This window comes from Nansenia antarctica (genome assembly GCF_963989245.1).
Source record: "Nansenia antarctica genome assembly, chromosome: 11".
Lineage (NCBI taxonomy): Eukaryota > Metazoa > Chordata > Actinopteri > Argentiniformes > Microstomatidae > Nansenia > Nansenia antarctica.
In genome coordinates this window covers 24368194-24512372 of record NC_137681.1, presented here as the reverse complement: position 1 = coordinate 24512372, position 144179 = coordinate 24368194, and the positions used below count along the sequence as shown (strand labels likewise).

The window sequence follows — 144179 nt, the reverse complement described above, 5'->3', positions numbered from 1 at the left end:
AAGTTTGGACACACCTTCTCATTCAATGCGTTTCCTTTATTTTCATGACTATTTGGTACATTGTAGATTCTCACTGAAGGCATCAAATGTTATTATATATATATATATCATATTATTATTATATATTTTATTAACAACAACAACAAAATATTTTATTAACAACAAAAAAGCAAAGGGTGGCTACTTTGAGGAATCTAAAATATAAGACATATTTAGTTATTTCACACTTTTTTGTTAAGTACATCATTCCACATGTGTTCATTCATAGTTTTGATGCCTTCAGTGAGAATCTACAATGTAAATAGTGATTTAACAACAACAAAATATTTTATTAACAACAAAAAAGCAAAGGGTGGCTACTTTGAGGAATCTAAAATATAAGACATATTTAGTTATTTCACACTTTTTTGTTAAGTACATCATTCCACATGTGTTCATTCATAGTTTTGATGCCTTCAGTGAGAATCTACAATGTAAATAGTCATGAAAATAAAGGAAACACATTGAATGAGAAGGTGTGTCCAAACTTTTGGCCTGTACTGTATATGCCTTTATTAGCTACAACTATGTGACAGTAACTTGCACATAACACATTGGCACAGACACAGAGCCCAAAACCAAACCTTATTTCTCACGCGTTGATCTACCTCTGATACATCGGAGACCGTATGAGCGTGGAAACTTGATTTCCGGCTAGCTAGTAATGCTAGAAGCATGGACGCGCTCATACTAAAAGAAGGCTCTGAAAAGTTATGTAGATTGTTGATTATTTGACAAAGTCAGTCTTGCAAAAAGTATCAGTTTTATTTCTTGAATTGAAAACAGCATTGATATTATGTACAGGCCCGGAATAACCCAATGGGCCTGTACATTTGCATTAATGTGATTGAATAATATAGTATACGATCACTTGGTCTTTTGTCCTTTCTGTTTGTCTGTAGCTGTTTTCCGTTCCCATAATTCCTGTGTAGTCAAGTCAAGTGTATCGCATAGTGTTACCTAGCTAATTTGTCTAGCAGAGTCGAACACAGCCTACAAAAATGTCCAGTGCTCAAAGAAAATGCGAAAGCGGCGCCCAAAAAATAAAATGTCAGCAACAAAAACAAGAGAGGAAACTGGAGTTGTTAAAGAAGACACCCAAATTAACCAGCAAATTAACCATTAACAGGAATATTGACCGGAATCAGAATATGGTGTGCATTTAACGCAGTCGATGACTTTGCCTCCAGGAAGAGCAGGAAAAAGACCCTTTAACATTACTGGTGAGTCAGATATTATTTACTCACGAGTATAGCCTCAATTGTAAAATATCTTAAATTGTTCTAGTGCCGACTAGCCTATTTCAGCAGTCTCCCTCTCTGTCGTTGTGTTTTGGGTTTGTGTGGAATTGTGCTATTCTCTGGCTGTTGAGTAGGCCTAAATCTGTTTTGGCTGCACCTCAGTATTGATATAAGCTATATTTCAATAATCAATATGATTTTTTGAGTTTTGATCACCTAAATACAACACTAGGTTAGACACCCCGGGGTATACAGGCATCACCTAGGTAACCACTGTCTAAATACAACACTAGGTTAGACACCCCAGGGTATACACAGCATCACCTAGGTAATTACTGTCTATATACACTAATTTAGACACTCCGGGGTATACACAGCATCACCTAGGTAATTACTGTCTATATACACTAATTTAGACACTCCGGGGTATACACAGCATCACCTAGGTAACCACTGTCTGTATACAGTTCTGCTCTATATTTGTTTGAATGCTTTGGGTCGTTGTCTTGTTGAAAGACCCATTTTCAGCCCAGCTTTAGCTCCTTGACTGATGGCTTGAAGTTCTGTTAAAAAATCTCCTGGTATACCTCAAAATTCATGGTTCCCTTAATGACAAACTAATAGTTTAGGTATAGTTAAACTAATACCATAGACGTTAGTGATTGTGGATCCTGCAGCAAGTAACACCAGTAACTTTCTAGAAAATTACATGTGACAGGAGTTTTGTCCCCCAAGTTGGCAGATTAGGAAAGATTATTACCAACACCCACCCACTACAAAGCAGTGATACTGCAAATCGAAAACTAGCTGAGTTCGCTGACAAATTATAAGTATTTGGTGATCCTAAAACTGTTATATTGATTTGCACAAATTCACGGTTGTTGACTTGGTACACCTTTCTCCAGCCCCTGTCACATTATGTCTGGTACAAAAGACCTCAATTAGGGCATTGTCATCTTTTTGTTTTTTCAAGATTATAAAAGGTCTTGATTCTACCTATCCTAATGTCATGGTAACCCTAAAACCTCTCCCCTATCCCTCACCAGTGTTTTGGTCTGCTTGGTGTCAATGGAGTTGGAAATTCAAGATGTTGCCTGGTGACTCCATCGTCCATCGTGATACCCCCACTGTAAATACACTCTGTTGTCCTAAACCACCTAATTGTCATGGCAACAGCACTAGTCTTAGGGAAGAGGTGACATGGGATGGTGACATCATCACCTCTATCAGCCTCCACATGGTCTTTAGTGGTGAGTTTAAACTCTGTTGGTGAAGGGAAACATGGGGAGGGGAGTGTACTTTCACTTTCGCCTATGAACCGGAAGGAGCCTATACTGGTGAGTCCATTAAACTCCCCCTCCACTCTGCATGCAAGAGACAGCAGTACTGTACAGAAAAGAGAAGAGAAGAGAAGAGAGGAGAGGAGAGGAGGGGAGGAGAGGAGAGGAGGGGAGGAGAGGAGAGGAGAGGAGAGGAGAGGAGGGGAGGAGATGAGAGGAGAGGAGAGGAGAGGAGAGGAGAGGAGAGGAGAGGAGAGGAGAGGAGGGGAGGAGAGGAGAGGAGAGGAGAGGAGAGGAGAGGAGAGAAGAGGAGAGGAGAGGAGAGGAGAGGAGAGGAGAGGAGGGGAGGAGAGGAGAGGAGAGGAGAGGAGAGGAGAGGAGAGGAGAGAGGACCTGATGAAGACTTGGAGCCAAATGGAAGCTGGGATGATTAGGTGGCCATAGTATGTTAGCTAAATGGGGAGTTTTGATGTCGGGAGTTTTGAACAAAAACTAATTTTCTAACATCTCACCCGAAAGACAGCATTCTGTTGCATGGAAATGTCTCATATCACTGTCCTGAGGCATGTGGGGTCCTCTTTGATTAGTGAAATAGTGCCCCCTACTGGCCCTCCAACGTAACCTCCAAGTAGCCTGTTTGGCTCCCCAGGCCAATCGCTGCTTAGCTGAGGCGGCCAGCAGTGGGATGCAGGGTGCCATCAGCTGATAATAGCCATTTTATCAGAAAAACATTTTTGGAATTTTCCAAAGACATGATAGATGGGGGCTCAATGGAAAACAGGGTCATGTGGATATTTCCACAAAAACAACAGGATGTTACACTATTACTGTAGTGCAACATTCATAGACAATGTAAATACCTAGTGGCTAGTTTACCGATTAGAGTATGACAGACAATTAACCATTTCACCATTGCAAATGGGCAATATAATGTGGGGTTTATTAACAAATGTGGGTTTCCTAGTTCGGTCATGAATGCACTATTAGTACCAATCTCATGTTATCAGGCTACGTGACCTCAGTATAAACAACCAAAGATAACACAGGGTTTCTCTGTCTAACTTCTGACTATCTTCTGTGAGAGTCCCAACCATACGACATGCTGAAGGAGAGAGATCAATGATAAATCAGCCGGGGGCGGGGGGGGGAAATCAAATCGTATTTCTTAGAAACGTCCCTCGCAGGCTTCCGTCGTCTCCATTCGCGTGACGTCACCATAACAACAAACTAGCTGATTGTCATGACAGCTCGTGATGGGAAAAACGAATCAATGAAGAATTGAAATCCAAACATATCGCCGACCTTCATCGACTGAATGTGACATTTCTTTAACGAGGTGAGGTTCACCATCAGACGTGTCTAGCGACGTGTGCAGGTTACAACCCTCCGGGGTGGTGGCTGGCTAGCTTAGCGTTCAGCCAGCTGTTAGCTTGTGTGTTAAGTAAATACGTTATCTTGTCACAATCATTATCGATTGTCAGACTTTATCTTTTCTTGCATGTAAGCAAGCCTGCAGCATCGCGATACACGTTTAGCATTGCTTAACACTACCCTTTATTCACATGAGTTAGGTGTGAAGTCAAGCCAGCTAACCTGTACTCACTAGCTAGCTATACTAGTCATCGCCAGACCGTTCGCCATGTTTAACACTAGGAAAGCCGTGCGGTGTCGTAGAGCAGTGTTTTTCAACCTTTTTTGTGCCACGGCACATTTCTTACCTTGAAAAAATCCCACGGCACACCGCCATCCCAAATGTTACAAAATGATACATAGTAGCCTATCATATACGTAACATTATAAGAACTTGTCGTTATACTCACTCAGTGCGAAGCCTGGCCCTGTATGTTGGCCATGGCCAGGGGCGGACTGGAATCAAAAAACAGCCCTGGCATTTGCGACACAACAGCCCTATTTCCAAACGCAACATCAACACGGATTGTTAACATAAAAAGCTTGAGATAACCAGACTGACTAGAATCGAATGTAGACATTTGGAACACAAATGTAACACACACACGCACACGCAACTGACACACTACAATCGCTGATGAATTCAGAGTAACGACAACAATCCACACAACGTTATTGAGAGCATAGTATAACCAGTAGTATGCTATAAGGCACATTCAGGACAAATAGGCCAGACCAAAACATGAGAAACAATGCCAACTGCTAAATTCTGAAATCAAACTCACAACAAGTAGGCTAATTCTTTAGATCTTATATTGAACTCCATTTCCCAAGCATAGCCCCTACCTAGTGGGGGCCCCTGGGCTTGAGTCATTGTTCGGGCCCCTACCTACACCAAGAAAGGTTAGAAGTAATAAGGAAACATGTTTATTGACTGGGCAACACAGTGTAAATACAGTACTAGCCTGACCTTGGTCATGTGAACCAGCTTCATAAAATAAACCAGAAACACTCATTCTGCAGTCTGCACGTTTTATTCTGATATTAACCAGCTTGTTAACATTCAATTTGTCACATTGTATACCCACAAACCATATTACTGTGTTGACGCAACTTCAGGGGAGTGTGTTCATTTTCTGCTGTGCACCGCTCCCCTCTTTTACTTTCCCATAGTCATGCTCCCTCCGGACTCTTCAGAAGCAACACTGAGTCATCTAATAAAGTAACACTATTTAGGAGCAGTAACTAGTCTGCAGACTTCAACCATACTCAACTATCATCACTTCTATTCAACACATGGACAACGCATTATTGGATAACGTTTACGTTAGCCCAATATTGCTAGCTTATAGCAAGGAGTCTGGCTAATTAGATGGTAGACTCGCCAGCCAATGAGGGGGCTCTTCACGAGTGCTTCGCCAACCAATCAGGTAGCGTCAATAACGTCTTATGCTCCGCTCCCATCTCTTCACATAATGCTGCATATAAGCGGCTTTTCAGAGGTCTTGTTTTTACAAAGTTTACCATACGATCAACAGCTATCTCCATCAGTGCAGACACATCAGTGTCCCACTGAAGTCCTCCCCTGTTGTTTTTTTATGCAATGTTTTGCAAAAAAGAAATTTTCTGTGATTGTGTCTCCATCCACAAAGCGTGCATTGGCCAAGAGTTGAGCCAAGAAAGACTCAAGTTGCAAAGCAAACTGCCCACTGCCACGTATCTTCTCCAAAACAACATTTTCGATGTCTGCAGATATGTCATCAATGCATCTGGCAATCGTCTTAATGAATGAATGAAACAATGTAGGTTATTTTTTATCATATGGGGGTATGGGCATACAATCATTAGGTTTTTCAGTCACGTATTCACACACCCTCCTGTCAATCACCTGGAAGAGGCCGCTTTGCGGACGGCGATACGCTTTTCTCTGACTGTTACCATTCTTAAGCCGATCTTTTTGGGCTCGTCAACTTCTAACATTACACTCTGTAATATCATATTTCTTGGCTCCTCGACAGTTGTTTGATGCCTCTGCTTCATTGACCACCAAGGTCTTAACATTGGCATCGTAACTCCTCCTCCTTTGTTAACTTGACCAACCAAGTGTGTCTCTGTGGTGTCTCTCCGCGGGTGTGTGTGTGTGAGTGTCTCTCCGCGGGTGTGTGTGTGAGTGGGTGTGTGTGTGAGTGTGAGTGTCTCTCCGCGGGTGTGTGTGTGAGTGTCTCTCCGCGGGTGTGTGTGTGAGTGTCTCTCCGCGGGTGTGTGTGTGTGAGTGTCTCTCCGCGGGTGTGTGTGTGAGTGTCTCTCCGCGGGTGTGTGTGTGAGTGTGTCTCCGCGGGTGTGTGTGTGTGAGTTTGTCTCTGCGGTGTCTCTCCGCGGGTGTGTGTGTGAGTGTGTCTCCATCTCTCCATGCACCCGTCACTGGGGTGTGTGTGAGAGGGAGAAACACGGTGGCTCGCGTGGGGAACAGTCTTTTGGCGCCATACGTTGTTGTGAATTAATATTGACGTGTAAAAGTCTAGGGCGCGAATATAAGACTACTCAACTTTTTCGGGGAAAAAACCCCGTCTTATATTCGGGTCAATACGGTAAGTGGAATTTGATAATTTCCCACGGCACATCTGATGATCTCTCACTAGTGTGCCGCGGCACAGTGGTTGAAAAACACTGTCGTAGAGCACCAGTGAGTACAAAAAAAAATCTACCTTTGCACTCGATCAAATTTCAGGACCCTCCTTTCATGACTTTTCATAGATATGTGCGTTCTACCACCCAGCATCTTTACATTTTCAAAATCGAATATGTCTCCCAATCCCTTCAGATTTGTTGGAGCTGAGGTTTTTTTTTCACCCAAGTTCCATGCAATAGTGATAAGATATTATGATATGTGTAGCCTATGTACAGTTATGAATGATACACTGCACAGTATGTACCTATCAAGCTGTGTGGTATTACATAGGTACCGCAGCAAAGTAGTTCATCAACGAATATTATATAACAAACGGATATTTATAATATTGTATATAATGTCTTTTTTGTATATCACTGTAGACCACGGTGCTAGACCACTGGACCACCTCAGGCCACCAGTAATAACCATAATTGTGCATTACTATTTACAATTAGTAGTCTCCTAATCTCGCTACAGTTTGAGCGAGACTGTAACTGTCATTGTTTCAGCCCCTTCTTGCCTATAGACAACTGTACAATCATTCATATTGAGTTTATTCACCCAATAAAGTAAAGATGAATAATACTGCCCTTCACCTTATTATCAGATGTTCAGTTATGATTAGACTTGTGTCGGCAATGATAATAATACACAACAAGCAAGACGGTTGTAGCCTATATACGCAGATTTATATTTGTAGATTCGTTTTCGAACATTAGATAGTTGATTTTGGCAACATTGTAGTAGCCAATTGCAGAGTGTATTAATTATTTTGTTTGTTTGAATCCTCACTATGTTCATGTTGTGCAGTGAACAAACAATTGTTGGGAGAATAAACTGTCTCTTGCCGTGAAATGTGTACATCAAATAAAAGCGATGATTATGCCTGTAATCATCAACGATATAACGAACGGATATTTCTGAGTGGGGCAGTCCCAGATATAGTGAAGACAGACAGGAAAGTAAGGAGAAGAAGGGAGAGTATATTGACAATTGATAATAAGATATTGATAATGTATTTCGCTGTCAACCAAAATCGTTTGAAATTACGTGCTTGTGCATTGAATGACACTATGTACAGAGCTGTCAATTTTCAAATAATGCAATAGGCTATATATATGAATGTTCAGTTATGATATGAAGTAGCCAACAATTCTCATGTCGACCATGATAATAATAGGCTACAACAAGGTTGTACATAGATATACGCAGATTCATATTTGGATAGTTGATTTTGGCACCATTGTATAGTAGCCAATTGCAGAGAGTATACAATATTTTGTTTGTTTACTGCACATTATAAATGAAATGAAAATAGCTGTTGTGAAAAGTGAAAATATAGTGTGTTCATGTTGCAGTGAAATGTCTTTACATAGATATATCAGATGTGATATTTGTACTACAAACGAACACAGACAGAGAGACAGATAATTCAAGTAACATTTTTATTTACTTGCAATGTTCACGTCAATTCTTCCAAGTAAAAAGTATGGTAATTAATATGAACACCAATATATATAAAAAAAAGTAGAAAGTGAATAGGAGGTCGCCGGAGCGCTCAGTGTGGGCGCTGTCAGGTAGACAGGGCAGGAGAGGCATCAGGCCTGGCCATGGGACAGTCAGCATCCCCAACACACGGTTGCTGGCTTGGTGCATGTGCCACAGACAAATCGTCCACATGACTGGCAGATGTTAATTGCTTTGTTCCCTCGACATATGGCGCCTTGACACTTTTTTCTTTTCACCTGTGGGGACGGAGGTGTGCGAGGAGTTTCGAGCTGCAGTCGCCTTCTCGCTGCTGGTGTAGAAGGAAGCCTTGTCATTACCAGTGGCTCACACAGCTCCCCTGCCAGCTTATAAAGGAATTTCTTCCTGCTTATCCTGACGCCCATGCACTGGCTGTACAGAATGCGTGCACAGGGATTAAAGTTCTCCGTCGCTACGACGGATTTCCGTCAATTTTTTCCAAGTCGCGACGGATTTCCGTCAATTGGCTACATATGTCCAGTGTACTAGAACCACTCTACTACGGAGTGTTTGTCCGTGAATAACACCGGCTATGCCCCGGGGTAGAAACACAAGACTATGGCTGGATAAGGTCTACAGGTCTCCACGGTCATTTTAAGCCGTCAACCAGCCCGCTACGACCACGGGAAGTCATGTTAAAAGTGAAGTTACTTCTGTTAAACTGGCGCTAAGCTAACATCGCTAGTCGCTAACTCCCTCCTGGCCTTAAAGAGACAAGCGCCCTTTTCTCATCTCAATCTCAAAGAGCTTCATTAGCTCACCACATCTACACATTTGGTCCCACACACTCCAGATTTGAACCCAAGGTTCTACCCAGGGTTAGTTACCCCTGGTAGAAAGCCCTTTGCTCTCAGACCTTCAGAACCCATTGAAAGTAGTGGAGGTACTCCAGAAGTCCAAATGCATCTCTAACCCTAGGAAACCCTAGGAAGCCCTAACCCTAATGGCATGAAAATGCAACATGTTGTACTCCCTGTACCCCTGTACGTGTGAGAACATGTCTTTTTACACTAGGCACTTCACATCAAGCATTAGAGCTCCCTACAGGTTCCCGCTAGCTCGCGTGCAAGGCCTCCCAGGAATGGCCTAGGACTCTGAAAGTTGATTTGGTACAATGTAGGGATACAATCAAGGAGTGTGTAGAGTTTGGTGACTGTGACTCTTTCCATGCCCGTTCCCTGGGCCCAAACGTACGCCAGCAGCAGCCACCCACTTTAATGAAGGCTTTTCCGGCCTAGTGGTTAAAGGAAGGTTAAAGGACTTTAGCTCAGCAACCACAAGTGCCACAGACACGGTTCAGATATTTTACGAATCGGCTCGGCCCCACCGACAGGCCACACCCGCTTTCATACAAGCCACTCCCCCTAATTGTCTAAGCCACACCCATTATCTGATTATTTGTATGTCAGAGTCAACCCTTGCAATAAGTATCAATTTTATTTCATGAATTGAAAACAGCATTGATATCACATAAATCAGAATCAGAATCAGAAGACTTTTATTGCCATGACATGTAAACATGTTAGGAATTTGGTTTGGAACAATGGAGCACGGTTTACAGCAGGACAGGTGCAAGACAGGACAAGACAGTGCAAACCAACATCGAAGTGCAAGAGTCATAATTAATATAAATATAAAGTGCAGAGATCAAGTGTTCAAGTGTTCATATCCAGACAGTCCAGTGGGGGTGGAGGGAGGGTAGATAGATAGATAGGGGGTCAGGTCAGGGCGGGGGGGGGGGCAGCGGCATTTAGGAGCCGGATGGCTGTGGGGAAAAAGCTGTTTGTATGTCGGGCCTTCACAGTTTTTAGGGACCGCACCCTCCTGCCTGAGGGGAGCGGGGCGAAGAGACCGTGTCCTGGGTGTGCGGGGTCAGCCATGATCTTCCTGGCCCTCCCCAAAGCCCTACTTTTAAACAGGGCCTCAAGGGGGCGCAAAGGGCAGCCAATCACCCTCTCCGCCGAGCGTATCACATAAAAGCAAACTGGCAATAGAAAAGCTGTTCAAAAGAATCTTCTTCCCTTAAAACGCTAACGTTATAAAATACAAACATATAGTGGAGGTTAAAATGAGAATATGACTTGGCTTGAACAAATTTTCAGTCAGGAGATTTTTTTTTGCTTTAATCCCTGCGTGCATTAATTGCAGCCATGTCCAAAATGTTGTAAAACACAGCTACAGGCCAACGGCGGGTCCCTCCTTTTACTGTGTATTTCCTCGTCATCTGGTCCAGAACATCAACACCGAACTTAGTGCTGTTGTAGTAGGAAACCGTTTCGGGCAGTTTCTTTGGGCCATCATTAGTAGAAACTGTCTGATGCAGTGTGCTGAGGAGGCATACATTTTTCTTAGGTTTTGCCTGGTAAACCGTGAGTGTGGCTTCTCCAGCCCTCAGCACCTTGCTGGAAAATCTTTCAGTCTGTGCCCGTGTACATGGGGGCAACTCCCGTCTGATTTTATTAATTGTGCCAACAATTGTGGTTTGTTGGGCCAAAGTGGCAAGGAGGTGAAGTAATTGTCTGTCGTGACATTTCTTCCTTTGCCCACGAACGGCTCCATCAGACGCAGCACAACATTGTCTGATAACCGCTGACCGGCCGGCCTGCTTGCATCTTTCCCTAGGTAGGGATGTGCGTTCAACATGTATTTGGTGTCCACATCCGCTGCAACCCAGAACTTTATGCCAAATTTGTCAGGTTTATTGGCCATGTACTGTGTGAAACCACATCTTGCTTTGGTCGGGAACAACTGTTCATCCACGGTAATGTTGTCACCAGGTGTGTACGATGCAATGCTGTTTTTCACAAATTTGTCAAAAATGTCTGAAATCATGGCAAATTTATCCACCGGAACGCGGGCAGCTCGTGTGTTCTTGTCATCAAAGCGTAGATAGCACATGATATCTCGGAACTTCTGGCGAGTCATTGTCTCCTTGAAGACAGCGATTCCGAATTGTGATGACCAGAGGTCATCCACCCTCACGGACTTGGAACATAAAACTCCTTTGTAGTAAAGGAGACCCACGAATGCCTTTAGTTCGTCCATTGTCAAATTGAAAATCTCATCATTACTCCGGTCAGCTTCTGCCTGAGTGTACTTTAGAATCTGTTGCCACATTTCCGTGTCAATCAGACACAGTAGACTGCTCAACGGACTTGTAATGTTCGATTTGGCATAACGAGTCGGGCCTGGAGCTGTCTTTATGATATTGGCCTGTCATTCTCTGCTTCTCCGAGCGCCTGGGTTGCGCTGTGTTGCGCCTGGTTGCTCAGTCCACACTGTGCCGTCTCGACCCTGCTCTTTCGTGGCTTCACTTGCGTCCTCAATGTCAGAGTCGCATTCTGAAGCATCTGCGTCGGATTCAATGACATCGCCTGCTGCCTGTGAGACACAATAAACTATTAGTTGTTGTTTTCATGTAATCATGCACAGAAAAACAATAGCCTATATGATGCGATTTGATATTAGCACGGGACATGTCCACACACAATAAACTATTAGTTGTTGTTTTCATGTAATCATGCACAGAAAAACAATAGCCTATATGATGCGATTTGATATTAGCACGGGACATGTCCACACACAATAAACTATTAGTTGTTGTTTTCATGTAATCATGCACAGAAAAACAATAGCCTATATGATGCGATTTGATATTAGCACGGGACATGTCCACACACAATAAACTATTAGTTGTTGTTTTCATGTAATCATGCACAGAAAAACAATAGCCTATATGATGCGATTTGATATTAGCACGGGACATGTCCACACACAATAAACTATTAGTTGTTGTTTTCATGTAATCATGCACAGAAAAACAATAGCCTATATGATGCGATTTGATATTAGCACGGGACATGTCCACACACACACACAACTGACAATGTAATCTATATTAGTTTTTCATACTACAATTTACAGATTTTTTGTTTACAGTGTTGTAACCAAGTCTTACCATGATTTTTCTCTCATCATCTCCTGATCCTCCGCCGTCCGACTGGTCCGCTGGTACATCGTGCATGTAGGCTAAAATCTCTTCAGGGGACCACTCGCGTCTGCTCTCTGGGCGACTCATCACAGCAAAATTACGAGTAGTTCTGGTCTCCAACTGTAATGCAGGCTAATTTATAGGAATAAGTGTGTTCATATGCAAACATATTCAATGGGATGTAATTAGTAGGCCATTGTTTATCACAGATGAATCCTGACAATTGAATGCCATTGAGATTGATACTCGGTAGCCTAATAGTGATAATGACTTCTATTTGAATACAGTTATGGCCTCATTATTTTGCATTCCTTGTTTTGTGGTAAACGAATCTCTTTCTGATGGTCCCGTTCACAAAAACCGAAGGTGATAAGTGACGTAATATGGCGAAATAAATGTTCGTTCAGACAATACAGCCAAAGGCGGAACAACACTGATGTTCTCATAATGTAATTATAGAAATAGCTAAATTAGACTGTAGACTGCTATGGAGGTATATTGAAAAATATGATGATAAATAGGCTACGGGATGGCAGATTGCAAACATATTCAATGGGATGTAATTAGTAGGCAATTGTTTATCACAGATGAATCCTGACAATTGATGGTTGATGCATGGGGGAGGGTCATCTTATTAATAATAATAATAATAATTAATTCAATTTATATAGCGCTTTTCCAGGGCTCAAAGACGCTGACAATATAGGACACACATGGGGAGACACAAAAAACAACAAGCAACAACAACAAGTAACATGGAACACAGAGTCAGCGAACGGGGAGGGGGGGGGTGGTGTAGAGTCCGGTGTTGATGTTGCTGGGAGCCTCGATGGATGTGGCGGCGGCAGCGGAGAATGCCTGCCTTGGTGGCAGCAGCAGCCGTTGCCGTTGTCATCTGTATTGCCAGCCTGGGACCGAACCCGCGCGGCCGGCCAGCCTAGCCGTGCCATGCCAGCGACCAAATCGCGCAGCAGTGAGTGAAGGCTGGGAACGACCGACACTCACCTGCGGAGATGGCAACCCCCGAACTGGGGGTTATTCATTATTCTCAATGATCTCTTTCTGATCGTTTCCGATCACCACTCAAAGGATGCCAATTCCTCCAACAAGCCCTTCAAACCATCCCCCACCAGAAAGGTTGTACTCAGTTGTACTCAACTCTCAACCACGGCAGTTTCAACCACGGCAGTTTCTCGCGCCTGTCCCGTTCTGTTGTTCAAAGAATATAATATAAAACGTTAACTTTACTCTCATTACTCTCATGCGCCGTGGGCTCTCGGAAAGCTGCGCATTGTTCATATTATGTATGAAAATAATGCAATAGGCTACATAGGAATAAGTGTGTTCATATGCAAACATACTCAATGGGATGTAATTAGTAGGCCATTGTTTATCAAAGATGAATCCTGACATTTGAATGCCATTTGAGATCGAGACTCGGTAGCCTAATAGTGATAATGAGTTCAATCTGTAAACTGTTATCATCTCAATAGGACGGCCAATGTAACGCGTTGTTTTTTTGATTTTGTATTCCTTGTTTCGTGGTAAACTAATCCAGGGTTGCCACGCTACCTGGAAAACAGGGAAAACATGGAAATTATTGAGCCCTGTTCCATACCTGGAAAAAGCATGGAAACTGAGCAAAATTTAAAATGTACATGGAAATCTTGTGTTGTCCTGGAAAATTTGATAAATTATAGTTTATTCTCAAATGTAAGTAGTTGGCTTGGAACTGTCTGTGGCTGTTTTACATGTGGCTTTATCAATGTTGGTTGGCAAGCACATGGTTCATTGTTGCAAACAAACATTGATGTGCTTGCTAGCTAGCTAGCGCTTGGAATGTGTTGCTATTGGTAACGTCCAATAGCGCTATAGCGCTAATACTTCCTGATATCCGCCAGTGGGGGGCGCAAGGTTAAACGGTCTCAGCGTAGGAACGTTGGATTTACTCAGGAAGTGGTAGAAGTTTGACTGGTGGTCAATGCGAATGTGTGATCTTTGCTACTTTAATAGATGATGCATTTACCAAGTGATCAGTATTTAGCCTGTATGGTATATATAGTATATGTATGTGTGTATATATATATATATATTATATGAAGATGTTATAGCTAGCTAGCTACGATTTATTATCGAAATAATAAACAGCAAGCGAGATCCAAAACTAGGGCCGGTGGAGGAGGGCAAGTGTCACATTGGACAGACCTTCAGAAAAATAAAGTATCTTAACTACAGCAAGTGACACATCAACCTCTATTTCATGATTTTTTAAATATATAACGACGTAGATCATTGATCGGCAACAACACTATATAATTGTTTGCCTGACTGGCCATCGGATTTGGGGGCTCCTAATAGCTAAAAAGCAATACTGTTTTCTTATTATAACGTATAAAAGTAGCAAAGACCATACATTTGCATTGACCGCAAGTCAAACTTCGAACAATTCTACCACCCAGAAATTGGGTCGACGGGCGCGGGCGGAACGTTTTAACGGTCTAAATATCATCACAAAACATGGTACCTGGAAAATCAAGAGGTGGTATGGAAAATTATTTCAAGGCAAGCGTGGCAACCCTGTAATCTCTTTCTGATCGTCCCGTTCACAAAAACCTAAGGTGCATAAGTCACGTAATATGGCGAAATAAATGTTATAGACAATACAAGATATATTGAAAAATATGATGATGAATACATGTGGGATGGAGGTACGGGGATGATATGTGGCATGTCCGCTCGCCAACTAAAGCCCCTTCTTGCCTATAGACAACTGTACAATCATTCATATTGAGTTTATTCACCCAATAAAGTAAAGATGAATAATACTGCCCTTCACCTTATTATCAGATGTTCAGTTATGATTAGACCTGTGTCAGCAATGATAATAATACACAACAGGTACAGTGTTTCCTCTACATGCATTTCATCGTGGCGGGCCGCCACGATGGAATTTCCTCCGCCACCATGCAGATTTCTCAAAAAAAAAAAAAAAAAAAATCTCCAAAAAAAAAAAAAAAAAAAAAAAAACATTTTAGCTGATTAAAATATATCTGATCCTAGATCAGCGCTATAATGGATGTTGACTAAAAGTGCACCTAAATCCACGCCCATCTCTCTCTAACCGCTGATCCAAAATCAGATTAATGACATTCAGTTGACGACGTGACACAAGGGCTCCTGATTGGTCTAAATGTGAACTGTGGTATTATTGTTATTGTGTACAGGCCACCGTAGTGACATCCAGGGGGTATTCCATCAACATCGCTAAAGGGAAAATCCAGGTTTAGTCTGATAAATCTCGCGAGAGTTCTTACAAATATCCAGGCATGCTTGAGTGTGTTGTTGACAATCGTTCATGTCCTTCATTAAACGTTTAGCTTTGTCATTTGATACGCCGCCTACGACTACCATCTCTCTGCACTACAGTAAACAGTTAATCAGTAACGTTAGCCGCTTTTGTGCTCATGTAGGCCTACTTCGTATTATATTATAGCTGATGATCTTTGTGTGTGTATGTGACTGTCAGTCACAAGTTTATATTCTGTATATTCATTATTTATTTTTTTTGGCCATCCTCTAGTTTTGGCTGTGATTAGAAGAAAAAAAAAAAAAAAAAAAACGCTGTTTTGAGCGCGCGTGCGCGTTTCATGCGCACGGTCGGCGCGCGGTCGGCACTACCCGCCACCATGGTAAAAATTCCTGGAGGAAACACTGAGGTAAGACGGTTGTACCATAGATCTACGCAGATTAATATTTGTAGATTCGTTTTCGAACATTAGATAGGCCTAGTTGATTTTGGCAACATTGTAGTAGCCACTTTTAGAGTGTATTAATTACATGTGGGATGGAGGTACGGGGATGATATGTGGTATGTCCGCTCGCCAACTAAAGCACTTGGTTATAAACATACTAGGCTCTGTTTCTAACAAGTAGGCTTCTAACAAAATCACTGTATGGGACAACTCGTTTCTAAAAAGTGACTTACAATCACTTGATGGGGGGAGGCCTAATGGTTGATGGGGGGAGGGTTGATGATGGCTCTCGATCGTTTCCGATCAATGAACAAAGACATCGGGTTTCCCCCGCTCCACCACGTCCCAACGGTGTGTTTCTGTAACCATTTTCTCCTCGTTGCATAAAAAAAAATCAAGACTCGCTCCTCTCAGGAGACCACTATTTATAAATAATAATCCACGGATAGGCACAGTCACAGTGCTACATGAAAATATCTAGCCACACACCACATATCATACCTCCGCCCTATATGTATTTAGCATCATATTTCTCAATATAAAACGGAGGTACGATATATGGCAGATATATATGTATGGTATATTATGGCAGTTTCTGGCGCCTGTTGTTCAAAGAATATAATATAAAACACAGGCTGCCATCTGTACATGAAAATATCTAGCCACACACCACATATCATACCTCCGCCCTATATGTATTTATCATCATATTTCTCAATATAAAACGGAGGTACGATATATGGCAGATATATGTATGGTATATTATGGCAGTTTCTGGCGCCTGTTGTTCAAAGAATATAATATAAAACGCATCACATGTTTGTCATTGTGTGAAAATGTTTCTGTAGCGAAGAACCTTGGTTCAATCTGGAGCTGATCAACTCCGGACGGCAATAGCACGTTGTGGGTGCAATTGTGCAAGAATAACACTATTTACAGCGCTGTCATTTTTTGCTATATTTATTACTGTTATATATAAATGTGAACATTACAGATACCTGGTCAACACAGCTTGGGATTCCAAGGAAATTACTTGGAACTATGTGTGAAAGGGACAACATTGCAATATATATTACAGTTATTTTTTAATAATGATAATCAACTTTCATTCGTTAGTAATGAAAACTCCCGCAGTCTCGATCAATCTCCTAGATCAATCTCCTCTCCACTTACGTTACATACATGCATACGTTATTATATATATATTATATATATGTTATATATATATGTATATATGTATATATATATATAATATATATATATATATGCCATCATTTGTTCCATAGTTCCTTATCAGCTGACTCTCTGCTCTGTCTGTCCTCACTTCTCTGGAACTGCATTTTTAGAGGTAGTGTCTTGTCATTTTCTCTTCTTGTGTGACATCGCCATCCAGCGATTTTTGTGGGTCAGTACACACTCCCCCATTGGTTATTCGACACCTCGTCGCGCTAAAAGTAGGTAAAAAAACGTCGCGCCTCTAGTGTTAACCGTCTGGTTGACAATTCAGCAGGCATGATAATCGCTCACCTTTCGTCGAAATTAGCCGTTTTGAATCCAAAATAGGTGACTTCCCTGAATCATATAGATCCGCTAAGTTTTTTTTTTTTTGGGGGGGGGGCAGAGTGGTCCATTAGTCTGGAACGCACGTTGAACGTTCGAACGATAAGATTTTGATGGGCCGTTGATGGCCCATCAAATGCGCAGGCGTGAAGGGCTGAAACTGTAATGTGCGCGTGAAACTCCTTGGTGAAGAAATTGGTGACAGAACGTCAGCCGAGGTTTTTGTATGCTGAGAGAAGACAAGGACTGAAGTCGCAAATACTGAGATAGGAATGTAACGTTAACAAAATACAAATTGCTAGCTAACGATAGATGGCTAACTTTGGTACTAACATTTGGTACTAACATTACTAAGTGCAGTACACTATACAGTACAGATAACTACTAACGTTAGCGTTGTCAGCCTATTTTGCAAGCTGTTAGCCCCTTTCACACATAGTTCCCTGTAAATTAAATGGAATCGCAACCCAGGTCCGCCAGTGTATATAATGTATATAATGTTGGCGGAACTTGTTATCAGTTGTGTATCAGTGTCGCCTGATCTGGACGAGCACACGCGAGATACTAGAGAGCTGCTAGCTACAATGTCTATGATCTAAATACGGAAACATACATTCAATGAATTATTTAGTAGATTTAAAATACTTAACTCGCCGAAGCCCCCGGGGGGTCGGAACGGAGGCACCGCCGTGGGTTGGGATTAGTATCGGGGGAACCCGTTTGATTGCGTGGTGCCTGTCTGGAGCGCTCCGTCTGCAGCAGGAGACTCCAGCAGCCAATGTAAGAGAGCGGCCTGCACAATTAATTGCCCGTCCCTAACTTCACCCAGCAAGCTGCTGGGACTAATCTATTGGTGACTCGTTCCTCCACCTCGCTACCTATCTTCGGCAACGGCGACCCCTAATGGGACGCGATCGGCTCCCGCCCCCCAAAGATAGTGCACAGGTAAACGTTTTGAAAAGCTACGTCTTGTGTTGATAACGTCTGTCAACGGACCTCCGGCCACTCCCCTCAACCACGCTCAACTCCCGGCTCTGTCTATTTATGCTCAGAGTCCCCAGCCAGAGTCGGCGTGGCCAGGTGCATCTCGTCAGGTTCATCCTCTTGTAATCAGGGTTAATTGTTCATCCCCCAATAGAAACTCTGGTCCACCACAATACTATAAACCATAATATTGTACCTCACCGCTTGCCATAGGATAGACGTCAGCTATTCCTGCGAGACCAAGGGACGGGATGTGAAACTAAGATGGTGGATCAGTAAACGCACACAGTGCTGAGACTGAAGACAACACAAGTCATTTATTACGTTTATAACTGTGCCAGAGGGCAAACATTACAGTATGTTCAACAACAACGGAGGCGCCGACCTGACGGTAGGAGTTGGAGTGATTGATGAATGAAGCAGAGAGCTGCTAGATACAATGGTCAGTACAGAGCTAATAGGTGGAGCTGCGTTAGTGATACATTATTTAACTCAAATGTTATATTATTTGGAAATATATCCATCTTTGTTTGAAACCAACACACATACTGTAGATAATCTGATAGATAACGACCGTTAATGTAGTCTAATTAACGGTCATTTAATAGAACACCTGTGCGGCGGAGTGATACATATAGTTAAAAGTCCCAGTGCTGTTATACTGTTTATCGGCACTCATGGAATGTCTCTTGTCCAATCAAATGACTTGGTCGGAACTAACTGTTGTATAATAGATAATTATTAATTACAATCAAATACAATGAGTCAAATCTAGTTAGTTGTTCCTAGAAATTCACAATGGTGGTTTTCGTAACAACTAGTGGACAACAGCAGAGCAGTACTATTCCATGTAAGATAGATAAATGGCACAAACTTTTCCGTTTTTTCATACTAATATTTTGTAGCGGATTTATTACAATTCACTGCTATCACGATTATCCTCTGGTGTTCAGGCTGTGATACGCGTCACGGTCAGATTTAACCAAACAACAGACAGACTAGGGATGCCCCATACCGTTTTTTGCGACTGATATTGATCACCTATAATCTATGAGCAATATCGACCGATATAGGCTACTGCCCATACAGATCAAACAATAGGCTAATACTAATAGGCTAATAAATAAATATGAATTAAAAAATAAAATAAAATGAGTGTGGATGAGACATGTAACATTTAGAGCATCTGATAAAGAGAGGCCTCGGCCTAAATGTTTTAAAAGTATTTTTTAAAAATGTCCACAAACCTTTTGATGGCTGATAGACCAGTGTTTCCTCTATATGCATTTATTGGTGGCGGGCTGCCACGAATGAATTTCCTCCGCCACGAATTGATTCAGTCCACAAAACAAAAACAAAAACAACAAAAAAAATCCACCTCTGAACATTTTTGCTGATTAAAATATATCTGATCCTAGATCAGCGCTATAATGGATGTTGACTATAAGTGCACCTAAATCCACGCCCATCTCTCTCTAACCGCTGATCCAAAATCAGATTAATGACATTAAACATTCAGTTGACGACGTGACACAAGGGCTACTCCTGATTGGTCTAAATGTGAACCGGCATGAGAACCGTGCAGACTCAACCATCCCTGCTGAAAAACTGTCGCAAATTGAAGAACTCGCGCAAGTTGGAAACACTGGGAAACTTTCGCCAAGTTGGACATACTTTTCCTGTTGTGTTTGAGACGGAGCCAAGACTGCTCGTTTGGAAGGACATTGGATCCGTGAGTCAGTGTTTTTCAACCTTTTTTGTGCCACGGCACATTTCTTACCTTGAAAAAATCCCACGGCACACCGCCATCCCAAATGTTACAAAATGATACATAGTAGCCTATCATATACGTAACATTATATAACATATATTACTTGTCGTTATACTCACTCAGTGCGAAGCCTGGCCCTGTATGTTGGCCATGTATGCGAGCCTTGCCACAATTTGTCACTTGCAAGCAGCTTTGCGTCATCACACTTCTCATCAGTTAAAACGGTTTTCAGCTCCTCCCGTAACTCAAACACGTGGGCCGGCACTTTTCCGCAGGACAATCATCGGACCGCCGTATGGAGCAATAACGTCTTATGCTGGGCTCCCGTCTCTTCACATAATGCTGCATATAAGCGGCTTTTCAGAGGTCTTGTTTTTACAAAGTTTACCATACGAACAACAGCATTCAACACATCAGATATCTCCGCTGGGAAGTCTCGGCAACATAGCTGCTTGCTCCATCAGTGCAGACACTTACGCAGCTGTCCCACTGAAGTCCTCCCCTGTTGTTGTTTTTATGCAATGTCTTGCAAAAAAGACATTTTCTGTGATTGTGTCTCCATCCACAAAGCGTGCATTGGCCAAGAGTTGAGCCAAGTTGCAAAGCAAACTGCCCACTGCCACGTATCTTCTCCAAAACAACATTTTCGACAATGCGTCTGGCAATCGTCTTAATGAATGAATGAAACAATGTAGGTTATTTTTTATAATCTTGGGGTATGGGCATACAATCGTTAGGTTTTTCAGTCACGTATTCACACACCCTCCTGTCAATCACTTGGAAGAGGCCGCTTTGCGGACGGCGATACGCTTTTCTCTGACTGTTACCATTCTTAAGCCGATCTTTTTGGGCTCGTCAACTTCTAACATTACACTCTGTAATATCATATTTCTTGGCTGCTGGACAGTTGTTTGATGCCTCTGCTTCATTGACCACCAAGGTCTTAAAATTGGCATCGTAACTCCTCCTCTGTTGTTTGACCAACCACTTGAGCCACTTTTTTCGAGCTGGTCCGAGTGTGTCTCTGCGGTGTCTCTCCGCGGGTGTGTGTGTGAGTGTGTCTCCATCTCTCCAGGCACCGTCACTGGGGTGTGTGTGACAGGGAGAAACACGGTGGCTCGCGTGGGGAACAGTCTTTTGGCGCCATACGTTGTTGTGAATTAATATTGACGTGTAAAAGTCTAGGGCGCGAATATAAGACGATGCAACTTTTTCAGACTTTTTTCTGGGGAAAAAACCCCGTCTTATATTCGGGTCAATACGGTAAGTGGAATTTGATAATTTCCCACGGCACATCTGATGATCTCTGGTTGAAAAACACTGCCGTGAGTAACGTAAACCTTCAGAGCTGATGGATGGAAACCGGTATCACAAGTTTATATTCTGTATATATATAAAAAAAAATTGCCATCCTTTTTGGGATTTTGAGTGCGCGTGCACGCGGTTAGGGCTCTCCGCCACGAATGTAAAAATTCCTGGAGGAAACACTGTAGACCTTTTGATACATTTCTTCACTCTTGTTTTAATATTTTGATCATCTTTATTCGTAGGATTCCCTGCACTGTGAACTCTCCATCTGGGCAGAGAGATGGATGCTTCTGCTTATTCAGTGTCAGAGAGCCAGAGGACACACCTTGGGTCCCCTGATGCAGAGACAGAAGGACAGAACCACCGGAAGGACAATCTTATTAGGCTCCAGCCACCACCACTACCACCACCTCCCACCCACAGTAGGAACCATCACTCTCCCAACATTAAAGAAGAGTACGACACACCGTGGGATAGGTTTTTACGGGACTACATCAAAAACCAAAAGGCCAAAGATGAGATGCTCAGCACAAATGCCTCAGGGCAAGATGCACATGCTCTTAAAGAGAGGCATCGACTCTCTGAAGCACCGAATCACATGGATAGTGACAGTAACGCCAGTTCAGAGGTCAAGACTAGGGGTCAAGAGGTCAAGATCGAAGAGTGCTATGGTAGGAATTCCTCTCAACAAAGGCCAACCACAGGCCGCGCTAGAGCGGACCAATCACATCCTGGATGTGAGTCAGGTGGTCACAAGAGCAGCTCAGTGATTGGATTACAGGAACAGCAGAGAAGGACAGCGGCAGGGCAAATCTCTGGACAAACAAAACATGGTTGTGGTCATGACGACATGCGCCAGTGCTACGTCCAGTGTGGGAAGAAAGTAAACACAATATCCGCTATTGTGACAATACAGCAGCAAATTAGAAGACGAGAGCAACACCATTGTGCTCCAACTGATCAGTAAGTCACACACATGCTGTGAATCCTGTCCAAGTATTGTGTTCAATAATTCACCATAGGGTGCCAGGTGTCAAGTATGCAAATGGTGGTCATTGAATTGATATGGTGAATCATACTGCCAGTTGCATGACTAATAAGTTGATTTGTAATTGAATTAGCTCAGTTTTTACACATTTCAACAGTAGCTAAACAGTTGGTAATTAAAGAGCAGAACTATAAGCACATGTAATAGATGAATGTCATGTATGATATCGCAGCAAGCTAGCTTGAAAGGGAGCTGCCAGTCAAGCGTGCAAAGTCCACAACCTAACAAGAAGCTTATTTCCATAGTTTATTTTGTGTTAACATTTTTCCTGGACACAAAATACAATGGGAACCATTTAATGTCTACTTTCCAGACCCTTTAATTACAACAAATGCAATCAGTAATCCATAGATTATTGCATTTGCAGGACGTGTCCTGTCAGTCTAGATGGGAGTTCAGTGAACTGTTTGTCTGTCATTTCTAATCGACCCTGCATTGTTTGTGCCTCCAGTGTTTCTAGCCGCAGGTCCTCTTCAGCTCATGTAACCATGTATGAACCAGAATGCACAGAGTCCCCCGGATCTGGCTGTGGTTCTCCATCCCTGAAAAGCCCACAGTGGGGTCCAGAGATGGTGGCAGTGAAGCTGGAGGAAGAAGATGTAGAGGAGTATGGTGTCATGGTAAAAGAAGAGGATGGAGGAGACCAAATGAGAGAGGAGGTCGTGATGGTGAATCAAGAGGACAGAGGAAGAGTGGAGATGAAAGACAGTGAGATGGATGGTAAGTCTTTGTTATTGGTGAGTGTAATTGCACTGTTGTAAAATCAGTGCTACCAGTGTATGGAAGCATATAGTGGACTAAATTCAAATGTTAATGCAATTTGAGATTGCAATTGCATGTTCCACTTTTACACGCATTCTTTCGGTCAATATTAAAAATAAAATGCAATCATATGATTTTCATTTTCATGTAGCTGGTTCATTCTGAAAAAAGTTCATTCTGAACTGAAAATTACTATGCAATCCCACAATAGCATTTTCCACTTTTTCCTGCATTACTTGAGTCAATTGGACAATTGTAATGCAATAATGTGATTAGCGTTTGCATTTCCATGTTCTAGTAAACACATCCGCTTCGTAGCTGACAACATTCAAATGTTGACCATTTCATGCAATAATGGTATTGCATGAAACACACACGCTTATAGGCTAATATATTAGAATATATTATTCAAATGATCCCATTCTCATATTCTACCGGCCTGTCAGTCATTCTCTGATGCTCATGACAGAATAGAACTAATAATTGAAAATGCAACTGAATTCTCTGCGATCATGAATAATGATAATCAGACTACATGCACAATCACTTCACTTCTACTAATACGGCTGGTTAGCTTCCGGTCCAGCGCTGTTCCCCACCAGCTGTTTACAGGAGCTCCGCAAAGTGTTACGGACGTTACGGACAAGATTTTTCACAGCAGACAGTCAACCAGCTGTTTTCAGTAGCATGTATGCTGTCAAATTAAATGATTAATATTATTTCCTCTAGCTCTCGACTTTGGAAGTACAGAATGCCTGAGAGCCTTATATTGCATTATATTTTGAATGGTCATCTGGTGCCTGAATATTGTGTTTTCCTTTACATAAATAATGACATTTCCACCATAAATTGATGCATATCAATTCACCAGAATGCAAGAAATGAAGTGTTTGACGCTCGTGTGAGGACCCCCAGACAGCCCCGCTTCATGGGTCCCCCCGATGTCAAACACCTGTGGTACCACCTCCGCCTCATTTTGAGCCAGGAAAAACCCTGTAAACGTACCGTAGCTACAAACAAAGCTAACGTAGCTAACAAACAAAAGCTTTGGCTAGCTAAGTGCACACTGAACATAGTGGTTTCAGCTCACACTCACAAAGCTGCTACTGAAATTGGACTAAGTCGTTCAGTTCGGTATCCGTGTGTACTGAATGAATGCAGCTTACTTTTTTGCGCACACACGCCAAAGAGAGATTATCAGTAGTTTAGCTTAGATAGTTTAAACTAGAGCTTGAAGTTCCTCCAGCTTCACTTAAGTCACCTGCTTGGGAAAATTGTATAGGGATGGGAATCGAGAACCGGTTCCAAATGTTTCGATGCATCAGAATCATATGCATCCGCGGTTATCGATTCCTCTCATCGATGCCGGCATGTTTTGATCATGCGCTGACAGTTGCGCATTGCAAAAATGTGTGCGTCATGATGATGTCAAACTCTAACGCCTAAAAGTCACCATCGACCTTACCTCAGCTGCACGTGTGCGTGGGAGAACCTCAGCCAGACTTTTTATAGCCTTGTCCCTACTGGAAGCGTGTTTGTTACGGCTCTACTGCAGAGCTGCTAACTATCTTTTTGAGAAGAGTAATTTGCACTGTCGTAAGTGAAGAGCAAGTGAAGTGACAAAGAAAAACTGGGATTTTCTGTTAGTTGATTGAGTTTTACCAACATTCAAATACGCATATCTTTTCCAACTTCTTTCCGATTTCAATGTTTGACACATAATTTAAACAATTACAATCTGTCCTTTCAGAATATGTAAACAACTTTGACTACTTGTTCCCCAAAACACCAGCAGCTGTTACACATGTTAAAACATCAACATGTTTCACCATCATTCACCTCCACTGGCTCCCGGTCAAGTCCCGCATCACTTACAAAATCCTCCTCCTCACCTACAAATCCCTCCACGCCTGCGCCCCCCAGTACCTAACTGACCTCCTCCCCCAACATACCCCTTCCCGGAACCTGTGGTCCGCAGACATGGGCCTGCTGTCCACCCCCCGCACCAACCTACGGACCTTTGGGGACAGAGCCTTCAGCGTGGCCGCACCTACTCTCTGGAACTCCCTCCCCACAGTGATCCGCAATGCCCCCACCCTGGACTCCTTCAAATTAGCCCTCAAAACACATCTGTTCTCCAAGGCCTTTGGCCCCTAGTCAATGTTTCAGTTTTGCTTTGTTTGTTTTCTGTTTTGTCTGTCTGATCATTCCCTTGAATTGTAAAACGTCCTTGGGTTTTTTGAAAGGCGCTATATAAATTAAAGTTATTATTATTATTATTAGGGATGCACGATATGCATTTTTTTCCAACCGATACCGATGTTTACCCGCTTCTCGTGGCCGATAACCGATATGTTAACCGATATGAGAACAGATATCATTTCACAGTTGATAACCTGTGCACACCTGAAGGTAAGAAAGGCTATGTAGTGAGCAAAGATTGATGATTTAATATTCCATAGTGATCTCACTAAATCTAACTTACATCACTATTGTTAACACAACAAAGAGAACACTTCTGACTCTTCAAATGTTAATTTATTATTTCCTCTAACAAACAGAATCTGTTATAGACAGTGCACAATGCTTTTTTTAGCCAAGATCTGGCCTCCTTTTATGAAAACAAAAAAGGCTCACCTAAGAGTAATTAGATCAAAAAAGTGTCAAAAATAAAGTGCATCCCTGTAAATTGAAAATGCATAAATAAAATATCAAAAAATAAATAAATAAAGTGCATCAGTCAATACAAAAATAAAGACTTTTAAAGAACCAAACGTTTTATAGAACTTTTACAGAAACTAGTGCCAAATGGCTGCTTAGTGTGCAGATAAACAGAATGACACAAGGCACATAGTAGGCTACACTAGTATGCTTAATAAAGCAACTGAAAAGGGCTATGCTACTTTTAGTGCATGAGGATGAGGTAGGTTGTGATAAAGCCCATCAAACGTTTTGCATAAGAATTCAAAATAAATTGCACTGACATGGAAAAACAAAAAGTGCATGTTTTCCTTGTAAACAACTTGTCTTGTATAGCATACATTCACATTCTCACCTAAATAATAGACACATTTTCCATTGGTGTTCCCTAATATACAAACTGAATACAATTCAAATGTGTGTTCAATAGGCACCGCGGCTAGGCTACCTTCTGCTTGATATTCCTTCCATACAGCGTGCTTGCAATGGTGAATCTTAAGGTGACTTATGAGATTCGTTGTGTTGTAACTCGTAGACCTTTGCCCTCCTCTCCGAACTTTTGTCGAACATGTGTTGCAAATTGCAAACGCACTATCTGCCTCAGAAACTGTGAAGAATGTCAGACACACCGGGGAAGACATGTTTCGCTCTCGTCTGTACGCAGGCGCAGCATCATGAGCGCGGAAACCGGAAGCAGAAATATTTCCGGCTTCATATTATCGGCTCTATATCGGCTACAATTTTATAAAAACGATACAAAACGATAAACATTAATTTCCCATTATCGGGCCGATAAATATCGGTGCCGATAATATCGTGCATCCCTTTTTAATTATTTAAATAATCGTATGTTATGAATAAACTGTGTTTAACAAATGTCTGCCGCTATTTTTCAGCCTAGGCTACATTACTTTTGCAGTCAAGTTAGCGACTGTTACTGTAATATAATTGTGTTTCCTCACATGCGAATATCCGCGTGCGAATATCCTCACAGAACTTGTCTCGCGCTATTGTTCAGCCTGCACGGGTAACGTTACTGTCAAGTCAGCCTTGTCAGTCAGTCACTAGGTAACGTATGCTAGCCTTCTCACCGTGGCTGGTGAAAAACTTTAGACGGGATACTGTCATTTGCCTACCTTGTTATTAACAGGCAGTGACAGTCTATGGCTGCAAAAGGTACGGTCGCCCCTAAGCTTTAGCAAATACATTGTGGTTTACTTAATACTGTTCAGCACTTGAGGTTACATGCAATGCATGACTTGTGCTATATAGGCTAAATAAAATTATGAAAGCGGCAAGTAGCAAGTGTGCGCATCAAAGGCATTAGGCACATAACATCCATGCTGTATAAACACATGACAAACGTCCGTTATTTCCCGAACTTTGCCTGAACCCCCCGCGAGGACCCGGGGAACAACAGTACGCTCCCCGTGGCTGATATCAGACTGGCCGCGGGAGTGAGTGTTGAGGGAGAGAGGAGACGGCAACCCTCTCTCGCCATAGACTGTATCCCTACTCGTCTCTCCTGAGCTCGGTTGTAACGTGAACAGTGGAATACGGGATATGTTAGATGCTTTAGTTTACAGTAATTCCCCAAATGACCAGAAAAGGAAGTTAGATTTGTCGCTGGTCGCTTTTGACTAATTAAGTCGCCAAGGGGCTCTGGAAGTTGGCAACACTGGGAGTGCGTTCTTTAAACTTCCTTGGGTACGTTAATGAAAGGTGCTGATTGGTAGGGCTGTCCCAAACGACAATTTTTCTAACGATTAATCTAGCGATTATTTTTTCGATTAGTCTAACGACTAATTTATTGATTAGTCTAACGATAATTTTTGTTACTGTTCGGTGAAAAAAAAAAAAAACTTTTCGATTTTCGGATGTCTGAAAACGACAGAAAACGCCCGGTTATCAGATGGATCTTAACATTTTCCTATAACAGAATCCTGTGGTGTGAGGTGTGTTAAGAGTCAATTCTCTTCAATTGTGCAATCAACTCTCCCGACAACCTGCTCGGAAAATGGACGTGGCCGGCAATCGTAAATGTGAAATGCGTTCAATACTTCCGACCAGAAACCATAGGGTTGCCAGATTGTTTGGTGAAGTTTAACTTTAAACTTTAAACTTGAACTCTGTATTTACACTGTGTTGCCCAGTCAATAAACATGTTTTTCGCCAACCAATCAGGTAGCGGTATTCCCCATACCATCCTAGGTTTCGCAAATTCGCACACCGGCGTGGCGGCTACATTTAAATCATGCTACTCAAAAGCCTTGAGAGTGAAGCTGTCTGCTGTCTGCTGTCAGGACATGCTAGTGAGTTAGCTAGCAGGGTTAGCTCGCTGCTGCCGCTAGCTGACTGTCACTACGCTGCTCGTCCAGCTGTAGTCTGCGTAGCTGTGCTGAGAACCACAGCAGTAACTATGTTTCTATAGAGGAGGGTTACAGCTAACTTCCTATTGTTTTATTTTATAAGTCCTGCTGGGCTCAGCCCTTCCATGGTCTCCTGCTCTCCATGCAAATGCGTTAGTGTGAGTTCTGGCGAAGCGTCAGCTAAATGACTGTAATGTAATGCGATAGCCAGTGAGTGTTTGCTCGCATTCATGAATTCAATATTGCATGACAAGTGTATTTAGCTAGCTGGCTAACGTCAGTGGTAGAGCAGAGGTGATAAGCTAAAGGCTAGCTAGTGGTAGCCTACCAAGCTTTTTGCACATGTATATGTATAGGCCTGGCTGATTTAGAAAACATAAAATAAAATTTGCAAAATAAATCTTTTTTTCCCGCTTTTTTTTGTATCCGATTAATCAAAATAATCGTTAGTTGCAGCCCTATAGGCATGGAGATAGTATAGGTATGTAGATAGTATAGGCAGGCAGGACGGGCATGCTTCACTTCCCGGGGGGCTAACATAAAAATACACACATCCCTGTGTTTACCAGGGTGGTTACCAGGGCCAGGGGATTCTAGCAGGGGTGGGATGCAAACGGTGGGTTGTTCCAATCGAATGCGACACATGGGTGAATGGGTGTATGGAAATAGTGTTCCACGCACCCAGAATATTTGCATATTCATGACTATTGTTTTTTAATAATGATAATCAACTTCTGCATCATACATACAGCCACTACCCGTGATAATCTGCGACCTTAATCCTGTATCAGGGCACGATACTTGCAGAGGTTTATCTCTCTGAGAGACATACTTAGATAGAGAACACTTTTATCTATATCTTTTTATTCATTGTTTATTATCTTGTTAAATGTTTATCTATTTAATTTCTCTCTCTATTTTTTTTTCTTCTTACTATCCTCCTCTTGCTGTATTTTTTTTAATGCTGTAGGTAAAGCACTTTGAATTGCCCATGTTGTAACAAATGTGCTATACAAATAAACTTGCCTTGCCTAAACGTATATATCAAAGTTAAACTTGCCTATGTAACCCTGTATATGTTCCTATTCTTACAGACCAGCAGAGCTCCAACCCAGGTCCAGACAGCGAGCCCAGCTCCACCACATCAGGAAACCATAAACAACACAGGAGCTCAAGGCGGAAGAATCACCATAAAACACACCCACAGACTTACACAGGAGAGAAGACCTACCGTTGCCCACTGTGTGGAAATAGTTTTAGTAAAGCAGGAGACCTGAAGAAGCATCAGAGAATACACACAGGAGAGAAACCATACCAGTGCTCCCAGTGTGGGAAGAGTTTTAGTCGAGCAGAACACCTAAAGATACACCAGAGAATACATACAGGAGAGAAACCATACCAGTGCTCCCAGTGTGGGAAGAGTTTCATTGATGCAGGAACCCTGAAGAAGCATCAGAGAATACACACCGGAGAGAAACCCTACCAGTGCCCTGAGTGTGGGAAGAGTTTCAGTCAAGGAGGAGAACTGAAGAGGCACCAGAGAATACACACAGGAGAGAAACCATACCACTGCTCCGAGTGTGGGAAGAGTTTCAGTCAAGGAGGAGACCTGAAGATTCATCAGAGAATACACACAGGAGAGAAGACCTACCGTTGCCCACTGTGTGGAAATAGTTTTAGTAAAGCAGGAAACCTGAAGAAGCACCAGAGAATACACACAGGAGAGAAACCATACCAGTGCTCCCAGTGTGGGAAGAGTTTCATTGATGCAGGAACCCTGAAGAAGCATCAGAGAATGCACACCGGAGAGAAACCCTACCAGTGCCCCGAGTGTGCGAAGAGTTTTAGTCGAGCAGAACACCTAAAGATACACCAGAGAATACATACAGGAGAGAAACCATACCAGTGCTCCCAGTGTGGAAAGAGTTTCAGTCGAGGAGGAGAACTGAAGATTCATCAGAGAATACACACAGGAGAGAAACCATACCACTGCTCCCAGTGTGGGAAGAGTTTTAGTGAAGCAGGAAACCTGAAGAAGCACCAGAGAATACACACAGGAGAGAAACCATACCAGTGCTCCCAGTGTGGGAAGAGTTTCATTGATGCAGGAACCCTGAAGAAGCATCAGAGAATGCACACCGGAGAGAAACCCTACCAGTGCCCCGAGTGTGCGAAGAGTTTTAGTCTAGCAGAACACCTAAAGATACACCAGAGAATACATACAGGAGAGAAACCATACCACTGCTCCCAGTGTGGAAAGAGTTTCAGTCAAGGAGGAGAACTGAAGATTCACCAGAGAATACACACAGGAGAGAAACCGTACCAGTGCTCCCAGTGTGGGAAGAGTTTCAGTCAAGAAGGAAACCTGAAGATTCATCAGAGAATACACACAGGAGAGAAACCATACCACTGCTCCCAGTGTGGAAAGAGTTTCAGTCGAGGAGGAGAACTGAAGATTCATCAGAGAATACACACAGGAGAGAAACCATACCAGTGCTCCTAGTGTGGGAAGAGTTTTAGTCAAGCAGGATACCTGTTTAGGATCTCTTGGTTTGACAAACCCTCTGATGACTACCGTATTTTCCGGACTATAAGTCGCGGTTTTTTTCATACTTTGGCTGGTCCTGCGACTTATAGTCAGGTGCGACTTATATATCAATAATTCATCATCTCTGACTGACATGAACTGACATACTGTAATCTCTGACTGACATGAACCAAGGAGTAACTTCCGCTAGCGCCTCATACACGATAGAATAGCCATTATACTTGACAATGTGGACATTAAACACGACAATGTGGACATTAAACATGATGTTATGGACCTTATACACAATGTTATGGACGTTATAAACGATATTAAAGTCATTTATTCCTTCCAGAGACTGTTCTATGTTGCTAAGTTACCCCCGCGAGGCTATTTTGCTACTTCCGCTAGCGCCACATACGCGATAGAATAGCCATTATACTCGACAATGTGGACATTAAACACGACAATGTGGACATTAAACATGATATTATGGACCTTATACACGATATTATGAACGTTATACACGATATTAAAGTCATTTATTACCTTTCAGAGGCTGTTCAATGTTGCATTGTTTGTAGGCCGCCCTTCATCCTAACTACTTCCGTTTTTCACCAAGCTATCTTTGTCATGGCCTTATACACGATAAATAGTCGTTACACTCGACAATGTGGACATTAAGCACTATATTATGAACGTTATACACGCTATTATGAACGTTATACACGATATTAAAGTCATTTATTACCTTTCAGAGGCTGTTCCATCCTGTTTGCTTGCTCCCGCGACGCCATTTTGCTAACCTTCGTTAGCAACGCGCTAGCTAGCCCTGGCTTTACACTCGATAATTTAAGTATTTCTAACCTTTCAGAAGAAGTTTTAACGTGAATTATGTCCTTCCTGGGCTTACAAATCCTCTCATGTCTCTTCACAGTGCCAGACTAGAGTCAAGCTCAACAGGGTCTTCTTTCCCCGCTGATTCCGCCAAGCCCGTTCCCTTGAACCATGCGACTTATAGTCCAGTGCGACTTATATGTGGTTTTTTCCTCTTCGTGGAGTAGGGTCCATCTGCGCGCATCAAATCCATCACCCGGAAATGTGTTATGCAAATATGCAGGCGCGGTATGATGACGTATGGTACATCACATTTCCGGGTGATGGATTTGATGCGCGCAGCGCAGATGGATACACTAGGAGTAAACCATGAATCGCCTTACTACGGCCTTACTACGGTGAAAACTACGGAAAAAAACTAATATGTAGAGTACAGTCCTATCAATTGTTCGAAAAGGAGTAGGAAGAAGCCTGTCCTACCCCTGTTTATACTTAACAATTATGCTTACATTATATAATCCAATTAATTAATACATATATTTCAGTATCATCCGTTCTAATACTTTTTCATTAAAAATAATTTAAACCTTTTTTTAAATAGAGCAATAGAGCAATATTTCTGCTTTCCTTCATATTTTCTTCATATTTTTGACATTAGGAACAAGTTATTAGTGTGATCACGATATCCGACCTCATGTACAATCTGTACTGCAGTAAAAATGTGGAACGCCCTTCCTATAATCTTAAAGGAGTGCAAAACACTGCCCACCTTCAAAACCACTCTCAAAAAACATTTACAGGAGGCTGCAATCCGTAACTGGACCCTCTAAATCAAAAATCAGATTAAAAGACCCGAACTACCCACTGTACATACTTTGTGTTTTGTCCCCCGCCCCCACCTGTGGTGTATGTCCCCACCTGCCCTACCCGCTGTACATACCTGATGTTTTGTTGTATTGTTCTTCCCATGATGGATGTATTTTTATCTTGTAGATAGTAATAGTTCTTTGTCTGTATTATCTTGTAGATAGTACTAGTTTGTTTTGTCGGTCTTACATGTAATGATGAATTGAGAATCAAGGACCCCAATTGAAATAAGCCAGTGGCTTTCTTGGGTTTTTATCCTGTTAGTTGACCTTGTATGTAATATGTACTTTCATGTACCTACTTCTGCAAATCTTCTAATAAAGTTTTCAATCAATCAATCAAAATCCTCATAGCTTTTTTCTGTAGTGTAATCAATGGGTTTAAAGTGCTTTTATATTCATTTCCCCATATCTCCACACAGTAACTCAAATAGGGTAAGACAAGACAACAATATAGAGTATACAACATCCTCTGTTCCAGAATATGTTTTGCCCTGCACAATACTGCAATACTCCTTGATACTTTGGATCTAACGTATCTTATATGAGATTTCCAACAGAATTTACTGGGCTTAAAGTGCAGACTCTCAGCTTTAGGTTAAGGGTATTCACATCCAAATTGAAGGAAGGGTTTATGAATTATAGCTCTTATGTATAATAACCAAAAGTAATTAGACAATTGACTCAAAAGCTGTTTCATGGGCCAGTGTGGGCTATTTATTCCTTCATTATTTCTTTATCAATTAAGCAGGTAAAAGGTCTGAGTTGATTCCAAGTGTGGCATTTGCATTTGGAGGCTGTTGCTGTATACGCACAACATGCAGTCAACAGAGCTCTCAATGCAACTGAAACAGGCCATCCTTAGGCTGTAAAATGCACTTCAATTACATCTGGATTGTTTCATTTCAAATCCTTTGTGGTGGCATACAGAGACAAAATTATGGAAATTGTGTCACTGTCCAAATACTTCCAGACCTAACTGTATATAAATAAAAGAATGTCAATGACCCCAGGTGAGGGACTTTATTAGGTCAAACAGGTTTGAGGGGTCAGGCAAAGGACTTGGTGGAGTCAGGCAAGGGTCAGGCGATCATCGTTGTAATCCATGGAGCAGGGCAGGAACCGTGGTGCAAGGTGCTGGGCTGGAGGTGTCCATGGTGCTGAGTGCACACTGATGAGCTAAATAAAACATTCTATTTCTGATGTCAACAGCACTAGGGCTCCTTCACAAAACCCTTACTGGAATCTTCATACACTCTGTGAATTAGTCTTTACTTTCTGATGAGTCAACAGCAATAACCCCATCCAGTGCGACATGTAGATAGCATATATTTAGAATATGTAAAATGCAAACACCAGAAATGCAAGAAAGTTTATGAGGTATACCAAATGGAATTAATAACAAGTGTTACAACCCTTCTGTCTAGAGTAAAATAAGGGCCTAACAGGGTAGAGTGCAGAATGTACAGGTGTGTTGCAACACAAATGCCCAAAAAAAGTGTACAAGGGATCAAATCAATTCAAGCTTTATTTGTATAGCGCATCTCACAAGATACGACTCAATGCGCTTCAATCAAGACATCATTGCTGATTGCACTTTAGCACAAGTGCTCTTTCAACATTGTCTCTATGGTCTTTCAGCTTCCTTTTCTTCTCACATTTTCGACCATATAATGGTGAGACAGCTGCTTCTCACTGTTGAGACAAAATGTTATAAAGAAGTGATTAATAATTAATTTAAGAAACTCACATTCATCAGTGGTTGCAAACTGTCATGGAATTTGTATTAGCACTCTCCTCATGTTTCCAAAATGCATTGCAAATGCAATGCACTAACAAGTCATTGGTCACTCTTCGTTGGTGTTGAACTTGTTGAGCCCTTTCCTAAAATAATAATACAGTGCTTAACCATGTTACAATGAAAAGGTGCAGTTAAGTACTGAATGAGTCACTCACTTTCTTTCCTTGATCATTCTACCTCAAGTGTCCTGATATAAAGTGTGGTTTCACTTTCCAGGCTTCTGACATCTTTGTCCCTGGTAACAGGATACACACATAAGCATGACTATGTGTACAGCTGTGAATGGTGGATAGTATGTTTGTATGCAATAAACTTCATTCACACTAACCAATTCTTTAGGAGGAAAGCTGTAAGGCCTCTTGAAGTACGTGTGGTCCTCGTCAGTGTCCAGTGGCATCTGTACAGAGTCCACCATTATTGCCAGTATGTTTTACATGAAAGGGTTAACTACTTCAAAAAGAGATCCAGGCTGGATTCAGAATGACACAGTACCACTAAACATATTGCATGTGCCATAAAGTTGCATGGAGTATGTGTTTTAGGAGCAGTAGCCCATTCAGAAACAGGCACACGGTCATAGATACTTAGTGAGAGATGCACTGACCATGGTGTTGCTTGCATGACTCCTTTTAACACTTGAATAGGTCCTGAATACAGGTGGGACACTGTCGTGAAGGGTCGCTCTGCCTTCCTCACTAAAGTGAGCAAACTTCCTTCCATATCTGAAATTAACACACATTATCTTCACCGGAAGGTTGAATTGTAGGGCCAGGTGTTACCCCAAAGTCCTCTTGATAATAAATGTACAAATACAATTATTATTTTTGTAGCACTGCAGCATACCCTTCCAGCCCAATGTTTTCCACCAGGACAATACACCACCACCTTCTCAGGAGAGACATGTCATCCTAAAGAAAGAGCAGTTACTCAATTTGCATTCAAAGTCTTATAGCATATTGATATAATGGGTTCTTGTTTTCTTAATACTTACAATGCTGAAGTCAAAGGTAGCCTCCATGGCGAAATACCAGGCATACTGTAATGAGAAAAGACACAAAGACAAGATTACCATGTGACAGCTTATAACTCAGTGAGAAGGTAGTCACACACATCCAATGAAATGTACATGGCTGATAACTCCATAGGAAAGTGATATGAGAGGTCTGCACACATGAATGTTCCTTAATACCTTTTATTGCACACCTTTTTATTTGCAAATGCACAAACAGAATGTTGGTCAGGACTAAGTGGTGGTCAGTCATTGTTACATACATTTACACATTTTTTTGATGGTTTTAAGGAACAATCAAGTGTGCCATATCACTTGGTGGCATTACCATAACTCACCATTATCATGAAGACACCACAGTCATTGCCACTGGTCTGCCTCGGAAGCCCCTGTACGAAGAAAAGTTAGTTAGAGAATAGTAGGTAATTATGACTATAGCTATAATATGATAGTAACATTCAAACAATACCTCCAAATCCAGACCAGTCTTCTCTGTCCAGGATCCCGCAACAATTTTCTCAGCAACACCCCTGGGCAACCAAGAATAAAACTAAGTCAAACAAAGAAGTACACACCTCCTACAGGAGAGAAAAAAGGAACAACATTCGTACCACTGCTGCTTCAGAACCACTTCACACCATGCAAGTCGGTCGATCATGCTTATTTGCAAAAGTTCAATGAGGAGGATTTCTCTGTGTTTCTCTTTCCTTGTGTTGGAAATGTGTCTATTTAAGTCCACTCCAGCTTTCGGGAAGCCAATCCTTTCTGAATGTTGGACAAACAATCAGTACATAATGCATGCATTGCCACAATGCCTCCTGATTGAACACAAGTCTTTAGAAATGGCAGTAACATTAGACAGGTCAGGGGACCGCCAGGACACACATCATAGGCAGGTCAGGGGACCGCCAGGACAAACATCATAGGCAGGTCAGGGGAACGTGACCGCCAGGACACACATCATAGGCAGGTCAGGGGAACGTGACCGCCAGGCAGGTCAGGGGAACGTGACTGCCAGAGCAAAAAATATTTGGGGCAACCTTAATAGTGTTCTGTAGGCTTCAGAGGTGAATCCCCTTGGAGTTTTGAAATACTGCGAATCTAGAAAGAAAATGTCTTTCTGGTGTGGCCTCATTACCTACAGGGAATAACGCATTCTGGACAATAAGCAAAAAGGACACTTTGGGGGTAATACAATAGACACAAACTCACAAGCAAATGGCATATGAAGGTTAAAGCTGAGAAATGCTCAACTACATTGTATGTCTTTATATATATATATATATATATATATATATATATATATATATATATATATATATGGGTATAGTACACTTACACACAGGACAAAGTGGCCTGGAACCCACAGTGGAAGGATAAGGGCATCCTTCTGATCAGCATGTTCCTGTTCAAAACCATGTACTGCATTTATCATTTTTATCCAACACTTAACTGGGGTGTGCATGATTATGAATTACATGATAATTTGATGAAGTCCTTTCTCAGACATGTCGTGTTTTTTTTGGCTTAGTTTTAGGTATTTAGGACCAACACAGCTAATGTGCTGATGTCCCATGAAGGGCATGCCAATTGTAATGCTGGATACAATGTTGTCTACATAGCTGTTTATCTTATTCAAATACCGGCTCAATCATTTGACTTACTGGGAAATGGCTCATGGGATCACAGTTGTGGGAATGGACCCACGTTGAGGTTACATGAAGGTCAGCAATGAAAACCGCCTTTCCCTGTAGAATTCAAGTGCATCTAAAATTAGTCAATGCTAGAAAATGGTACGTAAAACATATGGCTGAGTTCCAGCTATCTATTAAAATCACAACAAGGCATATAAGCCACAACATTACCTTTTCATCCAGGCACTTCAACAATCAACTATCCTTAGTATAAACATTTCTTGCATAAATGATTTAAAAAAAACATACCTTCATAGTAGCCATTTGGTCAATCAGCCTGAGGCAAGCGTTTCCTACCTGGTGATGTAGTTTACAGATAGCGTTAGACAATGAATTCATGACAATTTCTTTTCAAAACATACCTTCACCACTAACATGGATAGTTGTAACATACAAATGAGTCGATGTCCTTTTGAAGTCCAAGGGTCAACATGTTTTCCCTGTTCAGGCAAGTTGTTTTATCTTTGATGATGAGCTCATCATGTGGCCTTGTAATATCCAGGACATAGTTGATCTGGAGAGGACATGTACAAATAAATCAACAGCAAAACAAAGAACACAGCATGAACGTCAGTCGTTTTCCAAATGAATAATAAAATACGAAGGACAATAGTATATAGAAACATCAGTTTACCAGCTGCTCCTGAAGGGGATGATGACCCTTTAGGGTCCATGAGGCTCTGCAGGGCTCCAGTGAGGACATTATTGTTATGTCCTCACATTTTTCTGAACATTGGTCAATGTTCTGCGGTTCCTTTTGCACTGTAGTAAAAGGTAGATCATCGTCATGACTTGATCCATACACATTTGTCCAGCTGAACCAGTTATACAGATGATAACAGGCTGTCATAATACCTGAGGGGTGTGCTGGAGATGAAGTGCCACTTGAATACAGTGTAGATGCTAAAAAAGATATGATCAATAATTTAAAAAACATTAGCAGTGGAGACAAAACAATTTCAAAGAGAACAACATTTAACACACATATGTAAATATTTAACACGCACCCATTACTGCCTTTCCACTTGAATCAAGGGTGATGTCCTCTGGTGACACTTTCCGAAGGTCTGTCAGGGTCTTCTCATTGACCATGCTGTTGTGGTGATGAATAATACATCGCATGACAAAGAGATGGCTTCCCGGAGACATCAAGTTCATAAAATAGTTATTTTTTTTCATTTTTGAGAAAAGCTGTTCGGCTGTTTGAGAGTTCACCCAGCCACAGAGCTCCGGGACAAGGCCTATCTTTCTGAGGCAATCCTTTGGGTCTTTTGTGTTAGCCTCATGGAAAGTGTCATAGAGAGCATAGTGATCCGAAGATCCTGTTGTAGGGTGTGCATTTATGTCCACGGGCTCCTTTTTCAATTTTAACCAGGGCAGGTTTATTTTCAGCCCACCTTTCTCAGCGGACTTCAGATTGTCAGGTGTGGCTTCGGTCAGTCTGCCTTCATTTGGTCTGAAGGGCAGTTCTTCGGATTCCCTCAAGTTGGTGTGAGTAGCCAAACCTCTGGCAAAGTCATATATGGCCACATTTGGGAAGTGTTTAAAAGACAGCAGCATGTCCGCATAATCTCTTGGGCTTTCAGCTCTTATATTGAACTTAAGCGCATTCACAATTCCACATGGGCACATTATCACTGCCCAGCCGCCTTAACAGGAAAATAAATTGAAATATAAGTACATGATAATATAAGTACACTGGTGATATAAAGTGTTTAATTTGGACTTATTTTCTCTAAGCAAAAATATAATAAATTCCGATAATTGTGTTTTGCTAAACTTACCAGATGCACTCCAGACCTTTTGGAAGACCTTGTCATATGTACTGCGGCTTTTCATCTCCTCCCTCAAGCGAACGATAAGGTCCATTTTTGACCCGGTTGAGTCAAGCCCACAGTGTTTTACCAGGTTTCGCACTGCAAGAACCTGTGTTTTCATGGTAGTGAAAGTACATTAACAACCAGATAAACTATTACATACAGACTTCAGTTAAATTATATTAAATGTGTTGCTTACACTTATGCATGACCATCTAATAACAATTAGTTTGAGAAAATCTTTTAAAGTGTAGTGTATTTTCATATGACGTAGCCATGGCAACCCAACGGCCACGTAGTGAAAGCAACACAGTAGGAGACTCTGTTTGACTCCCTCTTTACTCATCCAGGGCTTGCTTGAGGGCAGAAACATATTTGTCATTTATCTGATTCGTTCCCCTATTCACTAGATAACCGTCCGTTTGTGTTGTTTCTGTTAGGAGAGATAGGGAGAGACACACGGTGGCCTTTTGACAATGCATGTGCAGAGGATGGAATGTCATCATGGGAGGATAATTGCATTGGGGTCCGAGTCAGCAAGACGGCCATAACATAGGTTGCATTGGAATTGTATTAGTGCATTATAATAAGACAATGACATCCTATTTGCAGGACGGAGAATGGCCTCACCTACTACCAAATTAAAGTGACGTGGACTCTGTTTAGTTGGCTCAGCGAAATAATAGTGACAGGGTATAAAGCCCTCTACGCAGATGGACTCTGCCTCTTTTTTCTTCACATCCATCCTGTGACCGATTCGGACCATCAGCTCCATTGAGGGGCCATGCTGTGTAACCTGTTTTTTTGAATAAACAAGTCTTAAATTTGCTCAAGAACTCTTCTTCATTTTTAGTAAGTAACAGATACCAAAATATATACGAAAAAAGTAATCTCACCTTCAACTTCATTATCTCATTGGTCAATCTCTCCTCGGTTACGTCCATCTCTGCCGCCTCCATCAGTTGTGAAGTATTCCTACCTCGACCCTTCATGTACTCTGTGTTGAAGACAATGTTGTTGGCCCTGGTCTGAGGACCTATCCATGGTGCCCAATTATGGTAGGAAGGGGATACCACACAAGGATTTGCAGCATTACCTAGGCAAGAGCAAACAGACAACACAAGCAAAAACACTAATGGTGGTCAACAAGGCTATATACTGTACATAATACAGGTACATGCACCTAGAAAACATATACAAAAATGTACACCTGTCTTCAGTTGGATACACTTGGCACAGATCACTCTTTAAATCCTTCCCTTTAAATTCCTCCAAGTTGAAAATCTTCACTTACTCTTCACAAAGCCTCGACAAAGGATCTCTTGGCTAACGGAACGCCAGAAGTCCTCAATGTCGACCCGGCCATCAAATATAGGTGGTGGCTCTGGGATATCACTGACTGAAAGACAAACAGTTACATAACATAGTAAAAATAACAGTGGTCATTGTAACAGACCTCATAAGAGATAAGCACTCACTTGGCATGCTGAAGACTCCCTTCTTATGCAAATCCATCACCACAACGGGAGGATGATCTCCACAGTTCACACATGAGAAATTATATGTATGCGAGGAAAGGGCTTCAAAATGCAGGTAACCGTGGAGTATGGAGTCCTTGGCTGGATAAGTTTGATTGTTTGTGGCTTGTAAAATCTCCACAGCTCTTCCCACTGCTGTATGGTTCTACAAATGGACGTGGAGGGAAAACTGTCAGGTCAACATCAAATGGAAAGCACAGGCTAACACATACAAAATATCAAACGTGTGTTACCTGTACAGAGTTCCTCAGGTAAAGGCATAACTGATGTGTCAAAATGACACTATCATTAAAATTATGCAGCCCCTCTGCCCACTCCTGGTAGCGGTAAAATGTGCCACATGCTGCACATTTTTTTACGTATGTTGTTATCCCTGTAAAAAAGGATGTCAGTGACATGATGGTTACTATATGATGGACAAACCACATATTTGGTAATTCATGGAACTAAACAATTCAGAAATAACGATGTCTGTCATGAAATGCAACCTACCCTCCACAATTCCAGTGACTGTGACGATCTTCGCTTTTCTGGACACGACAATTGGCTCAGAAAGAGCAACTTCGCCGGGACACTTATGGCAATAGTTCTCTTGTGGAGCCAAGTGCCTTGGTATATCCTCTGATTGTAAGACTTTAATGGGAAGATCTGTTGGCAGGGCTTTGTGTCCTATAAGGTAATCCACCATATCCAACAGCCTTCCCTTTCCTTCTGGGGGATACAGGGGAACAGCCTGTGTGTCCTCAGGTGCTGCCTGTGTGTCCTCAGCGGTAAATGTCTCATAAGAAGAGTCTTCGAAATACTTTTTGGTGAAAAGGGTAGGCCTTGTTTGGTGCACGTGCCACTTGGCTATAGATTTGTGTGGGCAGGATGTTCTGGGTTTTGAACATGGGCAATGCCAGGTGTTTATGGAATGTTCATAGTGGACCATGACCCTCCCCAATCTTGAATAGGAGGAGATGTGTGGTTCCAACACTGAAAAGAAAATGCGTCCCTGTTCTTGGCCAGGGTTCACCTCAACACTGAGTGGTGCAGCTTCTTCACCAGCAGCCAGCTTCCTTCTCAGACACACACTCTCTGTGTCCTTGCTAAACCATTTGTTCAGGACCATTTCTGAGAGAATCCCTTCATCAAGATCAATGGCTGACTTGGTGTTCACAGGACAGTACACCAAGGACCGAACATGGTTGCAGTCAAAACCCGATAGGCTACTTCGACGTGCATAGTCATATGCCTTGCTGCATGTCTCTAATTCACAGGTTACCTGGTTATTACCCCAGGAACATTTTTGGACATGAATCCAGTGCACAGGACCCCTAAAGGTCTTGGAAACAGCAAACATTCCCTTTTTGTTATCTATGCAGAATGATTGTAGATGGTGATTTGCTGTAATGTCTAATGGATTTGATGAGTGGTACCTTTCGATGTGCTTCTTGACGTTCTTCTTGTTGAGTACTAAGTTACAAAAACAACATGTTGTTGATTGGTACCTTGACCTCGATATCTGGGGGGCTGTCTGAGACGTAGTTGCTGGAGCCGTCGTCCCCACAGCAGCTGGGAGTTGAGTGCAACACTTTTTTAAGTGATTAAGAAAATACTCCTTACGCATAATGACTCGGGGGCAAAAGCCACAGTGATAATGGCTGTTGGTCACACAGTCACAGTGGCATTTATAAAAAGCATATCCTAAAAGAAATAAAGAAAGTGATTTAGAAGATAGGCCTACTAGAAACATACCAATAAGTTGTATTTTTGTAAATACATAATTTGAAAAAAGGTGTTTGTGAGAACAATACATAATCATGTCACTAACAATAATAGACCCCTGGTCTGAGGTAGATTACTCTTCCTGCTACGACTGGTGAATTGATGATTCACTTGCTTAGTCAAATGTATTGATTAAAAGTCGCTTTGGAAACAGGCGTCTGCTAAATGCCCAAACTTTTATTAAATAAAAATTCGATAACATAGGGTCCATGCCTATAACTTGAACTTTTGCATTTGAATTAATAATTAAACCCACATTAGGTAATTAATTCAGCGTTGCTAACAGGTCAGAACCGTAATATAAATCTAATGTGGAATGTGAAAGCTCACACAAACATCAAATGAGCCCACAATGTCTGATCTAAAACTAATTTACACCAAGGATGTGCTGGGGCACAGAAATAACACATTAACACCATTTAAAATTCAAATGATGACATGATAATATATAGGTGGACTTACCTCCATATTTCACAGCAGAACTATGGTGGAACTGCATATGAGATAGAAGAGCAGGGTACTTACCTGCCTTGTGACAACATGGACACTGGAATGTGTCCAAGTCCAATCTCTTAAGCGCAGGATATTGTCCATCTGGAAACATCATGTTGGTCTATGGAAGAATAAAATATAATTAGGTGAATGTATCGAATGTGACTCCAAATAACTTTCATTTCCTTTAAATTGAATATTTCATTCCTTTAATTCATCTTGCTTGAAAATATGTGACCTGAGCTCAAAATATTATATGTGCAACCTACATACAACAGTGAACACACTACCAAAGTTCGAAAATAGCATATAGTTCATCTTTAACTTAGTGTTAGTTGTAATAATTACCACGTGAAAGTCATTCCCTTCCCCCCACCTGAGCGCGGCGTTTTTTAGCCCTGCCGGCTGTACATGTTTATCTTTGTTTTGTCACTATTTGCACTTCTGGTTATATGCATAACTGCATTTTGTTGTTGGTACTTGTACTCAGCAATGACAATAAAGTTGAATCTAATCTCATATCTGATAACGCTAAACCACATAGAATTACCCAATTAGATGAACAAAACTACAGCCAAATGCGTAACACATGCAACAACCTAAATAATAAATACATATATGAAAACTATAACATGTTCATTAATAATATTTCGAAATTCTCACCTGAGCTGCATTTGCCATTGTACTTGTAATTCTTCTTCTTCGTCGTCTGTATTGTATTGTAGCGAACGGAGATTGGTAGTCCTCTGTATCGAATTGTAGCGAACTATCAGATCCTTCAAAATCTCGCGGATTCTCGCGGTTTCTTTTACCGACGCGCTTACGATGACGTGGCCCAACACATTTCCGGGTGATGGATTTGTTGCGCGCAGATGGATACTATAGTCTTCGTGCCCCGTTTTTGGCCTGCTGCGACTTATACTCGGGTGCGACTTATAGTCCGGAAAATACGGTACATTTATTCTCTTTCACACACACACACACACACACACCCTCCCACAGCTTTCTCTCTCTTTCTCTCTCCTGATTCATTAGGGCCTGACATCAGTTTGTTTGACCACACAGACACACACTCTCATTTGTAAAGATTAATCGTCAGGCTTTTCAACCAGCTCAGCTAAATATTTAAGTTGTTCCAGCCACATGTGGTCTGTTTAAGGTTCCCTGGCGACGCTCCACTACCCAGCCTGTGTGTGTCCACGCCCACTCTTCTGTATGGCCACACCCACACTCCTATATGGCCACACCCACTCTTCTCTATGGCCACACCCACTCTCCTCTGTGGCCACACCCATTTTCTATAGTTTATTTTACACAGTTTGAGATTATTCTTGTATAATGAAAAGCGATTAATACATGTAATAAATTCTTATTTGTATTATTATTTGTATTATTATTATTATTATTATTATTATCACAGCAGAAGTGGAAGACTCATCACAGCCAATGAGACAACACTGTGTAGCAGGGAGGCAGACCTGTCACCAAGACAAGGCAGCTTGACCCCCACTGTCTGGTTAAGAGTGTTCTGACACATGGACATCTCTAATTACAGGGTTTAGTCCTGGATTAAGACAGACAGGGCTAAAGTTACCTTGTCGTCTCAACACCAAGGTAGGGTGTGTTATTGTTGTGTCTGGCAGGTCGGTCCACATGTGAACATTATAAGATGATGCAGGAGGATCAGAGACCCTTCATGGTTAAAACACCTCCTTCCAGGCCCTTTCATTGAAAGCAGCGTCCTGATCTAGACAGTGCTTACAAAACAATACACCTTCCAGTGAAGTGTTACGCTATTCTTTGAGGAAAGCAATCAAGTGCAACCCAATAATAAAAAAGAAAATCCATTTAACCCTACTGCTGAAGAGGCAATTGTTATTACACTGCAATCTCTTTCTTATAATGTAAAATGGCATATGGCACAGGTGGCAGTGATTATTTAATAGAAGAAGTATTGTAATTGTTAAGTAGGTAAGTAGTAAGTAACGTTTATTTATATAGCACAAAATGTACAACGACAACAGCCGCCCAAAGTGCTTAACAGATAAAAGAGAAAGAGAAAAACAAGATAAAAGAGATAAAATACAGATGAAAGAAAACAGATAAAATAGATAAAATACACTAAAAGCAAGGTGCAGTACAAATAAAAGTGCAAAGAGTGCGGTGTCGGGAAGGCAGGTGAGCCACCTCAGGTCAAAGGCCAGGGAGAAGAGATGTGTTTTGACTAGTTTGTTAAAACAACGAGGCGGAATTACACGAAAGCCGCGGACCTGTCTGGCACTGTACCTGAGATCCAACTCATCCAAGAACAACAAGAAACGTTTTTTTTCCTAAGCGACTTGGCAAACGGAACGTTCTACTACTAGAAACAGACTTCTCCACCAGTGGGCACACACTGACCCTGATGGTGGCAAGATGCTTAGAGCTTCACAGAGAGGGAGAGAGTGGGGCAGTGTGATGTGGGACACAGATGAGCCAGTTGATAGGCTTGGCTTTCCTGTAGTCTGGTTCCCAGGTCACACTGCCGCCCAGATGCGCAAAATGTCTGGTGGACCATCGCGTCAAACGTGGTCTTCATTAAGTCAAGTCAGCTAGAAGTCAATAGAAAGAGTGTTGAAAACGGATGGCACATTGCCATTGGCTTTACTGTGTCAATCATATCCCTCAGCACTCCCTTCCCCCCACACCCCCCTGCCCAGTACTTTCACACCATACATTCCTGATTCGGGGCTACGCCTCGCAGCAGTGTGATTCACTGAAATCAAATAATAACAAATACTTTACTCAGTCAATTCACTCCCACTAAGGCCAAGTTTGACTTGTTGTTATTCCAGGCTTATATGCACTGTGCATATAGTTTATATATGGGTTAGCCATACTGTATTTGGAGTGCGTATTCACTACGATCCTTGTCCCCTTAAGGACCCCAATTGAAATAAGCCAGTGGCTTTCTTGGGTTTTTATCCTGTTAGTTGACCTTGTATGTAATATGTACTTTCATGTACCTACTCCTGCAAATCTTCTAATAAAGTTTTCAATCAATCAAACCCTACTCACTTACTGCTGCTGGACCATAACCCTAAGCCTTAACCCTAACCCCTTACTCACTTACAGCTGCTGGACCATAACCCTACGCCTTAACCCTAACCCCTTACTCACTTACAGCTGCTGGACCATAACCCTAAGCCTTAACCCTAACCCCTTACTCACTTACAGCTGCTGGACCATAACCCTACGCCTTAACCCTAACCCCTTACTCACTTACAGCTGCTGGACCATAACCCTACGCCTTAACCCTAACCCCTTACTCACTTACTGCTGCTGGACCATAACCCTAAGCCTTAACCCTAACCCCTTACTCACTTACAGCTGCTGGACCATAACCCTAAGCCTTAACCCTAACCCCTTACTCACTTACAGCTGCTGGACCATAACCCTACGCCTTAACCCTAACCCCTTACTCACTTACAGCTGCTGGACCATAACCCTAAGCCTTAACCCTAACCCCTTACTCACTTACAGCTGCTGGACCATAACCCTACGCCTTAACCCTTACCCCTTACTCACTTACAGCTGCTGGACCATAACCCTAAGCCTTAACCCTAACCCCTTACTCACTTACAGCTGCTGGACCATAACCCTAAGCGAATGACTGAGTCAAGGCTTGTTTAGGCAGGAGGCACTACAGAAGACCAAGGGCTCCCTCTACTGTTGCTCACATGTTATCACAGTTATATCAGGTTATCAATAAAACTCCAAATGATTAATGAAATAGGACCAAAACGATTGTCCGACATTAAACGATTGTCCATTTTTGTCCAATAATAAAACATTTTTAAAAATACGGTAATCTTGAGGAGAGGGACCTAAAGAGACACATATGAGAGGAAGAGAAACTGCTTTTATCTCTTCACCAATCACCTCAGATCAAAATAATTCATTGCTCATCTTATTATCTATAATATATGATCTATAATCTCTTATCTATCACAACGCTGATGTGGGATGAGTCCGATCCATTCCTCTAACACCAAACATGCCATCCAGACTATTGTCTTCCATCGGACTCCCTCCCCACAAATAAGGTAATACATGGCGCAAATTTGAGAAATGTATTACCCATTTCATTAAGTATGCCCTCGAGTCAGTCCCAGTGTCAAAATGACATCTCCATGGCAATTTTGAATATCAGGTCCCTATCAAACAAAAAAACATTTATCATAAATGAGCTCATTTGTGATAGAAAACTCGACTGTATGCTACTCACAGAAACCTGGTTAGATACAAATGGAGCAGCAGCCCTTATTGAGGCATCTCCCCCCAACTACAGTTTTTTTTCCAATCAATCAGAAATGGAAAAAAGGGGGGAGGAACAGCTACCATAGCTTCAAATAACCTAAACTGCAGGAGCATATCCTTTGATATATTCTCCTCCTTTGAATATCATGCCACAGTTATGGCATGCCAACCACCTATTCTTACGGTAACTGTATACAGGCCGCCGAAACCAGCCCCTACCTTCCTACCTGACTTCTCTGAGTTCCTATCCATTATCCATCCCAACTATGATAGGATTATTATCACTGGTGATTTTAACTTTCATGTTGATAATGAGGCTGACTTGAGGGCTAGGGAGTTTATTGACCTCTTGGAATCTATGGATTTTGTCCAACATGTCAATGAACCCACTCACAATCATGGCCATACCCTTGATCTTGTGATTACAAAGGGTCTTGAGGTCTCAATATCAGGTATTAGCGACCTGGCCCTCTCTGACCATTTCTGTATTTTCTTTACCATTGTAACACGTAAAGCTGAAAGCAATGCTGAACGTGTTGTTAAAAAACGTTATCTTACCCCTGCAGTGGCTGAACATTTCAAAGCTTTAATGAACAGTAATCACACAACTCCCACGTTGTGTGAAAACTACTTAGTAATTACCTTTAACAATAAAGTAAAAATGGCCCTAGACTCCCTGGCACCTACCAAATTAAAAAAGGTTGGAGCCAAGAGGAGAGCACCATGGCGAAACAGTGAAATACATCTCCTAAAGAGAACATGTAGGAAAGATGAGCGCAGATGGAGAAAGAGCAAATTACAGATTGATCAGAATATTTTTAAAGAACATCTATCTGCCTTTAACTTGGCAATGCGAAATGCTAGAAAAAAATCACTTCTCAAAGATAATATCTACAAACAAGAATAACCCCAGGGTCTTGTTCTCGACAATTGATTGCCTTGTAAACCCTGCTCCTAGAACTCTAGACGGCGCAGCCTCTGTCACCAAATGCGAGGAATTTGCAGCCCACTTCAGGGATAAGATAACAAATATTAGAATGTGTATTACTCAGGAAAGACTAGGTTTGTGTAGCACCACAGATCCGCCACCACAGAACATGACTATGAGCATGTTCACCATGATTAGTACGGAAACATTAGGTAAAATTGTGTCACAGCTTAAACCGTCTACGTGTCCTCTTGACCCTATTCCTACCACCTTTTTTAAGGACATTTTTGAATCTGAGTCTGATGACATACTAGGCATTGTAAATCACTCCCTACTTAAAGGGATATTTCCAGCGGCGCTTAAAACTGCCCTGGTTAGACCCACCCTGAAGAAAAGTAACCTAGATCCTTCTGATCCAAAAAACTGTAGACCAATATCCAATCTCACTTTTCTAAGCAAAATTTTAGAAAAGGCAGCGTATAGACAGCTTCATGAATTCTTAGTCTTAAATAATAGGTATGACCCACTTCAGTCAGGTTTCCGATCATACCACAGCACAGAAACCGCTTTGCTTAAGGTAAACTAATGACCTTAGGATAAATGCAGACTCGAAAAAACTCTCGATTCTTGTACTCTTAGACTTAAGTGCAGCCTTTGATACGGTAGACCATTCCATACTTATTGAGAGACTTGAAAACTGGGTTGGCCTCTCAGGTCCGGTCTTAAACTGGTTCAGGACTTACCTGGCTGACCGAGACTACTTTGTAGCCCTTGGTGACCATAAGTCAAAAAATTATAGCACAACCTGTGGAGTTCCCCAGGGGTCCATTTTAGGACCGTTGCTTTTTAGCCTATACATGCTACCCCTCAGTTCTGTTATCAAGAAGCATAGCGTTAACTACCACAGCTATGCTGACGACACTCAGCTTTATATCTCAGTAACTCCCAACGACTACAAGATGATCGACCACCTGATAGATTGTATTGCCGATATTAATATTTGGATGACACAAAACTTTCTCCAACTCAATCAAGAAAAAACAGAGGTATTGATCATTGGCGAGAAAACTGGGAGAGAGAAATTATCTGCACACTTGAAAACACTAGCTCTTAACACTAAGTGTCAGGCCAGGAATCTTGGTGTCATAATTGACTCAGATCTACATTTTGAAACTCATATTAATAATACTATTAAAACATCCTTCTACCATCTAAGAAACATCACTAAGGTACAATAATTTCTCTCCCAGGCAGACACTGAAAAAGTAATGCATGCGTTTGTTACTAGTAGGCTAGATTACTGTAATGCTCTCCTGACAGGTCTCCCCAAAAAAATGATAAATAGACTACAAATGGTTCAAAATGCTGCTGCTCGTGTCCTTACTAGGACCAAACGAAGAGCGCACATCACACATGTCTTGAGATCACTACACTGGCTCCCTGTCAGTCATAGAATAGACTTTAAGATCCTTTTACTAGTTTATAAATCACTTCACTGTGATGCACCCAATTACATGGTGGACATGCTCATAAGATACACACCAGCTAGACCCCTACGGTCTAGTGGCACGGAACTTTTAATAGTGCCAGAGGCTAGGACAAAGAGATTTGGAGGATCAGCTTTTAGCATATATGCTCCTAGATTGTGGAACACCCTACCTGAGGGCCTGAGGTTGTCTAAAACTCAGGACATTTTTAAGCGTGACCTCAAAACCTACTTATTCAATGTCGCCTTTTGATACTAAGAGAGACATTGGACATTATAGAACTAGGATCACTAGGCCATTACACCATACTCGTGTTTTGAGATTTGTGTTGACAGGAAAATGGACCCGGGTGCTGATGAGGCACTGTCAGCTCCAAATAGCACCTAGAGCAGTACTGGAACCGGTACAAGGGTGTACCAGGACCACCATCAGGTTGTATTGCTGTCATCTTTATTGTCTTTATTGTGTTGTTGCATCATAACTGTGCTTAAGATTCTCTTTTGGCAGGACCTGTGACCATCCGGATGCAGAACGATGCAAATATAACACTACATTTATGGACAGTGTGTACGCCGATAATATGCAAGGAATTTTTCCTGGATACATGGTGTACCAGTGGTGTGCCGTCAGGGCCAGCAAGGCCTTCTCTGCTGGCCTAAACATAATCAGAATATACATTTAATTTTGATATATTTTTTCTACAAATATGTATTAAATTATTCCCGTAGTCTATTCTCTTCATTTCATAGCTTTCCTCTTGGTTGCGCTGCTTCCAGACATTTGGAGGGCTGGCCTTTAGCTTTTATCCAATCATATTTCAGCCATTATGTGTTGCCAGGGTACCAAGAAATCTGCCCGCCTGCAGATTCAACAGTGGCGCGAGTACAGATTGTAATTTAAAGTGAACGAGAAAAGAATTAATTAATTAATTTTTGCCATTTAGCAGACGCCTTTATCCAAAGCGACTTACAATTACGAATTACAGGGACATTCCCCCTGGAGTAACTGAGGGCTAAGTGCCTTACTCAAGGGCACACTAGTGGTGGTGTGGTTTCAGGCGGGATTTGAACTCACAACCTTCCGATCACAAGTCCAACTCACTATCCACTAGACCACCACTACCCCCCCTAAAGAACTGTGGCGTGCCGTAGTCAGATCTCTAGTTGGCGAGCAAATCCAAGCAAATCCGACGAAGGGGCCTGCTGGATGGCGGAGCACCTGATCAGCACCTGCACGTCTTTTGATTGGATACAAACTATTGGGAGGCGGAGCCTACAAGCAGCCACAATGGCTGAAGGAGGAGAAGAGGTAGATTTGGTGGCAGATATTATAACAACAAAGAAGAACCTTCTAAGAAAAGTAGACATAATCAGAAGAGAACGGCCGACCCCGACGTTAGCGACGCTATCCATGTAGAAAATGACTTATTGGTGGAACTGATCAACTGTACAACAGAGACATTGAAGTCTTCTTGAGGAAAGAAAGGAGGATGGATTTTGTGTTCAAATAATCAGTTGTTTTGGTGAGTACAAAGCATTTAATGTTTTCTGCAAGAGATGTAGACATACCGAGCGACCCTGGGGTCCATAGATATGTGTGTTGTGTTGCCTGTCTCAGTTGTGTGAGTAAGTGGGGCTTCAATGCGATCTTCTAACCACTTCCCGGGCTGCTACCATGGAAAACGTGACCCCCGTGACCGTATGAACACGAGGAAGATAACCATCCTTAAATGGAACCTCGAAACGGTTCTCCTATCGAGATCGACAGACCGCAAAGTTCGGGAAATAACTGACGCTTTCGTTTTCATGCAATGAATTGAATACACCCAGACAAGGTGCCGCTATAATAACAATGGCAACGCCCGGTTATACTGCGTTTCTGTCTAAATGTATAGTTTCTAGAGCCATGGCGTCATAATGATGGTATTAAGAGGTGGAATAATTCAGGTAGGACATCACTGAAGGCCTAGGTGTGAAATGCACCGCCCGCCACTGTGGTGTACAGGTTTTTGCCCTTGCTTGCTTGCTTTGTGCCGGTGGTCCTTGGCCTCCCCTTGGGGACCGCTGGGTACTGGTAGGCAAACTGGCTAGTAGTCGCTCTATTGGTAGAGGGCTGCAAGGGAATTTTTCCTGGCTACATAGTATACAGGTTTTTACTTTTGCCTGCTCGCGGCTCTGTCAGTATTGATTAATTGATTGACTGATTGACTGAACATTTTCATTGTGTGAAGCGCATTGAGTTGCATCTTGTAAGAAATGCGCTATACAAATACAATTTGATTTGATTTGATTTGATTATTATCTACTCTTTAGAATTTAGAGCTCTGGTATCGATTGCTTTTCACAACAAAAAAGACACAGATGTGACGTTGTGTTATTCCCATGAGCCTTTGCGCCACATATTAATTGAAAGTACTACAAACAAAGTACACATTCTAATCGAAATAATGTTTGATGGTAAACAGTACACATGAAGCCATATTTATAATGTAAACGTGTTGGAAAAATAATAAAACAGCCGACTTCACTATTCTGAATTAACGCGACCCGGTGATTACCATGACCTGAACAACCTTCCCCAGGAATATAGACGTGTGCTCGGCTATTGATAGGTCATGCCTTAAACTGATGAGTAAGGAAAATAACGACGCGGGGTGACGCCCGTGTCCTCGTTCTAACTACGAGATTAATTTTTGACCGGGCACAGGTCCGCCCGTACAGGTGACTCGCCTACTTTGTGAGATGCCTTGCTGGGTGAGGATTTGCCCGACCCTTAAGATGTAAAAGAAAAAGAAAGAAAGCAGTTAGGTTATAGTGTAAACCTAATTATTAGATTCATTAGTTTTCAAGAATACAAACTCATCTCTTTAATATTGCCTTTAAATGACTATTATGTATCTTTTAATATTAGTTGATGAATCTATATATGTGTATATATTTGTATGTACTTGTTTAGATCTTGTAGTTATTTTGTTAAAGCACTTTGAGCTGCAACGTTTGCAGGACAAGTGCTATACAAATAAAGCTTATTATGTAAACCTTCCCATCAAATGCCATTCAGACAAAACTTTACCATCAGTTCTCCACCTGTAGATGATTAATACTCTTCCAAATGTCAATCAAACGGTTGTTCCATTGTTTATGCCACAGTGTTGCAGTACATGTGGGAATACGGTACATGTGGGAAAACTACAATTAGGGTTAGGTACTACGTCCACTTGGTACATGCTGGCATGTCTAACCCTACCCCTAACCCTAACCGTAGCACCCTAGCACCTCACCCTAACCCTAGTTTTCCCACATGTACCGTAACATATATATATGGATGCAGAACAAAGCAGGCCTACATTTACATTTACATTTTGGGCATTTTTGGGGCATTTAGCAGAAGCCTTTATCCAAAGAAATATCAATCAATTATGACACAATGTGGTGAGTTCGACACATGGTGACACATTATATACATTATGCACTATATATATATTTCAAAGGTCCTTTTGTTCATTCTCTAGCACCAGCTGCTTAGTCATGATGTTACATATCTCGTCAGTGTTCCTGTTTTAATATGCACATTATCAGTATTGTATCCTAAGAACACATACAACCCATTGTGTTACTGTCTGGGAACGCGTCTGATGGCCATGAATCCAGGTGTTGTAAGAACGATAAGAAACTTCTGATTCTAACACTAGTGTTCCTCATTGTCTCTTGTCTTATTTGTCTCAAGACAACTATTGCTACTTTATTTATCCTGCCTTATTGCCTTATTTGTCTTTAGAACTACAGCCACTTCATTGTTCCTGTTGCTGCAATGTCAAGGAACTGAAGCATAACAAGTATAAGACGAGAGTAAATAATGGGATGTATAGAGAGTATAATGGGATGTAACAATCAACTTGAAACTTGAAACTAGACATGTTTACAGTACCATACTTTTATACAGCCAAGACAGTATTTATCTATTTATCTGTAATGTACTGTTACTGGGGAAAAGTTGGAGTTAGGGTATCTAGGAAACAGAAAGTCTGAGACAATGGAGAAATACAAAGATTTCTCTTTCGTGTCTCTGATCGCTCCACCCCCTTTGAACTGAACGCCTTTACCTTTCCACTCCTTTAACATTTTAATTTGAATGGACTTTATTGTCATTGCTACAGTACAGGTACCAAACAACGAAATTTAGGAGGGGTGGCTCCCCTGGTGTTAGGAAAGAAAAAAAAAAAAAAAAACTTTCAAAAAAAAAAATCACAAGAAGGGAATTTCACTTTGGATTCACTTTCATTGAATCATCCAGTTACATGAAAACAGAAGTTAAGGTAAGCCGTCACGCAATAATGATGTAAGGAGGCTAACGAGTAATAAATAAAGCCTCACCGTGATCCCTCCTCACACACCGACCAGAGAAGCTTCAGGAAACACCTGTGAACACTCAGCCTACAGTAAGGTAAGATGAGTGCAACGTTTACCCCATGTAATTACATCTCTTTTTACAGTACAATTGGACAGCGATTGATTGCAAAGATAATTGTGCATTATTTATTTTTTTACAGAAATTGGATTTCAAGGTTGTTCATGTATTAATGGCTTTTCAATAATGAGGCAAATTCCATATGTGTATTGTCAACAGGAAACAGTGTGCAAGGGAAAATAAATCAACAAGAGAGAATATGTCTGCAGTCATGGCTGGGAACACAAGTCATCACGGTAAGAACTTTAAATAGATTAAACTATTCAACCAAGATACTCAACATAATATCTTCATGTCATTGATATTTGATAAATGTTTTAGCTAAGCTAGGCACACAGTATTTAAATGCAATTTATGATGTATAGATTAATTTATGATGTATAGATGATTCACTTACTGTAGACAAATGGCCAAATGTAATTGTAAAAAAGAAAAGAAAAAAGAAGACATTATCCAAAGCTTACTTACTATACAGTGAGTGCAAGTTTTGGTATATATGGTCCCATAGGAATCTAAATAATAAAGTAGAAGCCGCACACTCTCATTCCAGATGCAAAAAAGTGTATATTTATTGACAACGGTTTCGGCCGTAGCCTTTGTCAAGTCTTACAAACAAACTGGTGCATGTCAGCCATTAAATAGACAGGTAGCAGATTGAATAGACAACACCTGTGAGGACACACCTACGCATCTGGAACAAGAGTGTGTGGCTTCTACTTTATTCTTTAGTATTCTGCTCCGTCACCAACACCTCGCCCACGTTTTCTGCGGTGTGCGTTCTCTTCTTTTTCAACCCACAGGAATCTAACCCACAACTTCGTGTTGCTAGTCCTGTTTGCCAGGTTTTTTTGTTCCTGCCTGCATCATGCACATCCTCATGTATGTGTATCGTTTAGTATGTTGTGGGACTTTGTAAGTCCCAAAGGATATATGGTGGATTTCTCTTTAATTGTAGGTGTATGTGTCGTCACCCTTTTAAAATAATGGCTTATGTCACTTTTAGAAAATTAATGAAAACCACACAAGTCGGCCTCTGGGTGACCTACAGACACGCAGCCTTTGCCTGGGGGTGCGACTCATTCCCACTCACATTGCTATTGTCTGGTGGAAAGTTACGGAATACCGGTTTCAAACTATTTGACTTTTTGTGGACGAAAATATCTCATTGAAAATGAATGATGGAATGTTGAGAACAGTGAGAAAAAGTTTTATTTTCACATATTGTAAATTGCTACAATTGGATGTCACAACTTTTACATCTAAACTATCATAGACTCTCACTGTCACTATAAATATCAACATATATATATATATACCAGTGGCGTAGCGGACGGGCCCGCAAGCGACGCACCGCGGGGGGGCCCCAGCCACTAGGGGGCCCCCTAACATTGGATCCCAAATTATTTTTTTATTTTTTTGGGGTATAATTACAAAATATATAAAATAAAGAAAATAAGTGGCCCTTCATTGTGTCAACCTTAATTTTAATATATAGGCCTATATTTAAAAATATATACATAGTTAGCCGTATCCAATAGCAACATGACTTTGACGTCACACGTAGGCAGCGAGACACAAGGAAAATGAGCAAGCGAAAATACAATACAAAGTACAATAAGCATTCTTTAGGTGGTGGTAGATTCTCTATTCGGACATTATAGCCGCTATATGTGGGACTGTCGGTCCGATATTGTAAAAAAATCTAATTAAAAATGTATGTTTACGGAAGTACATGTCTCAAGTATTATCTCGGCGGTTAGTCGAGTGAAAGAAAAACAACATACAGATGATAATTCACACAATATAATACCACGAAAGCGTACAGCACTAAACAATAACATTTATTTGGGCAGCATCATACTCAAACTCAGGCAGAAGGGCAGGGTCCGGCCAGGTTCACAGTCACAGGCTGTCAGTGCATCATACAGGTACATACTGTAATTCAGCATGGTTAGGCTATATATAGCTGTTTCTTTTTTCTATTCTACTATTCTAATCTACTTCTGCGGTCTGCGTCTCCCTGGGTATTCCTAGACCAGATGGCAAACAGTAAAGAAATGCCACAATATACCAATATACGAGATGTCCAACGGACAAATCCAAATCCAAAAGGATTTGACTAACCCTGGCCAATTTTACGCAACAAGTAGACTCTGATGCAGCGGAGACAGGGTTGCCAGATGGGCTGGTTTTTGGTGGATTTAGAAGTTTTTAGATTGGTTAGGTTGGAAATTCTCAATCCCATCTGGCAACCCTTAGCGGAGAGTCTACAGATATGTTTACAGATATCACACTGCTGTGCACACCACACTTTGTTTAAAGAAATAAAGCTTGTACTATTCTACTTATAATACATTCTACTGATGTGTAGTCTACCATTTGGTTTTAGTTAAAGGCTATTGCTCTCACTTGTTTGTACCTTTTGCTAAGTCAAGCATTTAGAATGTAGAGTGCATATTGCGAAATTTCGCAACGTCAATAACGCATCGGCCTCTAAAAAACGCACTTTTTTTTTTTTTACTCCGTTGCGAAAGGGCCCCCGCCGCCACCTTGCGGGGGGGCCCCGGGATTTTGCGCTACGCCACTGATATATACCATACCATTAATCGTTTTTGCGTTTGAGTTTTTGAGTTTGTTTGCAGCTTAAGCCCAATGCACAGGGCGTGCGATTTTGTCGCACCGCAAATTCGATTCCATTGTTTTGAATGAGACAATGCACACGGCGTGCAATGCGATATTGTCGCACGACAACATTCGATTCTCCATTCACACCCACACACTTCGGTGGTGTGAATTGAGAATTGAATGTTGTCGTGCGACAATATCGCACGTCGTGTGCCTTGGCCTTTACAGTGAGTTGTCATAGCAACCACCATCTGCCACTACGACTAAACAGGTGCGGTTTTCACCGGGTGTGCAGGTGGATGACTCATACACACACACACACTCACACAACCAAATCCCACAACTCGGCCCCTGGGTGAGCTAGAGAAACACAGCCTTCGCCGGGGGATGCAGAGGAGTTAGCTAGTTAGCTAGCGCTAATGAGCTAGTGCTAGTTACACACACACCCGAATCCCACAACTCGGCCCCTGGGTAAGCTAGAGAAACACAATCGTCGCCGGGGGTGCAGGGGAGTGGCTCAGGTGCAAGGGGGTGGCCCAGAGCCCACTGACCTTCCCCCTACTGGCTGTGAGGTGCAAGCACACTTCACAATTTCCACAGGAATTGTCCTGTCCTGTCTAAAAATGTACTTACGTGATCTTGTGAGCTCATGGAAACCAGAGGGAGCAGTCTGAGCAGATAAGCACATTCATCACCCTAAGACAACCAAGTGCTGGCATTTGCTAGACAAGAGATTTGAATTGCCACAACGACATGGCCACCTCTTTTGTTCTTTCCAGTCTGACACCTAGAATCCCAGTACAATGTTAGCCCACGCCAGGGGGTTGGCCTTGCTTTTGTTAACCTCTGTCCCTTCCCTCTCCACCTTTGTGATACGATTGAGAAGGGAGTGCCAAAGTTACCCACATCACCTGTGTAAAGGATCATTGGAATGGGCGGGAAAATACTGTATAAAACGTGTATGCTAGCTGTGGTTCAGGGGGAGTAAAGTTTTCCACAACACTAGCACCATGCTCAACCAACTGAGCCATGCAGGACCACAGCATATACCATAGCGTTATATTCTGCTAATTCCATTAGCAGAAATAATGGTTGGTCAATCTCTCATTACAGGACAGAGCCCTGCCAAGAGTGACTCCACTGGTAATGCCAGACAAACAGGTAAAAACGTATATTCTTTATTTAATACACATTCCGTCCTCACAGATGTCCTTCAGATAAGGGATGTTTAATTTCTATACTTATTAAACTCAAAACACCTTTTCTTAATGCTTGGTGTTTCTGTAATGTAACGCTCCTTGTGTGACTCATTTGCATTTAAAGATCCATCCACAACAAGAGACGTGTTGTTGAAGATGATTCTGGCTGACCTGCATCCGTTAGCCATTGTCCAAGATCCTGGTTTCCAGAATTTTGTGAAATCCCTAAATCCCCAAATCAACATCCCAAATGTCAGATGGATGCGCTCAGGACTTCTCAAGATGTATGAGAAGACAAAAAAAGAGGTGAGGACAGAACTGAACAAGGCTGAAGACGTTTCCCTCTCGTCCGAGTTGTGGGTTTCAAGAGCTGGAGAGTCCTACCTGACAGTGACGTGTCATTTTATAAACGATGGCTGGAATTTCAACTCCTATGTACTGGAGGCAACAACAACTGTCCCTGGCGAAAACCTAGCCGCCAATATCGTGAAGGAGTTGGTCAGGGTGTCGAAAGCATGGGGCATTAAAGAGAAAATCCAAGTCGTGGTCACGAGAGAACAGAAGATGACAAAGCCTGTAAGCGAGGCAGGGTGGACAAGCATCCCGTGTTTTGCGGACTCTTTAGACGTGGTGTTCAGACTCGGCCTAAAGGACGATCTCAAAGCCCTGCTGACGAAATGCAGGAGTGTTGTGAAGTTCTTTCACAGTAACACTCAAGCTGAGTGCAAACTTAGAGAGAGTCACGTTCAACCGAACTTCCCCAAACTTCGGCTGATCCAGTCTGTCGGGGATAGATGGTTCTCTGTACTCCAGATGCTGGAGAGCATTGATGGGCAGTCCAAGGCCGTCGACACTGTCCTCAGGCAGATGAACAATTCCCTCTGTTTTAGCGACCAAGACATGACACTAATGAGCAGCGTCAGAGCAGCACTCTTGCCTTTCAGAAACACGGCGAAAGAGATGAAGAAAGAGGGCTATGACTTAATTTCTAAAATCATTCCGCTTGTGACTCAGCTTCAGCGGGACATGGGCAAACTGGCAACAGAAGGGAATGAGGTAGCAAGGGGGTTCGATACCCAGTGCAAGGTTCAATTCAGAGATTTCAAGCAGAACTCCTGGTTGATAGTTAGCACAGTCCTGGACCCAAGGTTCAAAAACCTGTTCATGGACGATGAATCCACAATCCACAGGGCCAGAGGTAATATAATCAAAGCGCTGAGAGCTATGGAGAAAAACACTAGCACAGAGGCTTCTGGCCCTGACGGGGGAAGAGATATTGACGAACCAGGTAAATGCGACACTGTGCTACTCAGGTACTTTGGTGCCCAAAGTGGCATTAAAAAGCAGGAGGACCCACTTCAATGGTGGAAGTCCAACAATGGCTTTAAAGGTCTCGACACACTTGCTCGTAGACACCTTAGTGTCGTTTCGACAGCACGTCCGACGGAGAGAGCTTTCTCCAAGGTGGAAGAAGACAGAATCTTCAGTGACAGACGTAGTTGCTTAGAGCGGGAAAATGTGAACATGATGTTGTTTCTTAACAGCAACTGTCTTAACCTCTGTGCGCCTTCCGAACCCCTATCTGAGCATGACGTGTGCCCTGCTGGCAACATCGACGCACTCCAGCCTGACCCGTCAAACTCCGTACCCCTCCCCCTGACTCAACGTCCTTCATCGTCCCCACCACCGCGCCCTGAACCCATCCCAAGAGGCCACAGAGTCTCTTTCTCTGATGTCATAGATTATGGGCACAACTCTGTCGACAACTTACCGCGTTTCTCGCAACGCCCTCATTTTCGCCATAGGAGGCACTTCTCCTCACTGACGGAATTCCGTCAATTCAACTTTTCCCGCTCGCCATATAACAGGCGTCCAAACCCACCAGACTTCCCATATCAGTGAAAGGACAGGCTCTCATGCTGATTATTCCCATATCAGACAGCTCTGTGTATACATAATAATAATAATGCCATAGGCATCCAAATGGATGGTGAGACCAGTTCTTTTTTCTGTTATTTTACACAAATATCTGAATACATTTATTACTATTGTTTGCTTTGGTAGAGGTGATTTGATAACATACAAATGTGTTATGGATACATAATACTGTGTTTAGATATACCATGGGTTGTGGTCAACACATTCTAATCAACTCTGGAAATACATTGAATGTTCAAGGACTGAACATATATAACCATATAATCTGAAGATAATGGGTCATGATTTTTTAATTTTATTTAGCACACAGTAAAAAAAAAATGTCATACACACAATAACCATAATACATCATAGAGAGTAGATGCAAGGAAGTAAGAAACCCAGAGGGGCTTATGGAGTGTCTCCCTTGGTCATAGAACGTGATTACAGTTAATGTAAAAATAAATCAAAGAAAAATATTAAAATGACAAAACAAAATAAAGAGATCAATAAAGAAGTGCTCTAAAGGAAAGCGAAAAAAAAATGATGAAGATTATATTCATATACATAAACCCTATTGTTTTCAATGTAATTATCTTTTTAAAAATATATTTCAACTGAGAAATAACAAAATAATCACTGTTTTATTACAATCACTTTACTATTCCACTGTAGCCACCAAAAGCAAATCCAAAGCGACTTACAATTACGAATTACAGGGACATTCCCCCTGGAGTAACTGAGGGCTAAGTGCCTTACCCAAGGGCACACTAGTAGTGGTGTGGCTTCAGGCGGGATTTGAACTCACAATCTTCCGATCCCAAGTCCAACTCACTATCCACTAGACCACCACTACCCCACTACTACTCTCTGTGTATGTGTCTCCCCCACTCTTGGGGACAATCTTTCCTTTAGCTCTTTCTGTCTGTCTGTCTCTCTCGCTCTGTCTCTCTGTGTGTGTGTGTGTGTGTGTGTCTGTCCCCCCCCTTCTCTCTCTCTCTCTCTCTCTCTCTCTCTCTCTCTCTCTCTCCCTCTCTCTCCCTCTCTCTCTCTCTCTCTCTCTCTGTCTCTCAATTCAATTTCAATTCAATTTCAATTTCAAAGGGCTTTATTGGCATGGGAAACATACATTTACATTGCCAAAGGATGTGAAGTGTGAAGATAAAAACTAAAACAAAAATAATGTAATGTACACTAGAATAAATAAATAGATTACATACTGTTATACGGTGTTAACGGTGGTTTTAGCCCATTTGATGTCCTTTTTCTATCACAGCAGCTAACAAATCTTTGCACATTGCTGTACCTCACCCAGCAGATATGGTAGCCTTTCGACATTGGTCAAGTCTTCAAAGTCTCCCTGGATGTTGGTGATCAGTGGGAAGTATGTGTCCCTGATGTCCCAGTACAGCTGGCAGGTAGTTAAGAAGTGCAGCTCTGTTTCCACCGGGTTTTGTGTGCAGTGGGTGCACAGTCTGTCTGGTCTGGGGAGCCAGGTCTGCCTGTGGCGGCCTTTCTCGATGGCCAGGTTGTGTTCACTGAGTCTGTACATAGTCAAGGATTTCCTTAGCTTTGGGTCTGTCACAGTACTCAGGTATTCCGCCACTGTGTATTTTCTGTTTAGGGCCAAATAGCATTCCAATTTGCACTGGTTTTTGGTTGATTCTTGCCAATGTGTCAGGTAATGTTCTTTTTGTTTTCTTATAATTTGGTTTAGTCTAATAGGTGGCTCTGCTTGTGACTGTGAGAGTTCCAGAACTAGCTGGCTGAGGGGGCATCTCCCTAGAGTCTCTCTGTGAGTAAGGGCTTTGTTGTGGAGCGTGTCAGAGTGACTTTCTTTTAGGTGGTTGTAAAATGTAAACGCTCTCTCTCTCTCTCTCTCTCTCTCTCTGTGTGTGTGTTTCTGTCCCCCCCCTCTCCTCTTCTCTCTCTCTCTCTCTCTCTCTCTCTCTCTCTCTCTCTGTCTGTCTGTCTGTCTCTCTCTCTCTGTCTGTCTGTCTCTCTCTCTGTCTGTCTGTCTGTCTGTCTCTGAACCATTAGAGAGAGTGAGCTGACTGGGGGAGGAGGTAGATTATACCTGAGAGTAGAAGTGCACTTCTGGGTGATTGATTCCAGAGCCATTTCCACCCAGGACAGGAACTAGTGTTATTGTTATTGGGCCAGCAGCCTCAGGGCATTACTTAGAATATGTGCTACTTGGTCAAACCAGCCAGTGGAATTCAATAACTCACAGTGAGGTGGAAAATAGGCAGGGTTGGGATTTCCTCTCAGAGGGGAAATGGTCAATGTTAAAAGGCGATGCAGTTTACTACGGTATGAATTGGGCTCACAGCCAGACCCAATGTGCAAACCATGAGGTCAAACCTTGAGGTCAAACCATGAGGTCAAACCATGAGGTCAAACCATGAGGTCAAACTATGAGGTCAGCACGTGTCTAAGTGCAATAACTATAATCACAAACATCAGCGCTTGAATGGCTGCCGCATGGTGGGCAAAAGCAACATCTCTTTAAGATCTCAGACGCAGTGTTTGGGGTTTCTAGATTATTTGTGTACCGGTATGTATGTATTTATGTATGTACAGTATGTATACAGTGTATATGTTAAATATACATTGTGAACATTGGAACACTAAGATTCTGCCCCAGGTAGTCAAATAGAGGAGACAGCAGGGATTAAAGTTCTCTGTCGCTACGACGGATTTCCGTCAATTTATTCCAAGTTGCGACGGATTTATTCCAAGTTGCGACGGAGTCTATTGGCTGGTGTAATATGATTTGTAGAGGCATACAATCTATTTTGATGTTGGTATTAGGTATATAAATGATATATAATAGCCTATATAGCCTACATACAGTACAGGCCAAAAGTTTGGACACACCTTCTCATTCAATGCGTTTCCTTTATTTTCATGACTATTTGGTACATTGTAGATTCTCACTGAAGGCATCAAATGTTATTATATATATATATATATAATATTATTATTATATATTTTATTAACAACAACAATAACATATTTTATTAACAACAAAAAAGTAAAGGGTGGCTACTTTGAGGAATCTAAAATATAAGACATAAAGTTATTTCACACTTTTTTGTTAAGTACATCATTCCACATGTGTTCATTCATAGTTTTGATGCCTTCAGTGAGAATCTACAATGTAAATAGTCATGAAAATAAAGGAAACACATTGAATGAGAAGGTGTGTCCAAACTTTTGGCCTGTACTGTATATGCCTTTATTGGCTACAACTATGTGACAGTAACTTGCGCATAACGCATTGGCAGAGACACAGAGCCCAAAACCAAACCTTATTTCTCACGCGTTGATCTACCTCTGATACATCGGAGACCGTATGAGCGTGGAAACTTGATTTCCGGCTAGCTAGTAATGCTAGAAGCATGGACGCGCTCATACTAAAAGAAGGCTCTGAAAAGTTATGTAGATTGTTGATTATTTGACAAAGTCAGCCTTGCAAAAAGTATCAGTTTTATTTCTTGAATTGAAAACAGCATTGATATTATGTACAGGCCCGGAATAACCCAATGGGCCTGTACATTTGCATTAATGTGATTGAATAATATAGTATACGATCACTTGGTCTTTTGTCCTTTCTGTTTGTCTGTAGCTGTTTTCCGTTCCCATAATTCCTGTGTAGTCAAGTGTATCGCATAGTGTTACCTAGCTAATTTGTCTAGCAGAGTCGAACACAGCCTACAAAAATGTCCAGTGCTCAAAGAAAATATGAAAGCGGCGCCCAAAAAAGGAAATGTCAGCAACAAAAACAAGAGAGGAAACTGGAGTTGTTAAAGAAGACACCCAAATTAACCATTAACACGAATATTGACCGGAATCAGAATATGGTGTGCATTTAACGCAGTCGATGACTTTGCCTCCAGGAAGAGCAGGAAAAAGACCCTTTAACATTACTGGTGAGTCAGATATTATTTACTCACGAGTATAGCCTCAATTGTAAAATATCTTAAATTGTTCTAGTGCCGACTAGCCTATTTCAGCAGTCTCCCTCTCTGTCGTTGTGTTTTGGGTTTGTGTGGAATTGTGCTATTCTCTGGCTGTTGAGTAGGCCTAAATCTGTTTTGGCTGCACCTCAGTATTGATATAAGCTATATTTCAATAATCAATATGATTTTTTGAGTTTTGATCACCTGCTATAACTCTGTCTCTCTCTGTCGCGCGCAACATCCGCGCGCAACATCCATGTATCTTAAGGTAGCTACAGAGATTAGATCTATAAACAGCCAAAATTACTGATGGGTAAAAATGGCGGTCATCATGTGATCGTAAGTCATCGTCGTCAGCGAATCATAGCGCTACCTATGGCCGGAAAGGGCAGAACCTATGACCGGAACCGGAAAAGTGGGAAAATCTGGTAGGGTGGGAAAATCCGGTACCTACACCGTAATAATTCCTCTTTCTTGGGGGGGCGGGGGGTTCCGTTGGGGGGGCGGCAAGGCAATGGTAGGGGAAATACTGCACCCCAGGGTATACACATCACCTAGGTAACTACTGTCTATTTACACTAGGTTAGACACCCGGGGTATATACATCACCTAGGTAACCACTGTCTATATATACTAGGTTAGACACCCGGGGTATATACATCACCTAGGTAATTACTGTCTATATACACTAGATTAGAGACCCGGGATATACAGGCATCACCTAGGTAACCACTGTCAAAATACAACACTAGGTTAGACACCCCGGGGTATACAGGCATCACCTAGGTAACCACTGTCTATATACACTAGGTTAGACACCCGGGGGTATACACATCACCTAGGTAACCACTGTCTATATACACTAGGTTAGACACCCGGGGGTATACACATCACCTAGGTAACCACTGTCTATATACACTAGGTTAGACACTCCGGGGTATACAGGCATCACATAGGTAATTACTGTCTATATACACTAATTTAGACACTCCGGGGTATACACAGCATCACCTAGGTAACCACTGTCTATATACACTAATTTAGACACTCCGGGGTATACAGGCATCACATAGGTAACTAATGTCTATATACACTAGATTAGACACCCCGGGGTATACACAGCATCACCTAGGTAACCACTGTCTATATACAGTTCTGCTTGAAAGTATGTGATATATCCTGAGCCATTCTGTGGTAGATTTGTTTGAATGCTTTGGGTCGTTGTCTTGTTGAAAGACCCATTTTCAGCCCAGCTTTAGCTCCTTGACTGATGGCTTGAAGTTCTGTTAAAAAATATCCTGGTATACCTCAAAATTCATGGTTCCCTTAATGACAAACTAATAGTTTAGGTATAGTTAAACTAATACCATAGACGTTAGTGATTGTGGATCCTGCAGCAAGTAACACCAGTAACTTTCTAGAAAATTACATGTGACAGGAGTTTTGTCGCCCAAGTTGGCAGATTAGGAAAGATTATTACCAACACTCACCCACTACAAAGCAGTGATACTGCAAATCGAAAACTAGCTGAGTTCGCTGACAAATTATAAGTATTTGGTGATCCTAAAACTGTTATATTGATTTGCACAAATTCACGGTTGTTGACTTGGTACACCTTTCTCCAGCCCCTGTCACATATGTCTGGTACAAAAGACCTCAATTAGGGCATTGTCATCTTTTTGTTTTTCCAAGATTATGAAAGGTCTTGATTCTACCTATCCTAATGTCATGTTAACCCTAAAACCTCTCCCCTATCCCTCACCAGTGTTTTGTTCTGCTTGGTGTCAATGGAGTTGGAAATTCAAGATGTTGCCTGGTGACTCCATCGTCACCAGTGGAGAGGCGTACCAGGGAGGTAAGATGTTGCCCGGAGACTCCATCGTCACCAGGGGAGAGGCCTACCAGGGAGGATCTGTTATGTAGGACTAGATGTTGATATCCCTCGATACATACATACTTAAGGCACCGATAAGACTCTGTGGTGTTCAAATGAGCGATGGCATCCTTTGGGTTGTCAAGTGGGCGCCCTCCTTCATGAATGTTTCGCTGATAAGCCCACGACACCTCCAGAGGGTTCAGCAGTGAATCCCAGCGTCCCAGGTTCACTCCCTAGATGCGATCAGCTCATTTGAACGCCCGGGTCGAGTCCTTTCTCTTCATCCACAGCCACTGGCTCCCCTTTTCAGCAGCCCTGGAGAGGTCCTTGATTGCGTGCCGGTGGGTCTTCCCTCGCACTCCCATCTCCCTGAGTAGCCTGGATGTTGAGGTGGCTACGAACCCTCTGCAGCCTACTTCCACTGGGCGTACCTTCGCTGTCCAGCCTTGTTGTTGGGCATCTGCTGCGAGTTCAGTGTACCTCAGCCTCTTCCGCTCGTAGGCCTCCTCCACTGCACCCTCCCAGGGCACAGTGAGCTCGATGATGTAAACGAGCTTGAGCGAGGCTGACCACAGCACAAGGTCTGGTCGCAGGTTGGTGGCTGCGATCTCAGCTGGGAAGCAGAGTTTCTTGTCCAAGTCTGCCAGCAGCTTCCAGTCCCGTGCTCTGCCCAGCTGCCCAGTGTCTGGTCTTATGGTGGTGAGGCAGGCTTGACCCTCGCCCTCCCGAACAAATGGTGCTGGCTGCCACCGGGATGATGGGGGAGGAAGGGCGTTCACACTTGTCCGTTGACTTTCCAGCACTGCTGCAAGACACCTTAGCACCTGGTCGTGCCGCCAGGTGTAACGGCCTTGGGTGAGGCTGGTCTTGCATCCCACTAAGATGTGCTTCAGTGTTGCTGGACTTTGACATAGAGGGCACGTGGGGTCTTCGCCATACCACTGGCTTAGGCTTACAGGAGAAGGCAGGACATCGTAGGCAGCCCTGATGGTGAAGCTCGCTCTGAATGCCTCCATCTCCCACAGATCTTTCCAGGAGATCTTCCTCTTTTCCACTCCTTCCCATGCCATCCACTGCCCTTGCTTTGCCTGCGCCACAGCTTGTGCGCGCCTTCCTGCTTCCTCTTCCCGACGTACCTCCTGGACCACCAGCTTGCGTCTCTGAGATGGATTGGCCTTGCTCCAGGCCGGTGTACTAATCCCGAGGCCAAGACCACTCCTCCCCTCCTGCACTCGGCCCACAATGTCCCTGTGTCTGAGTGCTGCCTTTGCCTGCTCAGTTGCAGCCAATGGGGTCCACTTCCTCCCAGTGGCCAGGATGGGGGCAGCTTGGGCTACAAATGGATCATTCGAATCCAGAAGCATCATCTCCAGTCTGACTTTGGCACACTTGTACTCCTCTGTCAGACTGGAAATGGGCAGGTGTAACATCCCTTTGCCGTAGAGCCCAATGCTGCTGAGGCACCTGGGAAGGCCAAGCCACTTCCTTGCATATGAGTTGACCAGTCTCTCCAGCTTTTCCACCTTTGAGAGAGGAACTTCATAGAGGGTTAGTGGCCACAGGAGACGTGGAAGTAGTCCATACTGCATGCACCAGAGCTTCAGCTTGCCAGGAAGCAGGGTTCTGTCGATGTTCTCCAGGCCGCTGGCTACCTCCTTCCTGAGCTGCTCTACTTGCTCTTTATCTTTGAGGGAGGCATCATACCAACGACCTAGGCTCTTCACAGGCTTCTCGGAGACCGTTGGAATGGGTTCTTTGCCAATGTGGAAGCGGTGGTCTGACAGCTTCCCCTTGACAATGGAGATGCTTCTGGACTTGCTCGGCTTGATCTTCATGCGAGCCAACTGAATGTTTTCCTGGAGCTTTCTTAGTAGCCGTACTGTGCAAGCCTTGGTCGTGGTGAGTGTTGTGAGGTCATCCATGTAGGCTCTGATCGGCGGCAACCTCAGCCCAGGTCTTATTCGCTGTCCGCCAACCACCCATCGAGAGGCCCGAATAATGACCTCCATGGCCATGGTGAAGGCCAGCGGGGAGATGGTGCAGCCGGCCATGATTCCCACTTCCAGATGTTGCCATGCTGTGGTGTACTCTGCTGTGGTCACGCAGAGCTGGACGTCCTGGAAGTAGGCCTTGACAAGGGTTGTGAGAGCTGGTGGGATCCTGAAGTAGTCGAAGGCTGTCCACAGGAGGTTGTGAGGGACTGAGCCAAAGGCATTCGCAAGATCCAGGAACACCACGTGGAGGTCCGTTCCCTCCTTCTTGGCGACCTGGATCTGATGCCAGATGACACTAGCATGTTCGACACACCCTGAGAAGCCTGAGATGCCTGCTTTCTGGATTGACGTGTCAATCAGGTTGTTTCTTTGCAGGTATCCTGCCAGCCTATGAGCAACCACGCTGAAGAAGATTTTTCCCTCGACATTTAGAAGGCTGATCTGCCGGAACTGTCCGATTTCTGTTGAGTCCTTTTCCTTGGGGATAAGGATCCCTCCGGCTCTCCGCCAGGACGTTGGTATCGCCTTCTTTTGCCACACAACTTTCATCAGCTTCCAGAGGAATCTCAGGACATCTGGTGCGTTTTTGTAGAGCCTGTATGGAACTCCGTTGGGACCTGGAGCTGACGCGGCCCTTGCTCTACGCACAGTGTTGTCTACTTCACTCCACCTGGGTGGACTGATATCTAGTTCGTGCTCTGGTGGATTGACTGGTGGCATGTCAGGTGGGAGCGTGACCTCTTCCTGGTGTCGGTCATCTGTGCAGCCCTTTTTCAGATGTTCTTCCAGGTGGGCCTTTGCCACAGAGAGACTTCCGCTCTTCTCCTTTGTGAAGAGAGTCTTCACAAATTTGAAAGGATCTTTGTAGAAGCGTGATCTTGTTTGCTCCTTCCTTCTGCGCCTCTTCAGGAGGTTTTCAGCTCTCCACAGTGTTGCAAGCCTGCTCTTAATCTCTTCCTGCAGCAGGTTTATTCCCTCCTTCTCCTTCTCTGTGGCCTTCCTCCATTGCTTCTTCAGCTGCCTCCTCTCCTTGACTAGTCGGTCTATTTCTGTCTGCCTTCTGGACTTGGTGGGAATTGACTGAGTAGATCGTTTGCCTTCGACCACTCCGAACTGTTCCACTCCATAGGCATAGATGAGGTTGCCCATTCTCTCCAACTTCTTCATGGTGGTGCCTCTGATCCCTTCTAAGATGTTGCAGAGATCAGTGTTGACCTCCTTCCACAGCGTCTTGTTGCAGGACTTTGGCCACTTGACTAATGGCCTTCGCCCCTGGATCTTCTTCTCTGCTGGTGGTCGTGATTTGTTGGATTCAGGTTGCTCTCCTGTGCCTTGTTCTTCCTCCTCTGGGACAGGGGTGTTGATGTCCTGCAGACTGTGGTGTGTGTCCTGCTGCTGAACTTCAGTCGACTGACTCGGCCTGCTTCTCAAAAAGTAGCTGTCGATGCGACTTCCCTGTTGACCCTTCTTTAGGCACCCTTTCTTGCCCTGGTGTATCTTCAGGCCATGGGTGGAAGTAACCTTTGTCCAACCACATACGCAGTTCTGGAGCGTGTGTCCTGCTGTAGCTGTCGGAGCCTCAGGTATGCTGTTCATCAATCTCGTAGTCTGTTCCGTTCCTGTGTTCGTTACCGGGTAGTCTGCCGATGAGCCATCTTCCGCCCCCGCTCTCGCAGGCTCAGGGGGTATTTTCTTCTTAGAATTTTTCGTAGCCAAGTTTGGGTGGGACCCATACACTGTTCGTGCTGGATCCCGCCGCCACGGGTAGCTAGCCCATGGCGGCCCCGTTGGGGTCTATTCCCTCCTGTCAGCTGTCTTTCCATGCTGTCGCAAGGTCTTTCCCTTGTTGCCAGCTGCACTTTCACAGCAGTCACTGGTTCACCAGATGATCAGATCTGTTATGTAGGACTAGATGTTGATATCCCTCGATACATACATACTTAAGGCACCGATAAGACTCTGTGGTGTTCAAATGAGCGATGGCATCCTTTGGGTTGTCAAGTGGGCGCCCTCCTTCATGAATGTTTCGCTGATAAGCCCACGACACCTCCAGAGGGTTCAGCAGTGAATCCCAGCGTCCCAGGTTCACTCCCTAGATGCGATCAGCTCATTTGAACGCCCGGGTCGAGTCCTTTCTCTTCATCCACAGCCACTGGCTCCCCTTTTCAGCAGCCCTGGAGAGGTCCTTGATTGCCTGCCGGTGGGTCTTCCCTCGCACTCCCATCTCCCTGAGTAGCCTGGATGTTGAGGTGGCTACAAACCCTCTGCAGCCTACTTCCACTGGGCGTACCTTCGCTGTCCAGCCTTGTTGTTGGGCATCTGCTGCGAGTTCAGTGTACCTCAGCCTCTTCCGCTCGTAGGCCTCCTCCACTGCACCCTCCCAGGGCACAGTGAGCTCGATGATGTAAACGAGCTTGAGCGAGGCTGACCACAGCACAAGGTCTGGTCGCAGGTTGGTGGCTGCGATCTCAGCTGGGAAGCAGAGTTTCTTGTCCAAGTCTGCCAGCAGCTTCCAGTCCCGTGCTCTGCCCAGCTGCCCAGTGTCTGGTCTTATGGTGGTGAGGCAGGCTTGACCCTCGCCCTCCCGAACAAATGGTGCTGGCTGCCACCGGGATGATGGGGGAGGAAGGGCGTTCACACTTGTCCGTTGACTTTCCAGCACTGCTGCAAGACACCTTAGCACCTGGTCGTGCCGCCAGGTGTAACGGCCTTGGGTGAGGCTGGTCTTGCATCCCACTAAGATGTGCTTCAGTGTTGCTGGACTTTGACATAGAGGGCACGTGGGGTCTTCGCCATACCACTGGCTTAGATTTGCAGGAGAAGGCAGGACATCGTAGGCAGCCCTGATGGTGAAGCTCGCTCTGAATGCCTCCATCTCCCACAGATCTTTCCAGGAGGTATTCCATCAGTGTTGCTAATGGGAAATCCAGGCTTATTTTGATAAAGTTGAGACTTTTAAAGTCGAGACTTTATCAAAATAAGCCTGGATTTTCCTTAAGCAAGGTTGTTGGAATACCTTGTCCGCACACGTTTCTCCTAGTGACTAGTGGAAGGTTTGAGTATATAGTCAAAACCTAGAAATAGAGCCATCGCCAAGTCCATGATGATGGGGTGATGGTCTTAACCATTGAGCTAAGACACTTCTCACTTTCTCTTAACCCTTACGTTAGCGGAGCGAATTACGTGTGAAATTAGCATGCTAGCAGGTGTTTTCATATAAAATGTTATATATTATATAGCTGACTAGTGAGCCTGCATCAACCTTAATGCTATTCAAGTGCAAGAAGATTACATTTGTCTTCGCAGTCTAAAATACACACATTAATCTGCTGCGGTAGTAAACACAGCGCAGTAGAATGACGTCACAGGCGGTCAGATTTTAGCCCTAGTCTGGAACGCACGTCGAACGTTCGAACGATTAGCAAACGATTAGCAAGAGCGTTCGAACGATTAGGCCGTTGATGGCCCTGCCAGGATTTGGCAGTGCCAGGTTTTGGCATGACAGCTCCACTGGTAGGACAATTAAATCCTTACGAAATGGAAGTTCATCCATGCTCCTGGTTCTCCTCCCACTGCAACACAACACAACACGACACCCACACTGACGTCACAATGTACTCTGAATCGGCATGCCATCCAAAGTTGACAACATGTACTGTAGTATAATATACATCAATAAGAACATCACTAGTAAATATCCAGGTATGTAACAATTTGTGTTTGAGACAACAATGATAATATACTATATTATAATATACTGTAGATTAACAACTGAACTAGTAGATATCCAGGCATGTAATAACACATGTTTGAGACATTGTTGATAACTCACTCATTCATGATAAAAATGTTTAAAAAATAAAATAAAAAAGTTGACAATTTCTCTAATCTGTACGGTACATCTCTGGCAATGAACAGTTGAATTGAATACACCTTTTCATTTCATTTGGATGATAAGTTCATTCATTCTGTATAGTCTGTCCTGAAACCATCCATTCTATAATTCTCCTCCAGACTCTCTCATACTTACCAAGCAAATTATTCTTCTCTCTTCAGCTTCTCCTCCACAATCTCAAATCTTAACCACACTGCAGCTGTAACTATGTAGGAGAACAGAGAAGTGAGTCATTTGTAAACAGATCAGAGTAAAATAGCAGATCTACAGTTTTTTCTAAACTACAATTATTGGCTGTACATTTAAAATGTAATTTCACACTTACCACCAGTAAAACTTACAGCACCTGTGAATAATACAATTGTACATGCAAATCAGGTTAAATTGTTCCAGTAAGACGTATATTGATAATGATGATACAGTGAGCGGAAAGGAATGTTTATAACACAAGTTCTGACTCAGAATACCTCTACCTGACTCCCTACATGTGAAAGTAGAACTGTGTTGGACAAAGAACACTGTTGGTCATTGTTCATGTGTTTAGAATCATGTACTGTACATGTAGAGCACTTACCTCTGGGCAATAAATCCACAACAGCCTCCTTCTGTTCTCCATGGATGACCTGACAGATGTACATCATTGCATCACCTGACCTCCTGAAGTCTCTCAGCCTCAGGGACACATTGCCTCTCTCCAGCTCCTGGGTGATCAGACTCACTCTGCCCTCCCAGCCCCTCCCCTCTGTCACCTGGCCATTCTTATACAGGTACAGTGGGGGAAATAAGTATTGAACACATCAACATTTTGTCCAGTAAATGTATTTCCAATGAGCCTATTCAAGTGAAATTTGCACCAGACTTTGGTATTAAAACCTCTTAGGAGCCAACGGACCCCCATGTGGATCCGAAGTGATATAAAGAGTTTACCTCGATCAATTCTCTTCATCGGTATCACATTTTTTCCACAACTTTGCATGCTATACGATGCCACCATTTTTTTCCCGAGACAGTAAACACGGCCTAAGTCACATCCAGTTTTCTCCAACTGGAGAATGTGTCATGTCCGGTTTCAACGCCGAATTTCCATACCATTGGTCGGCCAACCCAAAAAAAATCCCCCGCAAAAAAGAAAGAAAAAAATAAATCTGATACATGAGAAAGGTCAAAGGTCAAAGATGGTGCCAACATATCTCCAAATGGCCTAAACATATAGGTGTCCGCCTAAACATACCTGTACTAAAACAGGTACAAAGTTGCATTTGCTCACATTACTAGCATCGACTTTGGCACAAGTACTAATAAGACCCTGGAGTACTGATTCCTAGATGATTTGGGCTTCGTTATCAGGTTTCCAAGGTGATATTCACTGTAAAAGCTGTTGTTTTTTTAGGCGGAGACTGAATTTGAGATGTTTTATAATGTTCTAGCTCTATTTGCTCTGACACAGTAACATTTGATTCTGACACTTCTACAGCCACCCCACAGGTGTTAGCTTTCATTTGATAACAATATCATTATGAAGGCCCTTGTGATTGTGGAGATATTCTATATTCACTGTGGGCATGTCATTTCGAGCAGAAAACCAGAAAAATGAGGTGGATAAGATGAGGTTTAACTCAAACAATCCAGACAAAAAATCTAAACATTAAAGTCCATACTTAAATAAAGTTATGTGTAATAAAGTGGAATGAAACAGGAAAAAAGTATTGAACACACTAACTGAAATGAATTCAATAAGATTCAGAAGTTGTGAAATACGTCAGAAAAATACGATTGTTTGAATTAATACCAAAGTCTGGTGCAAATTTCACTTGAATAGGCTCATTGGAAATACATTTACTGGACAAAATGTTGATGTGTTCAATACCTATTTCCCCCACTGTAAATACACTCTGTTGTCCTAAACCACCTAATTGTCATGGCAACAGCACTGGTCTTAGGGAAGAGGTGACATGGGATGGTGACATCATCACCTCTATCAGCCTCCACACGGTCTTTAGTGGTGAGTTTAAACTCTGTTGGTGAAGGGAAACATGGGGAGGGGAGTGTACTTTCACTTTCGCCTATGAACCGGAAGGAGCCTATACTGGTGAGTCCATTAAACTCCCCCTCCACTCTGCATGCAAGAGACAGCAGTACTGTACAGAAAAGAGAAGAGAGGAGAGGAGAGGAGAGGAGAGGAGAGGAGGGGAGGAGAGGAGAGGAGAGGAGAGGAGAGGAGAGGAGAGGAGAGGAGAGGAGAGGAGAGGAGGGGAGGAGAGGAGAGGAGAGGAGAGGAGAGGAGAGGAGAGGAGGGGAGGAGAGGAGAGGAGAGGAGAGGAGAGGAGGAGAGGAGAGGAGAGGAGGGGAGGAGAGGAGAGGAGAGGAGAGGAGAGGAGAGGAGAGGAGAGGAGAGGAGAGGAGGGGAGGAGAGGAGAGGAGAGGAGAGGAGAGGAGAGGAGAGGAGAGGAGAGGAGAGGAGAGGAGAGGAGAGGAGAGAGGACCTGATGAAGACTTGGAGCCAAATGGAAGCTGGGATGATTAGGTGGCCATAGTATGTTAGCTAAATGGGGAGTTTTGAACAAAAAATAATTTTCTAACATCTCACCCGAAAGACAGCATTCTGTTGCATGGAAATGTCTCATATCACTGTCCTGAGGCATGTGGGGTCCTCTTTGATTAGTGAAATAGTGCCCCCTACTGGCCCTCCAACGTAACCTCCAAGTAGCCTGTTTGGCTCCCCAGGCCAATCGCTGCTTAGCTGAGGCGGCCAGCAGTGGGATGCAGGGTGCCATCAGCTGATAATAGCCATTTTATCAGAAAAACATTTTTGGAATTTTCCAAAGACATGATAGATGGGGGCTCAATAGAAAACAGGGTCATGTGGATATTTCCACAACAACAACAACAGGATGTTACACTATTACTGTAGTGCAACATTCATAGACAATGTAAATACCTAGTGGCTAGTTTACCGATTAGAGTATGACAGACAATTAACCATTTCACCATTGCAAATGGGCAATATAATGTGGGGTTTATTAACAAATGTGGGTTTCCTAGTTCGGTCATGAATGCACTATTAGTACCAATCTCATGTTATCAGGCTACGTGACCTCAGTATAAACAACCAAAGATAACACAGGGTTTCTCTGTCTAACTTCTGACTATCTTCTGTGAGAGTCCCAACCATACGACATGCTGAAGGAGAGAGATCAATGATAAATCAGCCGGGGGGGGGGAAATCAAATCGCATTTCTTAGAAAGGTACCTCGCAGGCTTCCGTCGTCTCCATTCGCGTGACGTCACCATAACAACAAACTAGCTGATTGTCATGACAGCTCGTGATGGGAAAAACGAATCAATGAAGAATTGAAATCCAAACATATCGCCGACCTTCATCGACTGAATGTGACATTTCTTTAACGAGGTGAGGTTCACCATCAGACGTGTCTAGCGACGTGTGCAGGTTACAACCCTCCGGGGTGGTGGCTGGCTAGCTTAGCGTTCAGCCAGCTGTTAGCTTGTGTGTTAAGTAAATACGTTATCTTGTCACAATCATTATCGATTGTCAGACTTTATCTTTTCTTGCATGTAAGCAAGCCTGCAGCATCGCGATACACGTTTAGCATTGCTTAACACTACCCTTTATTCACATGAGTTAGGTGTGAAGTCAAGCCAGCTAACCTGTACTCACTAGCTAGCTATACTAGTCATCGCCAGACCGTTCGCCATGTTTAACACTAGGAAAGCCGTGCGGTGTCGTAGAGCAGTGTTTTTCAACCTTTTTTGTGCCACGGCACATTTCTTACCTTGAAAAAATCCCACGGCACACCGCCATCCCAAATGTTACAAAATGATACATAGTAGCCTATCATATACGTAACATTATAAGAACTTGTCGTTATACTCACTCAGTGCGAAGCCTGGCCCTGTATGTTGGCCATGGCCCATGTATGCGAGCCTTGCGCACAATTTGTCACTTGCAAGCAGCTTTGCGTCATCACACTTCTCATCATTTAAAACGGTTTTCAGCTCCTCCCGTAACTCAAACACGTGGGCGGCACTTTTCCGCGGGACAATCATCGGACCGCCGTATGGAGCAATAACGTCTTATGCTCCGCTCCCATCTCTTCACATAATGCTGCATATAAGCGGCTTTTCAGAGGTCTTGTTTTTACAAAGTTTACCATACGAACAACAGCTATCTCCATCAGTGCAGACACATCAGTGTCCCACTGAAGTCCTCCCCTGTTGTTTTTTTATGCAATGTTTTGCAAAAAAGAAATTTTCTGTGATTGTGTCTCCATCCACAAAGCGTGCATTGGCCAAGAGTTGAGCCAAGAAAGACTCAAGTTGCAAAGCAAACTGCCCACTGCCACGTATCTTCTCCAAAACAACATTTTCGATGTCTGCAGATATGTCATCAATGCATCTGGCAATCGTCTTAATGAATGAATGAAACAATGTAGGTTATTTTTATCATATGGGGGTATGGGCATACAATCATTAGGTTTTTCAGTCACGTATTCACACACCCTCCTGTCAATCACCTGGAAGAGGCCGCTTTGCGGACGGCGATACGCTTTTCTCTGACTGTTACCATTCTTAAGCCGATCTTTTTGGGCTCGTCAACTTCTAACATTACACTCTGTAATATCATATTTCTTGGCTCCTCGACAGTTGTTTGATGCCTCTGCTTCATTGACCACCAAGGTCTTAACATTGGCATCGTAACTCCTCCTCCTTTGTTAACTTGACCAACCAAGTGTGTCTCTGTGGTGTCTCTCCGCGGGTGTGTGTGTGTGAGTGTCTCTCCGCGGGTGTGTGTGTGAGTGGGTGTGTGTGTGAGTGTGAGTGTCTCTCCGCGGGTGTGTGTGTGTGAGTGTCTCTCCGCGGGTGTGTGTGTGAGTGGGTGTGTGTGTGAGTGTGAGTGTCTCTCCGCGGGTGTGTGTGTGAGTGTCTCTCCGCGGGTGTGTGTGTGTGAGTGTCTCTCCGCGGGTGTGTGTGTGAGTGTCTCTCCGCGGGTGTGTGTGTGTGAGTGTCTCTCCGCGGGTGTGTGTGTGAGTGGGTGTGTGTGTGAGTGTGAGTGTCTCCAGTGGTGTAGTCTAGTTTTTTCTAGTGGGTATACTGTGATTTTGCCCTCCCAGTCAGAGCGACACCTGTCCCGTAGCGACACCCCATACGCACCACCACACTCACTTATGCATACAGTATGCATCTACACCAGTGTTTGCTGCCTTGGGGGGGGGGGTGGCATGGACTGTACTTGTACATCAAGCTGCCTCACGCTACAGAAACAGGAGATAGGCTCCTGCCCCCTAAGGGCCGTTAGGCTCGAGAACCATCGGTTCTCAAGGCTACTTACGTGGTCTTGACTACATGTCCACTTTCTCACCTGGTTCTTGCTCTCTCTCTCTCTGGTGTGCCGACACCATCCTGCTCTCTCTCCTTCTCTATCCTCCTCTCTCCCTCTTTTGCTGTCACCCAAAAGGCAAATATAACAACCAGAGTATTTATAATTTAATAAGAGGTATACATTGAATTCATATAAAATCATAACATCATTCTAATTGAATATTGGGTTGCTGTGGGCAATAGAGTCAGATACTGTCTTTAATTACTCTCTCACCTGTAAGAAAATCGTATGTCCAACTACAAAAAACAGACATTTCCAATGAGTGAGGGTTTGTTCCAATGCTTCAATCCACTGTCCATGTACTGTAAATATGCCATTATGGTATTACCATAAAGCCCAATTCTAGCAGAATAAGAAAGATTGTATATCTACTTTAAGTAAAATAATAAAGTGCCTCCAGTTAGCTCTTTAGCTGGCATGTGTGCAGCAGACTAGCTCATCTAATCACCTCTGAGCTAGCTAGCTAGCTTGCTAGTTCTTTGACACTATTATTCACACCATGAAACTATAATCAGACACTTGAATGAATGAATGAATGAATGAATTAATGAATGAATGAATGAATGAATCGTCTTTATTGTCATTGCTACAGTACAGGTACCAAACAACGAAATTTAGGAGGGGTGGCTCCCCTGGTGTTAGGAAAGGGGAAAAAACACTTTTAAAAAAATCACAAGAAGGGAAGGAGCTGGTTTACATAAATAAAGGCTATGTACACTATCCACTATACTATACTGTACAGATAGACGACTAGGGTTGTCATATTGCACAATAGTGTTATTGCACATTTATTTAAAGTGTCGCAGTTTGCAGGCTTGAAATGTACATATTTGTGCCTCAGCACTACACCTGATTTTTTCAGTCCAGCTGGCTGGCGAAATGAGGGAGTGCTTCGCCAACCAATCAGGTAGCGGTATTGCCCTGCCTCCCCCTACCATCCTAGGTTTCGCAAATTCGCGGCCCGCCCACCCCAAGGCTCTGTAGGGGAAATACTGAGACTAGCATTCTGAACGACTGGTTATGTGATAACAAACATGTCAGAAAGTTCGAAGTAAGTGCTTCGTAACACAGGTCTACGGGGTGAATTTTATGAATGAAAGTGAAAGTTCTGTCACAAAACGCCGTTACGTATCCTCGCGCATTTTCTAGTGGGTATACGCAAATCCTTGGCCTTTCCTAGTGGGTATACGGCGTAGTCCTGCGTATCACGTAGACTACACCACTGAGTGTCTCTCCGCGGGTGTGTGTGTGAGTGTCTCTCCGCGGGTGTGTGTGTGAGTGTCTCTCCGCGGGTGTGTGTGTGAGTGTCTCTCCGCGGGTGTGTGTGTGAGTGTCTCTCCGCGGGTGTGTGTGTGAGTGTCTCTCCGCGGGTGTGTGTGTGAGTGTCTCTCCGCGGGTGTGTGTGTGAGTGTCTCTCCGCGGGTGTGTGTGTGTGAGTGTCTCTCCGCGGGTGTGTGTGTGAGTGTCTCTCCGCGGGTGTGTGTGTGAGTGTGTCTCCGCGGGTGTGTGTGTGTGAGTTTGTCTCTGCGGTGTCTCTCCGCGGGTGTGTGTGTGAGTGTGTCTCCATCTCTCCATGCACCCGTCACTGGGGTGTGTGTGAGAGGGAGAAACACGGTGGCTCGCGTGGGGAACAGTCTTTTGGCGCCATACGTTGTTGTGAATTAATATTGACGTGTAAAAGTCTAGGGCGCGAATATAAGACTACGCAACTTTTTCGGGGAAAAAACCCCGTCTTATATTCGGGTCAATACGGTAAGTGGAATTTGATAATTTCCCACGGCACATCTGATGATCTCTCACTAGTGTGCCGCGGCACAGTGGTTGAAAAACACTGCCGTAGAGCACCAGTGAGTACAAAAAAAAATCTACCTTTGCACTCGATCAAATTTCCTCCTTTCATGACTTTTCATAGATATGTGCGTTCTACCACCCAGCATCTTTACATTTTCAAAATCGAGTATGTCTCCCAATCCCTTCAGATTTGTTGGAGCTGAGGTTTTTTTTTCACCCAAGTTCCATGCAATAGTGATAAGATATTATGATATGTGTAGCCTATGTACAGTTATGAATGATACACTGCACAGTATGTACCTATCAAGCTGTGTGGTATTACATAGGTACCGCAGCAAAGTAGTTCATCAATGAATATTATATAACAAACGGATATTTATAATATTGTATATAATGTCTTTTTTGTATATCACTGTAGACCACGGTGCTAGACCACTGGACCACCTCAGGCCACCAGTAATAACTAGTGATGCTCCGATCTGATCGGCGCCGATCGGTATCGGCCGATATGGCCTTGATCGGTTTTGATCGGAGTTCTCAAAACGGCCGATCAAACACGACCGATCAGTTAACAAAATGGCGTCGCCAGTCTGGAAATATTACACAGTGTCGGAAAGAGACAACAAATATGCAGTTTGTAATGTCTGCGCAAAAGAAATTCCTCGCGGAGGAACGCACGCAAGGACTTTCAATACCACGAATATCATACGGCATTTGCTGCGTTCGTCGATTCGCTCCGAGAGCGCCGAAGCGCACACTGGGCTCGACGTCATAAAGGGACCGAGTGCTTTGATTGGACGAGAGGTGTTCCACGAGTGCTGGTCAGAGTTCCAGCGCGACTTCACGAGCGTAGTGTAGGTAGTGTTCAGCGACGTCATGTGACCCCGCGAGCAGGAAGTCACTAAGCTAGACTAAGGTCCATAGCAACAACAACTATTAGCGCGAGAGTTTTAGGTCTTTCTCTGTGCACCTTGCACAAGTGTAGATAGCGAGCGACTTTTCAGCAGCAGGACATATTTGAGATGATAAGAGGAACAGGCTGAGTGCCAAAAACGCTGAGATGCTTGTATTTCTCAAGGCTAATCTGACAGTGATGCTGCTTAATCAGAAGTAAGGTTTGAGTCCGAAATCTCCTTAGGTGAAATGTTTTGTTTTTTTGTTTTATTGATTATTGCTGACTTGCTGTCTTATCTCCTCCTAAATATGACTTGAAACTGACTGACTTGAAACAGTATTTTATATTTGGCTATAGCCTGTTTATGTTGCAGTTTAGTTTGGGTATGTTTATTGTTCCTCAGGAAAGCTACAGTATAAGCTCCAAGTTCTCTAAGAGCCCCTAGTTCCTCTCATTCGAGTGGAATGTTGCACATTTGATGTGACAGTGTACATTTTATTTATTATGATTTTTATTTTCACATTTTATTTGTTTTTCCTGAAGTAAGCTACAGGTGGTTGTGAATTCAATAAAACAGATGGTTGTCAATTCATGATACTTTCTCATCTCCTAATTTCATTTGAATACTTAATATACAATGTCAATGGTGTTAAGAATAATTAAAAACATAAATAATGCTACACAATAAATAGAATGCTTCAATTGCCATTTTCGACGCTGTGATCGGTGATCAGTGATATCGGATCGGCAGATCACTGATTCCAGTGATCGGTGATCGGTGATCGGCACCAAAAACCCTGATCGGAGCATCTCTAGTAATAACCATAATTGTGCATTACTATTTACAATTAGTAGTCTCCTAATCTCGCTACAGTTTGAGCGAGACTGTAACTGTCATTGTTTCAGCCCCTTCTTGCCTATAGACAACTGTACAATCATTCATATTGAGTTTATTCACCCAATAAAGTAAAGATGAATAATACTGCCCTTCACCTTATTATCAGATGTTCAGTTATGATTAGACTTGTGTCGGCAATGATAATAATACACAACAAGCAAGACGGTTGTAGCCTATATACGCAGATTAATATTTGTAGATTCGTTTTCGAACATTAGATAGTTGATTTTGGCAACATTGTAGTAGCCAATTGCAGAGTGTATTAATTATTTTGTTTGTTTGAATCCTCACTATGTTCATGTTGTGCAGTGAACAAACAATTGTTGGGAGAATAAACTGTCTCTTGCCGTGAAATGTGTACATCAAATAAAAGCGATGATTATGCCTGTAATCATCAACGATATAACGAACGGATATTTCTGAGTGGGGCAGTCCCAGATATAGTGAAGACAGACAGGAAAGTAAGGAGAAGAAGGGAGAGTATATTGATAATAAGATATTGATAATGTATTTCGCTGTCGACCAAAATCGTTTGAAATTACGTGCTTGTGCATTGAATGACACTATGTACAGAGCTGTCAATTTTCAAATAATGCAATAGGCTATATATATGAATGTTCAGTTATGATATGAAGTAGCCAACAATTCTCATGTCGACCATGATAATAATAGGCTACAACAAGGTTGTACATAGATATACGCAGATTCATATTTGGATAGTTGATTTTGGCACCATTGTATAGTAGCCAATTGCAGAGAGTATACATTATTTTGTTTGTTTACTGCACATTATAAATGAAATGAAAATAGCTGTTGTGAAAAGTGAAAATATAGTGTGTTCATGTTGCAGTGAAATGTCTTTACATAGATATATCAGATGTGATATTTGTACTACAAACGAACACAGACAGAGAGACAGATAATTCAAGTAACATTTTTATTTACTTGCAATGTTCACGTCAATTCTTCCAAGTAAAAAGTATGGTAATTAATATGAACACCAATATATATAAAAAAAAGTCGAAAGTGAATAGGAGGTCGCCGGAGCGCTCAGTGTGGGCGCTGTCAGGTAGACAGGGCAGGAGAGGCATCAGGCCTGGCCATGGGACAGTCAGCATCCCCAACACACGGTTGCTGGCTTGGTGCATGTGCCACAGACAAATCGTCCACATGACTGGCAGATGTTAATTGCTTTGTTCCCTCGACATATGGTGCCTTGACACCTTTTTCTTTTCACCTGTGGGGACGGAGGTGTGCGAGGAGTTTCGAGCTGCAGTCGCCTTCTCGCTGCTGGTGTAGAAGGAAGCCTTGTCATTACCAGTGGCTCACACAGCTCCCCTGCCAGCTTATAAAGGAATTTCTTCCTGATTATCCTGACGCCCATGCACTGGCTGTACAGAATGCGTGCACAGGGATTAAAGTTCTCCGTCGCTACGACGGATTTCCGTCAATTTTTTCCAAGTCGCGACGGATTTCCGTCAATTGGCTACATATGTCCAGTGTACTAGAACCACTCTACTACGAAGTGTTTGTCCGTGAATAACACCGGCTATGCCCCGGGGTAGAAACACAAGACTATGGCTGGATAAGGTCTACAGGTCTCCACGGTCATTTTAAGCCGTCAACCAGCCCGCTACGACCACGGGAAGTCATGTTAAAAGTGAAGTTACTTCTGTTAAACTGGCGCTAAGCTAACATCGCTAGTCGCTAACTCCCTCCTGGCCTTAAAGAGACAAGCGCCCTTTTCTCATCTCAATCTCAAAGAGCTTCATTAGCTCACCACATCTACACATTTGGTCCCACACACTCCAGATTTGAACCCAATGTTCTACCCAGGGTTAGTTACCCCTGGTAGAAAGCCCTTTGCTCTCAGACCTTCAGAACCCATTGAAAGTAGTGGAGGTACTCCAGAAGTCCAAATGCATCTCTAACCCTAGGAAACCCTAGGAAGCCCTAACCCTAATGGCATGAAAATGCAACATGTTGTACTCCCTGTACCCCTGTACGTTTGAGAACATGTCTTTTTACACTAGGCACTTCACATCAAGCATTAGAGCTCCCTACAGGTTCCCGCTAGCTCGCGTGCAAGGCCTCCCAGGAATGGCCTAGGACTCTGAAAGTTGATTTGGTACAATGTAGGGAGGGATACAATCAAGGAGTGTGTAGAGTTTGGTGACTGTGACTCTTTCCATGCCCGTTCCCTGGGCCCAAACGTACGCCAGCAGCAGCCACCCACTTTAATGAAGGCTTTTCCGGCCTAGTGGTTAAAGGAAGGTTAAAGGACTTTAGCTCAGCAACCACAAGTGCCACAGACACGGTTCAGATATTTTACGAATCGGCTCGGCCCCACCGACAGGCCACACCCACTTTCATACAAGCCACTCCCCCTAATTGTCTAAGCCACACCCATTATCTGATTATTTGTATGTCAGAGTCAACCCTTGCAATAAGTATCAATTTTATTTCATGAATTGAAAACAGCATTGATATCACATAAATCAGAATCAGAATCAGAAGACTTTTATTGCCATGACATGTAAACATGTTAGGAATTTGGTTTGGAACAATGGAGCACGGTTTACAGCAGGACAGGTGCAAGACAGGACAAGACAGTGCAAACCAACATCGAAGTGCAAGAGTCATAATTAATATAAATATAAAGTGCAGAGATCAAGTGTTCAAGTGTTCATATCCAGACAGTCCAGTGGGGGTGGAGGGAGGGTAGATAGATAGATAGGGGGTCAGGTCAGGGGGGGGGGGGGGCAGCGGCATTTAGGAGCCGGATGGCTGTGGGGAAAAAGCTGTTTGTATGTCGGGCCTTCACAGTTTTTAGGGACCGCACCCTCCTGCCTGAGGGGAGCGGGGCGAAGAGACCGTGTCCTGGGTGTGCGGGGTCAGCCATGATCTTCCTGGCCCTCCCCAAAGCCCTACTTTTAAACAGGGCCTCAAGGGGGCGCAAAGGGCAGCCAATCACCCTCTCCGCCGAGCGTATCACATAAAAGCAAACTGGCAATAGAAAAGCTGTTCAAAAGAATCTTCTTCCCTTAAAACGCTAACGTTATAAAATACAAACATATAGTGGAGGTTAAAATGAGAATATGACTTGGCTTGAACAAATTTTCAGTCAGGAGATTTTTTTTGCTTTAATCCCTGCGTGCATTAATTGCAGCCATGTCCAAAATGTTGTAAAACACAGCTACAGGCCAACGGCGGGTCCCTCCTTTTACTGTGTATTTCCTCGTCATCTGGTCCAGAACATCAACACCGAACTTAGTGCTGTTGTAGTAGGAAACCGTTTCGGGCAGTTTCTTTGGGCCATCATTAGTAGAAACTGTCTGATGCAGTGTGCTGAGGAGGCATACATTTTTCTTAGGTTTTGCCTGGTAAACCGTGAGTGTGGCTTCTCCAGCCCTCAGCACCTTGCTGGAAAATCTTTCAGTCTGTGCCCGTGTACATGGGGGCAACTCCCGTCTGATTTTATTAATTGTGCCAACAATTGTGGTTTGTTGGGCCAAAAGGGTGTTTGCCAGTGGCAAGGAGGTGAAGTAATTGTCTGTCGTGACATTTCTTCCTTTGCCCACGAACGGCTCCATCAGACGCAGCACAACATTGTCTGATAACCGCTGACCGGCCGGCCTGCTTGCATCTTTCCCTAGGTAGGGATGTGCGTTCAACATGTATTTGGTGTCCACATCCGCTGCAACCCAGAACTTTATGCCAAATTTGTCAGGTTTATTGGCCATGTACTGTGTGAAACCACATCTTGCTTTGGTCGGGAACAACTGTTCATCCACGGTAATGTTGTCACCAGGTGTGTACGATGCAATGCTGTTTTTCACAAATTTGTCAAAAATGTCTGAAATCATGGCAAATTTATCCACCGGAACGCGGGCAGCTCGTGTGTTCTTGTCATCAAAGCGTAGATAGCACATGATATCTCGGAACTTCTGGCGAGTCATTGTCTCCTTGAAGACAGCGATTCCGAATTGTGATGACCAGAGGTCATCCACCCTCACGGACTTGGAACATAAAACTCCTTTGTAGTAAAGGAGACCCACGAATGCCTTTAGTTCGTCCATTGTCAAATTGAAAATCTCATCATTACTCCGGTCAGCTTCTGCCTGAGTGTACTTTAGAATCTGTTGCCACATTTCCGTGTCAATCAGACACAGTAGACTGCTCAACGGACTTGTAATGTTCGATTTGGCATAACGAGTCGGGCCTGGAGCTGTCTTTATGATATTGGCCTGTCGTTCTCTGCCTCTCCGAGCGCCTGGGTTGCGCTGTGTTGCGCCTGGTTGCTCAGTCCACACTGTGCCGTCTCGACCCTGCTCTTTCGTGGCTTCACTTGCGTCCTCAATGTCAGAGTCGCATTCTGAAGCATCTGCGTCGGATTCAATGACATCGCCTGCTGCCTGTGAGACACAATAAACTATTAGTTGTTGTTTTCATGTAATCATGCACAGAAAAACAATAGCCTATATGATGCGATTTGATATTAGCACGGGACATGTCCACACACAATAAACTATTAGTTGTTGTTTTCATGTAATCATGCACAGAAAAACAATAGCCTATATGATGCGATTTGATATTAGCACGGGACATGTCCACACACAATAAACTATTAGTTGTTGTTTTCATGTAATCATGCACAGAAAAACAATAGCCTATATGATGCGATTTGATATTAGCATGGGACATGTCCACACACACACACAACTGACAATGTAATCTATATTAGTTTTTCATACTATAATTTACAGATTTTTTGTTTACAGTGTTGTAACCAAGTCTTACCATGATTTTTCTCTCATCATCTCCTGATCCTCCGCCGTCCGACTGGTCCGCTGGTACATCGTGCATGTAGGCTAAAATCTCTTCAGGGGACCACTCGCGTCTGCTCTCTGGGCGACTCATCACAGCAAAATTATGAGTAGTTCTGGTCTCCAACTGTAATGCAGGCTAATTTATAGGAATAAGTGTGTTCATATGCAAACATATTCAATGGGATGTAATTAGTAGGCCATTGTTTATCACAGATGAATCCTGACAATTGAATGCCATTGAGATTGATACTCGGTAGCCTAATAGTGATAATGACTTCTATTTGAATACAGTTATGGCCTCATTATTTTGCATTCCTTGTTTTGTGGTAAACGAATCTCTTTCTGATGGTCCCGTTCACAAAAACCGAAGGTGATAAGTGACGTAATATGGCGAAATAAATGTTCGTTCAGACAATACAGCCAAAGGCGGAACAACACTGATGTTCTCATAATGTAATTATAGAAATAGCTAAATTAGACTGTAGACTGCTATGGAGGTATATTGAAAAATATGATGATAAATAGGCTACGGGATGGCAGATTGCAAACATATTCAATGGGATGTAATTAGTAGGCAATTGTTTATCACAGATGAATCCTGACAATTGATGGTTGATGCATGGGGGAGAGTCATCTTATTCTCAATGATCTCTTTCTGATCGTTTCCGATCACCACTCAAAGGATGCCAATTCCTCCAACAAGCCCTTCAAACCATCCCCCACCAGAAAGGTTGTACTCACATGTACTCAACTCTCTCAACCACGGCAGTTTCAACCACGGCAGTTTCTCGCGCCTGTCCCGTTCTGTTGTTCAAAGAATATAATATAAAACGTTAACTTTACTCTCATTACTCTCATGCGCCGTGGGCTCTCGGAAAGCTGCGCATTGATCATATTATGTATGAAAATAATGCAATAGGCTACATAGGAATAAGTGTGTTCATATGCAAACATACTCAATGGGATGTAATTAGTAGGCCATTGTTTATCAAAGATGAATCCTGACAATTGAATGCCATTTGAGATCGAGACTCGGTAGCCTAATAGTGATAATGAGTTCAATCTGTAAACTGTTATCATCTCAATAGGACGGCCAATGTAACGCGTTGTTTTTTTGATTTTGCATTCCTTGTTTCGTGGTAAACTAATCCAGGGTTGCCACGCTACCTGGAAAACAGGGAAAACATGGAAATTATTGAGCCCTGTTCCATACCTGGAAAAAGCATGGAAACTGAGCAAAATTAAAAATGTACATGGAAATCTTGTGTTGTCCTGGAAAATTTGATAACATTTAATAATTTAAGTTTATTCTCAAATGTAAGTAGTTGGCTTGGAACTGTCTGTGGCTGTTTTACATGTGGCTTTATCAATGTTGGTTGGCAAGCACATGGTTCATTGTTGCAAACAAACATTGATGTGCTTGCTAGCTAGCTAGCGCTTGGAATGTGTTGCTATTGGTAACGTCCAATAGCGCTATAGCGCTAATACTTCCTGATATCCGCCAGTGGGGGGCGCAAGGTTAAACGGTCTCAGCGTAGGAACGTTGGATTTACTCAGGAAGTGGTAGAAGTTTGACTGGTGGTCAATGCGAATGTGTGATCTTTGCTACTTTAATAGATGATGCATTTACCAAGTGATCAGTATTTAGCCTGTATGGTATATATAGTATATGTATGTGTGTATATATATATATTATATGAAGATGTTATAGCTAGCTAGCTACGATTTATTATCGAAATAATAAACAGCAAGCGAGATCCAAAACTAGGGCCGGTGGAGGAGGGCAAGTGTCACATTGGACAGACCTTCAGAAAAATAAAGTATCTTAACTACAGCAAGTGACACATCAACCTCTATTTCATGATTTTTTAAATATATAACGACGTAGATCATTGATCGGCAACGACACTATATAATTGTTTGCCTGACTGGCCATCGGATTTGGGCTCCTAATAGCTAAAAAGCAATACTGTTTTCTTATTATAACGTATAAAAGTAGCAAAGACCATACATTTGCATTGACCGCAAGTCAAACTTCGAACAATTCTACCACCCAGAAATTGGGTCGACGGGCGCGGGCGGAACGTTTTAACGGTCTAAATATCATCACAAAACATGGTACCTGGAAAATCAAGAGGTGGTATGGAAAATTATTTCAAGGCAAGCGTGGCAACCCTGTAATCTCTTTCTGATCGTCCCGTTCACAAAAACCTAAGGTGCATAAGTCACGTAATATGGCGAAATAAATGTTATAGACAATACAAGATATATTGAAAAATATGATGATGAATACATGTGGGATGGAGGTACGGGGATGATATGTGGCATGTCCGCTCGCCAACTAAAGCCCCTTCTTGCCTATAGACAACTGTACAATCATTCATATTGAGTTTATTCACCCAATAAAGTAAAGATGAATAATACTGCCCTTCACCTTATTATCAGATGTTCAGTTATGATTAGACCTGTGTCAGCAATGATAATAATACACAACAGGTAAGACGGTTGTACCATAGATCTACGCAGATTAATATTTGTAGATTCGTTTTCGAACATTAGATAGGCCTAGTTGATTTTGGCAACATTGTAGTAGCCACTTTTAGAGTGTATTAATTACATGTGGGATGGAGGTACGGGGATGATATGTGGTATGTCCGCTCGCCAACTAAAGCACTTGGTTATAAACATACTAGGCTCTGTTTCTAACAAGTAGGCTTCTAACAAAATCACTGTATGGGACAACTCGTTTCTAAAAAGTGACTTACAATCACTTGATGGGGGAGGCCTAATGGTTGATGGGGGGAGGGTTGATGATGGCTCTCGATCGTTTCCGATCAATGAACAAAGACATCGGGTTTCCCCCGCTCCACCACGTCCCAACGGTGTGTTTCTGTAACCATTTTCTCCTCGTTGCATAAAAAAAAATCAAGACTCGCTCCTCTCAGGAGACCACTATTTATAAATAATAATCCACGGATAGGCACAGTCACAGTGCTACATGAAAATATCTAGCCACACACCACATATCATACCTCCGCCCTATATGTATTTAGCATCATATTTCTCAATATAAAACGGAGGTACGATATATGGCAGATATATATGTATGGTATTTTATGGCAGTTTCTGGCGCCTGTTGTTCAAAGAATATAATATAAAACGCAGGCTGCCATCTGTACATGAAAATATCTAGCCACACACCACATATCATACCTCCGCCCTATATGTATTTATCATCATATTTCTCAATATAAAACGGAGGTACGATATATGGCAGATATATGTATGGTATATTATGGCAGTTTCTGGCGCCTGTTGTTCAAAGAATATAATATAAAACGCATCACATGTTTGTCATTGTGTGAAAATGTTTCTGTAGCGAAGAACCTTGGTTCAATCTGGAGCTGATCAACTCCAGACGGCAATAGCACGTTGTGGGTGCAATTGTGCAAGAATAACACTATTTACAGCGCTGTCATTTTTTGCTATATTTATTACTGTTATATATAAATGTGAACATTACAGATACCTGGTCAACACAGCTTGGGATTCCAAGGAAATTACTTGGAACTATGTGTGAAAGGGACAACATTGCAATATATATTACAGTTATTTTTTAATAATGATAATCAACTTTCATTCGTTAGTAATGAAAACTCCCGCAGTCTCGATCAATCTCCTAGATCAATCTCCTCTCCACTTACGTTACATACATGCATACGTTATTATATATATATATTATATATATGTTATATATATATATATATATGTATATATGTATATATATATATATGCCATCATTTGTTCCATAGTTCCTTATCAGCTGACTCTCTGCTCTGTCTGTCCTCACTTCTCTGGAACTGCATTTTTAGAGGTAGTGTCTTGTCATTTTCTCTTCTTGTGTGACATCGCCATCCAGCGATTTTTGTGGGTCAGTACACACTCCCCCATTGGTTATTCGACACCTCGTCGCACTAAAAGTAGGTAAAAAAACGTCGCGCCTCTAGTGTTAACCGTCTGGTTGACAATTCAGCAGGCATGATAATCGCTCACCTTTCGTCGAAATTAGCCGTTTTGAATCCAAAATAGGTGACTTCCCTGAATCATATAGATCCGCTAAGTTATTTTTGGGGGGGGGGGGGGCAGAGTGGTCCATTAGTCTGGAACGCACGTTGAACGTTCGAACGATAAGATTTTGATGGGCCGTTGATGGCCCATCAAATGCGCAGGCGTGAAGGGCTATAACTGTAATGTGCGCGTGAAACTCCTTGGTGAAGAAATTGGTGACAGAACGTCAGCCGAGGTTTTTGTATGCTGAGAGAAGACAAGGACTGAAGTCGCAAATACTGAGATAGGAATGTAACGTTAACAAAATACAAATTGCTAGCTAACGATAGATGGCTAACTTTGGTACTAACATTTGGTACTAACATTACTAAGTGCAGTATACTATACAGTACAGATAACTACTAACGTTAGCGTTGTCAGCCTATTTTGCAAGCTGTTAGCCCCTTTCACACATAGTTCCCTGTAAATTAAATGGAATCGCAACCCAGGTCCGCCAGTGTATATAATGTATATAATGTTGGCGGAACTTGTTATCAGTTGTGTATCAGTGTCGCCTGATCTGGACGAGCACACGCGAGATACTAGAGAGCTGCTAGCTACAATGTCTATGATCTAAATACGGAAACATATACGTTCAATGAATTATTTAGTGGATTTAAAATACTTAACTCACCGAAGCCCCCGGGGGGTCGGAACGGAGGCACCGCCGTGGGTTGGGATTAGTATCGGGGGAACCCGTTTGATTGCGTGGTGCCTGTCTGGAGCGCTCCGTCTGCAGCAGGAGACTCCAGCAGCCAATGTAAGAGAGCGGCCTGCACAATTAATTGCCCGTCCCTAACTTCACCCAGCAAGCTGCTGGGACTAATCTATTGGTGACTCGTTCCTCCACCTCGCTACCTATCTTCGGCAACGGCGACCCCTAATGGGACGCGATCGGCTCCCGCCCCCCAAAGATAGTGCACAGGTAAACGTTTTGAAAAGCTACGTCTTGTGTTGATAACGTCTGTCAACGGACCTCCGGCCACTCCCCTCAACCACGCTCAACTCCCGGCTCTGTCTATTTATGCTCAGAGTCCCCAGCCAGAGTCGGCGTGGCCAGGTGCATCTCGTCAGGTTCATCCTCTTGTAATCAGGGTTAATTGTTCATCCCCCAATAGAAACTCTGGTCCACCACAATACTATAAACCATAATATTGTACCTCACCGCTTGCCATAGGATAGACGTCAGCTATTCCTGCGAGACCAAGGGACGGGATGTGAAACTAAGATGGTGGATCAGTAAACGCACACAGTGCTGAGACTGAAGACAACACAAGTCATTTATTACGTTTATAACTGTGCCAGAGGGCAAACATTACAGTATGTTCAACAACAACGGAGGCGCCGACCTGACGGTAGGAGTTGGAGTGATTGATGAATGAAGCAGAGAGCTGCTAGATACAATGGTCAGTACAGAGCTAATAGGTGGAGCTGCGTTAGTGATACATTATTTAACTCAAATGTTATATTATTTGGAAATATATCCATCTTTGTTTGAAACCAACACACATACTGTAGATAATCTGATAGATAACGACCGTTAATGTAGTCTAATTAACGGTCATTAATTAGAACACCTGTGCGGCGGAGTGATACATATAGTTAAAAGTCCCAGTGCTGTTATACTGTTTATCGGCACTCATGGAATGTCTCTTGTCCAATCAAATGACTTGGTCGGAACTAACTGTTGTATAATAGATAATTATTAATTACAATCAAATACAATGAGTCAAATCTAGTTAGTTGTTCCTAGAAATTCACAATGGTGGTTTTCGTAACAACTAGTGGACAACAGCAGAGCAGTACTATTCCATGTAAGATAGATAAATGGCACAAACTTTTCCGTTTTTTCATACTAATATTTTGTAGCGGATTTATTACAATTCACTGCTATCACGATTATCCTCTGGTGTTCAGGCTGTGATACGCGTCACGGTCAGATTTAACCAAACAACAGACAGACTAGGGATGCCCCCATACCAGGGCTCGACAGTGCGACTGTTTTGGTCGCATTTGTGAGTGAATATATTTCTGTGCGACTTGGAAATACATTCAATCGCACCTGTGCGACTAAAAGACAGCTGAACTACTGTCACGCGCAGTCAAACTTATGTGTATAAGCGATGAGGGAATGAAAACAGTGAACAGAAACGTGTGCACGCGAGTCCTATATGCGCTTAAAATGTGCATAATCGGTATATGGGATACAGCTCTCATAGTTCGTAGCGCTGTGTTTTGTTAGCCGCTAGCTGCTAGCAGCGTCTGCTTCCGGTTTCATTACAAAGAGGTTAACCCTATATGTGCCTGACGTCTAACAACATTCAAATGACTAACTTCATCTTTTTTCGGATTTCAATGTATGACACATCATTTGAAAGCTTATGATCCGTAGTTCCAATCCACAACACGTCACATTTGAAAGTGTTTATGTATTTTTTTTACATTTGAAAGTGTTTTGTTTATATATATTTATATTATACAATTTACCAGTCATATTCTGGAATGTGTCTAAATGTTAAAGTTCCATAAGTATAAGCAAAATAAAGTTTGTAAATAAATAGTAGCATTTAAAAGATAAAAAAAACACGAACCGTGAACCGTGACCCAAAAACCGAGGTTCATACCGAACCGTGGGCCAACTGAAATTAATATTCTTACTTTCCCTTTACATTGTGTGAGTCTCCATTTTTATTACGGCCAAGAGCCGGTTATGATCATTTTGATATGTTATGATTATGATAATTTGTTGTCGTTGTTGACGAAAATTGCACAATTTTCATTGTGCTACTGAAATTCTTGGTGTGCTACTAAATTTTTCAACATGGTAGCACAGTGCTACCTGGGGAAAAGGTAAGCGTCAAGCCCTGCCCCATACCGTTTTTTGCGACTGATATTGATCACCTATAATCTATGAGCAATATCGACCGATATAGGCTACTGCCCATACAGATCAAACAATAGGCTAATACTAATAGGCTAATAAATAAATATGAATTAAAAAATAAAATAAAATGAGTGTGGATGAGACATGTAACATTTAGAGCATCTGATAAAGAGAGGCCTCGGCCTAAATGTTTTAAAAGTCTTTTTAAAAAATGTCCACAAACCTTTTGATGGCTGATAGACCAGTGTTTCCTCTATATGCATTTATTGGTGGCGGGCTGCCACGAATGAATTTCCTCCGCCACAAATTGATTCAGTCCACAAAACAAAAACAAAAACAACAAAAAAAATCCACCTCTGAACATTTTTGCTGATTAAAATATATCTGATCCTAGATCAGCGCTATAATGGATGTTGACTATAAGTGCACCTAAATCCACGCCCATCTCTCTCTAACCGCTGATCCAAAATCAGATTAATGACATTAAACATTCAGTTGACGACGTGACACAAGGGCTACTCCTGATTGGTCTAAATGTGAACCGGCATGAGAACCGTGCAGACTCAACCATCCCTGCTGAAAAACTGTCGCAAATTGAGACACTTACGCAGCTGTCCCACTGAAGTCCTCCCCTGTTGTTGTTTTTATGCAATGTCTTGCAAAAAAGACATTTTCTGTGATTGTGTCTCCATCCACAAAGCGTGCATTGGCCAAGAGTTGAGCCAAGACTCAAGTTGCAAAGCAAACTGCCCACTGCCACGTATCTTCTCCAAAACAACATTTTCGACAATGTGTCTGGCAATCGTCTTAATGAATGAATGAAACAATGTAGGTTATTTTTTATAATCTTTTTTTTTTTTTTTTTTTTATACTTTATTGCAGGACTTTACATTACATTTCACAAGTTAATTTCACACACTTTACAAGTTTTCTTCACTTGTTTAAGTTCATCCTGCATCATTTTTGTTAGTTTTTTTATTTTTTATAAAGAGAACAAGAAATAAAGAAAATAAAGAATAGAGACTAGAGAGAAAATATAGAAAAGAAAGAGAGAAATTATAGGGATAGAAATAGAAAAGTAAGAGACAAAGGGAGGGGGGGTGGGATCGGGGGGGGGGGGAGGGGGGGGGGCTTCCTTCCTACTCATTCATTCGATCCATTTACTCCAGTTCATAGTGAATTGCTCTTCACGGCCTCCCACTTTGCAAGTAATTCTTTCCATTTCTTTTATCTCTTCAACAGTTTTTTTCCAATTATTAACAGATGGTGGGTTTAAGTCCAACCATTTACGTGTGATTTGCTTTAAAGCCGCGATACGTAGTATGGTGTACAAATATTTATCTCCCTCTCTGTATATATCTAATGGAATAAGGCCGAGTATAATATTGACTGGATGTATAGGATTTTGTAAGGTAAATGTATTTTTTATTTTTACTTGAACTGCCTCCCAAAACCTTTTCAATTTAGGGCATGTATAGAAAATGTGTGTGTGATTGGCTTCTCGTTCCGTACATTTCCTCCAGCATTCTGCATTGCCTGTTGGCCTATATTTTGACAACATTTTCGGTGTTAGGAAGATCTTCATATTTATTTTCCAAGCAAATTCTTTCCAGAATTTTGATTGTGTTGTCTTAAATATTCTTTTGCATGCTTCTTTCCAATCGTCATCCGTAATTGTTATTGCTAATTCGTTTTCCCATTTTTCTTTAGTGTTATCTTCTTGTATCTTGATTTCTTGCATGATTTTGTAAATTTTTGAGATTTTTGTCTTTTCACTGTTTCTATTTTTGATCAGATATTCCATTAGTATATGTGATCTTTGTTCCTGTCTCCTCTGCTGTGTTATAAGGTAGCTTCTAATTTGTAAGTACTTAAAAAAATGGCTATTACTTATATTAAATTTATTAACTAAGGTTTCAAATGAGTCTATCATGTCATTTGTAACCATCTGTGAGTACACCTGTAGTCCCTTCCTAGCCCATTCTTCTAATATTTTGTCTGTTTTATTAGGTAAAAAGTCTGGGTCACTGGCTATCTCTCTCAAATAAATACATTTGTCATCACATTTATACATTTTACGAATAGTTTTCCAATTTTTGAGGGTATTTTCTATGCATCTGTTATTTCCACTATATTTTTGAATATCTTTTAGACTCAGAAAAGGTAGTGTTCCTATTGATATTGATATTGCTTGTTTTTCTATGTCTTTCCATTTGGTTTGAACCGAGTTATTCATCCATTTCATTATTGTATCTATTTGAGTTGCATGGAAATAGGACTTTAGATCAGGGAAATTAAACCCTCCTTTTTCTCTGGTTTGAGTTAGTATACTAAGTTTTTTCCGTTTACTTTTGTAGTTCCAAATGAAATTTGAGAGCATTGTATTCCATTTTTTGAAGCTACGCTGTGGAATGGGAACTGGTAATGTTTGAAATAAAAACAGAAACTGTGGGAGGATCATCATTTTGACGCTTTCCACTCTACTCATTAAGGATTCAGGTGTTATCTTCCATCTATTAAGATCTTCTCGTATTTTATTTTCAAGGGCTTGATAATTGTCGGTGTATAATGTTGTTATATCTCCAGTGAGGTAGATTCCTAAATATTTGATTTTCTTTGCATCCCATTTCAACTTGTATTTTTCCTTAATTTCCGAATCTATCTGTTCTCCAATTGTTAATACTTCACACTTACTTTCATTTAGTTTATAACCAGAGTGTTTACTATATTCTGTAATTGCTTCCATTAGGCTTGGTAAGGATTGGGCTGGTGATGTTAAATAAACAACCACGTCATCTGCATATAATGCCAGTTTGTGCTGTTCCTCTTTTATCGTTATGCCTTTGATGGTATTATTTTTCCTTATACTTTCTGCTAGTCCTTCCATGCATATAGCAAATATAACTGCTGAGAGTGGGTCTCCTTGTCTTGTACCTTTATAGATTGGAAATCTTCTGGATATTGTGCCATTTACTTTTACTCTTGACACTGGATTTTTATACATTCCTTGAAGCCATTTATTAAAATTCTCATGAAATCCAAAGCTTCTTACAATTTCAAACATGAATGGCCATAGCACTCTGTCAAATGCTTTTTCTGCATCCAGTGTTAAGAGTAGAAGGTTTGCACCATTGTTGTGTGCGTAGTCCATTATATTTAACGTCCTCCTTATATTATCTGACAACAGCCTACCTGGTATAAAACCACATTGGTCGCTGTCTATTATATCTGGCACGATGTCCTTTAACCTATTGGCAATAATGGCTGTTACTATTTTATGGTCCGTATTCAGTAGTGATATTGGCCTGTAAGACGAACATTCAGTAGCGTCCTTACCTTCTTTATGTATAACCGTTATTATAGATGAGTTCCAAGTAGTTGCCCAATTTCCCGTTTGTAATACAAACTTATATGCTTGTAAAAGTAGTGGTATCAATTGTTTTTGAAAAGTTTTATAAAATTCATTAGTATATCCATCATCACCTGGTGTTTTCCCCATTTTAAGATTATTTATTTGTTGTTGTATTTCATTTACTGTGATGTCCTTAATGAGCTGTTCATTTTTTGATCTTGTTACTTGCTTTAAGTTTAACTTATGTAAGAAATCTTTCATTAGTCCCAGGTCAATGTTTCCTGTGTTTTTATAAAGGTTCTCATAATATTTTACGAATTCTTCAGCTATTTTATCCTTTTCCGTTATTGTTCCAGAGCCTTCTACAGTCTTCAATTTCGAAATGTGTGCTTTTTTAGTCTGTGTCTTAAGTCGATATGCTAGGAGTTTTAAAGACTTAGGTCCTCCATCATAATATTTCTGTTTGGTGTATGTCATTAATTTCTCCACTTCCTCTGTACGGATTTTATCCAACTCCTTATACTTCTTTTTTAATTCATTTTTTACTATTATTTCATTTGTATTTTTTAATTTGTCTTCCAAGTGTTGTATTTGTTGTTCAAGTATTTTCTGTTTTTGTTGTGTTTGTCTTTTCTTCCATGCACAATATGATATTATCTGTCCTCGTAGTACCGCTTTAAGGCCCTCCCATATAATAGTTGGATTAGTATCTCCATTGTCATTTATCTCTATGTATTCTGTTATGGCTTTATTTATTTTTTCAACAAAGATCTTATCTTGGAGAAGTGAATTGTTTAATCTCCATATTTTTTCTCCTTGCTTTATATCCAAATGTATAGTTATAGATAGCATAGCATGATCTGATAAATCCCTTGTGCCTATTGTGCATGTTTCCATCCTCTCTACGTCTTTTTTAAACATGAAGAAATAATCCAGTCTATTGGAAGTTGGAAATCGTCCAGAATAATATGTATATGTTTTTTTAGTTGGATTTAGCATCCTCCATATGTCTACTAATCCAAATTCTGACATTGCACTTCTTAAAATTGATGATGTTTTATCAGCTCTGTGTGGTTTATTATTTGAGGAGTCTAGCCTAGAATTTATTGTAAGATTCATATCTCCTCCCATTAGGGTGATTCCTTTACATTTTGTCATTAACATTTCGATTATTTCTGACATGAATTCTGGGCCTAATTCCGGTGGATAGTATACATTTAAAAATGAGACAGTAATTGACTCTATTTTACCAATTACTAAAACAAACCTGCCCTCTTTATCGTATATATGTTGTTCTTCTTTAAATGGTATGTGTGGTTGTATAATTATAGCAACACCCCTCTTCTGTGTTCCATATGAACTGGAGTAAATTTGTCCCCTACTCAATTTGTCATGTTCTTTTTTTTTTAAATGGGTTTCTTGTAAAAAGAGGACATCTCCTCCAGCTCTCCTCAGCTGGAGGATAATCTTTTTCCTCTTAATTATGTTATTCAAGCCATTAACATTTAATGATATTATTTTCAACTTTTTCATATCTCCGTTTAAGGGCTTCATTTTAAATTAACATTGCGAGTATTTCATAAAGTAAGCATATTATCGGGACTAAGAAAACAGTAGGAGGGGGAAGGACAGTAATGAAAGGAGAAAGAGGGAAAGAGGAAGAGGAATAGAAACGAGAAGAAAAGAAAAATAAAAAGCAGAAAAAGAAGAGCAAAAGACAAAAGAAAGAGAACATAAAACATTTAATACAAAAAACACATTCAGGGTAGTGAAAAAAAACATACAGGACAAACACAAAAAAGCAACATGTACAACACAAACACACAGACACACAGTATATTATGGTGTCAAGTAGGCACACCATATAAACACAAATTACTCTGAGAGGCTAATCCTCAGCACTCGGGGGAAACCTGGTTTTACATTAATTCGTATAACAGCTACAAAGGCTCAGATATGCCTACGTAGCGTTCCATCCTATCGGTGAACAAAGTAGTAGGCTGATAGTTCAGACACGTGATATAGCTACACAAGTGAACCGTAACAGAAAGAAACATAAACAGCAGGGCAACAGAGTCTCAGATAGCCTATGCTTCAAAGTCAATCAGACAAAGTCCCCGCAGCAGTAGGCTAATAAATCAGTCTCAAAAGGTGGTCACACCGGCAGTCAGTAAACATAAAAAAAAAAACATCGCTACAGGTGGCCACACCGGCAGTCAGTAAACATCCAAAAAAAACAAACATCGCTACAGGTGGCCACACCGGCAGTCAGTAAACATCCAAAAAGAACATCGCTACCGGTGATCCATAACCAGAAAATCATAAGAAGCAGGGCAACAGAGTCTCAGATAGGCTTCTCGTTCCATCCTGTCGATAAACAAAATCCACAATAGGCTAATAATTTAGTCTCAAATTTGAGCACACAGGCAGTCAATAAGCATCCAGAAAAAAAGTCGCCAGATTGAGGCATTTCATAATGGAAGAGGCAAGTCTATTGTGTACCAAACCAATTGTGGGCTATCTTAGAATACCTAAATTGTGTAAACATCCACAAAAAACATCGCTACAGGTGGCCACACCGGCAGTCAGTAAACATCCAAAAAGAAAACATCGCTACAGGTGGCCACACCGGCAGTCAGTAAACATAAAAAAAAAAAACATCGCTACAGGTGGCCACACCGGCAGTCAGTAAACATCCAAAAAGAAAACATCGCTACAGGTGGCCACACCGGCAGTCAGTAAACATCCAAAAAGAAAACATCGCTACAGGTGGCCACACCGGTAGTCAGTAAACATCCAAAAAGAAAGCATCGCTACAGGTGGCCACACCGGCAGTCAGTAAACATCCAAAAAGAAAACATCGCTACAGGTGGCCACACCGGCAGTCAGTAAACATCCAAAAAGAAAACATCGCTACAGGTGGCCACACCGGCAGTCAGTAAACATCAAAAAAAAAACATCGCTACAGGTGGCCACACCGGCAGTCAGTAAGCATCCAAAAAGAACATCGCTACCAGTGATCCATAACCAGAAAATCATAAGAAGCAGGGCAACAGAGTCTCAGATAGGCTTCTCGTTCCATCCTGTCGATAAACAAAATCCACGCCACAATGGGCTAATAATTCAGTCTCAAATTTGAGCACACAGGCAGTCAATAAGCAAAAAAAGAAATCGCCAGACTCCAAGCCTACTTCATTCTGCCACGTTAGACAGGTTGTATACAACTGGAGCCCCACTGAGCATATCCCAACGTCAGTGATTAATGTGCGGCTTATTAGAAAGTTGTAGGATAATAGGAGGGGGAAAAAAGTGTCAATGAAAGTGCTCCTTTGGAGCAGGGCTTACCCAGATACACGTAGTCCTACTCATGTGAACTCCATGTCCGGGAATTCTTTCACCATTGCCTCCTTGGCGGCTTGTGGATCTTTGAAGGTGAACCATTCCGAGTTGATCCGCACCTGTAACACTGCTGGGTGGCGAATTCGGGTCTGGACCTCCTTTTCATGGAGTTTTTGTCTTAGTGGCCAGTAATCCTGCTCGCGTTTTCTCAGCCTTGCTGACTTGTCCGGAAATAATTTGAGCGATTGTCCTCCAGTGTTGATATCCACTGACTTGGCAGCCTTTAGAATGTCCATTTTCTTTTGGAAGTGATGCATTTTAAAGATCACCCTCCGTGGCTTCCCTGTTGGTCTCGCTATGCCGACCCGGTGCGCTCTTTCAAAATCGCTCTCCTGGACTGGAATTTGGAGCTTGTCGGAGAGGAGACGCGCCAGGTATTCAATCATATTGCTGTTCTCGTTTTTCTCAGGTAGATTAATCAGTATCACATTATTGCGCCTCGAATGGTTTTCTAATATATCAATTTCATTCAGTGCATTTTCAAGTTTAATTTCCATAACCTTCATTGCTGTGTCCTGGTTCTTTACTTGAATGCTCTGTTCATGCAGGTCTGCACCGACCTTTTCCAGCTTGTTGTCCAAGGATTCAATTGATTTTCCCATTGATTCAATTTTACTTATAATGTGATCTATTTTATCCACTTTGGATGTTAACAGAGTAACCTGTTTAGTAAGCTGTTTGTTGGATTGCAGCACTTCTTCCATCAGTTCTTGAAGTTTTTCCATGTCTTTAGCAGTTTTGTTGCGCGTCATTTAGAAATGTTTGGTCTCGTCGTGTTCAAATGAGAATAAGCTCAAAACTTGCGCTAAACATTGCTGCCTAACATTGCTGTAATCAGAAAACTTAGATATAGCTCATTCTAATAGTACATATATGGGTAGCCAATTGTTTAAAGGAGAAAAACCAGAGTTTCTTTTCCCGAGTCAGAGCCTCTCTCGTGCCTACCCACTCCCTTCGGCCATCTTGCCCAACTGACACTGAAACTATTTTTTATAATCTTGGGGTATGGGCATACAATCGTTAGGTTTTTCAGTCACGTATTCACACACCCTCCTGTCAATCACTTGGAAGAGGCCGCTTTGCGGACGGCGATACGCTTTTCTCTGACTGTTACCATTCTTAAGCTGATCTTTTTGGGCTCGTCAACTTCTAACATTACACTCTGTAATATCATATTTCTTGGCTGCTGGACAGTTGTTTGATGCCTCTGCTTCATTGACCACCAAGGTCTTAAAATTGGCATCGTAACTCCTCCTCTGTTGTTTGACCAACCACTTGAGCCACTTTTTTCGAGCTGGTCCGAGTGTGTCTCTGCAGTGTCTCTCCGCGAGTGTGTGTGTGAGTGTGTCTCCATCTCTCCAGGCACCATCACTGGGGTGTGTGTGACAGGGAGAAACACGGTGGCTCGCGTGGGGAACAGTCTTTTGGCGCCATACGTTGTTGTGAATTAATATTGACGTGTAAAAGTCTAGGGCGCGAATATAAGACGATGCAACTTTTTCAGACTTTTTTCTGGGGAAAAAACCCCGTCTTATATTCGGGTCAATACGGTAAGTGGAATTTGATAATTTCCCACGGCACATCTGATGATCTCTGGTTGAAAAACACTGCCGTGAGTAACGTAAACCTTCAGAGCTGATGGATGGAAACCGGTATCACAAGTTTATATTCTGTATATATATAAAAAAAAATTGCCATCCTTTTTGGGATTGAGTGCGCGTGCACGCGGTTAGGGCTCTCCGCCACGAATGTAAAAATTCCTGGAGGAAACACTGTAGACCTTTTGATACATTTCTTCACTCTTGTTTTAATATTTTGATCATCTTTATTCGTAGGATTCCCTGCACTGTGAACTCTCCATCTGGGCAGAGAGATGGATGCTTCTGCTTATTCAGTGTCAGAGAGCCAGAGGACACACCTTGGGTCCCCTGATGCAGAGACAGAAGGACAGAACCACCGGAAGGACAATCTTATTAGGCTCCAGCCACCACCACTACCACCACCTCCCACCCACAGTAGGAACCATCACTCTCCCAACATTAAAGAAGAGTACGACACACCGTGGGATAGGTTTTTACGGGACTACATCAAAAACCAAAAGGCCAAAGATGAGATGCTCAGCACAAATGCCTCAGGGCAAGATGCACATGCTCTTAAAGAGAGGCATCGACTCTCTGAAGCACCGAATCACATGGATAGTGACAGTAACGCCAGTTCAGAGGTCAAGACTAGGGGTCAAGAGGTCAAGATCGAAGAGTGCTATGGTAGGAATTCCTCTCAACAAAGGCCAACTACAGGCCGCGCTAGAGCGGACCAATCACATCCTGGATGTGAGTCAGGTGGTCACAAGAGCAGCTCAGTGATTGGATTACAGGAACAGCAGAGAAGGACAGCGGCAGGGCAAATCTCTGGACAAACAAAACATGGTTGTGGTCATGACGACATGCGCCAGTGCTACGTCCAGTGTGGGAAGAAAGTAAACACAATATCCGCTATTGTGACAATACAGCAGCAAATTAGAAGACGAGAGCAACACCATTGTGCTCCAACTGATCAGTAAGTCACACACATGCTGTGAATCCTGTCCAAGTATTGTGTTCAATAATTCACCATAGGGTGCCAGGTGTCAAGTATGCAAATGGTGGTCATTGAATTGATATGGTGAATCATACTGCCAGTTGCATGACTAATAAGTTGATTTGTAATTGAATTAGCTCAGTTTTTACACATTTCAACAGTAGCTAAACAGTTGGTAATTAAAGAGCAGAACTATAAGCACATGTAATAGATGAATGTCATGTATGATATCGCAGCAAGCTAGCTTGAAAGGGAGCTGCCAGTCAAGCGTGCAAAGTCCACAACCATACAGCCCTCGGAACTGTCTGACCAGGAAGTTGAGCCTAACAAGAAGCTTATTTCCATAGTTTATTTTGTGTTAACATTTTTCCTCGACACAAAATACAATGGGAACCATTTAATGTCTACTTTCCAGACCCTTTAATTACAACAAATGCAATCAGTAATCCATAGATTATTGCATTTGCAGGACGTGTCCTGTCAGTCTAGATGGGAGTTCAGTGAACTGTTTGTCTGTCATTTCTAATCGACCCTGCGTTGTTTGTGCCTCCAGTGTTTCTAGCCGCAGGTCCTCTTCAGCTCATGTAACCATGTATGAACCAGAATGCACCGAGTCCCCCGGATCTGGCTGTGGTTCTCCATCCCTGAAAAGCCCACAGTGGGGTCCAGAGATGGTGGCAGTGAAGCTGGAGGAAGAAGATGTAGAGGAGTATGGTGTCATGGTAAAAGAAGAGGATGGAGGAGACCAAATGAGAGAGGAGGGAGTGATGGTGAATCAAGAGGACAGAGGAAGAGTGGAGATGAAAGACAGTGAGATGGATGGTAAGTCTTTGTTATTGGTGAGTGTAATTGCACTGTTGTAAAATCAGTGCTACCAGTGTATGGAAGCATATAGTGGACTAAATTCAAATGTTAATGCAATTTGAGATTGCAATTGCATGTTCCACTTTTGCACGCATTCTTTCGGTCAATATTCAAAATCAAATGCAATCATATGATTTGCATTTTCATTTTCATGTAGCTGGTATGCAAGTTCATTCTGAAAAAAGTTCATTCTGAACTGAAAATTACTATGCAATCCCACAATAGCATTTTCCACTTTTTCCTGCATTACTTGAGTCAATTGGACAATTGTAATGCAATAATGTGATTAGCGTTTGCATTTCCATGTTCTAGTAAACACATCCGCTTCGTAGCTGACAACATTCAAATGTTGACCATTTCATGCAATAATGGTATTGCATGAAACACACACGCTTATAGGCTAATATATTAGAATATATTATTCAAATTATCCCATTCTCATATTCTACCGGCCTGTCAGTCATTCTCTGATGCTCATGACAGAATAGAACTAATAATTGAAAATGCAACTGAATTCTCTGCGATCATGAATAATGATAATCAGACTACATGCACAATCACTTCACTTCTACTAATACGGCTGGTTAGCTTCCGGTCCAGCGCTGTTCCCCACCAGCTGTTTACAGGAGCTCCGCAAAGTGTTACGGACGTTACGGACAAGCTTTTTCGCAGCGGACAGTCAACCAGCTGTTTTCAGTAGCATGTATGCTGTCAAATTAAATGATTAATATTATTTGCTCTAGCTCTCGACTTTGGAAGTACAGAATGCCTGAGAGCCTTATATTGCATTATATTTTGAATGGTCATCTGGTGCCTGAATATTGTGTTTTCCTTTACATAAATAATGACATTTCCACCATAAATTGATGCAGAAAAGGCACAAATTGGTGAATATCAATTCACTAGAATGCAAGAAATGAAGTGTTTGACGCTCGTGTGAGGACCCCCAGACAGCCCCGCTTCATGGGTCCCCCCGATGTCAAACACCTGTGGTACCACCTCCGCCTCAATTTGAGCCAGGAAAAACCCTGTAAACGTACCGTAGCTACAAACAAAGCTAGCGTAGCTAACAAACAAAAGCTTTGGCTAGCTAAGTGCACACTGATCATAGTGGTTTCAGCTCACACTCACAAAGCTGCTACTGAAATTGGACTAAGTCGTTTAGTTCGGTATCCGTTAGGGATGGACGGTTTCCAATTATTGAAACCGAAAAACCGTCAAAGACTAAAACCGGGGTTTTCCGGTTAACCCAAAAAAAAAAGAGCGCCAATTTCAAATAATTGAGCCCTACTGCTACAATACACTCATGTCGAACACCATTAAAACACCGTAAGCACAGTCGCAACACATTTAGGCTACTTAGTTTCACAAATATAAGTGGAAAGGCAGACTTTTGTAAGCTACACCATACATGAAAACACATGAACACTTAACACACCAGCTCCGCTGATCCAGGGTGCATGCCTGCACGGAAGATCATCTCTTGGAACAGCGTCTTCATTGAATGAACTGATTTCTCAATATCTTGGTTCTTAGACAAAGTTTCAGCTGCTGCTCAATGTATTTCAATATTTGAATACTGCTCAATAATCACTGAAATATTAGACTTAGAATTATGCAGTGAACATACTTAAAGCTTTTCATAAAAACCACATGCCGCGAGACTGACTCGTCCTGAACTGTCGTAAGTCAATCAACAAAGAATGCCCCATCAAAATAAAAGTGCCCATGGTAGAGCTGTCAAAATAGAGCTTTCAAAATAAATGTACTAATACAGATAGAGATAAATACAGAACTACCTTTGCGTCACTAAGTGACCGCGTATCTTCTGAGACATGCGTTCTGTCATCACTTTCAGTAGCGCCTTCACACACAGTGGCGCTGTGCACAAACACTCTTGATCCGTATAGCTCTTGTTTTATTATATTGTGGTTTAGTAAATACTGCACTTGGAGTTACATTCAATGCATGATTTGTGCTATAGAACATAAATAAAGTTTGATTGATTGATATCAAATCAAATCACATTTTATTTCTATAGCGCATTTCTCACAAAAGTGACCCAATGCGCTTTACAGAGAGCAGCGAAAATGATCTTATTAACTCTTTGACTGCCAGCCATGTTCAGAGCGGAGAGCTCCACACTGCCAGACTTTTGGGGCATTTTCGCTGAACTTTGAAGACCCACCAAATATTGACTTTTCGGACTACATAAACATTGAACATATCTACCAAAACTTTAGACTCTCTTCTTTCATCAGAAAAAGAAAGTTTGTTTCTAGCCTCTTTGAGTGTTTAGAAATCGGCCGTAGAACATAGGGTGGTTTCAGCAAAAACACCTGATTTTGACCAATAAACAGAGAAGACGAGCTTTTTCTGCAGAACTTTTTTTTTTTTTTTTTTTTGCTGCACTTTTTCTGTATCATCCGACTCTGAACTGTTTGAAGAGTCGCGCGATGGCCGCGCTGCTCCGCGATGCTCCGCGATGCTCCGCAATGCTCCGCGCCGCAATGCTCCGCGCCGTGTTTGGCACATACCCTGATCCGTTTCGCCATTACTATAACCCACAGCAAGCCACTTCCTTCTCCAGGCTTTTATCGAACTACTGCCCCCATCTGGGACCGAAATACATTACACCCAAGTCTGAAATTCAATCGCTAGGTGTAGAACATGTCAATAACGTGATCCCCGCGAAAAATTTTTTCTTTTCTATAAGACGCCAATTGGCGTCTTTGGCAGTCAACGTTACTATTCTATAAGACGCCAATTGGCGTCTTTGGCAGTCAATGAGTTAAATGTAAGCGAGTAATTGTAAAAAACCTTTCCTATCTACCAATAACTGAAGGCAACTATCTTTCCCATAGAGTGATTCGTTTCTAGGGATGTCCCGATCCCACTTTTTCACTACCGATACCGATACCTGGGCTTCGGGTATCGGCGATACCGATACCGATCCGATATTTGTATACATTTTTTGACCCCTGAATAATAACAAATACCTCCCCAGTATATAGTCCACACCAACAACAGTTAAATTAAAGACTGCCTGCCTTTATTAAAGCAACAAATGCGACGTGTTGTGGATTGGAACTACGGATCATAAGCTTTCAAATGACGTGTTGTAGGAGTGACGGCAATAACAGGACGATGTAGTCGGTTTGCCGGTAGAAAAACAATCATGTGCTTTATTCTCACTCTCTGCATGCGTACTGACAACAACAAACTTTCATTCCTCTCTGTCCCACTTATATCCCGTCATATCACCCGCTAAGCATCCTGGGTGATTGAGTAAACACAAACATATCAACAGTGCTTTATACAAGGCTGGAACGCCGTGAATTACGAATACTCTGCTTGCTAGCGAGCGGTCACTACACACGTCCCCCCAGAATTCACAAGAACCGGCCCCAAAAAACGGTCAGGGACTCTGATCACTCGCCCAAAGCGACTCTGGCGCCCTTGAGCAGGCACAGGAGACCGAGGCCGGGGAAAAACAACAGGCGGACGTTTGGCCGGCCTCGGACGGCAGGGCAGGGGGTCTGCAGGAGCTAGGGTCGGGACTGTTTTAACAGGGGGGCGACCGCGGCGGGGCGGGTGGGCCACCTCGATGGGACGGTCCAAGTCCAGATGAGCTGGCTTAAGGCGATCCACCGAGATGCGTTCCTTACTACCCCCCATGTCGATAATAAAGGATTTGTCGCCTGTCTCCACGACCCGGTAGGGACCATCATAGGGCGGTTGCAGAGGGGCTCGATGGGCGTCTTGGCGGATAAAGACATACCCCGCTGCCTTCAGATCAGGCGGGACACGTACCTTAGGAACGCCGTGGCATGAGGTAGGGATCGGCCGGAAGGACTTGGCCTTGTCCAGCAGCGCACTTCGCTGTTCTGGTGCTGACCAGGGGACCGTAGCACAGGGGAGGAAATCCCCCGGAACCCGGAGGGGTTGGCCGTACACCAGCTCAGCAGAGGACGAAAGGAGGTCCTCCTTAGGTGCAGTACGGAGTCCCAGCATCACCCAAGGAAGCCTGTCGACCCAGCCGTCGCCCCGGAGATCGGCTTTAAGGGCAGCCTTCATGGACCGGTGAAAACGTTCACACAGGCCATTGGCCTGTGGGTGGTAAGCCGTAGTGCGGTGGAGGGAGACACCCAGCTGCTGAGTAATGGAAGTCCATAAGCCAGAAGTGAACTGGGCCCCCCGATCAGAGGAAAGGTCTGAGGGGACCCCAAACCGGGAGACCCAGGTGCTGATGAATGCGCGGGCCACCTCAGCTGTGGTAGTCTCCGTCAGTGGGACGGCCTCTGGCCAACGGGTGGTCCTGTCCACCATCGTCAGAAGGTGAGTGTACCCCCTGGAGGCGGGAAGGGGACCCACCAGATCAATGTTGACGTGGTCGAAGCGTCTTTCCGGGACCGTGAACCGCTCCAGCGGGGCCTTAACATGACGATGGACCTTCGCACGTTGGCATGGCACGCAGGTCCTGACCCACCCACCAATGTCAACCTTCATCCTGGGCCAGACGAATTTCGCCGCAATCAGGCGCTGCGAAGGTTTCCTGCCTGGGTGTGAGAGGCCATGTATGGACTCGAAAACTTGCCGTCTCCATGCATGTGGAACCACGGGGCGCGGCTGCTCCATGGACACGTCACAAAGCAGCGTTGTGCCGTCGTCACTGAAGGGGATGTCCGCCAACTGGAGGCCAGAAACTTTAGTCCTGCATGCCTGGATGTCTGGGTCCGAAACCTGGTCCGCAGCCATATGGGCGTAGTCGATGCCGAGGTGGACAGCCCCGATAGTGGCACGAGAGAGGCAGTCAGCTACGGGGTTGTCCTTCCCCGCCACATGCCGAATGTCTGTAGTGAACTCGGAGATATAAGCCAGATGACGCTGCTGCCTGGCAGACCACGGCTCCGACACCTTAGCCATGGCAAAAATCAAGGGTTTGTGGTCCACAAAAACTGTGAATGGACGAGCCTCCAGCAGGAAACGGAAGTGCCTGACTGCCAAGTACAGAGCGAGGAGCTCTCGGTCAAAGGTGCTGTATTTTTGCTCACTGGAGCGGAGTTGTCGGCTGAAAAATGCCAGGGGTTGCCAAACCCCCTTGACCAGCTGTTCGTAAACGCCTCCAACGGCATAATCTGAGGCATCAGTTGTCAAGGCCACGGAAGCTTCAGGCACGGGGTGAGTCAGCATGGTCGCGCTCGCGAGGGCTTCCTTGGTGTCTGAGAATGCCTTTGACATTTCGTCGGACCATGCGATGATGTGCTTAGGGGTCTTGTCCTTGAGAGCCCCATACAGGGGTCGCATTAGGTGGGCAGCCTGGGGGATGAATCGATGGTAGAAATTCACCATCCCCAGGAACTCCTGTAAAGCTCTAATGCTGGTAGGGCGTGGGAGCTGCAGCACAGCGTCCACCTTTGATGGCAGCGGGACCGCCCCAGCAGTAGTGATGTGATGGCCGAGGAAATTCATGGCAGGCAGTCCAAACTGGCACTTTGCTGGGTTGATGATTAATCCATGTTCCCGGAGGCGACTGAAGAGGAGACGGAGGTGGGATAGGTGCTCTGCCTTGGACGTGCTAGCTACCAGGATATCGTCTAGGTAGACAAACACAAAAGGGAGGTTGCCCAGCATGGCGTCCATCAACCTCTGAAAGGTCTGGGCAGCATTCTTGAGGCCAAACGGCATCCTCAAAAACTCAAAAAGTCCGAATGGTGTTATAACCGCTGTCTTGGGGACGTCCTGAGGGCTAACTGGCACCTGGTGGTATCCCCGTACCAAATCCACTTTAGAAAAAATAGACGCGCCCGCTAGATGGGCCGAAAAGTCTTGAATGTGTGGAACGGGGTAACGGTCAGGTGTGGTGACATCATTTAGACGCCGGTAGTCGCCGCACGGACGCCAGCCTCCGTTGGACTTGGGAACGAGATGGAGAGGCGAGGCCCAAGGACTGTCAGAACGGCGAATGATGCCAAGTGCCTCCATGGCTGCAAACTCCTCTTTCGCGATGGTGAGCTTGTGTGGGTCGAGGCGACGGGCCCTGGCATGCACTGGTGGGCCTTCCGTGGAGATGTAATGCATGACGCCGTGTTTGGTGGTAGCAGCCGAGAAGGTAGGTGTTGTGATGTCTGAGAACTCCAATAGAAGAGGAGAGAAATCGTCAGCCGGCGAGACAGCACTGGACAGCTTCATTGTGGCTGCGTCACTGCGCTCACATGACAAGGAGCCGAATGTCTCAGCGTTGACGAGTCGGCGGTTCCCCACGTCCACCAGGAGGCTGTTAGCGCAGAGAAAGTCAGCGCCTAAGAGGGGAGTAGACACTTTGGCCAACACAAAACTCCAGGTAAAACGCTGGTCAGCAAAACACAAACCCACAGTGCGCTTGCCGAAGGTAGCGATAGCACTGCCATTGGCAGCCTCAAGGGAGGGTCCTCGTTTCGCTGTTTTAATGTCTATTGCCGATACAGGCAGCACGCTCACCTGGGCACCTGTGTCACACAGAAAACGGCGGCCGGAGAGGGAGTCAGTGACGTACAGCAAGCCTGCAGAATGGCCGGCACCCACAGCTGCTAATGAGTGGCGGCCTGTGCGTTTCCCGACACACTGAAGTTGCATGGTGGCAGGCACTTCTTAGCTTTGTCCCCGAATTTCATATGGTAAAAGCACAACCCCGACGGCCTCACCCGTCGGGCCACAGCAGTAGCGGAGATGGACAGTGGTTGGAACCCAAACTCATCCATGGTGGCTGTAAAACACTTCTTCCCAGCTGAGAAAAATATATCCGCTTCCTTGGCTAGCTGACGAAAGTCTGTTTTGATGGAATTAGCCATTGAAAAACGAACCTGGTCTGGTAACTGTTGCAGAAAAAGCTCTTTAAAAAGAAAACACGGCTGATGGTCGCCCAGCAGAGCTAGCATGTGGTCCATCAGTTCAGAGGGTTTTGTGTCACCGAGCCCAGGGAGAGAGAGGAGCTGGCGTGCACGTTCAGATTCAGACAGACAAAAAGTATCGATGAGGTGCGCCTTCAAGGTAACATATTTGTGCTGTGCCGGTGGGTTTTCAATAAGACTCACCACTCTCGCTGCCGTTGAATTGGTTAGAGCTGCTACCACGTAGTAGTATTTGGTATTATCCACGGTAATATCCCTGAGGGCGAATTGAGCTTCAGCTTGTGCAAACCATGCAATGGCATTTTGTTCCCAAAAAACGGGCAGCTTGAGTGAAACTGCGTTTGTTGTCATGTTTCAATGATCTCCGAAAACGTTCGAGAGAATATCAGGGTCACCAATGTAGGAGTGACGGCAATAACAGGACGATGTAGTCGGTTTGCCGGTAGAAAAACAATCATGTGCTTTATTCTCACTCTCTGCATGCGTACTGACAACAACAAACTTTCATTCCTCTCTGTCCCACTTATATCCCGTCATATCACCCGCTAAGCATCCTGGGTGATTGAGTAAACACAAACATATCAACAGTGCTTTATACAAGGCTGGAACGCCGTGAATTACGAATACTCTGCTTGCTAGCGAGCGGTCACTACAGTGTCATACATTGAAATCCGAAAAAATATGAAGTTAGAGTCATTTGAATGTTGTTAGACGTCAGGCACATATAGGGTTAACCTCTTTGTAATGAAACCGGAAGCACACAGCGCAGCGCTATGCGCATTTAGGACTCGCGTGAAGCGCTATGCGCATTTTAAGCGCATATAGGACTCACGTGAAGCATTTCTGCGACACGTGTTTCTGTTCACTGTTTTTATTCCCTCATCGCTTATACACATAAGTTTGACTGCGGATGACAGTAGGATCGGATCGGAGCCTTTTTTTTCTTCTGGTGCGATCCCCGATCCAGCATTCAGGACCAATATCGGGTCGATATCCGATATCAGTATCGGATCGGGACATCCCTATTCGTTACCCTTAAATATAATCCCAATTAGATATTAATCCTCAGTTATTCTTCAGATTCAGACTGTATCATTGTTATTTTCACACACGACAAACATGTGACATGTTCCAGTTTTATTCTTTGAACAACATAGAATATACAATAGAATAGAAAACGTAAACAAAAACATCTATAAATATAAATACAAGTGCAAATTGAGTGCAAGCAGGTAAAACAATTGTGCAAAGACATCACGGATCACATTAATTCTAATTCACAACGGCTTATTAAATAATAATAATAATATAGAATAGAATAGCAAACGTAAATAACAACATATATAAATACAAACGAGTGCAAATTGAGTGCAAGCAGGTAAAACAATTGTGCAAAGATATCACTGATCACATTCATTCTAATTCTAATTCACAACCTATGGCTAATAACTAAATAACAAAAACCGGCAGTAACAAAAAATGAGCATAAAAGCTATTAAAGGCTATTAAATAGTCCGTTAATCGAGGTTCTTCGCAAGAAACACGAGCATGTTCACCTTTTCAGGATTCAGCTGCGCTCGGAACGGACTTACAATTTTGCCTGCTGCGCTGAACACCCGCTCTGAAGGTGAACTTGTGGCACACACGCACAAATATTTTCGGGCCACCCGCGACATCAGTGGAAAACGGCGGGCTCCATTTGATTGCCACCACAGAAGAGGGTCTTCGTCCCCGTCAACCACAGGCTCGCGACAATACATCTCTGCTTCTGCTCGCTCCTCTGTGGTGACGTGGGGACCTGCCGCAGCCCGAACTTTCTTTTGCAGCAGACTGCCCAAAGTCTTCTTCTTTTTCGGGGGTACAGGCTGCGCATCTCTCTCTCCTTCTTCCTCCTCCACTCTGATGGCCACTGAACCGGCTGCTGCACCTCCTTGCCTCTCCAGTCTCACCATCTCGGTCTCTAACGCGGACTTTGTCTCACCCAGAGCAGTGTCATCCCTCTCGTATCCTCCACGGTACCGAGCGTCAAGGAAGGTGCATTTGCGCATCAGCTCGCGCACCGCATCACCTTCATACCTGGCCTGAAGCTTAATAAGAATTCCAGCCTTTATGGACTTTGTCAACTGGACATCCTCATCTGACACAGCCAACACATCGTCCCTGCAGAGCTGGAGCATGGGTAGGAGAGAGGAACTGGTGACATAGTTCTCTCCAGACAAAATGTCAGTAAAATTACTGACTGGCTTGAGAGCAGCCTGCACAGCCTGCAGGACATCAGTGTCCTGCCATGAAAGTTGGAGGTGGCACCTTCTGTCATCAGACAGGACGTGCCTGATCGCCTGTGCTTGCTCCAGGATGCGCTCAACCATTGCGAGTTTAGAACCCCAGCAAGTAGCGCAATCCTGTCGATTAAAAAAACTTAATTACTTAATGAATTACAATGATTTAAGAAGTAGGCAATAATGAACAACAAACATCATGCACTGTATTAACCTGTAAGATTATTTATTAGTCATTCTGCACCACATTAGGCCTGTAATAAATTGGTGTATGCTGGCTTACCGTTATGAGACTATGCTCTGGGAGTCCTAATTCCAGCTGTTTTTTGTGCAGCTCTTTCTTACGGTGCCAGCTGTGTGAAAATGCCCCGTTGATTTCCCAGCAGAGTCCAAGGGCACGGTCTGTCGTCCGTCTTTGGTCCTGCACTGCGTTTGTCACAGCCAGGTTAAGGTTGTGGCCGAAACAGTTAAGCCACGGCCAATGCAGGGACCTGATTGCGGCAGCAATGTTGGCAGCATTGTCCGTGGTTATTGCCGAGAGTTTGTTCTCGTCCAGTTGCCATTCCCGAAGTGCGTCTCCGAGCGCGTCAGCAAGATTGACCGCTGTGTGGCTCTCGGGAAAGTACGTTGTCTGAAGGCATTTCGACTCCAGTTTCCACTCGGGTGTAATTGTATGATACGTCAACGACATATATGGTGTCATGTTGACTGACGACCACATATCTGTCGTCAATGAATAACTGTCTGCCCCCGACAGCAGCACGTGAACCTCCTGCTTAACTTTATTATAAAGCTCCGGAATGGCCGTTTTAGAAAAATATTTCCGTCCAGGCAGCTCGTACTGGGGGTCCAGAGTTTGTATCATGGCCTTAAACGATGTCTTATCCACCGTCTGAAAAGAGACCATTTCTTTAGCCAAATACCTGGTCACAGCAACAGTGCAGGTTTTCCATCGCATACTGTCCTTTTTATATTTGCCTGTCCCTGCGAACGCACCCATTATTTTGGGCTGTACCAGTGAAGTGGTAGGTCGCGTGGATGGGCCTGCTTGAGCAGCGTCGGCCTGTGAACACGAGACCATCCTTGCAGCAATAAGCGGGTGATTTGTTTTTAGATGGCGACGTAAATTCGAAGTATTGCCATCTTTGGCTACCACCTTATTCATGCAGTGTCGACACACTGCCTCGTCCACGTTTGCTGGCTCACCTGTGTCATTTGGTACGAAACCAAAATGAGTCCATACAACAGAAGTCGTGTTTTTCTTGAACACCAACTCGTTCACGCTAGCCATTGTTTTTTTTCTCCTCACTCTCTGCTCTGAAGAGAAGCTGTCACGTGACCCGTCTTTTTAGACATGTCATTTATTTGACAAGTTATAACAAAGTTATAGTGTTTACAAAATCACTTTTATAGCATCTTCAACCACACACTCTTGTACACACTCTAGGCATGTATTATATAGCAATCTATGATATTTTGATAAAATGTTTTTAAAAATATATATATATATAAAAAAATATTTTAAAATCCGGTTTCAGACGGTTTTGATAAAAAAACGTTTCTATTTTTATAAACCCCGGTTTTCGGTATAACCGAAAAACCGTCCATCCCTAGTATCCGTGTGTACTGAATGAATGCAGCTTACTTTTTTGCGCACACACGCCAAAGAGAGATTATCAGTAGTTTAGCTTAGATAGTTTAAACTAGAGCTTGAAGTTCCTCCAGCTTCACTTAAGTCACCTGCTTGGGAAAATTGTATAGGGATGGGAATCGAGAACCGGTTCCAAATGTTTCGATGCATCAGAATCATATGCATCCGCGGTTATTGATTCCTCTCATCGATGCCGGCATGTTTTGATCATGCGCTGACAGTTGCGCATTGCAAAAATGTGTGCGTCATGATGACGTCAAACTCTAACGCCTAAAAGTCACCATCGACCTTACCTCAGCTGCGCGTGTGCGTGGGAGAACCTCAGCCAGACTTTTTATAGCCTTGTCCCTACTGGAAGCGTGTTTGTTTTTTGATTGATTGAAAACTTTATTAGAAGATTTGCAGAAGTAGGTACATGAAAGTACATATTACATACAAGGTCAACTAACAGGATAAAAACCCAAGAAAGCCACTGGCTTATTTCAATTGGGGTCCTTGTTACGGCTCTACTGCAGAGCTGCTAACTATCTTTTTGAGAAGAGTAATTTTCACTGTCGTAAGTGAAGAGCAAGTGAAGTGACAAAGAAAAACTGGGATTTTCTGTTAGTTGATTGAGTTTTACCAACATTCAAATACGCATATCTTTTCCAACTTCTTTCCGATTTCAATGTTTGACACATAATTTAAACAATTACAATCTGTCCTTTCAGAATATGTAAACAACTTTGACTACTTGTTCCCCAAAACACCAGCAGCTGTTACACATGTTAAAACATCAACATGTTTCACCATCATTCACCTCCACTGGCTCCCGGTCAAGTCCCGCATCACTTACAAAATCCTCCTCCTCACCTACAAATCCCTCCACGCCTGTGCCCCCCAGTACCTAACTGACCTCCTCCCCCAACATACCCCTTCCCGGAACCTGTGGTCCGCAGACATGGGCCTGCTGTCCACCCCCCGCACCAACCTACGGACCTTTGGGGACAGAGCCTTCAGCGTGGCCGCACCTACTCTCTGGAACTCCCTCCCCACAGTGATCCGCAATGCCCCCACCCTGGACTCCTTCAAATTAGACCTCAAAACACATCTGTTCACATCTGTTCTAAAGGCCTTTGGCCCCTAGTCAATGTTTCAGTTTTGCTTTGTTTGTTTTCTGTTTTGTCTGTCTGATCATTCCCTTGAATTGTAAAACGTCCTTGGTTTTTTTGAAAGGCGCTATATAAATTAAAGTTATTTTTATTATTATTAGGGATGCACGATATGCATTTTTTTCCAACCGATACCGATGTTTACCCGCTTCTCGTGGCCGATAACCGATATGATAACCGATATGAGAACAGATATAATTTCACAGTTGATAACCTGTAGTTCATGCACACCTGAAGGTAAGAAAGGCTATGTAGTGAGCAAAGATTGATGATTTAATATTCCATAGTGATCTCACTAAATCTAACTTACATCACTACAAAGAGAACACTTCTGACTCTTCAAATGTTCATTTATTATTTCCTCTAACAAACAGAATCTGTTATAGACAGTGCACAATGCTTTTTTTTGCCAAGATCTGGCCTCCTTTTATGAAAACAAAAAAGGCTCACCTAAGAGTAATTAGATCAAAAAAGTGTCAAAAATAAAGTGCATCCCTGTAAATTGAAAATGCATAAATAAAATATCAAAAAATAAATAAATAAAGTGCATCAGTCAATACAAAAATAAAGACTTTTAAAGAACCAAAAGTTTTATAGAACTTTTACAGAAACTAGTGCCAAATGGCTGCTTAGTGTGCAGATAAACAGAATGACACAAGGCACATAGTAGGCTACACTAGTATGCTTAATAAAGCAACTGAAAAGGGCTATGCTACTTTTAGTGCATGAGGATGAGGTAGGTTGTGATAAAGCCCATCAAACGTTTTGCATAAGAATTCAAAATAAATTGCACTGACATGGAAAAACAAAAAGTGCATGTTTTCCTTGTAAACAACTTGTCTTGTATAGCCTACATTCACATTCTCACCTAAATAATAGACACGTTTTCCATTGGTGTTCCCTAATATACAAACTGAATACAATTCAAATGCGTGTTCAATAGGCACCGCGGCTAGGCTACCTTCTGCTTGATATTCCTTCCATACAGCGTGCTTGCAATGGTGAATCTTAAGGTGACTTATGAGTAGGGCTGTTACGAGTATTCGACGTCGTCGACGTCATCGACTACGTCAATACGTCGGTTAGCGTAATATGCGTCGGTTAGTCGTATTAAAAAAAAATCGTTTTTTTTTTTTTTTTTTTTTTTACCTTTATTTTACCAGGCGAGACAATTAAGTGTATGAGTGAAAAATGGATAGCTACTAGCTAATGTTACACAAGCAATGTAGCTCACCACAGTTCGTATGTCTTGTCTTCTGGTGTTAGTAACGTTAGCTATGTAGCTGGCTAGCTACGGCAGCCTATTGTCATTGTGGTGCGAGCACCTACTGTACGTTATCTAGCTCGTAGCTCGCATGCTACGTTAGCATCAATTTAGCTAATCATAACATAGCAGCGAGAGTAACGTTAGCTAGCTATGTGTTGTGGTGATGGACAGACTTCTAAATGGCCATGTTGGCATTCAAGTTGGCTAAACATAGCAGTGAGGTGGAGACAAAGATTTTTTATTTTTTATTTTTTTATTTTTTTTTACAGTACAAAAACTATCGTTAGACTTATCGATAAATTACTCGTTAGACTAATCGAATAATCGATAAAATAATCGCTAGATTAATCGTTAGAAAAATAGTCGTTTGGGACAGCACTACTTATGAGATTCGTTGTGTTGTAACTCGTAGACCTTTGCCCTCCTCTCCGAACTTTTGTCGAACATGTGTTGCAAATTGCAAACGCACTATCTGCCTCAGAAACTGTGAAGAATGTCAGACACACCGGGGAAGACATGTTTCGCTCTCGTCTGTACGCAGGCGCAGCATCATGAGCGCGGAAACCGGAAGCAGAAATATTTCCGGCTTCATATTATCAGCTCTATATCGGCTACAATTTTATAAAACCGCTAAAAACCGATAAACATTAATTTCCCATTATCGGGCCGATAAATATCGGTGCCGATAATATCGTGCATCCCTAATTATTATCTTTCGACGCAACATGGGCTAAAAGGAATGCCTTGTTGCCACGCTGGCACAAATCTACTATGCTAATAATGTTAGCACCACGCAGGCAGGCTTAGCATATTTATTTATTTGTATTCATTTAATCTTTATTTAACCAGAAGGTCCCTTGAGATTAAAATCATTTTTTTGAGGCAGACCTGGCCAACAGCACACCAGTTCAAGTACAAGTTTACACAATTGGAGAATAAAACATAATAAAAACAGACAAGGGACGAGAGATAAATATGATATAAAATAAATTTTAGGAATAGCAACTGTCTACTAGCACACTACTGCACTCTACTGTCACACAATTAATCAGAGCTTTGAACTCCCCCAGGGAGACGAGATTATTAACACGACATCAGCCATGGGTGGGGTCATTTGACCTAGTAAGTAAAAAAAATTACAAATAATTAAACTCACCTTTTCAGGACCCACCTTTCATGACTTTTCCTAAATGCGTTCTACCACCCAGTATCCTTACATTTTCTAAATCTACCTTGTATAAAGCTCTTTCTACAACAGGGTTTACCCAAGTTACATACGCAATAGTGATAGGATATTGTATGTCTATGTACAGACAATTATGAATGATAGACTGTACAGTAGCTCTCCCAGTTGAGTGTTGCACGCTATAGCTACCGCAGCAAAGTAATTGCAACAACCTACATTTGATTATGTCTGTAATCGTCAACGAATTTCCATGCAACATTGAACAAATAAAATTCCATTTATAATACAGTATATCATGTAATCAAGTGTACTTTCGCAGCTTGATAATGTATTTGATAGTGAGTGAGTGAGTGTGTGTGTGTGTGTTAGGGATGGGACGATTATCGTTAATCGCGATAAAAACACCCGCGATAACTTAATCGTGGAGAATTTTAATTATTTAAATACTCGTCATAATCGTATGTTATGAATAAACTGTGTTTAACAAATGTCTGGCGCTATTTTTCAGCCTAGGCTACATTACTTTTGCAGTCAAGTTAGCGACTGTTACTGTAATATAATTGTGTTTCCTCACATGAGCCGCATGCGAATATCCTCACAGAACTTGTCTCGCGCTATTGTTCAGCCTGCACGGGTAACGTTACTGTCAAGTCAGCCTTGTCAGTCAGTCACTAGGTAACGTATGCTAGCCTTCTCACCATGGCTGGTGAAAAACTTTAGACGGGATACTGTCATTTGCCTACCTTGTTATTAACAGGCAGTGACAGTCTATGGCTAAAAGATACGGTCGCCCCTAAGCTTTAGCAAATTGATTGATTGATTGATTGTACTTTATTGTCCCCGAGGGGAAATTTGTCTTGGGCATGGTACTTTCATGCTTCAAGTGCAACAGTGACGATACATACAACATACAGTAGACAAAGTAAACAACAGGACAGCAACAAACATTGAGTGACATTGGCAGCAGTTTCCACCTGGACATGGCATCATTTGGTATAAATATATATTGCACATAACCCTTCAAGTGGTGTTTTCGAATATTGCACATGGCCCTTCAAGTGGTGTCTAAAAGTGCAGGTGCTGGTGATCATGTCCTAATCATCGTTTCTGCTTGAGAGAATTTATTAGTTTAATGGAGAATGGGACAAATGATAGTTTTAAGAGCTTATAGTTACATCTTGACATGCGAAGCCTTCTACCTAGGGGGAGAACTTCGTATTCTGTGGAGAGCGGATGTTGGGGGTCTGCGATTATCTTGTTAGCCTTGTCCAGGACAGCTTTTTCATATAGTTTATTTAGGATCACATAGTCTCTTTCACCTACAATTTTCATAGCTGTTTTGTGAATGCTGACTAGTCTGTTTTTTTGTTGTACAGTTAAGTTGCCAAACCAGTGAAACCACACAATTATTCCATATCTGATTACACTTTCAACATTGGACTGATAGAAAATTCTCATGATCTGCTTTCTCACCCCATAAAGTCTGAGTCGCCTCAGGTGATAAAGCCTCTGCTGTAGTTTGTTGCATACATTGTGGTTTACTTAATACTGTTCAGCACTTGAGGTTACATGCAATGCATGACTTGTGCTATATAGGCTAAATAAAATTATGAAAGCGGCAAGTAGCAAGTGTGCGCATCAAAGGCATTAGGCACATAACATCCATGCTGTATAAACACATGACAACCGTCCGTTATTTCCCGAACTTTGCCTGAACCCCCCGCGAGGACCCGGGGAACAACAGTACGCTCCCCGTGGCTGATATCAGACTGGCCGCGGGAGTGAGTGTTGAGGGAGAGAGGAGACGGCAACCCTCTCTCGCCATAGACTGTATCCCTACTCGTCTCTCCTGAGCTCGGTTGTAACGTGAACAGTGGAATACGGGATATGTTAGATGCTTTAGTTTACAGTAATTCCCCAAATGACCAGAAAAGGAAGTTAGATTTGTCGCTGGTCGCTTTTGACTAATTAAGTCGCCAAGGGGCTCTGGAAGTTGGCAACACTGGGAGTGCGTTCTTTAAACTTCCTTGGGTACGTTAATGAAAGGTGCTGATTGGTAGGGCTGTCCCAAACGACAATTTTTCTAACGATTAATCTAGCGATTATTTTTTCGATTAGTCTAACGACTAATTTATTGATTAGTCTAACGCTTTTTTTTTTTTACTGTTCGGTGAAAAAATAATAATAATAATCTTTTTCGATTTTCGGATGTCTGAAAACGACAGAAAACGCCCGGTTATCAGATGGATCTTAACATTTTCCTATAACAGAATCCTGTGGTGTGAGGTGTGTTAAGAGTCAATTCTCTTCAATTGTGCAATCATCTCTCCCGACAACTTGCTCGGAAAATGGGCGTGGCCGGCAATCGTAAATGTGAAATGCGTTCAATACTTCCGACCAGAAACCATAGGGTTGCCAGATTGTTTGGTGAAGTTTAACTTTAAACTTTAAACTTGAACTCTGTATTTACACTGTGTTGCCCAGTCAATAAACATGTTTTTCGCCAACCAATCAGGTAGCGGTATTCCCCATACCATCCTAGGTTTCGCAAATTCGCACACCGGCGTGGCGGCTACATTTAAATCATGCTACTCAAAAGCCTTGAGAGTGAAGCTGTCTGCTGTCTGCTGTCAGGACATGCTAGTGAGTTAGCTAGCAGGGTTAGCTCGCTGCTGCCGCTAGCTGACTGTCACTACGCTGCTCGTCCAGCTGTAGTCTGCGTAGCTGTGCTGAGAACCACAGCAGTAACTATGTTTCTATAGAGGAGGGTTACACTAACTATGTTTCTATAGAGGAGGGTTACACTAACTATGTTTCTATAGAGGAGGGTTACACTAACTATGTTTCTATAGAGGAGGGTTACAGCTAACTTCCTATTGTTTTAGTCCTGCTGGGCTCAGCCCTTCCATGGTCTCCTGCTCTCCATGCAAATGCGTTAGTGTGAGTTCTGGCGAAGCGTCAGCTAAATGACTGTAATGTAATGCGATAGCCAGTGAGTGTTTGCTCGCATTCAATATTGCATGACAAGTGTATTTAGCTAGCTGGCTAACGTCAGTGGTAGAGCAGAGGTGATAAGCTAAAGGCTAGCTAGTGGTAGCCTACCAAGCTACCCGTGAGTTAGAGTGAGGCACTGACTGTAGCCTAGCCTATTGTATGGAGTGAGAGGACACATTGCATTGTTTTGGAGCATATCTGTTATATAAAAACATTAGTGTCTTGTCTGTAGCCTATATTGCACTTTGGGTTACTGACCTCTACATTAAGCAAAGTTATTACCTAAAACAATGCATGTATTGAGCTAGAGTTCAACTACTTTATTGAAACAATCTACCGCCATAGTCCATGGCCTGTTGTTAAACCTATTTGATGTAGCAAAGCCTTTTTTATTTATATTATTTTTTATTTTTTATTAATACTTATTCTTTTTGCACATGTATATGTATAGGCCTGGCTGATTTAGAAAACATAAAAAAAAATTGCAAAACAAATCTTTTTTTCCCGCTTTTTTTGTATCCGATTAATCGAAAAAATAATCGGCAGATTAATCGATTATCAAAATAATCGTTAGTTGCAGCCCTATAGGCATGGAGATAGTATAGGCATGTAGATAGTATAGGTATGTAGATAGTATAGGCAGGCAGGCAGGACGGGCATGCTTCACTTCCCGGGGGGCTAACATAAAAATACACACATCCCTGTGTTTACCAGGGTGGTTACCAGGGCCAGGGGAATCTAGCAGGGGTGGGATGCAAACGGTGGGTTGTTCCAATCGAATGCGACACATGGGTGAATGGGTGTATGGAAATAGTGTTCCACGCACCCAGAATATTTGCATATTCATGACTATTGTTTTTTAATAATGATAATCAACTTCTTCTGCATCATACATGCAGCCACTACCCGTGATAATCTGCTACCTTAATCCTGTATCAGGGCACGATACTTGCAGAGGTTTATCTCTGAGAGACATACTTAGATAGAGAACACTTTTATCTATATATTTTTATTCATTGTTTATTATCTTGTTAAATGTTTATCTATTTAATTTCTCTCTCTCTTTTTTTCTTTTTTCTTACTATCCTCCTCTTGCTGTATTTTTTTTAATGCTGTAGGTAAAGCACTTTGAATTGCCCATGTTGTAACAAATGTGCTATACAAATAAACTTGCCTTGCCTAAACTTATATATCAAAGTTAAACTTGCCTATGTAACCCTGTATATGTTCCTATTCTTACAGACCAGCAGAGCTCCAACCCAGGTTCAGACAGCGAGCCCAGCTCCACCACATCAGGAAACCATAAACAACACAGGAGCTCAAGGCGGAAGAATCACCATAAAACACACCCACAGACTTACACAGGAGAGAAGACCTACCGTTGCCCACTGTGTGGAAATAGTTTTAGTAATGCAGGAACCCTGAAGAAGCATCAGAGAATACACACAGGAGAGAAACCATACCAGTGCTCCCAGTGTGGGAAGAGTTTTACTCAAGCAGGACACCTGAAGAACCATCAGAGAATACACACAGGAGAGAAACCATACCACTGCTCCCAGTGTGGAAAGAATTTCAGTCAAGGAGGAGACCTGGCGATTCATCAGAGAATACACACAGGAGAGAAACCATACCACTGCTCCGAGTGTGGAAAGAATTTCAGTCGAGGAGGAAACCTTAAGGACCATCAGAGAATACACACAGGAGAGAAACCATACCACTGCTCCCAGTGTGGAAAGAATTTCAGTCAAGGAGGAGACCTGACGATTCATCAGAGAATACACACAGGAGAGAAACCATACCACTGCTCCGAGTGTGGAAAGAATTTCAGTCGAGGAGGAAACCTTAAGGACCATCAGAGAATACACACAGGAGAGAAACCATACCACTGCTCCCAGTGTGGAAATAATTTCAGTCAAGGAGGAGACCTGACGATTCATCAGAGAATACACACAGGAGAGAAACCATACCAGTGCTCCAAGTGTGGGAAGAGTTTTAGTCGAGCAGGAAACCTTAAGGAACATCAGAGAATACACACAGGAGAGAAACCATACCACTGCTCCAAGTGTGGGAAGAGTTTCAGTAAAGCAGGAAACCTTAAGGACCATCAGAGAATACACACAGGAGAGAAACCATACCAGTGCTCCTAGTGTGGGAAGAGTTTCATTCATGCAGGAACCTTGAAGAATCATCAGACAATACACACAGAAGAGAAACCATATCACTGCTCCCAGTGTGGGAAGAGTTTTAGTCGAGAAGGAAACCTGAAGATTCATCAGAGAATACACACAGGAGAGAAACCATACCAGTGCTCCCAGTGTGGGAAGAGTTTTAGTCAAGCACGATACCTCAAGACACACCAAAGAATACACACAGGAGAGAAACCATACCACTGCTCCTAACTAAACACCAGAGTTTAGTTGCATATTTCTCAGAAAAGTTTTTCTAATTTTTGCTATTGTTCATTGTTGTAGTGGTGGTTTCAGTTTGAAACTGTGAACGAAACATTGAGTTAAGAATCCAAGTGCAAGTTCTTATTTTTCAACAACAAACCCAACTGTAAGATCAAAAAATTAAGTTCTCTCTTGGTTTGACAAACCCTCTGATGACTACATTTATTCTCTTTCACACACACACACACACACACACACACACACACACACACACACACACACACACACACACACACCCTCCCACAGCTTTCTCTCTCTTTCTCTCTCCTGATTCATTAGGGCCTGACATCAGTTTGTTTGACCACACAGGCACACACTCTCATTTGTAAAGATTAATCGTCAGGCTTTTCAACCAGCTCAGCTAAATATTTAAGTTGTTCCAGCCACATGTGGTCTGTTTAAGGTTCCCTGGCGACGCTCCACTACCCAGCCTGTGTGTGCCCACGCCCACTCTTCTGTATGGCCACACCCACACTCCTATATGGCCACACCCACTCTTCTCTATGGCCACACCCACTCTCCTCTGTGGCCACACCCATTTTCTATAGTTTATTTTACACAGTTTGAGATTATTCTTGTATAATGAAAAGCGATTAATAAATGTAATAAATTCTTATTTTTATTATTATTATTATTATTATTATTATTATCACAGCAGAAGTGGAAGACTCATCTCAGCCAATGAGACAACACTGTGTAGCAGGGAGGCAGACCTGTCACCAAGACAAGGCAGCTTGACCCCCACTGTCTGGTTAAGAGTGTTCTGACACATGGACATCTCTAATTACAGGGTTTAGTCCTGGATTAAAAGATAGACAGGGCTAAAGTTACCGTGTCGTCTCAACACCAAGGTAGGGTGTGTTATTGTTGTGTCTGGCAGGTCGGTCCACATGTGAACATTATAAGATGATGCAGGAGGATCAGAGACCCTTCATGGTTAAAACACCTCCTTCCAGGCCCTTTCATTCAAAGCAGCGTCCTGATCTAGACAGTGCTTACAAAACAATACACCTTCCAGTGAAGTGTTACGCTATTCTTTGAGGAAAGCAAGCAAGTGCAACCCAATAATAAAAAAGAAAATCCATTTAACCCTACTGCTGAAGAGGCAATTGTTATTACACTGCAATCTCTTTCTTATAATGTAAAATGGCATATGGCACAGGTGGCAGTGATTATTTAATAGAAGAAGTCTTGTAATTGTTAAGTAGGTAAGTAGTAAGTAACGTTTATTTATATAGCACAAAATGTACAACGACAACAGCCGCCCAAAGTGCTTAACAGATAAAAGAGAAAAACAAGATAAAAGAGATAAAATACAGATGAAAGAAAACAGATAAAATAGATAAAATACACTAAAAGCAAGGTGCAGTACAAATAAAAGTGCAAAGTGCAGTGTCGGGAAGGCAGGTGAGCCACCTCAGGTCAAAGGCCAGGGAGAAGAGATGTGTTTTGACTAGTTTGTTAAAACAACGAGGCGGAATTACACGAAAGCCGCGGACCTGTCTGGCACTGTACCTGAGATCCAACTCATCCAAGAACAACAAGAAAAAAAAATTTCCTACGCGACTTGGCAAACGGAACGTTCTACTACTAGAAACAGACTTCTCCACCAGTGGGCACACACTGACCCTGATGGTGGCAAGATGCTTAGAGCTTCACAGAGAGGGAGAGAGTGGGGCAGTGTGATGTGGGACACAGATGAGCCAGTTGATAGGCTTGGCTTTCCTGTAGTCTGGTTCCCAGGTCACACTGCCGCCCAGATGCGCAAAATGTCTGGTGGACCATCGCGTCAAACGTGGTCTTCATTAAGTCAAGTCAGCTAGAAGTCAATAGAAAGAGTGTTGAAAACGGATGGCACATTGCCATTGGCTTTACTGTGTCAATCATATCCCTCAGCACTCCCTTCCCCCCACACCCCCCTGCCCAGTACTTTCACACCATACATTCCTGATTCGGGGCTACGCCTCGCAGCAGTGTGATTCACTGAAATCAAATAATAACAAATACTTTACTCAGTCAATTCACTCCCACTAAGGCCAAGTTTGACTTGTTGTTATTCCAGGCTTATATGCACTGTGCATATAGTTTATATATGGGTTAGCCATACTGTATTTGGAGTGCGTATTCACTCCGATCCTTGTCCCCTACTCACTTACTGCTGCTGGACCATAACCCTACGCCTTAACCCTAACCCCTTACTCACTTACAACTGCTGGACCATAACCCTACGCCTTAACCCTAACCCCTTACTCACTTACAGCTGCTGGACCATAACCCTACGCCTTAACCCTAACCCCTTACTCACTTACAGCTGCTGGACCATAACCCTACGCCTTAACCCTAACCCCTTACTCACTTACAGCTGCTGGACCATAACCCTACGCCTTAACCCTAACCCCTTACTCACTTAGTTACAGCTGCTGGACCATAACCCTACGCCTTAACCCTAACCCCTTACTCACTTACAGCTGCTGGACCATAACCCTAAGCGAATGACTGAGTCAAGGCTTGTTTAGGCAGGAGGCACTACAGAAGACCAAGGGCTCCCTCTACTGTTGCTCCCATGTTATCACAGTTATATCAGGTTATCAATAAAACTCCAAATGATTAATGAAATAGGACCAAAACGATTGTCCGACATTAAAGGATTGTCCATTTTTACATAATAATAAAACATTTTTTAAAAATACGGTAATCTTGAGGAGAGGGACCTAAAGAGACACATAGAGGAAGAGAAACTGCTGTTATCTCTTCACCAATCACCTCAGATCAAAATAATTCATTGCTCATCTTATTATCTATAATATATGATCTATAATCTCTTTATGTACACATTCTAATCGAAATAATGTTTGATGGTAAACAGTACACATGAAGACATATTTAGATATTTATAATGTAAACGTGTTGGAAAAATAATAAAACAGCCGACTTCACTATTCTGAATTAACGCGACCCGGTGATCACCATGACCAGAACAACCTTCCCCAGGAATATAGACGTGTGCTCGGCTATTGATAGGTCATGCCTTAAACTGATGAGTGGAAAATAACGACGCGGGGTGACGCCCGTGTCCTCGTTCAAACCACGAGATTAATTTTTGACCGGGCACAGGTCCGCCCGTACAGGTGACTCGCCTACTTTGTGAGATGCCTTGCTGGGTGAGGATCTGCCCGACCCTTAAGATGTACAAGAAAAAGAAAGAAAGCAGTTAGGTTATAGTGTAAACCTAATTATTAGATTAATTAGTTTTCAAGAATACAAATTCATCTTTTTAATATTGCCTTTAAATGACTATTATGTATCTTTTAATATTAGTTGATGAATCTTTATATGTGTATATATTTGTATATGTATGTACATGTTTAGATCTTGTAATTCTTAAGATATTTTGTTAAAGCACTTTGAGCTGCAACGTTTGCAGGAAAAGTGCTATACAAATAAAGCTTATTATGTAAACCTTCCCATCAAATGCCATTCAGACAACACTTTACCATCAGTTCTCCACCTGTAGATGATTAATACTCTTCCAAATGTCAATCAAACGGTTGTTCCATTGTTTATGCCACAGTGTTGCAGTACATGTGGGAATACGGTACATGTGGGAAAACTACAATTAGGGTTAGGTACTACGTCCACTTGGTACATGCTGGCATGTCTAACCCTACCCCTAACCCTAACCGTAGCACCCTAGCACCAGTGGTGTAGTCTAGTTTTTTCTAGTGGGTATACTGTGATTTTGCCCTCCCAGTCAGAGCGACACCTGTCCCGTAGCGACACCCCATAAGCACCACCACACTCACTTATGCATACAGTATGCATCTACACCGGTGTTTGCTGCCTTGGGGGGGGGGGGGGCATGGACTGTACTTGTACATCAAGCTGCCTCACGCTACAGAAACAGGAGATAGGCTCCTGCCCCCTAAGGGCCGTTAGGCTCGAGAACCATCGGTTCTCAAGGCTACTTATGTGGTCTTGACTACATGTCCACTTTCTCACCTGGTTCTTGCTGTCTCTCTGGTGTGCCGACACCATCCTGCTCTCTCTCCTCCTCCTCTCCCTCTCTATCCTCCTCTCTCCCTCTTTTGCTGTCAACCAAAAGGCAAATATAACAACCAGAGTATTTATAATTTAATAAGAGGTATACATTGAATTAATATCAAATCATAACATCATTCTAATTGAATATTGGGTTGCTGTGGAGTCAGATACTGTCTTTACTTACTCTCTCACCTGTAAGAAAATCGTATGTCCAACTACAAAAAAACAGACATTTCCAATGAGTGAGGGTTTGTTCCAATGCTTCAATCCACTGTCCATGTACTGTAAATATACCATTATGGTATTACCATAAAGCCCAATTCTAGCAGAATAAGAAAGATTGTATATATACTTTAAGTAAAATAATAAAGTGCATCCAGTTAGCTCTTTAGCTGGCATGTGTGCAGCAGACACGCTCATCTAATCACCTTTGAGCTAGCTAGCTAGTTCTTTGACACTATTATTCACACCATGAAACTATAATCAGACACTTTCTAATCACAATAATAACGACTAATTTGAACCAACTTTCTCTGTCAGAACACAGTAATTATATTTGCTAACGTTTCAACTTGCTTACTTTCTTCTGCAGAGCTTTACCCTGCAAAAACTCTCTCGCGTCGCTCGCGCACACAAAACAAAAACAAAACCATTCTCCAGCGGCACGAAGCTGTGTGTGGAGGTCTGGCCCGCCCACCCCAAGGCAATTGTAGGGGAAATACTGAGACTAGCATTCTGAACGACTGGTTATGCGATAACAAACATGTCAGAAAGTTCGAAGTAAGTGCTTCGTAACACAGACGGGGTGAATTTTATGAATAAAAGTGTGAAAGTTCTGTCACAAAACGCCGTTACGTATCCTCGCACATTTTTTAGTGGGTATACGCAAATCCTTGGCCTTTCCTAGTGGGTATACGGCGTAGTCCTGCGTATCACGTAGACTACACCACTGCCTAGCACCTAACCCTAACCCTAGTTTTCCCACATGTACCGTAACATATATATATATATATATATATATATATATATATATATATATATATATATATATGGATGCAGAACAAAGCAGGCCTACATTTACATTTACATTTTTGGCATTTTTTGGGCATTTAGCAGAAGCCTTTATCCAAAGAAATATCAATCAATTATGACACAATGTGGTGAGTTTGACACATGGTGACACATTATATACATTATGCACTATATATATTTCAACGGTCCTTTTGTTCATTCTCTAGCACCAGCTGCTTAGTCATGATGTTACATATCTCGTCAGTGTTCCTGTTTTAATATGCACATTATCAGTATTGTATCCTACGAACACATACGACCCATTGTGTTACTGTCTGGGAACGCGTCTGATGGCCATGAATCCAGGTGTTGTAAGAATGATAAGAAACTTCTGATTCTAACACTAGTGTTCCTCATTGTCTCTTGTCTTATTTGTCTCAAGACAACTATTGCTACTTTATTTATCCTGCCTTATTGCCTTATTTGTCTTTAGAACTACAGCCACTTCATTTTTCCTGTTGCTGCAATGTCAAGGAACTGAAGCATAACAAGTATAAGACGAGAGTAAATAATGGGATGTATAGAGAGTATGAATGAATGAATGGTCTTTATTGTCATTAATATAGTACAGGTACCATACAACGACATTTGGGAGGGGTGGCTCCCCTGGTGCTAGGAAAAAAATACTAAAAACAAGAAGGGAAAAAGAGATGGTTTACATAAATAAAGGCTATATTATACACTATCCACTATACTATACTATACAAATAAAACACTGTGCTGTACTCTATGCTATGCTATAAATATCCTAACATTTCCTATCTTTGAACCTTATGTACCCGAGGGTTGTCATATTGCACATAGTATTATTGCACATTCATTTAAAGTGTCGCAGTTTGCAGGTTTGAAATGTTCACAGTTGACACACTGATTACAATCTAGTAGCTGCCATCAAATTGTCTAGATTGTCCAGGGCCTAGGTCTTTGCTGTGTTCAGGGCCTGAATGGCCCTAGGGTAGAAGCTGAGCTTCCGTCTATTTGTCCTTGCGGACATGGTCCTGAACCGCCTGCCCGAGGGCAGCCGAACAAAGTGTTCGTTCCCAGGGTGGGATGGGTCTCTGGAGATCTTGGAGGCCTTCCTGAGGCAGCGTGTGTTGTACAGCTCTTCCAGAGAGGGGAGGGGGGTGCCGATGATCTTCTGGACCGATCTCACGACTCTCTGTAGCGCTTTCCCCTCTGCGGCTGTGCAGCTGGAGAACCACACGCAGATGCAGTAGGTGAGGATGCTCTCCACTGTGCAGCGGTAGAAGGTCACAAGCAGCTCCTGTTTGAGGTGGTATTTCCTGAGGACTCTCAGGAAGTAGAGCCGCTGTTGTGCCTTCTTGATGATGGCTGCTGTGTTGGTCTTCCAGGACAGGTCATCCTGTATGTGCACCCCCAGGAATCGGAGGGTTGAGACTCTCCACGCTCCCTCCATCGACGAGCAGGGGCTGGACCTCAGATTTTTTCCTCCTGAAGTCCACGATGATTTCCTGGGTCTTTGACTGGTTCAGCAGCAGGTTGTTAACCTTGCACAGCTTGCCCAGCTGCTCCACCTCATCCCTGTACGCCGCCTCGTCCCCCCCCGAGATGCAGCCCACCACGGTGGTGTCGTCTGCAAACTTTATGATGGAGTTGCTGGGGTGGACGGGGGTGAAGTCCTAGGTGTAGAGGTTGTAGAGGATGGGGCTTAGCACGCAGCCCTGGGGGGACTGTGAGAGAAAATTATTATATGTAAAATACATTTTTCTACATTTAAGATTCAAACTTTGGATATCTAGGGCAAAGCTATAGAAGCTGATTTCCTGTTTGTAACCACACAATGAAACCAGTTTCTCTACTTGAAGCTTGACATTGGCTAGACAACAGACACATTTAAATGATTACAAAGACTTGATTGCTCTCTTTTCTCCCGGAATGGACTAAGCCATCTAGAACAGTTTTGGACTTTTGTGTTTCCCCAGACCCAATACTCTAAGACCAGACTAAACCAGTTTGTGGCTATTGTGTTCCTTTTTCACCTTTGTGTCCCTAGGAGAAAGTGGGGGCCGATTCCCCCTTAACCTTCATCCCCCATCATCTTCCTCAATGTACAAAACCACACCCATTGCTCATGATTGGTTTAGAACTCAACCGAGGGTGGACTTAATTAACCTGACTTAATTAACCTGAAGGCATAAATACTGAGATGAAATGAACGAGCTGGACTTTTTACGAGGAACTTTGAATCGTTCAGATGCGTCTGACGAACCTGTAAACTTCCTCCTTCTGCAGAAGAATATTAAATATATTTTCTTATACATCTTGGAACGAAACAGGCTGCCATTATTTTTATTTATTTTTATTTTATTTTTACAGTTGGCGACGAGGAAACAGGGGAGCGGCTGCGAAGGTATCCTGTTTTGTCCGCTTTCGGCCATTTTTCAGCTGACGAGCTGCCTAGTTGAGACGGAACAAGACTCTCGCGTTTCACCTAGCAAGTGACGCGGTTAAGAGATCCCCTCTATTTTTGATTGGCTGAGAGCGGATGATCAGGGCCTTGGCACGCTGTCTACGTAACACACGAACAACGGTAAGCCTGTCGATTTTCATTTGTATACGGAACGGTATTTAATCGGAGAAAGATAACTGATTGGAGAAGTTTTTGTTTCCGGGTGCACTTTGTGATGCACGGCTTGTGGCGTTTTTAGACGATTTACATGTTATCGTGGCTATAATTGCACCTGGCAAAATCATAAGACTGCTCTTTTTGTGTATATGATATATATATATACACGTGTATCTTTCTGATCATGGTTAACAAGAGGTCCATGGTGTCTAAACGATCGTGAACAGTGGTTAACTAGTGCCATTTGATTGTGATATGACATTGCTGTTTTTTGGTTAACAGAGGTCCAAATCAGCTGATATTTTGGTTAACAGAGGTCCAATCAGAGATATTTTTGGTTAACAGAGGTCCAAATCAGTGTTTTGGTTAACAGAGGTCCAAATCAGTGAATCCTAGGTTGACCTAGGATTGGGTTTATTACACAGAGGTTAAGTTCTGTGTAAAAGTGGGGAGGTGGGAACACATTTTCAGTACTTTTCCATAAGATTCATTGAGCCAGTCAGGAGTTCTGAATTTTCCATGTATGATAATAGAGTTTTCATTGAGCTAAGTTCTGAACTCCAGTTTTAATTAGTTAATCAGTGTTAATACTTCAGTTTTTCTGTTGACTCAGTGCATATGTAAAAGGCAGTGCTGATCTTACAAGATTGCTACCTACCAGCCACCCCTCCCCTGAAGCCCAGAGTCTAATCTCCACAGACTAAGTTTGTTTGTGAATTGTATTGTAATTGTTTTGAATTTTCTTATTTGTGATAAGACACTCCAGCTGTTTTCATTCCTTGTGTGTTTTTTTAAGCTATTTTAACTAATAGTGCTATTTGTATCTATATTGTTCCTTTGAAAATATCTTGATTTGAGTTTAAAATGGGTATAGAATCAAGTCGTTCAGAGAGAGTGAAACCACTTTTTGGCCCTGCTAAGATAATGGTCGATAAATGGGGTTTATCTGCTGTTAAACATATTGGGTTATGGTCTAAGTATTCATCTTTTCCTGCTACATGTGGGACACTGAGCGTTAGCATGTTAAATGGGATTAGAATAGAATTGGAGACTTTTGAGAAAACATCTGTAGGAAAGAAAGCAAAGAATGAGATAAATTGGGATTGTTTTAGAAAGTGGGAACGCATGGCAGAGGACAAACACAAGAACTCAGAAGAGGGTTTACTTTTGAAATTGCTACAGAAAGTAAGAGAGCAGGAAGATAAAGTATTACCTCCAACCAATAGCATGGATTTAGATCCTCTGCCCCTGTACCCTGACCTTCAAAATCTCTCAACACAGCTAGGATCCCCACTCCGTCCAGCTCCCCCGAAATATGCACCCCCTTTACCTGTGACCCCATTACCTGTTGAGCAGCCTGCACGGCCTAACACTAGACAGGAAGCTAGGCAAAGAGAGCAGAATAGTGCAGACACATTTTTGATGCCAATGAAGGACAAGAGAAACGTTCTAGAGAACAGCATAGCCAGCCACAAACAAATTTCAGACAGTGGGGTGATAAGGGTTTTGCATGTTATAATTGTGGGGGCAACCATTCCTACAAATTCTGCCCGACACCACAACAGCAATTTTAGGAAATAGTCTATAATTGTTGTTTCTCCATGTACAGCTCCAGTTTTTTGTATATCTTTGATGGTTTAAGAATGTTTTTGTTTTCCGACACTTTTAGGAAAATTGTTGAGTTGTTTGGAATTTTTCTTGTTGTGAAAAGAGACCCTAGCGGTTTTTGAGTTTCTGTTTTCTATTTTAAAAACAATTTTCTTTGCATTAGGCAAGGTTTTATATTTTCTAACCCAAGTCATGGGGAGCTGCTTTTTTGCGCAGAAAGACCCTGGGAGTTATTTCTATTCTCAAGAAGGTGGGTTTATGTGTAAAACTCTGGGAGAACTGATCACTCTCCATTTTTAGTTTTTTGCATAAACCTGTCCAAAATTATATAGATCTGTTTGGTATTCATGCATTGTTCAGACCATGATGTATTGAAAAAAGAACCATGTGGCATGTCGTATCAGAGGCTCATAAAATACTATATTTTTGATTGCTCTAAACTCCCACTAACTCATTAACAATTAACCCTGGTTTTTCTTGTTTTTGAATGATTTTTCAGTAAGTATATTTTGACATCATAAAACATGACACATTTGTTTATGATTTTCAAATCACACGAAAATGTTCTACCGTTTCCTATTTTAATATTAAGATGTTGGTTTGATTAGACATAAAATTCTGTTGCAGTTTTTATTTTTTTATTTGTTAACTGTCTCCTCAGACAGACCAGTGGTGGCCCTGTATTACTGCAGATACACTTGATTTTTGCCACGGCAAGAATGTGATATATATTTCAGAGTGGAAGCCGTTTTACAAGAATCCAGAGACGGCGTGCTACGCAATATCCAGCCGGATGATTGAGTGATGAACCAGGGCCACCAGAGAGGGAAGCAGCCACCAGGGTGCCAGGCCCAGCAGAGAAGGAAGCAGCCACCAGGGTGCCAGGCCCAGCAGAGAAGTAAGCAGCCACCAGGGTGCCAGGCCCGGCAGAGAAGGAAGCAGCCACCAGGGTGCCAGGCCCGGCAGAGAAGGAAGACCCGGCAGAGAACCACCAAACGACCATCGACGACAATGTTCCAGTTTCAACAGCCCGGGCCGCCGAGCCTTCAAATCAGAGCCTGGCCGTTTCAAGGAGGAAAGACACATGATCATTTCTGGATTATTGCCATGACAATTCTAATGGGTTCACAAACTATGGTTTCACAAGCCTCACATGACCCACAGAACCAACATCCAAAGAGAGAACCAACGCCTGAGACCATGGTTAAAAAAAAAAAGAAAAAAAAGAAATGGACATTGATTCTAACCAGATGGGAATACAATCTCACCCGAACTATGCCACTAGTATCATGAGAGATTTTGCTTCGAGGATGAATTACTCTGATTGTTGGATCTGTCAACAGATACCTGTGAGTCCAGCCAGGGTCCAAAGTGTGGACACCTATGGGGCTTTTCCATCAGCAGCCCAGGTCGGTTCGCGTCTGGTCGGTTCAGCCCGCTTTAGATCAGTTCTGGTTTTCCATTATACACAAACCGACCCGGACTAGTAGGAGGAGTAGACGATAGTAGGCGGAGTTACGCGTCACACGCAGCCTGGCAAAAAGCTTCCGGGTGTACACAGCAACAACAGCCTTGATTTTTTTGGAGAGAAAGAGAAAGAGAGAGAGGAAGCTATGTACACATAATAAAGTCATGTTTTTTGAACCCTTAAAACCACTGCCTTCACTTGTCTGCTTTATGAACTGTAGTATCATCATCGGGAAACGCCGACAAGACGCGAATCTACCGGCATTTGACTCATGAGTGAACGGCGAAAATGGCTGGACAGCACAGCAGCAGCAGAGGGTGAACTCCAGGTTCATCGAGTTTACGGTTAAAAGCATAACTTCTCGGGGTGTCAGCGCGGTGGTTAATGGCTCAAAATGACCGTATACCGATGGTGAAGTTAGCAAAGGAGTATTGTGTTTGTACCACCTCCACAGCCGGTGTTATTCACGGACAAAGACGGTGCATAATAGCGATTTTTGTGTTGTGCTTGTTGTAAATAAAAGTTCTATGATTCATTGAAATGACATTAAACTAAGATAATACGATGGTCAGCATAATTTTTCGAATCTTTATTAATAAGCTATTACAGAAACTCTAGTGACATTTTCCTAGAGCGAATGTGGTATTTCAAGATGGCGGTTAGTGAAGAAATCTATGGACATGGGATGACGATTTCCATTGACCAATCAACGGTGTGCAGCGTCACATGTCACACGCAGCCTGGCAAAAAGATCCGGATGTTAAAATTTAGACCCTGCTCTCGATGTGGAGCTAAAGAAGCGACCCGAACCGACCTGGGACGACAATGGAAAGGGGGAAAAGAAGCAGGCTGAAGCGGGCTGGCCTGCTTTGGCCTGCTTTGGCGCTGTAATGGAAAAGCGCCACTATACTAGTGAGGATGCTGGTGAGTGCCTGCATCATGTTTTTCGATGGTGCTAAAGACCACTCCCCAGACCATGCCCAACATGGAAGGAGACAGACGACTGCCTGAACCTCAATGACACTGACAGACAACGACCGATTAGGAAGAGATTGAAGAGCAAGCAAATTCTCCAACTGGGGTCAAGTGCTAGTAACCTCTGACCCTGAAGATACAAGAATCAAGAAGACGTCGGTCGTTTGGATTTATTTATTTATTTTTTGTCTTGTGTATGATGTACTGTGTTAAATTTTAAGTTTGGTTGTTAATTTTAGAATTTTTTGGGTTGTGATGATTTTTTATTATTCTTTCTCCAAAAATGTCTTGAACCATATTTTTCTAATTGTTCTTGTTTTAAGAGTTTACATCTTAAAAAAGTGTGGAATGTGAGAGAAAATTATTATATGTAAAAGACATTTTTCTACATTTAAGATTCAAACTTTGGATATCTAGGGCAAAGCTATAGAAGCTGATTTCCTGTTTGTAACCACACAATGAAACCAGTTTCTCTACTTGAAGCTTGACATTGGCTAGACAACAGACACATTTAAATGATTACAAAGACTTGATTGCTCTCTTTTCTCCCGGAATGGACTAAGCCATCTAGAACAGTTTTGGACTTTTGTGTTTCCCCAGACCCAATACTCTAAGACCAGACTAAACCAGTTTGTGGCTATTGTGTTCCTTTTTCACCTTTGTGTCCCTAGGAGAAAGTGGGGGCCGATTCCCCCTTAACCTTCATCCCCCATCATCTTCCTCAATGTACAAAACCACACCCATTGCTCATGATTGGTTTAGAACTCAACCGAGGGCGGACTTGTTACCTGAAGGCATAAATACTGAGATGAAATGAATGAGCTGGACTTTTTACAAGGAACTTTGAATCGTTCAGATGCGTCTGACGAACCTGTAAACTTCCTCCTTCTGCAGAAGAATATTAAATATCTTTTCTTATACATCTTGAAACGAAACAGGCTGCCATTATTGAATAATTTGCTCTTACAGGACCCAGTGCTGAGTCTGAGGGCTGTGGAGGTGTGGGAGCCCACCCGCACCCTCTGGGGCGGTCAGACAGGAAGTATAATGGGATGTAACAATCATCGTGAAACTTGAAACTAGACATGTTTACAGTACCATACTTTTATACAGCCAAGACAGGCAGAAAACTATTTATCTGTAATATACTGTTACTGGGGAAAAGTTGGAGTTAGGGTATCTAGGAAACAGAAAGTCTGAGACAATGGAGAAATACAAAGATTTCTCTTTCGATTATCTGATCGCTCCACCCCCTTTGAACTGAAAGCCTTTACCTTTCCACTCCTTTAAAATGTTAATTTGACTTTGGCTTCACTTTCATTGAATCATTGAATCATCCAGTTACATGAAAACAGAAGTTAACGTAAGCCGTCACGCAATAATGATGTAAGGAGGGTAACGAGTAATAAATAAAGCCTCACCGTGATCCCTCATCACACACCGACCAGAGAAGCTTAAGGAAAAACACCTGTGAACACTCAGCCTACAGTAAGGTAAGATGAGTGCAACGTTTACCCCATGTAATTACATCTCTTTTTACAGTACAATTGAACAGCGATTGATTGCAAAGATAATTTATGTGCATTACATTTTTTAACTGAAATTGGATTTCAAGGTTGTTCGTGTATTAATGGCTTTTCAATAATGAGGCAAATTCCATATGTGTATTGTCAACAGGAAACAGTGTGCAAGGGAAAATAAATCAACAAGAGAGAATATGTCTGCAGTCATGGCTGGGAACACAAGTCATCACGGTAAGAACTTTAAATAGATGAAACTATTCAACCAAGATACTCAACATAATATCTTCATGTCATTGATATTTGATAATTTTTTTAGCTAAGCTATGCACACAGTATTTAAATGTAATTTATGATGTATAGATTAATTTATGATGTATAGATGATTCACTTACTGTAGACAAATGACAAAATCTAAAAAAAAGAAGAAATTATCCAAAGCAACTTACTATACAGTGAGTGCAAGTTTTGGTATATATGGTCCCATAGGAATCTAAAGAATAAAGTAGAAGCCGCACACTCTCATTCCAGATGCAAAAAGTGTATATTTATTGACAACGGTTTCGGCCGTAGCCTTTGTCAAGTCTTACAAACAAACTGGTGCATGTCAGCCATTAAATAGACAGGTAGCAGATTGAATAGACAACACCTGTGAGGACACACCTACGCATCTGGAACAAGAGTGTGTGGCTTCTACTTTATTCTTTAGTATTCTGCTCCGTCGCCAACACCTCGCCCACGTTTTCTGCGGTGTGCGTTCTCTTCTTTTTCAACCCACAGGAATCTAACCCACAACCGTCGTGTTGCTAGTCCTGTTTGCCAGGTTTTTTTGTTCCTGCCTGCATCATGCACATCCTCATGTGTATCGTTTAGTATGTTGTGGGACTTTGTAAGTCCCAAAGGATATATGGTGGATTTCTCTTTAATTGTAGGTGTATGTGTCGTCACCCTTTTAAAATAATGGCTTATGTCACTTTTCGAAAATTAATGAAAACCACACAAGTCGGCCTCTGGGTGACCTACAGACACGCAGTCTTTGCCTGGGGGTGCGACTCATTCCCACTCACATTGCTATTGTCTGGTGGAAAGTTACGGAATACGGTTTTCAAACAATTTGACTTTTTGTGGACGAAAATATCTAATTAAAAATGAATGATGGAATGTTGAGAACAGAGTGAAGAGACAGTGAGAATTTTTTTATTTTTTTATTTTTTTCACATAATTGTAAATTGCTCCCATGGCTACAAGTGTATGTCTATACTCAGAACTTTTACATCTAAACGTTCATCGACTCTCACTATAAATATCAACATATAACATACCATTAATCAACATATACCATACCATTAATCGTTTTTGCGTTTGAGTTTTTGAGTTTGTTTGCAGCTTAAGCACAATGCACAGGGCGTGCGATTTTGTCGCACGACAACATTCGATTCTCCATTCACACCCACACACTTCGGTGGTGTGAATTGAGAATCGAATGTTGTCGTGCGACAATATCGCACGCCGTGTGCATTGGCCTTTACAGTGAGTTGTCATAGCAACCACCATCTGCCACTACGACTAAACAGGTGCGGTTTTCACCGGGTGTGCAGGTGGATGAACCATACACACACACACACACACACACATATACACACACTCACACACACACAACCAAATCCCACAACTCGGCCCCTGGGTGAGCTAGAGAAACACAGCCTTCGCCGGGGGGTGCAGGGGAGTTAGCTAGTTAGCTAGCGCTAATGAGCTAGTGCTAGTTACACACACACCCGAATCCCACAACTCGGCCCCTGGGTAAGCTAGAGAAACACAATCGTCGCCGGGGGTTGTGGCGATTCTGCCATGTCTCCGCCACCGACTGTCACTTCCACGTTTTTTTCACACGCTGTCACACGTCACACGCTGCCGGTATCCAGTCGTAAATCAGCCAATCCCCGTTCTCTACAGACGACGGGAAATGATAAGGTGTCTCTCACCGAGGGCTGAGGGCGGGATGATTCAAACAAACCAGGAAGTGGATTATTCCGTCCGTCCGTGTTTGTGCCGCAGTTCGCGTCCGCTGTCTGCGTCTCGGTAAATGTTTTAGCCTACTCGGACCGCGAAGAGCTGGATGATACCTTTTGATACAATGCCCCGTAAGGATACACCGTAAGGATACAGTTGGATATAAGGCCGTGGGAAGGTCATACGCTTGCACCGGAGCTGGGGAGAGAGCAGTAGAGGCTCATCTTAAGCAGCGCGGGTAACCCGACACCACTAAGCCAGCGTTTCCCAAACTGTGGGTCGCGACCCCCTAGTGGGGCGCGGGGGTACTGCAGGGGGGGCGCAGAAATAATATGGGAGGGGAAAAAAATGCACACACAAGAGCTGTAAACAAACAATGCTTGCTTGAGGTTACCATCAGGGGTGTTGTGGGCGTTGGATGATAAAAATGAGAACCTGAATGGAGCGCAGGCCATAAACTGTAACAAAGAGGCAGCGAGGGGGCTCCATTCACGTCATTGACGCGCGCTCCATTCACGTCATTGACGCGCGCACTCCCTCCTCCAGCTATCTAGCAGCAACAACAACAATGGATAAGTTTATGAAAGAGCCAGAAGCTAAACGAAAAGCGAAGGAGCCCATGACAAACGTCCCAAAGCCAAAGTCAAGAAAGTATGACGATACATACCTCTCCCTGGGCTTCACGTCTAATGTGGTCGGTGCGGAGGAACGACCACTGTGTGTCCTCTGTCTCAAAACTTTAGCGGCAGAAAGCATGAAGCCTAGCAAGTTGAAACGTCACTTGGAGACCACACACCCGACTGATGTGAAGAAGCCCCTCGATTTCTTCAAGAGAAAACTCCAAGAATACCGTGGTCAGCAGAGCCGTTTCGTTAAAACAGCATCTGTTACGTCTAATGCTCAACTTGCCTCCTACAAAGTGGCATATCGTATCGCCCAGTCTAAAAAACCACACACCATCGCTGAGGAGTTAATACTCCCTGCTGCAATAGATATGGTTTCACATATGATAGACGAGGCAACAGCCCAAAAACTCAAAGCTATCCCCCTGTCAAACAACACTATTGCGAGACGCATCAATGACATCTCAGAAGACATGAAAGAGCAGCTTGTTGAGAAAATAAAAGACCAACGCTTTGCGCTCCAGGTAGACGAGGCCACAGATAGTAACAAGGACTGTCTGTTAATAGCGTATGTCAGATACATTGATGCGGAGGGTTTGAGCGAGGATTTGCTATTTTGCAACTATGTCCCAAACAGAGCAACAGCTGATGAACTGTTCAAAATCATAGACAAATACCTGAGTGAAGCCGATCTGAAATGGGAGGACTGTGTGGGGATATGCACCGACGGTGCCCAGGCCATGGCAGGAAAACGGGGAGGGCTCCAGACGCTCATCAAGCGCGTTGCACCGAAAGCAGTGTGGACTCACTGCATAATACACAGGGAGGCACTCGCGTCAAAGCAGCTGAGTCCAGAGTTGAATGACGTTTTGTCTCATGTTATCACCACCGTCAATTACATAAAAACAAGACCACTGAAAGCTCGCATTTTTTCCGCTTTGTGCGAGGAGATGGGCTCCGAGCACACAGCCGTGCTATTTCACAGCGAGTCGCGTTGGCTCTCTCGCGGAAAGGTGCTGTCCAGGGTGCTATCGCTGAAAGATGAGATCCGAATGTACTTGGAGGAGGAAGGGAACGAACTTGCCAGCAAGTTTAATGATGAAGACTTCCTCATGAAATTGGCATACCTAAGCGACATGTTTGAGAAGCTCAATGAATTGAATCTACAGTTGCAGGGCAACAACACACACCTTCCACATCTGGCAGACAGGATACAATCTTTCACACGGAAACTGGACATGTGGGGCAGGAGACTTGAACAGGGGGACATCGACTCATTTGGGAATCTGAAGGCATTCATCGAGACCAATGAGCTGCAGAGCACAGTGGTTCCATGTATGAGAGAGCACATCTCAGCCCTGAAACAAAGCTTCCAGAAATACTTCTCTGTGGATGACAGTGCCAAATACGACTGGATTAGAGATCCATTTGTTGCACCACCACCTGCCATGTTCAGCACTGCGGAAGAGGAACAGTACATCGACATGACTTCAGAGTCAACCATGAGGCTGCAGTTCACATCCACGACTTTGGCTGGGTTTTGGATTGGAGTGGAGAAGGACTACCCTCTCATTGGACAGAAAGCTGTGGGAATACTGCTGCCTTTTGCAACATCGTACCTGTGTGAGATAGGCTTTTCTGCTGTTGCTGCTATCAAAAGCAAATACAGGTCGAAGTTGAACATTGAGAATGAACTGAGAGTGGCAGTCTCAAAACAACAACCCCGCTTTGAGAAGATTTGCAAGGCAAAGCAAGCACACACAAGTCATTGATCGTAATTGTGATAGAAATGTGAGGAGTAAGAATAGTGATGCAGTAGAAATGAGTTAATGTTGATATGTTGAATATTTCAGTGGCACAGGATCATTTGCCAAGCACTTATGTTCCTTTTCAAACCATAATAAAATATAAAACTATAGTTGGATATACTGTATGTGTCTTGTTATTATTAGAAGAGAAAATGTAATGTTTTTACAACTTTATACAATTAATTATATCAATCTAGGTGGGAACCGGGTTAGGGGGGGCTCGAAAATATTTCCAATTACCCAAGGGGGGCCTGATTGAAAAAGTTTGGGAACCACTGCACTAAGCTATCGGACTGACAGACTGTTAAAAACTGTAAGTCTTGCGTTCGTTGTGTGGGAGCGGGGTGAGATACAATTGACTGTGATTGAGCTGAACTGAACTTTTGGGGATTTGATGAACTGTTGAGTTGATGTTTTGAGAGTTCTTTGTTTATTGTGACAATACAGTACCACCTGAATTGCAACACATGTCCTTTGTGTACTAATTTTCGTCTGTTGTGCAATGCTATAATATTACAATATCCTATTCACATGTGTATAACAAAAAAGGGTTCATGTTTTGATGCATGTAGCGCTTGTAACGGTAACTTGACTAAAGACTGACTAAAACAACCCCACACTAACTAAAATTGTCAGGCCTCGCCCTGACTGGCACCCCGGACAACGAAGTCAACGAGCAAAACCGTTACATAAAAATGGCACCCCAGGTGGGACAGAATACCACAAACCTGGCTTAGGACAAATTGTTTAGTATTGTAATAATATAGCGCTGTGAAGGCATGACTGGGAGTGGAATGGCTCAACCAGAGGATCTGTTCAATCTATTTGATCCATTCCCAGAGGAAAATGCACCTTTGCCTGAAGTGGAAGTGGAAGAGGATGACCTTGCGGATAAGGCCACCTCTCGCACTCTTGTGGACATGGACTTAACAGAGTATGGGAGCTTTGTGACGGGGCCCCCTGGAGGCAAACAGGAACCACAACAGCCAATACTGGATGGAATCAATAAGCTCTCTGGAGAACAACATGATCTGCATGAGAACATGGATAAAACATTGGAGCTCCTCATCCAACAATTCCAACAGATACAGGAGGATGGTCAGATGAAGATGATTGTGGCTGTGGAGAAGCACCTGGAGTTCAGCAGATCTCAGTTTAATTCCACTCTCAACTGGAGATTACAGCAGCACCAGTTACAAGTGGTAGAGGATCTGGAGGCCTCCCGGAGTCCCCTAAAGACCACCATGCAGGATCTCGGAGCTGAGGTTTCCAAGTGCTCACAACAGCTAGACGTTGTCTCATCTGAGCTAACCTCCATCAGGCAAAGCTGCTATCATTCTTCCTTACCGGAATCAGCTGCTGACCAGTCGAACTTGCTGGTTCCCACTGCTGTACAGCCAATGCCAACCTATCAACCAGACCGTCCTCAGCCAGTGATCTAGTCAGCGAGACCGCCTTCAGTCAACACTACAGCCAGGGGTCCCAGGCCCAGTGTTCACCTCCCCCAATGACTACTCCATCCATGGAGACGTAAGAGGCAGATATGCCGGGAAGGGGCACAAGAGTCCTATTAAGCTGCAGTTTCCATCCTTCGGCAGGATTGAGGACACTCAAGACCCCATCCGCTATCTGGAGAAATGTCAGGATTACTTGGCGCTCCACCCTCTGCTCGATGAGGAGTTGCTGGCGACCCTGAGGAACGTGTTGCACGGCACCGCGCGGGATTGGTGGGACATTGCTCGCCTGAAAACCAACAAATGGGCGGAGTTCGAGCAACGGTTCCGTGATGCTTTTCTATCTGAGGACTACCAGGATGAGCTGGCAGAGAGAGTGCGGACCCGTGTTCAGGCAGAAGGAGAGAGTATCCGTGACTATGCCTATATGTACCAGGCCCTCTGCAAACGCTGGAAGCCAGGCATTGAGGAGGATGAGATCATTAAATTGATCCTGAAAAACGTCAACCCTCGACTTGCCAGCCAACTGCGAAGCAAGGTCTCCTCTGTTGATGCTTTGGTCCGTCTTGGGCAACAACTGGAGAAGGACAGGGAGAAGCAGCTGCAGTATGAACAGAGGAGTAAAACATCCAAACAGCCAACTCCTGTCACTTCTCCACACACTCCATCCATACCAGCAAACCCCTCCAAACCATCTCAGGTGGTCTGTTGGCGCTGCAAGGGTCCACACTATCCCATGGATTGCCCTCAAACCAAGCCCAACAAAAGCCAGAACCACAGGTCCTCTTATCCACCAGCTGGACCAGGCTCTAAAGGAAAAGGGTATCACCCCACAGCATCTGCGCTCACGCCCTCTCCAGTCCACGAGAGTCTTAACCCTGTCTGTCAACCGTTCAGACCAAATTCTGTCTCTGCGATGCCGCTTCCACATCAGTTGGTGGTAACCCTCACCATTGGTCCATGGACTGGCAATGCCATCGTAGATACAGGGTCCACCTACACCCTGTTAAATGAGATGCTCTGGACAGAGGCAAAGAACAAGGAGGAAGAGTTGGAACCCTGGACTGAAGGTCCGCTGTATCTAGCAGATGGAGGTGCTAGGCAGCCCTTGGGATGGAAGGATATGGAAATCCCGCTGAACAATCAGACCTGGATTTTACCATCGGTTGTCTTGTCCTCCCAGACCCTTGCCTTCCCAGTCATTTTGGGCCTGGACTTCCTTTTCTTCAGCGGAATGCAGCTTGATGTCTGTGAGCAAGTCTACTGGTTTAAACATGCACCTGCAGTGAAGTACCCTTTCCTGAACGGATCGCTGCAAACCAACGACTGGGGACCAACATCACGCATTGCATTCTTCTCTGCCATCGCTCCTGTTACTTTCTCTCTTCCAATCGCCTGCGGTGATGATGTGTTGGCTCCAATCCTCAAGGATGCCCAACTGCACGATGAAGGGAAGAGACACCTACGGGAACTGCTGATGGACCATGCTGATGTGTGTACTACCAAACTGGGCCGCACTCATGTCCTGACACACAAGCTTTTTCTTACTCAGTTTGTGCCCATCAAGCAGAAGCCCTACCGTGCTTCACCACCAAAGCTCAAGGCTATGAAGCTGCTTATCGATGACATGTTGTTACTAGACATCATTGAGCCTTCCTCTTCTGCTTGGGCTGCACCTGTGGTAATGATACCTAAAAAGACCGGAGGGCTGAGATTCTGTGTTGACTACCGGAAACTAAATGCTGTCACACAAACAGATGCCTACCCCTTACCCACCGTTCAAGAGATACTGGAGTCTCTGGCTGGAGCTGCTGTGTTTACCACCCTTGATCTGAACAGCGGGTACTGGCAAGTCCAGATGGATCCAGACAGCCAGGACCTCACAGCTTTTTCTTGCGCCCATGGACTCTTCCAGTTCAAGGTTATGCCTTTTGGTCTAAATAACGCCCCAGCCACTTTCCAACGGTTAATGGAGAGAGTCCTGAGAGAGCTCAGAGGAAAGATCTGTTTAGTCTACCTGGACGACATAATTATATACTCACCTTCCTGGCAACAGCACTTCTGTGACATCCAAACCGTCCTGGACTCCTTGAGGAGTGCCAACCTGACAGTGAACATGGGAAAGAGCCACTTCTTCTGCTCCTCCCTCAAGTTTCTTGGTCATGTTGTTTCCTCTGCTGGGGTGGAAGTGGACGCAGAGAAAACAAGGGCGGTCCAGGATTTCCCCGTTCCCAGGAATATCAAAGAGGTTCAGAGATTTCTCGGAATGGCTGGCTGGTATCACCGATTTGTACCAAACTTCTCCCCCCTGGCCGAGCCCCTGAATGCTCTGAAGAGAAAAGGGGTCAAGTTCTCCTGGACACCCGAGTGCCAGAGGTCATTCGAGGCCCTAAAGAACTGCCTCATGACTCCGCCCATCCTGGGGCATCCAGACTTCACCTTACCCTTTATGGTGTACACGGATGCCAGTGATATCGGGCTGGGTGCAATGTTGGTACAACACACTGGACTCGGAACGGAAGAGGTCCTGGCCTTCGCCAGCCGCAGTTTGAATCATGCAGAGAGGAACTACTCAACCACAGAGCAGGAATGCCTGGCGGTAGTCTGGGCTCTGGAAAAGTGGAGGCATTACTTGGAAGGCAGGTTTTTCACTGTGGTAACAGACCACTCCTCCCTGGTGTGGGTCTTCAAAACCCAAAAACCCAGCACCCGACTCATCCGATGGGCTCTCCGACTACA

The 144179-nt window shown here is 42.9% G+C and overlaps 2 protein-coding genes across 8 annotated transcripts; one reads left to right on the top strand and one right to left on the bottom strand.

The window, feature by feature from the left end:
- Positions 1-23049: 23049 nt before the first annotated feature.
- LOC308168031 (uncharacterized protein) lies at positions 23050-123171 on the top strand (the record flags this gene model as incomplete). The annotated part of the gene is made up of 6 exons (XM_080542508.1): positions 23050-23302; positions 29508-29589; positions 30346-30490; positions 30722-30832; positions 121973-122055; positions 123156-123171. The coding sequence occupies exons 1-6, from the start codon at positions 23071-23073 to the stop codon at positions 123169-123171; spliced, it is 669 nt and encodes a 222-aa protein (XP_080398634.1). The 5' UTR covers positions 23050-23070.
- Positions 34208-36184, bottom strand: LOC308167286 (uncharacterized protein). 7 transcript variants are annotated; one of them, XR_013937714.1, is made up of 9 exons: positions 36065-36184; positions 35923-35983; positions 35792-35842; positions 35436-35480; positions 35288-35352; positions 35049-35166; positions 34773-34841; positions 34600-34679; positions 34208-34338 (listed from the first exon to the last, which is right to left on the bottom strand). XR_013937714.1 is itself a non-coding variant. In XM_080541679.1 (8 exons), exons 1-8 carry the CDS (start codon positions 36109-36111, stop codon positions 34336-34338), a joined length of 459 nt encoding a protein of 152 aa, XP_080397805.1. In that variant the 5' UTR covers positions 36112-36184; the 3' UTR covers positions 34215-34335. The 7 variants fall into 7 exon arrangements, 5 of the variants coding, with proteins under 5 accessions (XP_080397805.1, XP_080397804.1, XP_080397803.1 ...); XR_013937713.1 differs by having other exon boundaries at positions 34600-34841; XM_080541679.1 differs by lacking the exon at positions 34600-34679 and having other exon boundaries at positions 34215-34338.
- Positions 123172-144179: the final 21008 nt, after the last annotated feature.

Bases quoted from the DNA above. Each gene is read 5' to 3' on its own strand.
- LOC308167286 (XM_080541675.1), bottom strand. From the start codon at position 36,111: ATGATCGACCGACTTGCATGGTGTGAAGTGGTTCTGAAGCAGCAGTG. The intron at 35,353-35,435 runs GTAAGTATTAAG...CTCTTTCTTTAG, and splicing joins CTACCTTTGACTTCAGCATT to GATGACATGTCTCTCCTGAG. The intron at 34,842-35,048 runs GTCAGTGCATCT...GACTCTGTACAG, and splicing joins GTCATGCAAGCAACACCATG to ATGCCACTGGACACTGACGA.